Genomic DNA, 112500 nt, shown 5'->3' on the forward strand with positions numbered 1-112500 from the left:
AACTCCTAAAGGAGGCATAGTGAATGATTTGGATCTGAGCTCACACCTCATCAAGCTCGATGTGTCTGTAAGGATCCTACATGAGATTGAGACAGTCTCAAAACAGCTCTTTGGGGAGTTGGAGGAAGGGGTGATGCTTGTGCAGTGAACCCCTTATAACCACAGAGGGGTTGCAACATAGCATGTGTGGAAAATGGAAACCAAGACTGGTATAGTGGTTGTTTTTGAGGTTGGGGTTGAAGTATATTGCAATGGAGTTCACCACAAGAAAGCTTTAAAAATACATTATTTTTTTGGCAGGCATAGCCTTGTATCTATAACGTCAGATTGTTGAAATTCTACTTCCAGGCAGCAGTTTATTCGAGAGCCATATCATTACCCAACAGAGAGCATTACATCCATTTGGGCTTGTTTTTTCATCAATCTCTCTCTATATCCTGCATTGACTCTTTGCAGTAATTTGTGGGAATGCATTTGCAAAGCAAAGTGAACCTCCCCAAACAGCTTCCCATGTGTAAAACAAATGCAATATGTTTAATGACTAACCATTTTTTTTGGCACCTGAGCAGCAGAGATATGGCAGGCATAAATGGAAATATTGCTCAAAGGGAAAAGAAAGAACAAACAAATGATGCAAGATTCAAATCATTACTGGAGACGCTACTATTAAAGCCAGATGTCCATCTGGTGTGACCTGCCATCTTGAATGAACAGCTTGCAAGGGGTTGCGATACGATCTGTCCTATCAGCTGATGTACAACCCTTTCACTAAATTTAGACCATGCAAATTAATTCAATAAATGTACTCCATTCACAAATCATTAGAGCATTCAATGGTAAATTGGGTGCACTGCACTGTTGGAACTCCTGCACTTGAACACATTAGACATCATCTTTTTGGGCATGTCACATATCCTGAAGCTTCATGGCAACTGTGCCTGATAAGCTCTTTTTTTATTCATTTATGGGATGTGGGTGTTGTTGGCTGGGCCAGCATTTATTGCTCATCCCTAATTGCCCTCCATTTCTGAGGGCATTTGAGAGTCAACCACACTGTCGTGGATCTAGAGTCTCATGTAGGCCTGACCAGGTAAGGACAGTAGATTTCCTTCCCTAAGCAACATTAGTGAACCAGATGGGTCTTTATGACAATTTAGCAATGGTTAAATGGTTGTCATTAGGCTTTTAATTGAATTCAAATTTCACCATCTGCTGTGATGAGATTTGAATCTGGGTCCCTAGAACTTGCCCGGGGTCTCTGAATTACTAATCCAGCAACAATACCTGTATGCCACTACCTCCCCAAAGTCAAGGAAAATCCCTCCACTGACACTAATGTAGAACCAAGGGAAACAACATGGTTCACTGTGGCTCTGGAGAAAGTATCTGCTAAGGTTTCTGACTTCCCTGGATTATAGACATTATAGATACAATGAAAATCTATGTAGCCTAAAGAAAAAGTGTTTTCTTTCCTTAAAAAGAGTCGCTGCTGGAAGTCATTCATGCACAATTTAAGGTTATTTAATGGCTAACTTTAGTGCAGTCAGTTAAACCCAACTATAGACCAACTGGAGACAAAATTGTTGACTATAGATGTCTATAGATGACTGGCATGTGGGAGACTTTCAAGTGTAAGTTGATAGGGATTCAGAACCGGCACATTCCTGTAAGGATCAAGGATAAGTATGGCAAGTTTTGTGAACCTTGGATAACGAGAGATATTGTGAACCTAGTCAAAGAGAAAAAAGAAGCATTTGTCAAGGCGAGGAGGCTGGGAACACGTGAAGCAAGTGTGGAATACAAGGAAATTAGAAAGAAACTTAAGCAAGGAGTAAGGAGGGCTAAAAGGGGTCATGAAAAATCATTGGCCAGCAGGATTAAGGAAAATCCCAAGGCTTTTTATACACCTATAAAGAGCAAGAGGGTAGCCAGGGAGGGAGTTGGCCTATTCAAGGGCAGTGGAGGGAATCTGCATGGAGCCAGAGGAAATGGGTGAGGTATTAAATGAGTACTTTGCGTCAGTATTCACCAAAGAGAAGGACTTCATGAATGATGAGTCTGGGAAAGGGTGTGTAGATAGTTTGAGTCATGTTGAGATCAAAAAGGAGGAGGTATTGGGGTTCTTGAGAAACATTAAGGCAGACAAGTCCCCAGGGCCTGATGGGATATACCCCAGAATACTGAGAAAAGAAAGGGAGGAAATTGCTGGGGCCTTGAGAGAAATCTGTATCCTCACAGGCTACAGGGGAGGTCCCAGAGGATTGGAGAATAGCCAATGTTGTTCCTTTGTTTAAGAAGGGTAGCAAGAATAATCCAGGTAATATTAGGCTGATGAGCCTTACGTCAGTGGTAGGGAAATTATTGGAGAGGATTCTTCGAGACAGGATTTACTCTCACTTGGAAATAAGTGGATGTATTAGTAAGAGGCAACATGGTTTTGTGAAGGGGAGGTCGTGTCTCACTAACTTGATCGAGTTTTTCGAGGAAGTGACGAAGATGATTGATGAGGGTAGGGCAGTGGATGTTGTTTAATGGACTTCAGTAAGGCCTTTGACAAGGTCCCTCATGGCAGACTGGTACAGAAGGTGAAGTCGCTTGGGATCAGAGGTGAGCTGGCAAGGTGGATACAGACCTGGCTCGGTCATAGAATACAGGGGGTAACAGTGGAAAGGTGCGTTTCTGAATGGAGGGCTATAATAAATGGCGTTCCTCAGCATCAGTCCTGGGACCTTTGCTGTTTGTAATATATATAAATAATTTGGAGGAAAATGTAACTGGTTTGATTAGTAAATTTGCAGACGACACAAAGGCTGGTGGATTTGCAGATAGTGGTGAGGACCTTCAGAGGATATAGTAGGATATAGATCGATTGGAGACTTGAGTGGAGAGATGGTAGATGGAGTTTAATCAAGACAAATGTGAGGTAATGCATTTTGGAAGGTCTAATACAGATAGGAAATATACACTAAATGGCAGAACCCTTAAGAGTATTGATAGGCAGAGGGATCTGGGTGTACAGGTACACAGGTCACTGAAAATAATAACGCAGGTGGAGAAGGTACTCAAGAAGGCATACGGCTTGCTTGCCTTCATCGACCAGGGCATTGAGTTTAAAAATTGGCAAGTCATGTTGCAGCTTTATAGAACCTTAGTTAGGCCGCACTTGGTCATCACACTACCAGAAGGATGTGGAGGCTTTGGAGAGGTACAGAAAAGATTTACCAGGATGTTGCCTGGCATGAAGGGCATTAGCTATGAGGAGAGATTGGAGAAACTTGGTTTGTTCTCACTGGAACGGAGGAGATTGAGGGGCAAACTGATAGAAGTCTACAAGATTATGAGGGGCATGGACAGAGTAGATCGTCAGAAGCTTTTTCCCAAGGTGGAAGAGTCAATTACTAGGGGCATAGGTTTAAAATGCGTGGGGGAAGGTTTAAAGGAGATATACGAGGCAAGTTTTTTACACAGAGGGTGGTGGATATAGATAGGCTGGAAAATTGGGCGGAGAAATGGCAGATGGAATTTAATCCAGATAAATGCGAAGTGATGCATTTTGGAAGAACTAATGTAGGGGGAGTTATACAATAAATGGCAGAGCCATCAAGAGTATAGAAACACAGAGGGACCTAGGTGTGCAAGTCCACAAATCCTTGAAGGTGGCAGCACAGGTGGAGAAGGTGGTGAAGAAGGCATATGGTATACTTGCCATTATAGGATGGGGTATAGAGTATAAAAGCTGGAGTCTGATGTTGCAGCTGTATAGAACGCTGGTTAGGCCACATTTGGAGTACTGCATCCAGTTCTGGTCGCTGCACTACCAGAAGGACGTGGAGGCTTTAGAGAGAGTTCAGAGAAGGTTTACCAGGATGTTGCCTGGTATGGAGGGTCTTATCTATGAGGAGAGATTGGGTAAACTGGGCTTGTTCTCCCTGGAAAGACGGAGAATGAGGGGAGACCTAATAGAGGTGTACAAAATTATGAAGGGTATAGATAGGGTGAACAGTGGGAAGCTTTTTCCCAGGTCGGAGGTGACGATCACGAGGGGTCACGGGCTCAAGGTGAGAGGGGCGAGGTATAACTCAGATATCAGAGGGACGTTTTTTACACAGAGAGTGGTGGGGGCCTGGAATGTGCTGCCAAGTAGGGTGGTGGAGGCAGACACGCTGGCATTGTTTAAGACTTACCTGGATAGTCACGAGCAGTCTGGGAATGGAGGGATACAAACGAATGGTCTAGTTGGACCCAGGAGCAGCACAGGCTTGGAGGGCCGAAGGGCCTGTTTCCTGTGCTGTACTGTTCTTTGTTCTTTGGATGCCTGGAAATTGCAGCCGGGGAGGTAGTGGAAGCGGATATGATAGTGATTTTTAAGGGGCATCTTGACAAATACATGAATAGGATGGGAATAGAGGGATATGGTCCCCGGAAGGGTAGGGGGCTTTACTTCAGTCGGGCAGCATGGTCGGTGCAGGCTTGGGGGGCCGAAGGGTCATTCCTATGCTGTAATTTTCTTTGTTCTTAGTTCAGATGGGTATTTTGACAATCTCAATGGAATTGAGAAGTGTTATGAGGAGTTTATGGTTTGATTTCACCTGGAAGGGCAGCTTTATTGGATATTCAGAAAAGTGCTTAATCACCCATGTAACCACCAGTGCCTCTGCCTCAATAGTGGCATACCTTCATTTGGTTTCCATGAGGGCTCTGGAAGCAAAAAAATAGGCTTTCTATCCCCTTTCGCAGCTGGATGAACAGTGCTGAGGCCAGTGGAGGAAGCATCAACTGTGATAATGGTCGGCATGGAGAGCCAGGACATCTGAATAGACTAATTGCTCTTTAATGGATTGAAATGCCTTGAGTTGTTCAGTGCCCTAGAATCATTGTTGGCTCATTTCCAGGAAGTCTCTTGAGGGTCCCATGAGTGCGGCTAAGTTAGAAATAAACTTCCCCACCTGGTTTACCATCCCAAGGAAACATTGACTACCGATGATGCACATTGGTTGTGGAAACTCAGTAATGATCTTTGTTTTCTGGGGATCGACTATAATACCATGTCAGTGGATGATGCGTCCTAGGGATTTTACGTGGACCTGGTGAACTCTCATTTGCTGTTCAGCCTGAGGTCTGCTTTCTGGAGAGCCTTGAGGACCTTTCTTAGTCTATGGCTGTGTTCCGCTCTTAAGAACAACAAAGAACCCAAAGAACAGTATAGCACAGGAACAGGCCCTTCGGCCCTCCACGCCTGTGCCGATCACATTTACCTATCTAAACTAACCGCTTATATCCCTCTATTCCCCGGTTCTTCATATGCCTATAAAGGTGAGTCTTAAATGTGGCTAACGTAACTGCCTCAACCACCTCACTTGACAGTGCATTCCAGGCCCCCACCACCCTCTGTGTAAAAACCTTCACCTGCACATCTCCACTGAACATTTCCCCCCTTATCTTGAACTTGTGTCCCCTTGTAATTGTCATTTCTGCCATAGAACCATAGAAAATTACAGCTCAGAAACAGGCCTTTTGGCCCCCCTTGTCTGTGCCGAACCATTTTATGCCTAGTCCCACTGACCTGCACTTGGACCACATCCCGCCACACCCCTCTCATCCATGAACCCGTCCAAGTTTTTCTTAAATGTTAAAATTTACCACTTTATCCGGCAGCTCATTCCACACTCCCACCACTCTCTGCGTGAAGAAGCCCCCCCTAATATTCCCTTTAAACTTTTCTCCTTTCACCCTTAACCCATGCCCTCTGGTTTTTTTCTCCCCTAGCCTCAGTGGAAAAAGCCTGCTTGCATTCACTCTATCTATACCCATCAAAATCTTATACACCTCTATCAAATCTCCCCTCAATCTTCTACGCTCCAGGGAATAAAGTCCCAACCTGCCCTGGGAAAGAGCTTCCAACTGTTCACCCTATCTATACTTCATAATTTTATAAACTTCTATCAGGTCGCCCCTCAGCCTCCGTCTTTCCAGGAAGAACAATCCCAGTTTATTCAATCTCTCCTCATAGCTAACACCCTCCATATCAGGCAGCATTCTGGTAAACCTTTTCTGCACTCTCTCCAAAGCCTCCACGTCCTTCTGGTAGTGTGGTGACCAGAATTGGACACACTATTTTAAATGTGGCCTAACCAACGTCTTATACAGCTGTAACATAATTTGCCAACTTTTATACTCGATGCCCCGGCCAATGGAGGCAAGCATGCCATATAGTTTCTTCACCACCTTTTTCACCTGTGCTGCCACTTTTAAGGACCTGTGGACCTGCACATGCAGATCTCTCTGTGTGTTTATGTTCCTGACTGTTCTGCCATTTATTTCATAGCTCTTGTAGAACTCTATATGAGAATTTTGGCCATATACATAGAACATAGAACAGTACAGCACAGAACAGGCCCTTCGGCCCACGATGTTGTGCCGAGCTTTATCTGAAACCAAGATCAAACTATCCCACTCCCTATCATCCTGGTGTGCTCCATGTGCCTATCCAATAACCGCTTAAATGTTCCTAAAGTGTCTGACTCCACTATCACTGCAGGCAGTCCATTCCACACCCCAACCACTCTCTGCATAAAGAACCTACCTCTGATATCCTTCCTATATCTCCCACCACGAACCCTATAGTTATGCCCCCTTGTAATAGCTCCATCCACCCGAGGAAATAGTCTTTGAACGTTCACTCTATCTATCCCCTTCATCATTTTATAAACCTCTATTAAGTCTCCCCTCAGCCTCCTCCGCTCCAGAGAGAACAGCCCTAGCTCCCTCAACCTTTCCTCATAAGACCTACCCTCCAAACCAGGCAGCATCCTGGTAAATCTCCTCTGCACTCTTTCCAGCGCTTCCACATCCTTCTTATAGTGAGGTGACCAGAACTGCACACAATATTCCAAATGTGGTCTCACCAAGGTCCTGTACAGTTGCAGCATAACCCCACGGCTCTTAAACTCCAACCCCCTGTTAATAAAAGCTAACACACTATAGGCCTTCTTCACAGCTCTATCCACTTGAGTGGCAACCTTTAGAGATCTGTGGATGTGGACCCCAAGATCTCTCTGTTCCTCCACAGTCTTCAGAACCCTACCTTTGACCCTGTAATCCACATTTAAATTAGTCCTACCAAAATGAATCACCTCACATTTATCAGGGTTAAACTCCATTTGCCATTTTTCAGCCCAGCTTTGCATCCTATCTATGTCTCTTTGCAGCCTACAACAGCCCTCCACCTCATCCACTACTCCACCAATCTTGGTGTCATCAGCAAATTTACTGATCCACCCTTCAGCCCCCTCCTCTAAGTCATTAATAAAAATCACAAAGAGCAGAGGGCCAACACTGATCCCTGCGGCACTCCGCTAGCAACCTGCCTCCAATCCGAAAATTTTCCATCGACCACCACCCTCTGTCTTCGATCAGACAGCCAGTTACCTATCCAATCGGCCAACTTTCCCTCGATCCCACACCTCCTCACTTTCATCATAAGCCGACCATGGGGGACCTTATCAAACGCCTTACTAAAATCCATGTATATGACATCAACTGCCCTACCTTCATCAACACACTTAGTTACCTCCTCAAAAAATTCAATCAAATTTGTGAGGCACGACTTGCCCTTCACGAATCCGTGCTGACTATCCCGGATTAATCCGCATCTTTCTAAATGGTCGTAAATCCCATCTCTAAGGACCTTTTCCATCAATTTACCAACCACCGAAGTAAGACTAACCGGTCTATAATTACCAGGGTCATTTCTATTCCCTTTCTTAAACAGAGGAACAACATTCGCCATTCTCCAGTCCTCTGGCACCATCCCCGTGGACAGCGAGGACCCAAAGATCAAAGCCAAAGGCTCTGCAATCTCATCCCTTGCCTCCCAAAGAATCCTAGGATACATTTCATCAGGCCCAGGGGACTTATCGACCTTCAGTTTATTCAAAACTGCCAGGACATCCTCCCTCCGAACATCTATTTCCTCCAGCCTGTTAGCCTGTAACACCTTCTCTTCCTCAAAAACATGGCCCCTCTCCTTGGTGAACACTGAAGAAAAGTATTCATTCATCACCTCGCCTATCTCTACTGACTCCATACACAAGTTCCCACTACTGTCCTTGACGTTCCCACTACTGTCCTTGACAGTTATGATAGTTATCACATTTTTCGCCCTTCAGGATTTTTGACATGGTACATTGGAATATCTCAGGGGTAGACTAAATACTGAAAGAGAGGCAGTTAAAGAAAAAATGACCAAAGGCATGATAAAGGTAATCAGTAGTCTAGATTCCTTGTCAAGGGTGTTTGCTAAAACCCACTGTTTGTATCAGGCTTAGTAAAGGATACTATTGGCAAGCTTGACCAAACCATTGTCTACCGAAGCCAATGGGTGGACTTCTCCCTATACTGCTTTACTACGTTGCATAAGAGCCACACAAAGTTGGAGGTGGCTACTGAGCTTAAGAACGGTGACCAGACCAAAACACCAGTAGATTAATCGAGTGCCGAGGAAATAATGTCCCTATGTAACATATGGTTGATTTTCTGCTTAACCTTTTGCAATAAGGGTGTAGTACACTCCTAGAGATGAAAAGACACAGTGGCATGGCATTTGGAAGCAGTGAAACACCCTATCCAATTTTCCGCTTCCCTGTGCCTTAGAAAAAGTTTTGGCATTTCCAGTTGGAATGTGACTGTGGGGTCCAATGGAAGAACCTCATTGACTTTCTGTATGCTGCCTAACTGTGCATATGTGTTCCTGCTAAGTAGGGAAATGCTTGAGCAGGCGGTGGCCCAGTGGTATTGTTGCTGGACTAGTAATCCAGATACCCAGGATCATGCTCTGTGGACATGTGTTTGAATCCCACCATAGCAGGTGGTGGAATGTGAATTCAATAAAAAAATTCTGGAATTAAAAGTCTGACTATGACTATGAATCAATTGTTGTAAAACCCATCTGGCTCATTAATGTCCTTTAGGGAAGGAAGTTTAATTTTTGTTTCTGCATTTGTATGTTAATGAACTTTTAGTTTAGTTCCAATTTAAACATGGTCTACATGTTGATGATATCTAAAACAAACACAAGGTATAAAAAGCTGGGCTGTTGCCAAGCAAACATGGGCCCATAGAATAACAAATGCAGGTTGACTGCAGTTGGGACAAGGTAACCCAGAAGCAAGGAGATTTTCACAGAAACTTCTGGAACAGGGACATGAAGAGGGTTGCTGAAAGCAGACCCCAAACTAAAGAACAGAAAAGTCCCAGAAACCAGGGAGAGGGACAGAAGCAAGTTCCAACAAGAACTTCTGGTCAAAGGAGCAAAACTCAGGAATCTAGAAAAAGGTTCTGTTCAGTGAAGTTAAGAGTGAGGAGCAGAGAGATTCCAAGTTAAAAGACAGGGCTGCAAGATGCAGACAAAGAACAAAGAACAGTACAGCACAGGAAACAGGCCCTTCGGCCCTCCAAGCCTGTGCCGCTCCTTGGTCCAACTAGACCAATTGTTTGTATCCCTCCATTCCCAGGCTGCTCATGTGACTATCCAGGTAAGTCTTAAACGATGTCAGCGTGCCTGCCTCTACCACCCTACTTGGCAGCGCATTCCAGGCCCCCACCACCCTCTGTGTAAAAAACGTCCCTGGGACAATATCAACCAGAGATCCAAAGTGACAAGAATGATGGTGACTACTTAATATAGCCTGTGAGGCAGTGGTGTTCCATTGGCATGGCTGGATATGTGAGAGATTGTATGGAAGGTAAAGCTTGATTCAGGGCAGAGAAACACTAAAAGGGGAGGTTGAAACCCTGGAGGTGGATACTTGGTGAAGACATTATTTGGGGGGAAGATTCCAAGAGTGGAGATTGGAAAACCTCATGTGAATGGCAGGGTTCCAGTGAGACCAGTTGGCTCAGAGATCCATAGTACCTACTTTGGGTGATTTCTGTCACTTGGTTTCAGAGTGTGGAATGTCTGACTACAATTTGCCTATTGATTTACACGAACTGTGCACTTACTGAGAACATTAGAGTACAAGATAGATTTTGTAATTTGTGTCATCTCTACAAATCTATATATATCTGTAAAGCTATAGTTGGAGTGGAGGTGTGGTTTATTGTAGTACATCTTTTTTTGCTTAATAAAAAATGTATTATTTTGTTAAAAAATCATCAGCTGATTCCTGTGATTCTGTTCAGTCGCCACCTTCCACGTAGCTAAACAAAAAATAGAAATTAGGATCTATCAAACCATGTTTCACCCTAGGATCCGACTTGTCCAGGAGTAACATCAGCTGGGGTGGTCACAACATGTAGGTTTGTTCCACCCTGCCCCATGAGTTTTAAATTGGAAAGCTGAACAGGAGTTTTGAAGAGTCATAGAGCAATATAGCACGGAAACAGGCTCTTCGGCCCAACTGATCCATGCCGACCATGGTGCCCTCCCAACCAGTCCCAATTCCCCACATTTGGCCCATATCCCTCTTATCCTTTTCCATCCAGTCCTTATCCAAATACATTTTAAAGTTGCTATTGTACCTGCCTCAACCACTTTCTCTGGCAGCTCATTTCATATACACTCCACCCTCTTTGTGAAGAAGTTCCCCTCAGGTCCCTTTTAAATCTTTCTCCTCTCACCTTATACCTATCCCCTCTAGTTTTCAATTCCCTTTCCCTGGGAAAAAGACGATGTGCGTTCACCCTAACTATGCCCCTCACAATTTTATACACCTCAATAAGGTCAAACCTCATTTTCCTATGTCCCAAGGAATAAAGTCCTAGCCTAGCCAACCACTCCCTATAACTCAGGCCCACTAGTCCTGGTAACATCCTCGTAAATTTTCTTTGCACTCTTTACAGTTAATCAATGTCTTTCCTATAACAGTGTGACCAAAATTGTACACCAAGTGCGGCCTCACCAGTGACTTATACAACTGTAATATAATGTCCCAACTTTTATACTCAATGACCTGACTGGTGAAGGCCGGTGTGCTAAACGTCTTCTTCACCACCCTATATACCTGTGACGCCGCTTTCAATGAACTATGTACTTGTACTCCTAGGTCCCTTTGTTCCTCAACACTCCCCAGGGCCCTACCATTCACTGTATAAATCCCATCTTGGTTTGACTTTCCAAAATGCAACACTTCATACTTCTCTGTATCGAAATCCATCTACCAATCCTTGGCCCACTTCCCTGATTGATCAAGATCCCTTTGTAATTTTTGATAACCTTCTTCGCAATCAACAATACCTCCTAATTTACTTTCATCCGCAAACCTGCAAACAATGCCTTGTACATTCACATCCAAATCATTTATATAAATAACAAATAACAAGGGTCCCAACACTAACCCCTGAGGCACACCACTAGTCACAGGCCTCCAGTCTGAGAAACAACCTTCGACCATCACACTCTGCTTCCTACCATCGAGTCAATTTTGAATCCAATTAGCCTGGATCCCATGAGACCTAATCTTCCAGACTAGCCTGCCATGCGGGACCTCGTCAAAGGCCTTGCTAAAGTCCACATAGACAACATCTACTGCCCTACTCTCATCCATCTTCAAAGGTTACCACTTCGAGAAACTCTAAAGGATTCGTCAGACATGACTGCCCACACTGAAAACCGTGCTATCCCTAATCAGACTTTGACTATCCAAATATTGGTAAATCCTGTTCCTCAGAATCCCCTCCATTAACTTACCCACCACTGATGTCAGGCTCACTGGCCTGTAATTCCCTGGCTTGTCATTCCTTGGATTGTCTTTGCTACCCTTCTGAAACAACGGAACAACATTAGCCACCCGGAACTACGCAAGTGGAAAGAGATGAAGCAAATATGTTTGCAAGAACCTCTGTAATTTCTTCCCTAGCCTCTCACAAGATCTGAGAATGCACTTGATCAGGCCCAGGAGATTTATCCACCTTAATGCACTTTATGACTGCAAATACCTCCTCCCCAGTAGTATGCATGTGGCCCAAGACATCACCACTTGTTTTCCTTATTTCTTTAGCTCCCATGATTTTCTCCTCAGTAAATACTGAGGAAAAATATTCATTAAAAATCTCACCTGTCTCCTGTGGCTTCACACACAGACGGCCATGCTGATCTTTAAGGGGGCAAAATTCTCTCGCTAGCCACCATATTACTCTTAATATAACTATAGAACCTCTTGGGATTTTGTTTAATCTTACCCGCCAGATCCATCTCAGACCTTCTTTTTGCCCTCCTGATTTCCCTCTTAAGTGTACTCTTACATTTTTTATGGTCATTGAGGGATTCATCTGTCCCCAGTTGCCTAAACCCAAAGTATGCTTCCTTCTTTTTCCTAACCAGAGCCTCAATATCCCTCATCAGCCGGGGATCCCTAAACTTGCCAGCCTTTCCCTTCACCTGAATAGGAACATACCTGGAATCCTGATATCACATTTTTAAAAGTTATGCAAGGTCATCGGATAGTATGGATAACGTCACACCTACATCAAGTTTGGAGCTTGTGGGAATCCTCTGACCTCTAAATTGATATACCAGAAGTCCTTGGAGTGCTGGTGAACTTGGTCTAGGAAGTTTTAGATTGGTGTTATCTTCCCACGATTCAGGCATTGCCTCCATTTGTTGGAGACTCTAATTGAGTAGAAGTGCTGCAAATGTCCCATCTGGCTGCACCTGAAATACTCAGCGCCCCTTGCTGGGAAATTCTGTTGTCTGTGGTGCTTTATGCCACAGTGCTGACGTTTCAAAATGGATGTGGACTGATTTCCTGCCTCTTGTGCCATTTAGGCGTGCTTTAGCATGAGTGGAGTTACTGAATTTGGGCCTGCAAGACAAGTGGACTTTATTGGCACCTCGTGCATAGTGGGGTGATGGATCAAATTTGCTTGAACAAAGAACAAAGAAAAGTACAGTACAGGAACAGGCCCTTTGGCCCTCCAAGCCTGCGCCGATCATGATGCCTGTCTAAACTAAAACCGTATGCACTTACAGAGTCCGGATCCTTCCATTCCCATCCTATTCATGAATTTGTCTAGTTGCCCCTTAAATGACGCTATCGTACCTGCTCGCACCACCTCCCCAGGCAGCGTGTTCCAGACATTCACCACGCTCTGTGTAAAAAACTTGCCTCGCACGTCTCCTCTAAACTTTTCCCCACACACCAACCTATGTCCCCTAGTACTTGACTTTTCTACCCTAGGAAAGAGCATCTATCCACTCTGTCCATGCCACTCATAATCTTGTAGATCTCTATCAGGTCACCTCTTGGTTCCAGTGAGAACAAAACAAGTTTATCCAATCTCTCCTTATAGCTAGTACCCTCCAGACCAGGCAACATCCTGGTAAACCTCTTCTGTACCCTCTCCAAAGCATCCACATCCTTCTGGTAGTGTGGCGACCAGAATTGTACACAATATTCTAAATGAGGCCTAACTAAGGTTCTGTACAACTATAGCATGACCCGTCAATTTTTACACTCAGTGTCCCGACTGATGAAGGCAAGCATGCCGTATGCTTTCTTGACTACCTTATCCACTTGCGTTGCCACTTTCAGTGATCTACTTATAAGGGTTCTACCATTTACTGTATAATTCCTACACACAGTGGACCTCCCAAAATGCATTATCTCACACTTGTCTGAATTAAACTCCATCTGCCACTTCTCCACCCAAGTCTCCAACCGGTCTATATCTTGCCGTATCCTCTTGACAATCCTCTTCACTATCCGCAACTCCACCAATTTTTGTGTCGTCTGCGAACTTGCTAATCAGACCAGCTACACTTTCCTCCAAATCATTTATATATACCACGAACAACAAAGGTCCCAGAACTGATCCCTGTGGAACACCGTGAGTCACAGCCTTCCATTTAGAAAAGCACCCCTCTATTGCTACCCTCTGTCTTATATGGCCAAGTAAGAAGTTTAACAACACCAGGTTAAAGTCCAACAGGTTTATTTGGTAGCAAAAGCCACACAAGCTTTCGGAGCTCTAAGCCCCTTCTTCAGGTGAGTGGGAATTCTGTTCACAAACAGAGCATATAAAGCCACAAACTCAATTTACATGAATAATGGTTGGAATGCGAATACTTACAACTAATCAAGTCTTTAAGAAACAAAACTATTTGGCCAAGCCAGTTCTGTATCCATTTTGCCAGCTCTCCTCTGATCCCGTGTGACTTCTTCACCTTTCGTACCAGTCCACCATGAAGTACCTTGTCAAAGACTTTACTGAAGTCCATGCATACAAAATTCACTGCCTTTCCCTCATCTATCATCTTCGTCACTTTCTCGAAAAATTCAATCAAGTTAGTGAGGCATGACTTCCCCTTCACAAAATCACGCTATCACTAATGAGTCCATTTGTTTCCAAATGTGAGTAAATCCTGTCTCTAAGAATCTTTTCCAATAATTTCCCTACCACTGACGTAAGGCTCATTGGCCTATAATTCCTGGATTATCCCTGCTGCCCTTCTTAAACAAAGGAACAACATTGGCTATCCTCCAGTCCTCTGGAACTTCACCTGCAACCAATGAGGATACAAAGATTTCTGTCAAGGCCCCAGCAATTTCCGCCCTTGCCTCCCTTGGTATTCTGGAGTAGATCCCATCAGGCCCTGGGGACTTATCTACTTTAATGCTTTTTAAGACGCCCAATACTTCCTCCTTTTTGACATCGACATGACCCAGAATATCTACACACCCTACCGTAGGCTCCTCATGCATCAAGTCCCTCTCTTTGGTGAATACTGAGGTAAAGTATTCATTTAGTATCTCGCCCATTTCCTCTGGTTCCATGCATAGATTCCGTCCACTATCCTTGACTGGACCAACCCTTTCCCTAGCTACCCTCTTTCTCTTTACATACGTATAAAATGCCTTAGGATTTTCCTTAATCCTGTTTGCCAAAGACTTTTCATGACCCCTTTTAGCCCTCCTAACTCCTTCCTTAAGTTCCTCCTACATTCTTTATATTCTTCAAGGGCTTCATCTGTCCTAAGTCTTTTAGACCTTACGAATGCTTCCTTATTCTTTTTGACAAGGCTCATAATATCCCTCGTTATCCAGGGTTCCCGATACTTGCCACACTTATCCTTTATCCTCACAGGCACATGCCGGTCCTGAATTCCAATCAACTGACATTTGAAAGACTTCCACATGTTGGATGTTGATTTACCCTCAAACAGCCTCCCCCAATTGGCACTCTCCAGATCCTGCCTAATGTTGTTGTAGTTAGTCTTCCCTCAATTTAACACCTTTGCCTGAGGCCCATTCTTGTCCTTATCCACAAGCACCTTAAAACTTATGGAATTATGATCACTGTTTCCGAAATGCTCTCCCACTGAAACTTCGATTACCTGGCCGGGCTCATTCCCCAATACCATGTCTAATATGGCTCCTTCCCGAGTTGGACTATTTTCATATCTGTTTCAAGAAATCCTCTTGGACGCTCCTTACAAATTCTGCCCCATCCAAGCCCCTAGTGAGTTCCAGTCAATATAGGGAAAGCTAAAATCACCCACCACAGCAATCTTGTTGTTTTGCATCTTTCCAAAATCAGTCCGCATATCTGCTCCTCTATCTCCCGCTGGCTGTTGGGAGGCTTGTAATAAACCCCCAACATTGTGACTGCACCCTTCCTGTTCCTGAGCTCTACCCATATTGTTTCGCTGCCTGAACCCTCCGAAGTGTCCTCCCTCAGTATAGCTGTGATATTCTCCTTATGATGTGGAGATGCCGGCGTTGGACTGGCGCAAACACAGTAAGAGTTATAACAACACCAGGTTAAAGTCCAACAGGTTTATTTGGTAACAAATGCCATTAGCTTTCAGAGGCCTGGTCCTTCGTCAGGCTGGGAGCAGGGCTCCGAAAGCTAATGGCATTTGCTACCAAATAAACCTGATGGACTTTAACCTGGTGTTGTTAAAATTCTTACTATATTCTCCTTAACCAGCAATGCAACTCCCCCACCCCTTTTACATCCCCCTCTATCCTAACTGAAGCATCCAAATCCTGAAATGTTTAGCTGCCAATCCTGTCCATCGTTCAACCAAGTCTCTGTAATACGAAGACTTGGTTGTGTTAGGCTGACTGAGATGATGCTGTGTCCCTTGGCTGATCAAAAAAAAACAATGAAGGCTTTCAAATTTGAGTTAAATTCCACAAGAGATGTTGTCAAGCCTCTGCATATCAATGCTCCAATTGTCTGGCCCTGCAAAAGGAAAGAACCAACCTGAATTGGCCATGTGCAGAGGAGATCAAAGGTTGATTGGAACCTACAGAAAGTTTTTGGTCCAATTCTTTCAGCAGTGATCTCTGTGTGGGTCTTTGAGCCTTGTAAATGGGCGGGATAGGAACAGTGACTGGTTTTATTGTGTCGCCATTGCTATCCATCTTTGGGTGTTATGGGATAACATAGAACATAGAACAGTACAGCACAGAACAGGCCCTTCGGCCCACGATGTTGTGCCGAGCTTTATCTGAAACCAAGATCAAACTATCCCACTCCCTATCATCCTGGTGTGCTCCATGTGCCTATCCAATAACCGTTTAAATGTTCCTAAAGTGTCTGACTCCACTATCACTGCAGGCAGTCCATTCCACACCCCAACCACTCTCTGAGTAAAGAACCTACCTTGGACATCCTTCCTATATCTCCCACCATTTGTAATAGCTCCATCCACCCGAGGAAATAGCCTTTGAATGTTCACTCTATCTATCCCCATCATTTTATTAACCTCTATTAAGTCTCCCCTCAACCTCCTCCGCTCCAGAGAGAACAGCCCTAGCTCCCTCAACCTTTCCTCATAAGACCTACCCTCCAAACCAGGCAGCATCCTGGTAAATCTCCTCTGCACTCTTTCCAGCGCTTCCACATCCTTCTTATAGTGAGGTGACCAGAACTGCACACAATATTCCAAATGTGGACTCACCAAGGTCCTGTACAGTTGCAGCATAACCCCACGGCTCTTAAACTCCAACCCCGTTAATAAAAGCTAACACACTATAGGCCTTCTTCACAGCTCTATCCACTTGAGTGGCAACCTACAGAGATCTGTGGATATGGACCCCAAGATCTCTCTGTTCCTCCACAGTCTTCAGAACCCTACAAATAGCAGAGGACCAAGCACTGATCCCTGTGGCACTCTGCTAGCAACCTGCCTCCAGTCCGAAAATTTTCCATCTACCACCACCCTCTGTCTTCGATCAGATAGCCAGTTACCTATCCAATCGGCCAACTTTCCCTCTATCCCACACCCCCTTACTTTCATCATAAGCCGTCCATGGGGGACCTTATCAAACGCCTTACTAAAATCCATGTATATGACATCAACTGCCCTACCTTCATCAACACACTTAGTTACCTCCTCAAAAAATTCTATAAAATTTGTGAGGCACGACTTGTCCTTCACGAATCTGTGCTGACTATCCCGGATTAATCCGCATCTTTCTAAATGGTCGTAAATCCTATCCCTAAGGACCTTTTCCATCAACTTACGAACCACCGAAGTAAGACTAACCGGCCTATAATTACCAGGGCCATTTCTATTCCCTTTCTTAAACAGAGGAACAACATTCACCATTCTCCAGTCCTCTGGCACCATCCCCGTGGACAGTGAGGACCCAAAGATCCAAAGCCAAAGGCTCTGCAATCTCATCCCTTGCCTCCCAAAGAATCCTAGGATATATTTCATCAGGCCCAGGGGACTTATCGACCTTCAGTTTATTCAAAACTGCTAGTACATCCTCCCTCCGAACATCTACTTCCTCCACCCTATTAGCCTGTAACACCTTCTCTTCCTCAAAAACATGGCCCCTCTCCTTGGTGAACACTGAAGAAAAGTATTCATTCATCACCTCGCCTATCTCTACTGACTCCATACACAAGTTCCCACTACTGTCCTTGACCGGCCCTAACCTCACCCTGGTCATTCTTTTATTCCTCACATAAGAGTAAAAAGCCTTGGGGTTTTCCTTGATCCAACCCGCCAAGGACTTCTCATGCCCCCTCCTAGCTCTCCTAAGCCCTTTTTTCAGCTCATTCCTTGCTAAATTGTAACCCTCAATCGAGCCATCTGAACCTTGTTTCCTCATCCCTACATAAGCTTCCCTCTTCCTTTTCACAAGACATTTCACCTCTTTTGTGAACCATGGTTCCCTCACTCAGCCATTTCCTCCCTGCCTGACAGGGACATACCTATCAAGGACACACAGTATTTGTTCCTTGAAAAAATTCCACTTTTCATTAGTGCCTTTCCCTGACAGTTTCTGTTCCCATCTTATGCCCCCTAATTCTTGCCTAATCGCATCCCCCAATTATAAACCTTGCCCTGCCGTATGGCCCTATCCCTCTCCATTGCAATAACAAAAGACACCGAATTGTGGTCACTATCTCCAAAGTGCTCTCCCACAACCAAATCTAACACTTGGCCCGGTTCATTTCCCAGTACCAAATCCAATGTGGCCCCACCTCTTGTCGGCCTATCCACATATTGTGTCAGGAAACCCTCCTGCACACACTGCACAAAAACCGCCCCACGCGAACTATTCGACCTACAAAGGTTCCAATCAATATTTGGAAAGTTAAAGTTCCCCATGACAACTACCCTCTGACCCCTACAGTTATCCATAATCTGCTTCGCAATTTCTTCCTCCACATCTCTATTACTATTTGGGGGCCTATAGTAAACTCCTAACAACGTGACCACTCCTTTCCTATTTCTAACTTCAGCCCATATTACCTCAGTATGCAGATCCCCCTCGAAGTGCCTTTCCGCAGCCGTTAAACTATCCTTGATTAACAATGCTACTCCTCCACCTCTTTTACCAGTTTCCCTGCACTTACTGAAACATCTATACCCTGGAACATCCAACAACCATTCCTGTCCTTGTTCTACCCATGTCTCCGTAATGGCCACAACATCATAGTCCCAAGTACCAATCCACGCCCCAAGTTCATCTACCTTGTTCCGGATCCGGATAAGATATTGTGTCAACTGAAAAATGTGCCTGTCTTGGACCTCGGATGTCTGTTGTATGGCACCAACTATGAATTAAATTGATGCTGCCACCGCTGCTACCATGTTGTAGAATGTAGGGCAAGTCTGGGTGCTGTAAAAGCCCTTGTTTTATAGACAAACAAGTCAAAGACATGAGTTGAATTCAGTCTAAAAGTGCAATTTTATTGCTGGTCAGTATAAGCAACAACTACGCAAGAACACAAAAGTGCACAACTAATTGACTATACTACACAATGTTAAACATTAAAGATACAGGGAAAATTTACTGTTACAGTGTAGAGCTCAATGCACTCACACTAATCTCTAGCTAAATCACCAATAGAGAACTGGTAGGGGGGCGGTCCTCTTATCATAAGTGTTGGTCTGCAGTTATCGCTGACAAATAGTTGAAGCCCCAGTCCTTTTATACCCTTTTTCTTAAGTCATTCGTATTTTGCAATTACCTCTTCCTTTATTAGTTGTGAGATATGATCTAGGCTTGAGTGATTGCCTCTTTTGTTGGTTGCTTATTTCATTAACGGCCTGACTTTGCAACTCTTCTCAGCTTGCAGTGAGGCTGGTCCAGTCTTGGAGCTTGACCATTTCGCCATCATGCTGTGAAATAGGGCCTGACCGCAGGGCATACGGCTACAGAACAAGGAAGAGCTGTGGGCCATATCAGGGCATTTACTTAAAAATTCATTTATTTTCAGTATGTACATAGCGGGCTACAGGGATGGCTCATCTCCCCTCAGGGGTCTCTGCCTTCTACCTCGAGCCCCTAGCACCTAGCCTGATATCAGTGTTACATCAGCATGTACCTCGTAGATTAGCATATCAATTCTGTTAACCCTTTATACTATATGCACTAGTGTTGCTTAGTAACTTTGTAACACTAATGTTACCCTACTTTCAGATAAAGAAATTTTGATGAACTTCTGCTGTTGAAGAGTATCTGAGAGTACACCTGAGTGTTTTGGAGGCGTTGAGGTGAGTTTCTGGATTTGGCTGGAAATATTGTTGCATCCTCATAGGTAAGGAATATCTGATCTGTCAGAAAATTATTGCATTTAAAAAAATTTTTGTGAATCATAAAACTTCCTGTTAGTGTGCTCAGCAACGCGTCTCAACCCAATCTTTAGAAAAGTGCCTTATAATATGCCAGTTTTGATTGTTTTCTATTTTCCACACATGCCATTCAGTAACCTAAGTGTGCAGGCTAGACTGGAGGGGACTTTGTGCAGTGAAGCACTAAGAGCTGGGATGAGACTTCCTTAACTTAATTTCTTGTAAGATGCTCACAAACATCTGTCTCCGCAAGGTGTGAATTCAGACCCAAGAATCCTGCTGATTGATTGGATTGTTCATCTACAAATCTTTACAAGAGTGTCATTCACTCTGACGTGTTAATTCAGGCATGGGGGCTGAAGATGTCTTGTCTCTGGGTCTGTAGTACAATAAGGAGATGGAACAGAGGCTGTAGGGAGGACAAGCTCTGTGTGATGCCTTCTGCCAAGTTGGAGCCGGACTTTTCCATGCTTCTGGACAGTGACATCCTGTGCGTGCCCAACCATATTTTCATGGAAGGCACCTATCAAGTGGAGAATTTACAACCTATTGAAGTTAAGTCTAAACTGTTAAAGTTTATTTATTAGTCACAAGTAAGGCTTACATTAACATTGCAATATAGTTACTGTGAAATTCCCCTAGTCACCACATTCTGGTGCCTGTTCGGGTCAATGCACCTAACCAGTGCGTCTTTCAGACTGAGAGAGGAAACCGGAGCACCCGGAGGAAACCCACGCAAACTCCACACAGACAGTGACCCAAGCCGGGAATCGAACCCAGGTCCCTGGTGCTGTGAGGCAGCAGAGCTAACCACTGTGCCACCATGCTGCCCCACTGGCTGAGGGGTTTGTCTGCCAGTTTTTGCTAACAGCCAAGCTGTATGTTACTGTCGGGTAAAAATGGTAATAAAACCATAATGAACTTTTTTTGGAAAAATTTTGATGCAATTTGCTGCAGAGGATTCATTATTCCTTTTGGAGCTAAGTTCAAGTGGAACTCCTTTCACTTATACAATGTAACCAGTTTCCAGTGGGTATAAATCCAAAGCACAAAACCATCCCCAATTCAGCACAAAGTAGAAGCTTCACACAGGTTAAAAGAATGATTATTGTGGGAAATGGAAAATCACATTATGGTAATCTTGCACAGGTATTTGGGTCAACATAAAGTGAGGAGACAGTGATGTAATGGTAATGTTACTGCACAGAGGACTAGGCTAATACTTTGGTTTAAAGTTTATTTATTAGTGTCACAAGTAGGCTTACATTAACACTGCAATGAAGTTACTGTGAAAATCCCCTAGTCACCTCACTCTGGCGTCTGTCAGGGTACACTGAGGGAGAATTTAGCATGGCCAATGCACCAAAACAGCATGTCTTTTGGACTGTGGGAGGAAACCGGAGCACCCAGAGAAAACCACAGGAAGAACGTGCAGACTCTGCACAGACAGTGACCCAAGCCAGGAATCAAACCCGGGTCCCTGGCACTGTGATCTCAAATTGGTTGCATTTGTCTGGACTCTCCCCAATATATGGATTTCTAATAATATGATCAGAATTGCACTAGTATTTCTGCACAAACGTACGATCACAACCTGAGATTTTGGCCCTCTTCCTTAAACTTGTATAATCAAAGACCTTGCTTGTTCCCTTTAATGCTCTGCAGGTAGCTCCAGTAATTTATTCACTATTATCTCAAAATTTCTTTTCAAGCTCCAATAAGTTCTCCGAGCCGCAAAGAGAACTGAAAGGAGGAAAGTCAGAAATCTGAAAGTATGGATTCTCAGGTGTTCTGCTAAAATTAACCATCTTTTAAATTTGTTCAATTGTTTCCAGGCTAGCAGTCTATCACGAGGTCCAGGAGAGCCACTGACAGTAGTAACTTTATATTCCAGATTTATTAATTGAATACAAACTTCATCAGCTGCCATGGTGGGATTTGAACTCATGTCCCCAGAACATTTGCCCTCTTGAGTTATAAGGAGACGCTGAGGTAATTTACATAGAAGACAAGCATTGAAAATAGGAGCAGGAGAAGTTCATATGGCCCCTCAGGCCTGTGCCACTATTCAACAAGATGAAAGCTAATTTTTTACTTCAATTGTGCCTTCCTGCCTGATTCCCATATCCGCGAAAGTCCAGAAACCTATTAACCTTAACCTTGACTATATTCAACAACTGAGTATCCACAACCTTCTGGTGCTGAGGATTCCAAAGATTCACAATCCCTGAAGAAATTTCTCACCTCAATGTTAAATGATTGACCCCCTTAGCCTGACATTACGCCCCCTGGTTCTAGAGTCTGCAGACCACTCAGCATGTCATGCCACATCATAAGTTTAAGTTTCAATAATATCACTTCTCCATTCTTCTAAACTTGAGGTGTGAATTTACATAAATGTACAGATTAACTATACAGATCAAGGGCCCGATTTTATCAAAACTTCACGCCCGAAATCGCGGTAAAGTCGGGTGTCGGTTCTAAAACGCGATCCGCACCAGAGTTTTTGCAAATCGCGCCTTTACCGACAGCCGATTTTGGTGTGGTTCCAATGTGCGCCCGAATCGACCGGCGCGATGATTTAAATGCATTTGCATGCATTTAAATCGACTTAATGAAGCTCTCGCCCAACTCTACCGCCGATTTCCACTCTACCACCGTGCGGCCCAATTCGCATCCGCGCATTAAGCGACCTGCTGTATAAAACTTATCATCCCCTGGCGGGGAGGGGTGGGCGGAGAGGGGGTGTGACTTATCATCCCCTAGGGGGGGAGGGGGGAGAGGGGGTGTGACTTATCATCCCCTTGGGGGGGGGGCGGGGAGAGAGGGGGTGTGATGTATCATCCCATGGGGGGGGGGGTGTGACTCTCATCCTGTGGTCAGGGGGGTTCCGCTGTGTCTGCGGCCAGAGGATGAGAGTCACAACCCCTCTCCCCCCCCCTCCCCATGGGATGATACATCACACCCTCCCCCTCGACCAGAGGATGAACGGCAGAGAGGCTCTCTCCGCTCTCTGCTTTTTTTTTCGCGCCCAGGCGCGTTCTGTCAGGTTTTTTCCGAACTGCACATGCACAGTTCGGAGCTCCTATCGTTCCGGCGGCGCTAAGCCCCGCCCACTGGACCGGTGCTGGAAAAAAGCGTATGGGCGCACTGGAGCGCGACCTCCGGGCTCGGATCTGTTTGGCGCCCGCACCCGGCACTTAGTCTCGAAATGGTAAAATTGGGCCCTAAGAAGCCACCCCCAGGTCTGCTGTCCAGTTCTGGATTCCTGAAATTGCAAGCCCAATTGCAGGGCCTGCCACCTTGGAAGGATGGAACCCCACCAGCAGAGAAGGGGTCCCTCCATTGTGAGGTATTACATTCAATGAAATAAACAGTGGCCACATCTGCAAGATGAGTCCACAGGATGGCCAAAGCGGCAGCCGTTGTGGCTGACGGATGACTTTCACCCTGGAGTAGAGAGGGTTAGTGTAGGATGTCTCCCTCTTCTCCTCCACCCCACCTGCCAGGCCAGCTACTTCAAAGAGGTGCGCCCACCCTTGCGATAATCAATCATAGAACTATAGAGTCCCTATAGTGCAGAAGGAGGCCATTTGGCCCATCAAGTCTGCGCCAACTCTCCGAAAGTGCATCTTAGCTAGGCCCACCCTCCGTCCTATCCCCGTGCATTTACTATGGCTAATCCACCTAACCTGCACATCTTTGGACTGTGGGAGGATACCCACGTAGACACGGGGAGAACGTGTAAACTCTACACAGACAATGACCGAAGGCTGGAATCAAACCTGGCGCTGGTCCCTGGCGCTGTGAAGCAGCAGTGCTGCCAATAGTTCATAAATTAACATTAATTATGCAGATTGACTACCATCCCCGGGACCTGATGAAGTATATCCCAGGACATTGTGGGAGGCTAGGGAGAAAATTGTGGGTCCCCTAACCGAGATATTTGAATCATCGATAGTCACGGTTGGGGTGCCTGAAGATTGGAGAGTGGCAAATGTTGGGCCTTTGTTTAAAAAAGGCTGCAGGGAAAAGCCTGGCCAAGCATGCCAGGCCAGTGAGCCTCACATCTGTGGTGGGTAAATTGTTGGAAGGTATTTTGAGAGACAGGATCTACAGGCATTTAGAGATGCAAGGACTGATTAGGGACAGTCAACATGGCTTTGTGAGTGGAAAATCATGTCTCACAAATTTAATTGAGTTTTTTGAAGGGGTAACCAAGAAGGTAGATGAGGGCAGTGCAGTTGATGTTGTCGACATGGACTTTAGCAAGGCCTTTGACAAGGTACCGCATGATAGGTTGTTGCATAAAGTTAAATCTCACGGTATCCAGGGTGAGGTATCTAAATGGATACAAAATTGGCTCCCTGACAGAAGCCAGAGGGTGGTTGTAGAGAGTTGTTTTTTAAACTGGAGGCCCGTGACCAGCGGTGCGCCTTAGGGATCAGTGCTGGGCCCACTGTTATTTGTCATTTATATTAATGATTTGGATGAGAGTACAGGGGGCATGGTTAATAAGTTTGCAGATGACACCAAAATTGGTGGCATAGTGGACAGTGAAGAAAGTTATCTCCAATTGCAACGGGATCTTGATCAATTGGGCCAGTGGGCTGACGAATGGCAGATGGAGTTTAATTTAGACAAATGCGAGGTGATGCATTTTGGTAGATTGAACCAGGGCAGGACTTACTCAGTTAATGGTAGGGCGTTGGGGAGAGTTACAGAACAAAGAGATCTAGGAGTACATGTTCATAGCTCCTTGAAAGTGGAGTCACAGGTAGACAGAGTGGTGAAGAAGGCATTCGGCATGCTTGGTTTCATCGGTCAGGACATTGAATACAGGAGTTGGGACGTCTTGTTGAAGTTGTACAAGACATTGGTAAGGCCACACGTGGAATACTGTGTGCAATTCTGGTCACCCTATTATAGAAAGGATATTATTAAACTAGAAAGAGTGCAGAAAAGATTTACTAGGATGCTACCGGGCTTTGATGGATTGAGTTATAAGGAGAGGCTGAATAGACTGGGACTTTTTTCTCTGGAGCGTAGGAGGCTGAGGGGTGACCTTATAGAGGTCTGTAAAATAATGAGGGGCATAGACAAGGTAGATAGTCAATATCTTTTCCCAAAGGTAGGGGAGTCTAAAACTAGAGGGCATAGGTTTAAGGTGAGAGGGGAGAGATACAAAAGTGTCCAGAGGGGCACTTTTTTCACACAGAGGGTGGTGAGTGTCTGGAACAAGCTGCCAGAGGTAGTAGTAGAGGCGGGTACAATTTTATCTTTTAAAAAGCATTTAGATAGCAACATGGGTATGGAGGGATATGGGCCAAATGCGGGCAATTGGGATTAGCTTAGGGGTTTTTTAAAAAAAGGGCGGCGTGGACAAGTTGGGCCGAAGGGCCTGTTTCCATGCTGTAAACCTCTATGACTCTATCTGCTCCTGACCCAGTAGCCTCTGCTGGTTTGACCCAGAAATTGGGAACTGGACACATATTTCTGTTAAATTCTTCTCAAATCAGCCTTTAATTGCATCTTTGTGGAACTGGGAAGTCCCCACCTGCAAGAGCTGCATAGGAAATGACAGGCTGAATGGCCTCCTTCAATGCAGTTACCATTCTGTTAAGTACATCCCTGTAAATCCGTGCGAACTGGAGGAGCCCAGGTTCCATAGAATCCTACAGTGCAGAAAGAGGCCATTCGGCCCATCGAGCCTGCACCAACCACAATCCCACCCAGGCCCTATCCACATATCCCTACATATTTACCCACTAACCTATGCATCCCAGGACACTAAGGGGCAATTTAGAATGGCCAATCAACCTAGCCCGCACATCTTTTGGACTGTGGGAAGAAACCGGAGCACCCGGAGGAAACCCACGCAGACACAGGAAGAATGTGCAAACTCCACACTGACAGCGACCCGAGCCGGGATTCGAACCCAGGTCCCTGGAGCTGTGAAGCAGCAGTGCTAACCACTGTGCTATCGTGCCGCCCAGGGGCTGAAATGTTGATGGATGTGACAGTTGCCCTGAAAGGGGGGGGGGGAGCAGTTAGTCCCTTAACAATCTGTACCTCTGTTCTGCCATTCACACATTCTTGTCACTTAATGGACATTTTTATCACCTTTTTCAGCCTTCTTCATCATAATTTAATTTCCTTAGTCCAATTACAGCCCCCCCATAGTATAAATTTCATCTGATTTTCTTTGATCCTAGCTCTGACAAAGGGTCATCCAGACTTGAAAAGTTGGCTCTATTCCAAGGGAGTGGAATATCCAAGCCAGGCGGTGCCTCACAGTCCAGGGACCCAGGTTCAATTATGGCCTCGGGCCATTGTCTGCTTGGAATTTTCACATTCTCCCTGTGTCTGCATGGGTTTCCTCCGGGTGCTCCAGTTTCCTCCCACTGTCCAAAGATGTGTGGATTAGGTGGATTGGCCATGCTAAATTGCCACCTAGTGTCAGGGGGATTAGCAGGGTAAATGCATGGGGTCATGGGGATAGGGCCTGGGTGGGACAGACTCGATGGGCCGAATGGCCTCCTTCAGCTCTGTAGGGATTCTATGATTCTCTCCACAGATACTGTCAGACCGACTAAGATTTTCCAGCATTTACTGTTTTTCAACCGTTTATATATGTAGGTTGTTGTAGAATAAATTCAGTAGAACAAATTGCACAGGGATGATGGGGTCCAGTTTATGCACTAGGTTTTAGTTACTTATAAAATGGGAAGGGGAAGCAATTGATCGAAATTTTCCAGCAAGAACTCACCGCACCGTACACTGCGGCTCCGTCACGGTATTCAGAGAGCATGCGTTAGACTGGGGTGGGCGGGGCTAAAAACTGGGTTAGCAGAGCGCCAGCGTTAAATTGGGGTGGGCGGGGCGAAACTGGGTAACCAGAGCGCAAGCGTTAAATTGGGATGGGAGGGGCTAAACTGGGTTAGCAGAGCGCAAGCGTTTGACTAGGGTGGGCGGGGCGAAGCTGGGTGAGCAGAGCGCAAGCGTTAGACTGGGGTGGGCGTGGTGCGTAACTAGAACGCGTGCGTTATTTAAGGGTGGGCGGGGCGAGTGTTGCCAACCCGAGCGCATGCGTTATTAGGGTTGGGCGAGGTGCCTTTGAAGGAAGCGCATGCGTTATTGAAGGGTGGGCGGGGTTGGGATAATCACACCTGCGCAGTCCTGTTGCCAGCGGGTGGCTGACAGTTGGAGGCGCGTGAGCTGTTGGTTAGTCCGCCGCTGGCAATGACCTAGAGGGACTGGGCATGAAGCAGCAATGACTGCCGCACCGGAGAAGGGCGGGACGGTGGTGGCACCGGAGGACAAGGATGTGCAGCAGCTCTTGGACTCCTTCGTGCAAGAGTTTCCGACTCCCCTAGGCCCTGAGGACTCGTTACCCGTGCGCCTGCAAAGCCCCGTGCTGAGCAGGGATGAGCTGGAGGGGGAGTGCGCCGAAATGGGGCTGAAGCTGCTGCGGGACAGGTGAGTGTGCAGGCTGGGGCTGGAATGCCCACTTCTCCGATAAATAACCGCAGCACGTTTACTCTGAGCTGCCACCATCAGCTTTACGGTCAGGGTTACTCGGGGAGGAAGCTGTATGGAATGCATGAAACGTTTGACCAACCTTTTAAGGTTTCTTTGAGGATTGAACAAGTAAGGTGGACCAGTGGCTGCAATGTGCTCTATTTGCATTTCCAAAAGGCATTTCCTAAAAGATTATGACTGAAGTTAAGAGCTCATGTTGGGGTGATATTGTCATGGATGGAGGAACGGTGAGCACTTGGGATAATGTATCTTAGATTGGTAAACTAACTAGTGGGTTATTGCAGGGATCAGTGTTGAGGCCTTAAGCATTTGCAGGCTATATTAATGACTTGGATGAAGGGACTTATTGTAGCCAAATTTGCTGCTGATACAAAATAGGTAGGAAGTGACTTGATGCACAGTCGAAAAAGGATATAGATAAGTGCGTGGATAAAGATTTGGCAGATACAGTATAATATGTTAAAATGTGAGCTGACCACTTTGAGAAGAACAGCAAAATTGAATATTTAAATACTGAGATTGCAAGGTGCTGTGGTACAGAGGGATCTGGGTGTCATTGTACATGAAACACAAAAGTTAGCATGCAGAAGGGAAGCTGTGGTAAACATAGAACATAGAACGATACAGCACAGAACAGGCCCTTCGGCCCACGATGTTGTGCTGAGCTTTATCTGAAACCAAGATCAAGCTATCCCACTCCCTATCATCCTGGTGTGCTCCATGTGCCTATCCAATAACCGCTTAAATGTTCCTAAAGTGTCTGACTCCACTATCACTGCAGGCAGTCCATTCCACACCCCAACCACTCTCTGCATAACGAACCTACCTCTGATATCCTTCCTATATCTCCCACCATGAGCCCTGTAGTTTTGCCCCCTTGTAATAGCTCCATCCACCCGAGGAAATAGTCTTTGAACGTTCACTCTATCTATCCCCTTCATCATTTTATAAACCTCTATTAAGTCTCCCCTCAGCCTCCTCCGCTCCAGAGAGAACAGCCCTAGCTCCCTCAACCTTTCCTCATAAGACCTACCCTCCAAACCAGGCAGCATCCTGGTAAATCTCCTCTGCACTCTTTCCAGGGCTTCCACATCCTTCTTATAGTGAGGTGACCAGAACTGCACACAATAGTAAAGTGCCATTGTCGCTGGAATTGGGATCCTGGATAGTGTACTGGGGACCTGCTGTTCGCATCCCACACAGCGAATGTTGAAATTGGAAGTCAATCTGGAGCAGAAAGCTAATTAGGATCATGAAACGAATAAGGTAAAATTGAAAAGTCACATCGTTCCCTAAAAAGAGGGCTTGAGACTTTTCTCTGATTGCTCTTAACATTTTTTTTCAGCATTGTAGTTAACTTTCATCTGACAAAGGAGACTTCAGGCCAATCCACATCCGGCAACCTGCTCTGAAAACTCTGTTCATGTTTTGACAATTGTGACAAGTTGCACCACAGAAGCTGAGACCCCCCACAATGTTTTAAAATAATCAACAATATTCTAAATAAAATTACTCACATTTTTAAGTCCACTTGATCTCTCTCCCAATGTTAAATCCTTTTAAAAGATTCCAGGATTTGCATCTTTGCCAAAAATAATCATTTATAGGGAAAAAGTACAAGGCTGTGAGAAAGGGCAGGGTGGAACTAAGTTGAAAATGCCAATACGGGGCTGAATTGCCTCCTTCTGTGCTACATCATTTGATGAAAGGTTACATTTTTGTTCACTTTCCATTTATGGTTTCTAGTGTTTGGGTTTATTTTTGTCTGTACAGTTTACCCTGGGGCAGGAAAAAAAACTTTTGAGTATATATTTCAATTATTTTTTATCGATTTACAGGTTTATAAATATTCTGCAAACAATTCCAAATTGTGGTGGAACAGTTTGTTACCTTTGACATGAAAGCTTTGGTTTGCTATAACACTTTTTTTGTATTTTGTTATAACAGTTTTTTTTGAAAAATTAAGGAGGCCCACAGCATTTTAGTTCAGTTAGGCAACTGGGTGGGAGCACTAAAGATTTCCTGAAGGTACAGCAGCTATTGTTCAAATAAGGATGTAGCAGCTATTACTGAGATAAGTAAATATTTCTGACAGCGGAGCTTCTACAAATTCTTGCTCTAATTTCTCAACCTCTTCTATTTCTGAACAATCCAACATAAATTCAAAATCAATGAAAAGGGCAACAACAGTTCTGAGCAAGTGGAAACTGTAATAAATCGAATTACAGCAGCCAGATTTTACTTCATAGATTACATTGCACCTACTAATCCATACAGAACTAGAGCAGAATTGACCACTTCATGAAATTAGCACTAACACTTGTATTTCATGAAGTCCAAGAAAAGGCAATCTCAATACAATTGATAATTATGACAGACTTTAAGTGCACAATAAAAAGAACTGATACAGAAATTAATGTTTTTTGAAAATTCCAAGGATTCATAAAGAACTTGTGATAGATGGAAACCATTATTATTTGGCTGAGAATTCAGTTTCAATTCCTGCTTATTTGGATAAGAATTGGGGAAACAAAATCCTCTGTGCTAGTAAGGGTTAGAACCTTGCTATTTCCTTTGATTTTTTTGTGTGCTCTTGTGTTTATAAAAGATAAAGGAATTTGTTTCCTTTTTTTGTCAGCTGGCTTTTTGTCTCGCACTTTGCCAGCTTTGGTGTTTCCTTCTTCTGAACCGTCCAACTTAACCCATTACATCTGCAATTGTATCCCATGAAGTGCCACAATTCTGCACAAGGATGTTTTAAACAAGGATTAGTGTAACATGCAGGTAATCTACCAAGTAAAATTTGATTGCAATATTTGAGACTGAGGGCAAAATGTTTAGCTCTTTGGTATATTACTCGCAGCATAATGAATTTGATTCTGATGGTGGCTGGGTGTGCAAACCACTTGAGGAATTGTGCTGACGTGCCAATTTCTATTATGTCCCAGTAATCCTTGTTTCGCAAGTGAGTTTCGTTCAATATTTGACCTTTTCTGAGGCAGAGACAAAACAGTACTCTTGGATTAATGAATGTTGAGGTGCAAAGGGTTGTGTGTCCCTGAAATAGATGGGATAGTTTAACATAAGCAGCAATAACCATGGCTGTTGTGCTTGAGTTGACAATTCAGTTGCATCCTTGAGGTTGTTGATAGAGAATGCATCTTAATTTGGAGTTGGATTATCTTCAGTTGATTCGATCACATTGCTTTAAATTCTACAAGCAAGACGGAGAATTTCTCTGCAGCCTCTGACATGTATTTTCAATGTCTAGATTCTGTTTGTGGGTGGGAGGTGTGTATGTTTGGCTGGAGGAGCATGCTAATACAGAGGGCCTGGTTGAGGATTTTTCGGGAATTTGATTTATCCTTTTCTTCATGAAACAGGCACCAAAGTAGTTTATATCATTTTTGCCTTTTGATGGGTGACTAAACTAGAAAATACTAGCACTTAGCTGTTCTGAAGAAAAATAAACTCAATCCCTCACCCAAAAGGAAGTTACTAAAGGTTCTGTGTCAGCATCCAATATGTTGGGTTTGATTTGATTTTTTATTGTCACATGAATTAGTATACAGTGAAAAATAGCATTTCTAGTGCACTATACAGACAAAGCATACTGTACACAGAAGGAAAGGAGAGGGTGCAGAATGTAATGTTACAGTTATAGCTAAGGTTTAGAGAAGGATCAACTTAATGCAAAGTATGGTCCATTCAAAAGCAGGGAAACAGTTGTTCTTAAATTGGTTGGTATGTGTCCTCAGACTTTTGCATCTTTTTCCTGACGAAAGAATGTGGAAGAGAGTATGTTCTGGCTGCTTTTCTGAGGCAGCGAGAAGTGTAGACGATGTCAATGGGTGGAAGGCTGGTTTGTGTAATGGATTGGGTTTCATTCACAAGCCTTTGTAATTTCATTTGGTCTTCGACAGAGCAGGAGCCATACCAAGCTGTGATACAACCAGAAAGAATGCTTTCTATGGTCCATCTGTAAACGTTGGTGAAAGTTGTAGCAGACATGCCAAATTTCCTTAGTCTTCAGAGAGGTGTTGGTGGGCCTTAACTATAGCGTCTGCATGGAGGGACCAATGATGTGGAGATGCTGGCGTTGGACTGGGGTAAACACAGTAAGAAGCCTCACAACAGGTTAAAGTCCAACAGGTTTATTTGGTAGCAAAAGCCACTAGCTTTCAGAGCGCTGTCCCTTCGTCAGGTAAGTGGGACCTGACGAAGGGGCAGCACTCCGAAAGCTAGTGGCTTTTGCTACCAAATAAACCTGTTGGACTTTAACCTGGTGTTGTGAGACTTCTTACTGTGGAGGGACCAAAACAGGCTATTGATGATCTGGGCACCTAAAAACCTGAAGTTCTCGACCATTTCTACGTTGTCCCCATTGATATAGACAGAGGCATGTTGTTCACTACACTTCCTGAAGTCGATGACTGTCTCCTTCGTTTTGTTGACATTGAGGGAGAGATTATTGTTGTCACACCAGTTCACCAGATACTCCGCCTCGTCATTGTTTGAGATCCAACCTACTATAGTGGTGTCATCAGCAAACTTGAAAATTGTGTTGGAAGGGAATTTGAGCTCAGTCATAGATGTATAAGGAGTATAGTAAAGGGCTGAGGACACAGCCTTGTGGGGCACTGGTGTTGAGGATGATCGTGGAGGTGGTGGCGTTGCCTATGCTCACTGATTGCGGTCTGTGAGTTAGGAAGTTCAGGATCCAGTCGCAGAGGGAGGAGCCGAGCCCCAGGCCATGGAGTTTGGCAATGGGTTTTGTAGGAATAATTGTGTTGAAGGTTGAGCTGTAGTCAATAAATAGGAGTCGGACATGGGTGTCTTTGTTACCTAAGTGTTCCAGAATTAAGTGCAGGGCCAGGGAGATGGCGCCTGCTGTGGACTTGTTGCGGTGGTAGGTGAACTGTAGTGGATCCAGGCAATCGGGGAGGCCAGAATTGATTTGTGCCATGACTAACCTTTTGAAGCACTTCATATTGGATGGGTGTCAGAACCACTGGACGATAGTCATTAAGGCACACTGCCTGGCTTTTCATGAACTATACTATTGTACCAAATTCTTTTAGATTATATCTTATCTGTGGTTGAACTAGAATCTAAACACCAGAATATAGATATATTTCCCTTTGTAATTTTAAATCAAGTTTACTTCTATTTTTAATTTTTGCCAACATCAAATCTGTGCCAACTTGTATAATATTGCCCTCTGTAGTGAGTACATTAGATACATTGTGTTGGTAGATTTTGTCACCTAGCTTTTGACTCTTGCGTGTTGGTATGTGTAAGTAATTATATAGTATTGCTTTCTGTGGCTAGACCAGTCTTGGTATTTGCCGCCACATAAATCAGCCTCTGTTGTTGGCCTGCCTTTTGTATTGTGCTTTTTATTTCCCCTTTTGCTCTTTTATAGTTACCAGGTGCTGGAAATAACAACAGATGTTAATGATAGCTCCACTAGTGTTAAGTCCCCTGCCAGGAAAGAATGTCCACTGTACGGTTTGGAATGTGAGGAATTCTGGCAATGTCTTGTTCCACCCTCTGGTGGTCACACGCACTAGGAGGATTTTTGGCTTGGGGGCGGGGTGGGGAGACAGAGAGGAGGAGGTGTTTCAGTGCATAACTATTTTGGGGTGGGGGCAGGAGACCATGACTTGAGCTCCTGTAGTGTCAAGCAACACATTCTGTTGACATCTGTAAAAGTGGCTATACAGAAAATCATACCAAGGTCAGAGCATTAACAGGTCTGATCATTGGGAACTCTTTACAGCCTTTTGTAAACTTACTGAAATAATTATTGTAACTTATTTTTAAGAAATAGGTTGATCTGTCAATCTTTTTTTTAGCTGGCGGAGGCATTTGCGATCAGGAGAATTCCTGAGAAAAATGTAAAAGGAAGAAAGATTTGCATTCATACACTTCATAGAGTTCCTACAGTGCAGAAGGAGGCCATTTGGCCCATTGAGTCTGTACTGACTCTCTGATGGAGCGTCTTACTCGGGCCCTGTCCCTGTAACCCCATGTATTTAACCTGCCAATCTACCTAACCTGCACATTTTGGACTGTGGGAAGAAACCGGAGCACGCAGAGCAATCTCTACACAGACACAGGGAGAACATGCAATCGCCACACAGTCACCCAAGGTCGGAATCAAACCTTGGTGCCTGGTGTTGAGGCTGCGGAACATTTCATGGTCTCAGGACATTTCAATGTTTTACATCAAATTGCGGAATTTGTTTTAGTGTACCTACTCTTGTAACATAGGAAACAGTTAATTTGCATGCAGGAAGCTCCTACAAATAGCAATGTGATGATAACTACATTTTTTTAGGCATATTGATTGAGTGATGAATATTACCTATAAGTATGAGGAGTAACTTCAACTTCTTTCTTCTTTCAGGTAGTTCCATGGGATTTTAATGCTAACTAAGGGGGCTTAGTGTTTCATCCAAAAGCACTCCCTCGGTAATGCATCATAGTGTCAGCCTAGATTTTTATGCTCAAGTCTGGAGTTGGACTGGAACCCGGAACAATTTGACTCGGGCAAGAGTGTTTCCACTTGGGTCATGGCTGACGAGAATGTATGGGTTAAAGTTGTGCTGTGTAACAGTAAGAAATGTGTTGTATAAAATAATGCTTGGAACACTTTTGCAGAGTAGGGCTTGATTAGTTTGACAGGTTAGGGTATTATGACTAGGTGAAATTAGAGAATTCAAGCTTAGTTACTTATTAGATGCTGCTTTGAGTTGAGAGATTGGAATCTGCCAGGAGTCAAGTCTCTTTTTTTTGAGATTCTGCTGTATGAGTGTTTCTTTCTCAGAATTGCTCTTTGAGGGTATATCTATCTATGCAAAATGCTGTCTGAATCCCTGTCCAGAAGTGTTAAAAGGCTGGAAATCTAGCACCATGCGAGCATACTTGTTTTTTGTTCTAACTAATACTGAGAAGGGTGCATGTCTATGGGGATATTGCTTTAAATTGGAACAATGGAGATTGCGAGCTATTAAGAATTATACTTTAGTTAGGCAATGTGCTGAGGAGATGGGCCTTATTAGATAAGCATCTTGGTCCTATGGATCAGAATGTTGTGTTTTTCATGCCTATTTGGTTGGTTGCTGCCTTTCTAATGCATGTGCTGAGCTCTTCATCAGGAGACTAGTTGTCCATCAAAATAGATCCAAATTCACAGACTACTTCCAGTGGTGTTATTGAATTTTTAAAAGTTTATTTATTGGTGTCACAAGTAGGCTTGCATTAACACTGCAATGAAGTTGCTGTGAAAATCCCCTAGTCGCCACACTTTGGCACCTGTTCGGGTATACTGAGGGAGAATTTAGCATGGCCATTACACCTAACCAGCACATCTTTCAGACTGAGAGACAAAACCAGAGGACCCAGAGGAAACCTACGCAGATACGGGGAACGTGCAGCCTCTACACGGACAGCGAGCCAAGCTGGGAATAGAACCCGGGTCCCTGGCTCTGTGAGGCAGCAGTGATAACCACTGTGTCACCATGCTGTCCACAGTCTGATTGCAGGTGGAAACTCAGCACCCTGTCACATAATTACAGTTTTCTTGACACTGGCAGCAAGGGAGAACATGATGCAGGCAACAAAAACCTTTGGAGCTGGTCTGTTTTGTAATCAGCATACAGAAGTTCTATGATCAAGACACATTGCGTGAAATGCCATTGTGCTTGGCCTTGTGTTGAATTTTCAACTTGCCTTTGCTAAGTGAGTGGTCAGTATTGCAGTCGGCACTGAATACTGCACAGATCACATCTTTTAGTGATGGTCAGGTTTGTGCTGCTGTGAGACCTCGGATGACATCATGACACCTAGTGCTGATGTCTGCCATGGAAGGTGGTGTTGGTAATGCAAAACCTTGTAGTGGCTGTTGACCATTTTTTGTTAATCCTGCCAATACCATGATGAATGAGGCACAGTTTGCCATGGAACTCTGTCTAAACACAACTTTTGTGTCAAAGTCACCAAATAAAAATAACTTCCCCACACAGCAAATGTTCCAGCATACCATTTAATGTCATAGAAGCAATCTTTGTCTTCACTATTGGCATGTATGGTTGGTGCATAAGCGCAGATGATGGTGACAAAAGAACCATCTGATGGTAGAGGAAGTGGTAGTTGTTCAGAGGTTGTGACATGTATTTCCATTATCTACATAATGTTGACCGCAAAACCTGCTCTATATTCATGGTGCTCATTAGACCTCATTTTGATCCCCAGTGTTAGCCTATCTCTCTCATGGAGGGCAGCTATGTTGATATGATTAACTTGTGTAACTCGCGTGACATCTGAAATACACTATCTGACTGCAGGTCCTTGTGTATCCCAGGGCACAGTTCTGACTTTCCAGTTTCCTAGCCAGGAAAACTTCACTTTTTTCTTCATGGTGCCCTTTAACATCTGCTTGTTGGGATAATGTCCCTAATCCTCTTGCACCCATAGAGGAAGGTTAATGCTAACCTTATTGACTGGGACTGCCCTCTGAGGTGGATGGTGACTGACCAATGGGATATAATGATTCTTTCCACTGGTACCCTGTCCTTCCACACCAATCAAGCTGGACTTGTAACCCATAAAGTGCTATCTCCTGTGAATTGCTGCAGTGCACCTTGTAGATGGTACACGCTGCTGCTACTGAGTGTCGGTGGTGGAGGGATTGAATGTTTGTAGATGTGGTGCCGATCAAGCGGGCTGCTTTGTCCTGGATGGTGTCAGGCTTCTTGACTGCTGTTGGAGCTGCACCCATCCAGGCAAGTGGAGAGTATTCCATCACACTCCTGACTTGTCTTGTGGATGGTGGTTAGGCTTTGGGGAGTCGGGAGTTACTCGCCGCAGTATTCCTAGCCTCTGACCTCTTGTAGCCACTGTTTGTGGTGAGTCCAGTTGATTTTCCTGCATGTGGCAAAGGTCTGGACGAGACCCCATTCCTGCACCATGATGATCACACAAGCTATCTTCTGCTTTATCTGGAAATTGAGAATGGACTGTGTCTGTAAGAGCATGATACACTAATAGACAAGCGGGAGAAATTGTAGACTTCATGCTGTTGGCCACTCTTGAATGTGGCTGTATGAAGCTGTGTAGACTCCCTGTAAGTGAGCACCAAGTGTCACTGCATGCTGAGGTTCAGTCCCCAGTGTTGTAAAATATAGATCAGGCTACATTGCTGTGGTACGTTCTAGCCAGTTGGACCATGCCATATCACATGTCTCTTGTAGAGATGTTTATGCAGAATACCTTTGACCACAATGCATTGGGTACATAATGCCCTAAGATTGTACAGGGGAGATGGTGGGTCCTGGTATGCTTCAACACCATTATTCCTATGAAACTCATCTCCAAACTCTGGCCTGGGGCTTGGCTCCTCCCTCTGTGACTGGACCCTGAACTTCCTAGCCCACAGACCTCAATCAGTAAGGATAGGCACCAACAGCACCTCAACACCGGTGCCCCACAAGGCTGTGTCCTCAGCCCCTTGCTATACTTATACACCTATGACTGTGTGGCCAAATTCCCCTCCAACTCTATTTTCAAGTTTGCTGATGACCCCACCATAGTGGGGTCAATGACGAGATGGAGTACAGGAAAGAGATAGCGAATTTGATGAACTGGTGCGATGGCAATAATCTCTCCCTCAGTGTCAACAAAATGAAGGTGGCACCGTGGTTAGCACTGCTGCCTCAGCGCCAGAGACCTGGTTCAATTCCAGCCTTCTGGAATTCAATTCCAGCCTCGGAAAAGCAGCCAGCGTAATTAAGGACCCCACGCAACCCAGACATACTCTTTTCCACCACCTTCCGTCGGGGGAAAAAGATACAAAAGTCTGAGTACACAAACCAACCGACTCGAGAACAGCTTCCCTTTTGCCATCACACTTTTGTATGGACCTGCCTCGCATTAAATTGATCTTTCTCTGCACCCTAGCTATGACTGTAACACTACATTCTGCACTCTCCTTTCCTTGTCTATGAATGGTATTCTTTCTGTCTGTATAGTGTGCAAGAAACAATACTTTTCATTGTATATCAACACATGTGACAATAAATCAAATCCATTCAATCTTTGAACAAAGAATTTTGACAGGCTACCTCATTGCCAGCACTTTTAAACATGCCCCAAGACTTAACTTGGCTGGTGGTGGTGAGAAAAACATCAGCTGCTACTTGTGGACCATCAACTTGATGACCTTCTTTTGGTCTCCCCGAGGGCCTTCTACAGATGGCTCATCTGTTATTGAGGTTAGCAGACTAAGCTACCAAGTCTAAATATCCAGTGGCAGAAGTACTGTGCTTTTAATTTCAATAGTCGGTTTTTAATTTAAAAAGTACCTTGCATGCATTTGGATTCTGGACTAAATAATGGATTCCCAAGACGAAAGAACACCATGTGGCATGCAGTCTGCAACTTGTTGGTATTAATTTAGAATTTCTATCTGACAGGATATATAGTAATTGCGTCTGTTCCTTTTGTATCCTGTGTGATAGTGATGAAACTGATCGTAGTAAGTAGTGTTTTTGTTGTCATTTCAGCCATTTGGCAGCTGTTTTGAAACTGTTGAGAATGCAAACTATTCAGATCAAGTCCTTTTTGTTTGGAACTCCCCAAATTTAATGATGCATAACGTGTTCTTTTGATTGAATGAGATCAGTTAATAATTGGCAGCTTCTTGACGGACAGCCTGCTCAAGTGGTGTTAATTGGGGAAACATGCAAACTTGACTGACAACTGGAGTTGCATTCATACATTTCAACCTGAACCTGCCCAATTTCAACAAACCATGGCATGTTTATATTTACAGAATTCCATTCAGTTCAACAACCCAAAAAGCTGCTTGTGCAATATCCAGGGAGGAAGATGCATTTTTACATTGTTTGCACTTGCAAGGAACCGTGTGTGTGTTGTTAGCTTTGTACTGTGCATTAAGGGGCAAATATACTGAGTGAATGTGTTGATAAAATGACTCTGTGCTGTGTGTGCAGAAGAACTCCTGAAGGTAAGATAAATGAAGAATGGAGCAGAAAATTGAATCCTGAAAATTTATGTGGGAGCATGGGAGGAGCTATTTAGCAATATGAACTGTGGGCAGCGTGGGTGGAAAATGTATCTGAAGCATGTAGCACTTTTAGATCTGAACTCTGAATTGGAATGCAACTTCATTTTGGGCGGCAGTTATATTCCTGTAGTTTTTGCATTTGGTGACCTGTGAATGCAACATGCTGAAAAGGAAGTAAGATTTGGTACAAAAACAGGCCACAAAGCCAGCATTGTGTTTCAAAAAGATCTTGTCCAATCGTCACTTATAACTGCTAAACCTTCATGAGTTCTTTCCCAGTTATATGCTCCATGGTGAGTATGCACTCCCATTCCCCCTCGATGGCAGGAGCTGCAGAAGACCAATAAGAGATTTCCACAGTTTTACAATGAAAATTTTCATTTTGTAAAACTAACTGATTACCTTTGACAATTTAAGTTTATTTATTAATGTCACAAGTAGGCTTACATTAACACTGCAATGAAGTTGATGTGAAAAGCCCCTAGTCACCACAATGCAGTACCAGTTCGGGTACACTGAGGAAGAATTTAGCATGGCCAAAGAACCTAACCAGCACGTCTTTCAGACTGTGGGAGGAAACTGGAGCACCCGGAGGAAACCCACACACACACTGGGAGAACGTGCAAACTCCACACAGACAGTGACCCAAGCCGGGAGTCGAACCTGGGTCCCTGGCACTGAGGCAGCAGTGCTAACCACTGTGCCACCATGCAGCCCCAATTGGAACATTCCTTGCACATATGACAATGCTGGAGCACAGCAATGAAATGAGGAAGACACTATCAAAGTGATGGATTTTAAAAAGCTTTTCAAAGGAGAGTTGAGGTAGCAAGAGTTATTTTTAGGAGAAATATAGCTCACTGCTAGTGCTTTAGAGCAGTGTGAAAAAATTGCTAACTAGGTATTCTTGTGTGATTATAGTAAGAGTTGACAGGACACTGAGTAAAGTGGTGTGCCATTAAGTAAGTATTGGGAGAGTTGGCTGGACACATCACTGAGTGAGATGTCTAGGAGTTGACTGCATATGTTACTAAGTGGTGATTTGTTGTCTGGAAGCCAACTGGTCAATGGCTAATATTGTGCTTAAAGCAGTATCTTCAATACAGCCCCATTCCAGTCACAAGAACCATTACCCTTCATTTTCTGTCATTCAAACAATTTGGAACTACCTTCCCACATCCCCCTGTATCTTGTGGACTTTTACTTTTCTGACCAGTCTGCCATGTGGGACCTTGTCAAATGCCTTACTAAAATATAGTCAACATCCGCTGCACTATCCTCATCTATCCTCCTTGTTGCTTCCTCAAAACAATTTGGTTAATTTAGTATGACCCTAACAAAACCAGGCTGACTATCCCTGGTTCATATGTTCCTTTCTAATTGAAGGTTTATCCTGTTTCTCAGAATTGATTGTAATTTGCTCACCAGTGAAGTCTGAGTGGCTGAAAATTATGTGGCCTATTTCTTGCACTCTTTTTAAATAATGGCACAATGTTTGCAGACCTCCTGACCTCTGGTATCTTGCCTTAACCTTGCATCTACTGAGGATTGGAAGATAATCTTCAGAGCAGCTGCTATTTCCTCCCTGATTTCCTTTAACATCTGGGAGATGATGTATTTAGCCCTGGTGATATATCCACCTTCAAAGATATCCCTCCACTACTGTCTGTCTCATTATGCTTATTGTATCTAATAGTTCACAATTCTCATCTTTAACTCGAATGGCTGCCTCTTCCCTCCTTTCGTGAAGACAAAGTATTCATTAAGAACCCTGCTGATGTCATCTGCACTCAAGCATAAGTAACCGTGTACATCATGGATAGGGCCTACCCTTTCCTTGGTTATCCTCCTGCTCTTAATATACTGAAACCATCTTTGGCAGGTATAATCAATGAAAACACATATATCTTTGCTTCCCTAATTTCCTCTTTTACTTCCCTAATTCCTCTAGGCTTACTAAGTGTTTTGTAACTGTCATGAGCTTTCTTTTTCTGCTTTATCTTGTCCCTGCATGCTTCTGGGTAAACACAGTAAGAGTTTTAACAACACCAGGTTAAAGTCCAACAGGTTTATTTGGTAGCAAATACCATTAGCTTTCGGAGTGCTGCTCCTTCGTCAGATGGAGTGGAGCATTAAGCACAGGTTAAAGAGATGTGTATTGTCTCCAGACAGTCCTGTCTGGAGACCATACACATCTCTTTAACCTGTGCTTAATGCTCCCTCCACTCACATTGTCTGTATCTTTAAGACCTGGTTGGCTGTAGAGATTCGCATTCTAATCAGTATTCTGTAACCTGATTTTGTGTCTCTGTGCCCTGTTTGAGAGCAGATTTCCACTCCATCTGACAAAGGAGCAGTGCTCTGAAAGCTAATGGTATTTGCTACCAAATAAACCTGTTGGACTTTAACCTGGTGTTGTTAAAACTCTTACTGTGTTTACCCCAGTCCAACGCCGGCATCTCCACATCATGCTTCTGGGTAGCCAGGGAGCTCTAGATTTGGCAGTACTGCCCTTTTTTCTTTATGGGGATATGTCTATGCATATACTCATAGAATGTCACATTTGAATGCTTGCCACTGGTCTGTCACTGATTTCCTTTCAAATAGCTGTCACCAAACCACTTTTACCTGATCACCTCTCAGCTTTGTAAAAATTAGCTTTCCCTAATTTAGAACTTTCACTCCTATTTTTATCCTTTTCTATAATCATGCTAAATCTAACTATATTATGATTATTTCCAAAATGGTGCCCCACTGCTATTTCATTCAATTGCCCAACTTATTTCCTAAGACTGAATCTACATTTGTGTTCCCTCTTGAGCTTGTTTTGTGCTGACTCATGCAGTCCTCTTGAATACAGTTCAAGACTTTTATGTTCTCTGTGTCCGTTACACTGTTTGTATCCCAGCTGATATTAGGGATATCTGAAGTCCCCAACTATTATTGCCCTATTATTTTTGTACTCAGAAATTTGCATACATATTTGCTCTTCGATTCCCCCTCTCTCTATTTGGGGGGGAGTCTATAGGACACTCCTGGTAATGTGGCTGCCCCTCTTAAGCTGCACCATATGGCCTTGTATTATTCCTCTTTGCAGCTGTTATTATTTAACTAATGATGTTCACCCTCTCTCTGTCCTGTCTGAAAACTCTATCCAGGAATATTGAACTGCCCCTCTTTAAGCCAAGTTTCTGTTATAATACTGTGCTGCCATGTACCTATTATCTGTGCCTTCAGCTCATCAGCCTTGTTTGTTAAACTCTACCTACCACAATTGCTCCCATGTCTTTTCTCTTCCCTCCCTGCATTGTCACCCATAGTGTTCTGGTCATGACTCTCGCTGCTCTCTCCAGAGGAACCTTCTTTCCACCATTGGTACCTGTTCATAGAACTGAGTACCTGTTAGAAAATGGGATGTCCTTGGGGAGTACCTGCTTTCTCTCGCTTGTCTGTCTGGTGGCCACCTAGTCCCTCTGCCTGCACTTTGTGTGGGGTGAGTGCCTTCTGAAACGTGCTAACCAAATAACTCTTATCCTTATGAATTCACCTCAGTGACACTAGCTGCTCCTTGATTGACTTCTAAGACGTGTGCTCAGGTTTTTGACATGTGCATTGTCCAGGACATGGTGGCATACTGGAAACCCCACCTGGTACAGGATTTACTTCGGGTGTGAGCAGCCATGCCTTGAATTATTTACTGCACTGAAATTAAGTGAACACAAAATGTTAATTAACTCTTGCTCTCACATTGCTCCTAAAGGCCTGACGCGCTGTAATTCTTGTTTTGTCCTTGTGCCAAATGGACGCACCACTATTGGATTGAAACCTTAGGATCTCCAGTACAAAGTCAATAAAGCCACTTTGTGTCAGCTATGAAGGGTTAAAAATTAGAAATTATGCGCTGTTAACTTGAATATCTCTGGTCATTGATAGTGATCTTTTCTTTCATCAAGTTGTTACCTGTAAGTCAAGAATTGTAAATTTTGTATTGATCTTGGTTGCTATTAACCAGTTGAATTTTATTAGATGAGTCTTGCTTGCTTACAGTCCTGAATGAAGAGAGGGAAAAACCCACGAATGTCTGTCACTACAAATCATGTGACTAATCAAACAGATGCATTGGTTATGGCTCCATGATGGCATCCTTGCCTCTGAGTCAAAAGACTGGCTCAGATTTGACTCCAGAGATCTGAGCACAATTTATGCTGTAATTCCAGTGTGTAGTAGTGTATGTGCAAAAGGTTACATGGCGTTATTTTGAAGTACAGTAAGAAGTTTAACAACACCAGGTTAAAGTCCAACAGGTTTATTTGGTAGCAAAAGCCACACATTTTGAAGAGCAGGAGAATTTTCCCCAGTATCCGGATATTTATTATCCCTTGCCAGCATCACAAACAAATTATCGCATTGCTATCTGTGGGATCTTGCTTTGCACAAATTGGCTGTTGCATTTCCTACATTAGAAGATTGACAACATTTTGGAAGTACTTCATTAGCTCTTAGAGGTCCTAATAAGTTCCTGCCTATCGGTCTGGATACCTGAACTTGGTGTACTTTAATTCCAATTGCCAGATTTTGGCACTAAACTTTCTCACTGCTGTTATTTGTATTGCTTAAATCAAATTATTATAGAATTATATGTGTAAGTGTAAAGAAAAAGTTATCAGTAGTAACCTGTAGGTGAATATGCTCAATGTAGAGACAACACAGAATCCCAATGATTCAGGATTATTTGACAAGGGACCAAAAGGAACATTGATGTAGGATGTTGGAATGGCAAACTGGTGTAATGGGTAGTCCTCCAGAAGTAGAAGTTGAGATGTATGGTTAGGTATAACAGAGAAAACATTACTGTATATGTTTAACCTATGTTGTTGAATATCTTGGCATATCATAAGATTAAAATCCAACGTCTGATTAAATATATAATTTAAGAGAAGTCAACTTCTATCTATTCAGGAAACCATTCAGGAATGGTAATTCAATTTTTACCTGTGAGAAACTGAGAATTAAAATTGGCCTTCAGTTGACAATGCTTCCATGTGCAAATGGAAGCCCAAGCTTCATCTGAAATATTAGGAAAGTACAATGGTTCATTTCTGATTTTTTTTTTTTGGTTCTGGATGTGGGTATTACTGTTGAGGCCAGCATTTTGCCATCTCTTAACTGCCCATGAAGTTGGTGAGCTCCTACCTTTTAAGTGCTGCAATCTATGGTGTAGGTGCACTCAGTGCTGTTAAGGAGTTCCAGAATTTAAACCCAGCGACACCAAAGAAATAGTGATACGTTTCCAGGTCAGGGATGGTATGTAGCTTGCGGGTGGTGGTGTTCTGCTGTCCTTTTTCTCCTCGTGGAAGTAATCAGTTCAGGAGGCGTTTTCAAATAAAGATGTAGCAATTGTAGACATTCTAACTACTGTGCTGGTGATGGAATGACTATTCAAGATGGTGGATGGGGTGCTGATCAAGCTTTGTACTGGATGTTGTCAAGCTTGAATTATATTGGAGCTGTCCCCATTCAGGCAAGTGATAGTATTTCATCCCACACCTGACTTGTGTCTTGTAGATGGTGTACTGGCTTTGGGAAATTGGGCGGTGAGGCACTTGTGCCAAATATCCATCCTCTGACCTGTTCTTGTAACCACAGTACTTATGTGACTGTTGCTAAAGTTTTGGATTATCCACTCAATACTTGATGTAGGTGGTTAACACCACCACCTGCAAGTTCCCTTCCAAGCCACTCATCATCCTGACTTGGAAATATATCGCCGTTCCTTCACAATCAAGTGGTCAAAATCCTGGAATTCCCTCTCTAATGGTATTGTGGGTCAACCCACAACACGTGGACTGCAGCATTTCAAGAAGGCAGCTCACCACCACCTTCTCAAAGGCAACTAGGGATGGACAATAAATGCTGGCTAGCCAGCGATGCCCACGTTGCATGATAGATTTTTTAAAATTGTTAGATTAGACCCCAACTATTTGCTATTTTGTCATTAATGTGAGGATATGATGTGATTCTACTGACAAACGAAGAAGCTTTTATTAAACAAACTTTGTTTAACAAAGTTTAACTATTACAAATGAATTAGCTTAACATTTAACATTTGAACAATGCTTAAACATGACCAGATACAATTAACTGCTAACCTATCCCTATGAGTTCCAATTCGAGCAATATTCCTCTTGCAGGCTTAAAACCTATCTTCAAAATCAGTTTGCAAACACCGGCTTACGTGCTTGTAATTAGATTGCCAGGCCTATAGTTCTCAGAGCACAGCTGGAGGGAGGGACACACACACACCTGTCTTCTGACAACCTCAGAGACAGAACTAGGCAGTAACTGACGCTTTTAAACACTGTCTGCAAGCTCAGCTGAGCCCATTAACAAGACTCCAATCGACCTAATCAAAACTCTACCCCGAAACCCCAAAAGAAGCGCAAATGTATAAGCTCTGTTTAGACGAACACACCATTAGCTAAGATCAGTTATTTTGTGTTCTCAATATGGAGTTGGATGTTGTCCAGACAAATCAGCACTGTGTAAAACAGCTCAATTTTAAATGTACCCCTTAACAAGAAACATGATGTACATTTTTTAAAGGCACAGTATCATAGTACACAATGTTGTTTGGGAGGGAGTTCCAGAATTTTTACTGGCAACAGTGAAAGAACAGCAATATAGTTCCAAGTCAGGTTGATGAGAGACTTGGAAGGGAACTTGCATGTGGTGATGTTCCCATGCACCTACTGCCCTCCCCTTTATAGGTGGTAGCGATTGCAGGTTTGGAAGGTGCAGTTGAAGGAGCCTTGGTGAGTTGTTGCTGCTGATGGCCCACCGCCTCATGACAGTGCTACACAACACAGCGGATGGTGTCCTTCAGAAGAAGACAGGCCTTCAGTTAAATTGGTGAGAACTAGGTTCAACACCACCCCCCCCCCCCGCCAACCACCAAGATTTCACCACCTGCTGAAGATCCATCAGGCAATTACGTTCTCCAGGACTTGGCTGCTGGGTCAATAATAGTGTTACCAAAGAATATTGTGGTCAGTGGTGAGATTCATGCCAGATGGTCATTTGGGTTTTATTCTTCAACCTTTTGATGACTTTTGATGTATCTGAGTGACTTGCTAAACAATTTTGCTGTGGGTCTGGAGTCACATGAGATAGAGAATCTGGTGAACTGGTGTGGCAACATTAATCTCTCCCTCAATGTCAACGAAATGAAGGAGATTGTCATCAACTTCAGAAAGCGTAAAGGAGAGCATGCCCCTGTCTACATCGTAAGAAGTCTCACAACACCAGGTTAAAGTCCAACAGGTTTATTTGGTAGCAAATACCACAGACTTCTTACTGTGCTTACCCCAGTCCAACGCCGGCATCTCCACATCCTGTCTACATCAGCAGGGTCGAGGGCTTCAAGCTTTTAGATGCCCAGATCACCAGCAACCTGTCCTGGGTCTCCTCCTTTCCCCCCCCCCCCCCCCCCCCCTCCCCCCCCCCCCCCCCCCGACTCTCCAACTTTTACAGATGCACCATAGAAAGCATTCTTTCTGGTTGTATCACAGCTTGGCATGTCTCCTGCTCTGCCCAAGACCGCAAGGAACTTGGTCGTGAATGTAGCCCGATCCATCATGCAAACCAGCCTCCCATCCATAGGCTCTGTCTACACTTCCTGCTGCCTCGGCAAAGCAGCCAGCATAATTAAGGACCCCACACATCCCTGACATTCTCTCTTCCACCTTCTGTCAGGAAAAAGATACAAAAGTCTGAGGTCACGTACCAACCAATTCAAGAACAGCTTCTTCCCTGCTGCAGTCAGACTTTTGAATGGACTTCCCTTGCATTAAGTTGATCTTTCTCTACACCCTAGCTATGACTGTAACACATTCTGCACTCTCTCTTTTCCTTCTCTATGAATGGTATACTTTGTCTGTATAGCACGCAAGAAACAGTACTTTTCACTTAATACATGTGACAAATCAAAACATCTAGGCCCATCTGAAAATCCAGCTTGTGTTGCATGGATACACAACATTACCATCAAGTCTCAGCTCTCTCCTGAATTCCCTATCATGGTATGTCGGAAAAGTCCAGAATTCCATCCTAACTGCAGTCCATGGTGCATCCTATTAAGCAGGTAGATTGTCGTCTCCCATTTACCCCAGCATTCAAATACAAAAATGGTGGTGTGCAAAAAACGATGAACTGATGAAAACTGCACCTCCCCGCCCGATCGGTGATCTGCTTAAGGGCAGGCTATCTTGTTTCTCCATGCTTGTGGTCTTGCACTTTGCTGTTTGGTTGCACAGAGGAGTCTCCTGTTTTCAATGAATAATATGACATTGGGAAAGAATATATGCAGTAGTTTCCTGTTGCTTTCCTGATATATGCTTAAAGGAAACACAAATCACTTCCTGTAAGCATCTTCTGGCTGTAAACAGTCATTGTCCCCTGAGATTCAAACTTTTCTGTCAGATGTTACAGAGCAAGTGTTAATTGTATTGCTTTCCCTCTGAACTGCTCATAAATGCAGTTTATTTAGGTTTGTAATGGAACATTGTTTTAATAGGAAGAGATGTTGAGTCTTTTGGTGATGCACAAAGGAGACAGACTGACTAAGCATTTTCCTTCCAATGATCCAATTTTTAAATGCAGCATATAATGTGATACTGAGACATATGCAACAGCAGGATCTCAGGCTTCATCTCTGCTAAGCTGGCTGATGTCGGTGAGTGGCAGGAACACAAAGATTGCTTGTCACATCCACGAGAACGAAAGAGGGAAAATTATCTGGAGTTCAGGTCCTGTCTGCTATTTAATGTTCCCTACAGGAAATATGATAATGAGATCCATGTAATTACCCCATACTGAAATGGCCAACTAAGTTCATTGCAATACTGAGGGAGTGCTGCATAGCTGGAGGTGCCACCTTTTGGACGAAATATAAAACTGATGTTGACTAAATGACAAATGCTTGCCATGATACTGGGAGAACTCCCTGTTCCACTTTAAACAAAGCCATGCTGCTCTTTTGGGTGAAAACGGCATTGCTTGAAGAGGAGCAGGGAGTTCTCCTAGTATTTTAGCAAACATTTGTCATTTAGCCAACATCACAGCAAAGCAGATTATCTGTCATTTGTGGATCCTTGCTGTGCAGTTTTGGTTTTTTTTTCTATACTACAATAGTGGCTATATTTCCAAGGTACTCGATGGGTTATGAACCATTTTGGACTGTCTCGAGTGGCAGGCATCACATAAACATAATTCAGATATTCATTAGAGCATATATAACGTTATACACTCGGAAAGGGAAGAGGACAATTGAAGATGTCACGCTGTATGTGAAACAGCTTGAATTTATAAAGTACCCCTTGTGAAAGAATATGAAATGCTTTGCGAGAAAGAGTTGTATCCCAAGCGAAAAATTATTTATTAGGTTTGGGAGCCAAAAGCATTGGACAATGGAATAAATCATAGGCGTTTAAAAGGAGGGAAGATAGGCAGGAAGGCAAAGTAGTTTTGGAAAGGTTCTGGAGTGCACCAAACGGCTGGCTCTTTAATTGCAATAAGCTAGAGCTCAAGCTTTTATCTCGAATTGGAAGAATAGAGAAATTTATGTTGGGAATCTTAAAGTTAATTTGGTAGAGTTACGGGAGTTGGTGAAGCTGGGCAAGGATGAAAGTCCGTGTCTTCGAGTGCAGAGATTCAATGGTGGTTCTGTTTTATTCATTCCAGGGATGTGGGTGTTGCTAGCCAGACCTGCTGCCCATCCCTAATTGGCTTTGAGAAGATAGTGGTGAGCTGCCGCCTTGAATCACTGCTGTTAGGGAGAGAGTTGCAGGATTTTGACCTAGTGACAGTGAAGGAACCGTAATACATTTCCAAGTCAGGATGATGTGTGGTTTGGAGGGCAACTTCGAGCTAGTGGTGTTCCCATGCATCTACTGCCCTTGTCCTTTTTAGAGTCAGAACATCCATTCCAGGACTTGAGCACAACCTAGGCTGACAATCCAGAGCAGAGCTGAGGGAATGTTACACTGTCAAAAGTGCTGTTTTTCATATGAAACATTAAAATACCCTGTTTGCCCCTTAAGTGGATTTCAAAGCTCTCCTGGCACCTGCACTATTTTGGAGGAGTTGGGGAATTGTGCTGTATCCTGCCTCGATCAACTTTGCAAAAACAAATTATCTGGCCATTCTGTCTCACTTGTTTGTGGGAGTTTGTGCACAAATTTAAGTGCTTTGGAATTTCTGTTGGCTGTGAAGGGCACTATATAAATGCAAGTCTTGTTTTTTCATGGTACTGAAATAAAAGTTAAAGTAAAGTTTATTTACTAGTCACAAGTAAGTCTTACATCAACACTGCAATGTGTTACTGTGAAATTCCCCTAGTCGCCACACTCCAGCGCCTGTTCGGGTCAATTTCAGACTGTGGGAGGAATCCGGAGCTCCTGAAGGAAACCCACGCAGACATGGGGATAACGTGCAAACTCCACACAGACAGTGACCCAAGCCAGGAATCAGACCAGGGTCCCTGGCGCTGTGAGGCAGCAGTGCTAACCACTGCCACCATGCCAATCATGGTACTGAATTACCTAGCCTTTCGGATACTGAATACCAGTAGAAAGAGCATTTGAAACAATGTTCAAATTGATGAAGGCATGTTCCTTCTCTCAATTGCCAGTATCATTTCCATACTATCATTTTCGTAGTATATTTTGATCTAAATCAAATAGGAGTTACTTGTCTGTTTAAAAATATCAAAAAATGATTGCTGTATAACTTTTATTCCTCCTTCAGATATCTGCCACCTGTCCTTGCTGCCACATTGATCCATGCTGCCATTGCACATGTGCTACAATTGGATGTCTCTATGTTTAAAAGCAAAAAGGAACATGATCAGGATGCGGAAAAGCTTATCTGTAGGTATTTACATTATATTTTTTAATTAACTATGTTTTGCAATGTAGTGGGGGAAAAAAAGCTTTCTCTGAATACATTATACTAGGCTTCTGTACAACATTGCTTTAGTACCATCTTTGGGGTGATAAATAATGAATGTTATTGTCCACTGAGAAGCATAAATGTCTGGGCAATAATGGGAGCTATTACATCACCTGTTTGTAGGTTTTCTGGTGCAGGGTATTGCAGAGATACAACGTAGGACTGGAGTAGGCCTTCTAGACTTTGTTCAACGAGACAATGGCTGATCTACCTCAAATCCCACTTTTCCTTGGTTCCTCTGGTATCCAAAAGTCTTTGCTTTATATATGTTTGACAGTTGACCATGCAGACTTCTCTGGGATAGAGAATTACAAAGATTCACAACTGTTTAAATTTTTTCCTCATTTTGGTCCTAAATGGCTGACCCCTTCTCGATTCCCCAGCAAGGGGAAACATTTTCTCAGCATTTCTCCTGTTAACCCCTTAAGAATTTTGCTTCAGTTAGGTCACACCTCATTCTTCTAAACTCCAGAGAATCTAGTCTACTCGATCTCTGCTCGTAGGACTATTCTTTCATCCTAGAAAAACAGTCTAGTGAACCTGTGTTACACATAGCATGCTAGCTTCCTGTGATTCATTTACAAGGCCCCTCTGGAATTGTAACCATTTCCCAGTTGCTAATTGTTTAAAAAAATATATTCTTTATTTTTTCCCCCAAAGTGGATAACTTGAATTGCATTCCATCTGTCACAATCTTGCCCACTCATTCAACCTACCTGTATCCCTCTGCAATGTTTTGTCATCCCCACTGGTTATTTGCTAACTTTGTATTGTCAACAAACTTGGATGCCTCTTGCTGTTAAGTCATTGAACTAAATTGTAAATAGCTGAGGCTTTATCACTACCCTTGTGTTGGTACCTACTGCAACCTGAAAATGTCCCTTTTACTCCTACTCTGCCCTCTGTCCATTAACCAACTGGCCTGTAATTCCCCATACTTTTCATAGCAGGATTATGTTTGATAACATCCAATCCTTGGAAACTGTTTTAGAATTTAAGGAATTCGGAAGATCAAAACCAATTCAAGCATTACCTTTTTGAAACCCTAGGATTCAGGTCCAGGCAATTCATTGCCACTGGCTTCTCCAGTATTTCTTTATCTATGTTGATTTCTTTTAGGCTCTTCAATTGTTGCTAGACCTTTGGTTTCTCATTTCTGGAATGATTTTTATCTTCTACCATGAAGACTTGTTCCTGAGTTGGTTCCTTGTCATATTTATTCAGAAAACTATCTTGCTTGCATTCAATAAACTTATCCTGCACATTAGGTTGAGGGAGCTCGGTCTTTTCTTCTTGGAGAGACGAAGGATGAGAGGTGACCTGATAGAGGTGTACAAGTTGTTGAGAGGTATAGATAGGGTGGATTTTCGGAGGCTTTTTCCCAGGACTGAAATGGCTGCTACGAGAGGACACAGGTTTAAGGTGCTGGGGAGTAGCTACAGAGGAGATGTCAGGGGTAAGTTTTTCACTCAGGGTGGTGGGTGAGTGGAATCGGCTGCCGTCAGTGGTGTTGGAGGCAAACCCGATAGGGTCTTTTAAGAGACTTCTGGATGAGTACATGGAACTTAATAGGATTGAGGGTTATAGGTAAGCCTATATATAAGCCTACGTAGGTAGGGACATGACCGGCGCAACTTGTGGGCCGAAGGGCCTGTTTGTGCTGTATTTTTTCTATGTTCTATTATTGCAGTTTTCAAGCCTATGTAGATTGAAGTCCCCCATAATTGCTGTATTGCCCTAGTTACACACAACTAATTTCCTAATTCATGCTCAGCCATATGCTACAACTGCGGTTTAGAGGTTTATAAACAACTACCAATAATTTTTGCTCCTCTCGCACACCACCCCACCCTCCTCTCCCCCGGCCAAACTGATTGTACTTTTTGATTTTGAGCTTAAAATCTTTACTCCTGTCTTTATTCCAGCGTTCCTAATAGCATTTTCCCTTTTGCTGAATTCTTCTAAAAGTTAACCATCGTAGAATATTTATCGTTCATCTTGGTCATTTTACAACTAGGATTCAATAATGGCTCCTGTATTAAACCTATTTATCTAATTTTTTGCGCATTCAGAAGTGCCTTGAGCTTTGACTTTTTTCTAATTTTCCCTAATATTACCGTGGTCATTAATGCCCTGTTGCCTTTGTTCCACTTCCTATCCCTTCCTAACCTAGTCTGCTTATTTTACCCCAGATTCCACTTCAGAGCTTCAACATTCTCCTTGCTATTTTTAAATTTCTCTTGCTCTCGTGTGCTCTCTTCAAATATCAGAACTCCAGAGAGAGAGAGGGAGAAAACGCCTCTTGCCTTTTGCAGACCTCTGGAGATAGATATCTAATTTCTAACAGGTCCCAGACTTCAGTTTCCAGTGAAGAGAGAAAGAGCTGCTCCTTTCAAGTTCAAACAGCAGCAGCCTGTTTGTCTCTGTAAGCCTCGCTGCACCCATTCGTGTGACTTTCTCTTGTCAATTAACCTAACTAAATTTGACTCTGAAACCCCAGGGGAAAACCCTAAAAATAACAAAACTGCATTAACTTAGATTAAAACAAACACCCCAGTAACTAGGAGCAATTATTCTTCTGCATTATCAGCACGTGGGCTGCTGGTTGCAGACAATCGGCACCATAATCTGAGCTGAAGTATAAAACAGTCCCTTCACCAGAAACATGACGCATACATTTCTCAAAAGCATAGTATCACATTACCTAATCCACATGAAAGTTAAAATCCTGAGTAAAACCACTCTGCCTTTAATTCCCCAGTAAAACCACTCTGCCTTTGCTACACGTTTGCTCGACCTCTGCATTTATACATTCTACCACTTCAAAACTGCTATCAGGGAGGCCTTTACAAAAATCCCATGCAATCTTGTCCACAAATGCTTACTGCATTCCAGACACACCAACACTGCTCTGCTTTAGCTTAATATCTCTATTTACGGATCATTTTTAATAAGTAAATATAAACAAAAAGACTACCTTCCGCTAAGCACTAAACCGGACGAAAATTTAAATACTTGCAACCTCAAGTTAACACAAACCACAAGTGCTAAAGACTAAAGAAGCACTTCCTTACTTGATAAAACACTCAACATCTGACTGGGTTTATAAAGCACCAAGTTCATGGTGTGATCTGAGATTGTGTTTCAATGATCCACCCAACTTGCCATTCATAATTCACTTTCAGTCCCAAGATTACTGACATCCCTATCTTGCAGTTCAAGCCTTCCATGTTTTAAAACTTTTCATATACTCCTTTCCTCAAGCAAGCTTCTGCCCTACCAAAGCACTGACATTTTATGGGTCAAATCATCAATGGCACTTTATGTAACTAAGTCTCTGTTACTCTTACTCTTCCTTGACTCCTCTGCTCCCTTCAACACTAGCAATCTCTTCATTGGCCTTGAATGTCACTTGATCACAGTCCACTTCAGACATTGCTCTTGCCTGTCACGTTGCACGTTCGTCACAAATTATTTTTCTTGCATAACTGCTGTTACCTCTGATGTAATGAAAGGCTTCATCCTCCTATCTTCCTCTTATTCATACACTGCCTATCAATAATGTTATCTAATATAATGGAATAAGTTGTCACATATATGCTGTTGGCTCATAGCTTAGCCTTGCCACTTTCTCTGACCCCATGTGGTTACTTTACCCATTGTCTCTGTGATGCAAAGACCTGGATGAACTAAATCTTCAGCCATGCTTTTTGATTCTTGCAAATGCCTCCTTCCAACTCCAGCTCTCTCCTAATTGTACCTCTGTCTTCCCAGACATGTGGAGAATTGATTTCTTCCTCAATTCTCCCCCATATCTAAGTTACCATCAAGATCTCCACAAATTTGCATTTCTGCTTAACCAAATCTCTCTCCCAAATTCCTCCCTCAGTCATTGACTCTACCTAATACATATTTTTCACCTTGTGAATGAGCTCCAGAATCCTTGCCAACTCCCCTACTTCCACAATTCCTAAATTGTAAGTCATCTCGAACACTGTGGCCCATGTTCTTAATGATATGAAGGTCCATATCTTTGTTCCTGTCCTAGCCAAGATCCATTGGCTTCCCAAAGCTCAGAAAATCAACTTTAAGGTTCTCATCTTCACCTTCAAAGCCTTCCATGGTGTACCCAAACACCACCCCCCTCCCCCCCCCCCCCCCCCCCCCCATCCCCTTCTCACTCCTTTCATTTGTCTGACCCCTTCAGTCAGCCCTACGTCTGTGCTTACACCATTAGCTTCAACACTCAGCTAATTTCTTGTTCATGTCTCCGCCATTAGCAGCCACTCCTAGCTGCAATATCTTCCCTCAAATGCAGTTTTTCAGCAACCCTGACTTTTCTTCTCCTTGGGGCCCTGGTATTTGAGCATTCTTTTTTTAAAAAATGTTTTTAGTGAAGATTTCCATTTTGCAGTTTACCACATGCCACTACAGAACCCAAAATCCAGTACAGTACAGAAAAATCATCATTCAATATATGCAAGTAGAAAAAACTGACAAATACTGACATAATTATGTTATGTTATCAGATGTACCTGTTGTAGTCATTGCCTCATTTTTGCATAGATAATTGAGGGATGTTTCAAAAAGTGAGGGATGTCAGGATAACCAGATAGTAGGATAGAGAACAATTAACAGTGGTGCACACCCTTGCCATGAGGATAACAAAGACAGCTACACACATAAGGGATCATATACCCGCAAATAGGACCTGACTCAGGACCCCCAAGACCACCCCCCCACCCCCACATTATCTCTAGGCATACTGAAGTTGCCATTAGGTTCCACCATCAACAGGATTTCACCTATTACCCCTCATCAAAGAAACCTTAACAGCCCTAATGACATGCTCACCATTTGTTCCAGGAGCCAAATTACCAAGCAACCAATGTCACTGTTCATGCAGCCAAGAAAATACAAAAAAAATCGACCTGAGAAAAGCAGGATAACCACGCATAAACTGACCATTGTGGGGTGTGCATTAGTAAATATGCCTGAGGCGCCAATGACAACAGGATACATATATCTGCACCCTAATAGGCTATCGAGGAATCTTTAACCCCAAGATGATTAAAATACCAAAAAAAGTGACGCCATAAGATCTAACATGGGGTTTTCCTCATCTACTTTTAGGACTTATAAGGCCATACACACTACCTCTATACCATACTGCTTGCCCACAACCCTACTGTGGTGCTACTCATCTTATCTATAAAACAAAGCAAAGGATACCTAAATAAATATTCCCTCACTGAAAATGCATGGATTTCAACAAAACAAAAGGGTAAATGTAGCACAACCCTAATGTCATGCAACCAATCCAGCATGCTCCCTAATGGAATGAAGGAGACTAATTATCTGTTCACAATTAGGAAAATATATCTGTTGCAAACACTCGAATCCGAAGGATTTGAATTTGACACATATCCAGCAGCAAGGCCCCCTTACCCAACCCACTCCCTCAGCACCACACGACAAGACCAAAATTGAATGCAAACAGTATCAGACTTGGGTCTTCCTCCCCTCACCGCCAGAATATACTGGTGGATAAGTTTGGTTACAAATAAATAGATATCTCTGGTTTTCAATGGATAGCAGCATAAGCAGAATAACAGGTGACATGCTCCTCTGTGCTCGTATATCATATGTTCTTGTCAGGATAAAAGACAGCTTCATAAAACCAGGAGTACAATCACGAGGGGAGAAAATTTCAGGATTAATGATGAACTAACTGCAGGTTAATTTATCCATCCACGGATCTTGGAAAAAGCCAAAACCACAACAGGATTGTCGAGCAAAATCGAGGATCCATCCAAAAACTCTGCACCTCTGCTGTGCTGTTGCCCAAACCTCCTGGTGAAGAAAGATCTAGGCCTCAGCAGGCAGTGAGGTCTCGTCCCGTCTGGCTGCCTCCAGCCCTTCTCGACGAACACATATGCCCAATGATTGGAATCTTTGACCGACCCCAGGCCATGAAGATTGGATACAATAGGCCCCATCAAACTTGAAATGTCCAGTCTTTAAATCAAGGTTGTGAAAGCATGGCAGCCAGTTCTCAAATTCAGCCAGGAATTCATCCTCACTCTTGGGAGACGGCCCCCAGGTCCCTGAATTCACCAGGATATTTGACATACCATGCAGCAGGATTTCCGAGAACTGAAGATGAGCCTCCACTGAGGAAACTGCACTCTTCCTTAACAGGAATCTGAGAAGCCAGAAAGAGGCCATTCAGCCCACTGAGTCTGTACCGACCACAATCCCACCCAGACCCTATTCCCATAACCCCACATTTACCTGCTAATCCCCCTGACACTAGGGTCAATTTAACATGGCCAACCAACCTAACCCGTACGTTTTTGGAATTGTATCTCCACTCATTTTCTTATGGATATTTTGCAGTTCATCAATGTGAGCACCAATGACAGTCGAGGCTGTCATCCACAACTTTACTTAGTGGTCATCAACATCTCTGCTTGTGAAATTGCAAGAGTGCGAGTCTGCTCACAAGCAAAAACAACTTGTAAACAAGGCTGCATTCCTTGCACCCATCACCCTCCGCACCCCCCCCATTCGTTTTTGTCTTGATCTTGAACAACTTTGTTTACAAGAAGTTAAAGTTGATACAGTTATTGAACACTGCAAATGGCAGACTGGCTGTAGATAGCTGGGATGTGCACCTCCAGAAAGTGCTTTGAAAATGGTAAACTCAGTGCATGGTCCTTCAGTTCAGTTTATTGTCTGAACCCAGTAGTCAGTAATAGCTTTAGTTTTTCTGTGACTGTAGCACCTTAAACAATTTGTTCCACATGTATCATTATTGGGATTTACCTGTTAGTTCCAATTGATAATTTATTATGGCTCTTATTTTTAGGGCTTCCAACCTTTGGAATTAAGTCATCACAGAGGTTAAAAAAAAAGTTATTGTGCTGCTTTGTAATGAATTACTTGTATAAGGAGATCAAACTAATGAGAATGTTAGATGACCTACTTTTGGTGGTGTTTGCTTCTTTTCAGTAGTATAGCATCTACTTACAAAGTGCCCTTCGAAAGGGCAGTATCCTCTGATTTTTTTTCGCCTTATTTGTTTTGGCCTTTTTGTAACTTGGCTGAAGTGCATTCACTAAATGTAGATGCCATACCAGGTGCTGCAACTCAAAGCTCAGTATGATACTCTGATTTTCCTTTTTCGCAAGCATTAAATTTTAAATTTGGGGATTGAAGTGAAATTGCCGAGCAATGTTGCACAGGCACGCCCAGTTTAATGTGGCTTGTCTGACGTTACTTCCTGTTATACAATTCAATTCTTGAAATAGTCACTTCCTCAATCTGCATAAATCGGACCCTTGGCAAAATACAATCAGCTTGCTTCTTATATCTGTTCTGATACTAAATGCAAAGTATATCAGAACTCAGTACATTGCTTGGAAGCAAGAGCAGTGTGTCCCTTTTCCTAGCAAAACACATTCTTAATTTTACTTGTTATGCCTTGAGTGCACCTTTTCGTGAATGTTAGCAGCAAAGTTGTGCGAATATAGTTTGAGAAAGCAGAATACAGTGAATGTAGAAATTAGATAACTGAGCGGAAAGTTACTGAAAATTGAATTTAGTAATTTTAATTATGAGGAGCAAACTGTAGCTGACAATTTTGCTGGAATTTTTACAGGGATGGAGCAGTCTCTGGCACAGCCAAAATGGCACTGGAGCTTTGTTTTTTGAAGTCCTGGCCCCAAACTGCATCGAACATTTTTGCCAGGGTGTGTGGGATTGTGGTATCCACGTGTAGCTCACTTGAGGCAACTGCGTATGTAAAAGTGCAACTGCTTTCAGTCAGTTCCAATTTTCATTAGTGGGATGCCCAGAACACGATTTAATGGGCTTTATACATTTCTAGAGATGGTGTAAAATTACTGGAGTTCTTTGGAGAGTAGGGAAAGGTACATGCCCTTTATGATCATTACAAGAACTGTTGAGCTAGCAGGGCATTTAAATCTCTGGCCTTTAAATTTTATGAAAGCTGCGGTTTTGCCTGTTATTTCAATTTGTCCGTTGACAAAAACCTGAGGGCTTATAATTATCACAGTGGGTCCTGAGGTCTGCCCATGGTGGATACTGCATGGAGGGTGTAAAGACAAAGGGTGATGGTTGGGGGTGCATTGGTGGGCATGAGTTGGCATAAGGGCTATAAAGGATCATGGGTGCAGGGCATGGATTGGCATGGAGAGTTTCAGGGTGAGGGCTAGAGGGATGGGTTTTTTTTCATAGCTGGGACAAAATCCCAAGCACAGGGCAGACCTTTCGCACAGCCTGCTTCTGCATTGCGACAGCACCTGTGGCTGCCTCAGCTTTGTTTCCAGGGCAGTGGGCCCTAACACCATTTAGCACCCGACATCCCCGGAACAAAAATGAGAACATCCAGGGTACCTGCTCCCGAGTCAGGTTCGCAGAGCCAGAAACTTCCCTGATTCTGCATTTCTGATTCTGGAGTAAAAATGCAGGCTTTAACTGGACCCTTGTTCTATTGCCCCAACTTGACATGAATTCTCAGTGTGAGCGTCTACCCAAAATTAATATGGACCATCTCAATTTGGCTCTTAATGGGCATGTGTCAGGAACACAAATAGCCCATAGTTTAATAGATATAAAATTTTCAGGACAGCTGAGGGGTACAAGGTGTGGTGGGCGTGAGAAACAGTTGTTGCACAGAAGGATCAGAAACTGAATTGCGGTAGAGGCACATTTACAGTTCATTATTAAGTGTTCTTGTATTAAAAATGTGGTAACATGGCCTCTTTTTAAGGGGTGATCCTTTGCGGGCCATGCATTGGGACCGGACCCTATGGGAAGCCAGGCCAATTGGCTGGGATGGGGAGAAGAGAGTAGACCTGTGTGTTTCTGTTAGACCTTTTATCTTGTATATATTTATATTCATTAATAAATCCTTTGTTGTTGGAGCCACATTGAGATGCCTCCAGTTATTACACTGCCAATGAGGAAAAACGACGTCAGTCAGGAGATTGCAATGCACAATTAGAGAGGGAGGAAAGTTATCGTCAAAGCAAAGAATAAAGAGGCACAGACACCCTTGAGATGCCTTTAATCAGGAAGATAGAATAGTTTGACCCAGTGTTGGGGGCAATATATTCAGGGTACAACAGTTCTTTGTGGCTAATGAAGAACACTGCGGAGGAAAAGCAAAAGATGGTACTACTGAGTCTGTAGCCCCCAAAGTTAGAACCTAATGAGGAATCTAACGTCACCTGACGCTCAGGACGCTAAGTCTTTCGATCCAGTAGTGGGACTTGCCAAAGGTCATTTTAACCCCCAATCTTCAATCATCATGTTGAGGTATAAGTTTCATTTGGCTGAGTGAACGAGGGTAGATGGCCCCTGGGACAGTGGCCAGACTATGATGATTAGCAGAGCACTGTGAATTCAGCCCAGCTTTTGGGGAGATGTTAAGAGACCATTTGGTCTGTGGGATTAACCGCCTCACAAACACAAAGCTGCTGGCTGAGACTAAAATCTCTTTGGAAAAAGCCATAGTGATGACCCAGGTGACTGTGCTGAGCAAGGCATAAGTAAATTACAGGGGGGCCCAACAATGTGAACCATTTGAAACGACCGCTGCGAGGAACAGAGCCCAAGAGGGGTAGTACAGCACCAGAGATGGAAGCTTGTTTCCGGTGTGGGGGAGAGCACCCCCAGGAAACATGCAGGAAGGGTCATTTGCAGGCTTGATGCAGATTAAAGCAGGCAAGACAGAACACAAAAACAAATCACAAAGGGAACACTATTAGACCAACTGATTGAAGAATCCAACAAGGGATTCAAAACTTGTACTTTAAGCCAGATCCAACTCAACAAGGTGCCATCTAGCAAGATAGTCCTGTTAGAGCTCTTATGTTGGAGGCCAACACAGGAGCTGTGGTCACAGTCATAAATGAACAAGCATTCAGATACCTCCAGAAAGGTCTGCAGCCCTTGAGGTTGAGTCCTTTCAAAGTATTTTATCAACCTATACAGGAGAGATGCTGAAGACAGAGTCAGTTGCAGTAACAGTATCCTATAAGCACCAGACAACACAGTTACCAGTTTTTGTGATGGAGGGTGACAGACCTTGTCTCATAGATTGAGACTGGTTGGAACAGATAAAGGTGGATTGGTTGGAGATGTTGAATGTTTGGTATGGAGGTTTTCTTGCTCCTGTGCAGTTACTCGGAGGTTTTCTGGAAGGAACTGGGCCAAATAAAAGGGGCTAAAGCCAAAATATGCTTAAACCTCTTGCTACACCAACATTCTTTTGAGCCTGTCCAGTGTCTTATGCACTTCATAAAGTGGATGTGGAGTTAAAAGTATTGGAAAACGTGGGTATCATAAAACCAGTATAGTTGTCTGAATGAGCTGTGCTATTTTGAAGCCTCATCATTCTGAGAATCTGTGGGGACTACAAGTTAACTGTGAACTGAGGAGATAGATAGATACCCCATTCCAAGGATTGAGGATCTCTATGCAAAATTAACAGTGGGCCTTAAGTTAGATCTTTAGACTGGAGCTGGACGAAGACCCCCAAAAGTTGGTCACCATTAACATTCACAAAGGGTTATATCAGTACACTGCCTGCCGTTTGGGGTCTCTTCAGCTAGTGCCATCTTCCAGCGTACTATGGAAATTTAGTTGCAGGACTCCCTAAAGTGGAGGTGTACTTGGGTAGTGTCCTAATTACTGGAGTGTTCCCTGAGAAACACATGGCAAACCTAAAAGAGGTCCTAAAAGATTTAAAGAAGCGAGCATCCGCTTAAAATGAGAGAAATGCACCTTCCAGGTAGATAAGGTTACGTACCTTGGCTTCAAGGTAGGTACTAAAGGTTTGCATCCCCGAGAGGGCAAGATGAAAGCCATAAAAGAAATACCACAACCTAGGAATGTGATGGAGTTAAGGTAAACTATTACGGGAGATTCCTGCAGAATGTGTCAACAACTCTAGCCCCATTACATCAGCTCCTGAAGAAGCATCAATTATGGAAATGGGGAGAGAGGCAAAAGGAGGTGTTTGTCAGGTCGAGCAAGCTTATAGTCATCAACAATACTTGTACATTTTTATCCAACCAAACCATTGGTAGTTACCTGTAATGCATCACCATACGGAGTAGGGGCAGTCCATTCCCACAAGATGTCAGACGGAATAAAGGCCAATTGCATTTGCGTCAAGAACCTTATCCAAGGCTGAAAATAAAAATTCTCAAATTAACAAGGATAGTCTGATGGTAATCTATGCGGCGAATAAGTTTTTTTTATACATATATTATATGTGGAAGGCACTTTATCATTTTATCCGACCACAAGCCATTGTTAAGATTGTTTCAAGAGGATAAACCTGTGCCGCCAATTACCTTGTGAGGGTATAGAGATGGGCCTTGTTGGCTGAGTACAGCTACTCCTTTCGGCATAGACTAGGGACACACACACTGAACGAGGATGCACTTAGCTACCACCCACTGCCGTGGACTGTACCGTCACTACCTATGCCACAAGAAATATTGTCAGCATTGCACCTGCTAGTTTCAGCTGCCCATACAAAGCCTTGCACCGAGAGGGATCCATTGCTCTTCAAAGTTAAGAGGATGGTGTTACAAGGTTTTCGTTATGACAAGTCTGAGCAGATCAGACCCTACCTACTGTGAAGGACGGTGATAACATGAAGATGGTATATTATTGTGGAGATCTCGTGTTATAGTGCTACTCCAGGGGCAACAACTTTTACTGCAGGAGTTGCATGGTGCACACCCTGGGCAAAGTAGGATGAAGGCACTGGCCCAAAGCCATGTCCAGTGACAGAGCATCGACAAGGCAATTAAAGGAATGGTTAGCCTGTGCCTGAGTTGTTAAACCCAGCAGTCATTTTTGCCGTGAGCAAATATGCACCATAGGAGTGACATGGCCAGCCATGATTGCACATAGACTTCACAGAACTGTTCATGGGACATATGTTCCTCATCCTGGTTGATGCACATTCAAAGTGGCTAGATGTCCAGCTAATCTATAACGGCCACAGCCACCATCAACAGATTATGATAGATTTTTGCATTCATGGCATCCCTGAGGTCTTGGTGTCAGACAATGACACTGCATTTACAAATGAAGAGTTGCACAGATTTGTCAAGTCAACTGTGATACATGTTGGTTCAGCTCTATCACCCAACCTTGAATGGCTTGGCAGAGCAAGCTGTACAAACATTTTAAATCTTCTATGAAAAAGCAAGCTCACAGGCCATTGATTTTACGTTTGGCAAATTTCTTGCTGTTGTCCACTAAACGCTCCCACCGGCTTTACACCAGCTGAACTATTAATGGGAAGACTCTTATGAATTCACTTGGATTTGGTATTTCCAGATTTGTTGGGGAGGATGGAAACTAAGCACGCCTCCCAGAAAGAGCACCATGACTCGAAGAAAAGGGACAGAGCGTTCCCAGGTTGATGACTTAGTCAGGACGAGAGATTTTGGTGGTGGACCAGCCTGGGTTTTGGGAAGAATTGTAGAGAGAATAGGACTAGTTTTGTGTGTTTACAAGGTTGCCATGTGAAAAACATGTGAATCACTTAAGGGGAGAGAGCGGGGCCTGATCCAAGGGACCAACAGGTGTGTTCTGCTGTGGACTCAAAAGTGTGCCAGTTACGGAACTGAGGATACCTGGAACCTCTGCTGAGCCTATGCAGCCTCTGGCTTCTGTAGCTGGGGAGGAACAAGCCACTGGGGAGGATGTCGACCCTGGACTGATTTTGCTTTTCTCTTTGGCTGAACCTGATTCATTGCTTACTGAAGAGCCCTGTGTTGAGTTGAGGTATTCCACAATAGTCCAAAAGTCTCTGAATCAATTGATTTTTGTGAATGGACTTTCCCTTAGCTATGTATAATATTGTTTCTCTTTTGTTTTCACTCCTAGGTGGACTCAAGTTGGGAAGGGGGAAGGAATGTAGTAATGTGGCCTCTTTTTAAGGGACGATCCTTTGTGGGCCATGTGGTTGGATTGGACCCTATGGAGCAGCTCCGTGGGAAGCCGGGCCAACCGAGAGCAAGGGTGCACATTCTGGGACAGGGAGGACCTTCAGTTGGAGCCAGGGAGGAGAAGAGAGTAGACCCTGTGCGAGTGTTTCTGTCAGAATCTTATCTTGTATATATTTATATTAGTTGTTAAACCCTTAGTTGTTGGAGCCACATTGAGTTGCCTCCAGTTTTTAAAAAGTGATAGAATTTAACTTTTGGTTGATTAATTCTGACTGAGTGGGCAGTATTATGTTTCCCACTATGAACAACACCAAAAGGAAAAATTCTACCCAAGATTTGAGGAACAAGTTCTAGATTATCATAATTGTGGGACTTTTGGATAATTTGGAAGTCTGGTACCTTTGCAGGGCCTGGGTAAAATGCCCTGTTGGAGAGTTGGTGCAGACTTGATGGGCCAAATGGCTTCCTTCTGCACTGTAGGGATTCTATGATCCTTCTACGACTGGGGTATTGAAGGATCGGAATTGAACCATACAGATCAGAAGGACCTAGCATGATTGCGGGCCTTCATCTGGGAAAGCTTGACTGGCTGTAATTGCAGTGTTATAACTGGCTCCCTTCCCACTCTACTCGGTAAGAATGTATTCCTGCACTTGATACTTGTTGAGAATAGGATTCGACCTGACTTAAATGCGTCCAATGATTAATTAGTCTATGGCCACAATACCCAGGGTTGTACATTGTTGTGGTCAGTATCCTATGATTTTCCACCAAACCACTAATGGACAGAAAATTGTGCATTGGCAAACACAGAAGCTGATGAAACCTGTCTTCCTGTGTAGGCTACCATACAAAAACTACTAGCTACTAAGAAAGGTACTAGAAGGCAAGCAGTGTCGATGAAACTATACTCAACAAGTGTTGTTTTCACGAGTGGAAGGAGAAAATTGGAGAAGGAAATGTTTTGGGTATTGGGACGAAACCTTTTTCAACAACCACAATATTTGTGCTCCATTTATTTTCTTATGGAGGTGGGAAAATAAACTGTGATTGGTGAGAGTATATGATACCTTACTGAGAAACTTACAGTACAAGAGTAATTCCCTTGACCATGGGGAGAGGGGAGGTTATGCTTTTTTGCTATTTCTTTACCAGCTTTTCTTTCAGTTTTGTAATGCACTAGCATTGCAACATTTTAAGTAGCTTGTCTGCATATTTTAATTTTCATCTGTAATAACCACTCCTTACACCACCTACAAGCTTTTATGGTTCATTCTACATCTGTGTACAATTCATGATCATCTATGCTTCGTGAACAAAAACTGCATATACAGAAAATTGTGACATTGATATATTTTTATTCATTTATGGGATGTAGGCATCATTGCTAAGCCAATGTTTATTGCCAGATAGATGATGACTCTATCAATTCATACTAGCTCAATTGTTTAATCACTGTCCTTCATGATAGAAGGGAATTATAATACATTACCAAAGACATTTTGCTCCCGTGAGAACCGTATTTTCAGGGCACTCAAACAGGCAGGCTAATATGCAGCTGATAAGTCCAAGTGACAAGTAAGCAGGAATTTATCCAGCATCGATGACTGGTCAGATCTAACAAAAGATTGTGATTCTGAAACTCATCAAACTTTTTGTAATAACAGCACAGTGGTTAGCGTGCTTTTCACTACTGCCAACGCTCCAGATAAATTCACATGATAAGGGATTACAGAGTCGATTTGTCAGTGTAGAATCCTCTGGAATTAAGAGTGTGCCAATTTGGAAAGTTCAAAAACAAAACCTGACCATTATTTAAAATGTGAAAAATTAATGGTCCTGACTCATCAGGATATCAGAAACTTAGAGTAGATTCGAATAAACCAAGATAAAACACTAACATCTAGTTGGCCTTGGGAAGGTGGTGGTAGCTGCCTCCTTGAACTCCTGCAGTCTGAGGTGTAGGCACACCCATGTGCTGTTAGGGAAGGAATTATAAGGTTTTGACCCAACAACAGTGAAGGAATGGCGATATTTCCCCAAGTTAAGATGGTGAGTAACTTGGAGGAAAACCTCCCAGGTGATGGGTATTTAAAATGAAATCCTAAATTGAAAGCTGATATTTGAATTAGCTGAAGTTTAATGTTTTATCTTGGTTTATTCGAATCTACTCTAAGTTTCTGATATCCTGATGAGTCAGGACCATTAATTTTTCACATTTTAAATAATGGTCAGGTTTTGTTTTTGAACTTTCCAAATTGGCACACTCTTAATTCCAGAGGACACTACACTGACAAATAGACTACGTAATCCCTTTATCATGTGAATTTATCTGGAGCGTTGGCAGTAGTGAAAAGCACGCTAACCACTGTGCTGTTATTACAAAAAGTTTGATGAGTTTCAGAATCACAACCTTTTGTTTGATCTGACCAGTCATCGGTGCTGGATAAATTCCTGCTTACTTGTCACTTGGACTTGTCGCTGCTATTAGCCTGCCTGTTTTAGTGCCCTGAAAATATTGTTCTCTGTTCTCACGGGAGCAAAATGTCTTTGGTAATGTACTATAATTCCCTTCTATAATGAAGGACAGTGATCAAACAATTGAGCTAGTATGAATTGATAGTCATCGTCTATTTGTGAAGGCTAGGTCACATCTGTCTAGCCTAGTTGCATTTTGAAATCTCATAATATGGTTGCCCTTCCAACAAAGCCCTGCAAATTATTTCTCTTCAGGTACTTATCCAATTCTCTTTTGAAAGCCATCATTGAATCTCACTCCACCACACTCGGGCAGTGTATTCCAGAACCTAACCACTTATTGTGAATAACATTTTTCCTTGCGCTGCTGTTAGGTTTTTTATCAGTTGCTTTAAATTGTTCATCTTTTTGTTTTTATTACTCTGTCTATTGGCTTAGCACCCTTGAAAGGACCTTGTTATCGCATGATCTCATTGATAATGTAGACCCTGTGGACTGCATTTAAGTAGATTCAGCAGAATGATCCTGCTGCAAAGTTGAGTAGAGTAATTGTAGATTGAAAAGTAGGATGTTAGAATTTGGTGTTTGAAATTGTAAAATGTTAGGGAGAAAGCATTGCATGGTCCTTTTAAAAAGGTGGTGCTTTTTCTATGCTTGGGGAGTTAAAAAAAAAATGCAAGTACATATAGGGTGCCCAAAATGAAACATTTGTATCAAAAGGCCAAGCAGCAGTGTTACCAAGGCGACAGGCTTTTGAATTCAGCCAATCAGTTTGAATCAGGCACTTGGATACCAGCAACCTATTAAATTTAAATTTGATAGTTTTGGCAGCCTATGACCAATCCTACTGTGGGAGATATTGATATGATAAAAGGAAGGGGGCAATGGGACAAGGAGAGAGAGCGCCTGCCACAGCTCGTAGCTCTTAGCTCAAATCCTAATCTAGACATCAAAGGTACCAAAAAGAAAGTCAACAGAGAAGGCCCAGAATATTCCAGAAGAGAGACAACCTGGTTGTAATTTACAGAGTGACTAAAATTCTGTTTTTTTTTGTTAATGAGTGGGAATTGTATTTGTTGGAACAGCATTCCAATAGAATCGTGTTTTATTCGGTTAATAGTTTAACTAAACGTGTTCATTGTAGGTAAATACATTGTTACCTGTTGATTTTGGAGTGTGCGTCAGAGTTATTTTGATTTAACCAAAGTTGCTGAAGAGCAGATCGTACCACTTCACACTCACTCTTACAGATTATAGGGTGAGGCACTCCTCTTTGAGTGGTTAGGTGTTAGTTCTCAGAGGGGAGGGAATCCGCCTCTGCTTTATAACAATACCAGGGCTTGTGGCTTGAAATGGGCACAAGTTGTATAATCCTTTCAGTGAAGGTTGAAGTCGAACTAATTGAGATCTTCAGAAACAGAAAAAAAACACTTCCTCCAGTGGGAAAATCTGAACAAGGGCACAATCTTATAGTTAGCAATTCGGGAGAGAAAGGGGTAAGCTGTTTTCATGAAAGGGTAGTGGACATCTGGAACTATCTTCCAAAAGACTTGGTCCAGTTGAAATTATCAATAATGAGGTCAACTGATTTTATTTTATGGATAAGCATATCAAGGGATATATATGGCTCATAGTTAGATAAGTGGAGCCAAGGTACAGATAAGTCATGATCTAATTGAATAGTTTCAGTGAAGGAATGTGTACATCCATCTTTGTTAACTGGACTACTTTATGAGATTGTTTTTTTTAAAAATATGCTTTTTAAAAAGAACAATTGCTGAGCTGACCAGATGGCTCCACCTAGCCAAATGCTGGCTTCCGGAAGTTTCTGAGCAGTCTCAAAGGCTAACACCTCAAACATCCTAGAATGTAACATTCCTTGCATTGCATAAACATTGTAGCCAAGCTAATACATTGGCCTAACAGACAGTCTGCCTGCCCTAGCTAGCTACAGACAAAGACAGCTGGTTGCGAGTCCTAATCTCCAATAACAGTCCTAATGGCTTAAGCACCAACTGTTCTAACACACTGGTTTCAACAAGCGGACTTCATTTAACATCCTGAAACCAATATCACATGACTGAGACATGGGTTATCTGAACTTTAATTGCACAGTCTTTGAACCTTTTGTAGGCAGTTGTTTTCGGACCTTTGAAGGAAACAATAGTTCCAAGCAAGCAAACTGTGCTGTCTACCATCTTGCCATCAAGCCAGTGGCAGCAGAAAGAACTCTGACCATCATCAAAACTGCAAACTACTGAAACATGTGCCTCTAAGACTAACTTGCTCCGTGTGCCTTTTCTCTCTGTGGAAGTCTCCCTTTTGGAAAGAAGGATTACCCTGCAACAATCAGTCAATCTCCTCTGAAGAAACTTTCCATTAAACATCTGATTCTGGACTTGCATACACTTGTATTGCAGTCGTGCCCTGAACCCTCTTCCTTTTTTTCCTTATCCTCTGTTTATTGTGTGAATGCAAAAAGGGCAGACGTTGTGTGCATTTAAAATAAATAAACCGACCCCTTTATTTCATCTTCCCTGGAGTTTGCTATGCAAATTATCATAGAAAGTTAGAACACTCTGAATTTAAGGGTTGGGGAAATACATCACTACTTACGAAAGGAGAAATCAAAAATGCATTTTCTGTTTACAGATGGGTAGTGAGATGAAATCACAGCTGTTTAAATTGACCTCCCATCCTGTCTGTAACAGGTGGAACACATTTGAGCTCTGACATATTCTTGTTACTATATTTCTGCCATCAATTTGATGTTATGAACTGTGTGGTAAAAGAGACAGTTTACAGTTATCTTTATTTCAACACCGTACCAAGAGACTTTTGCTCTTTGAACCCATCACATTTTTATGCCAGTGAAAGGTAAATAGGTAGGTACTTTAATCATGTGGGTTTTCTTTGTGTTCACCTTGATGGCAAATATTGACAGTTTTTGTACAGAAAACACCAAAGTTGAGTCCAATCCAGTCCTCACTTTTTCTCATGCACACTCACATTTCAATTGTAGTCTGTGTGGGAAGTCGAACTGACTTAGTTTTATATTTCCATTGTTAAGGCCTGCTGAGAAATTCCAGCGGCCTTTTGATCTTTGTTACAATTTTATGCTGGGCCATACATTTTACAAACCAAACTAAAATAACCTGAATTTTCAAACCGGTTGCCCAGCTGAGATTCCACTGACCCTCGAGCTGGTTAAAAGGATACATTCGAAGAATGGCTGGACTTGCAAAATGTATTTTCAGTTTTGATGCTTAAGGAGAGAGGAAATAGCGCAATTGCTTTGTGACTAAAACTATTCATTTATGCCAGAAATTAATGATCTAAGTTGTATGCAGATCATCAATGGAAGGGTGACACCTACAGCTTTTGGCCAAAACTACAGCCTGATAGTTGTTCCAGAGATAGTGTATTGCAATAGACATTGTGATTGATGGTACAGCAGTATTTCTTTCCCAAAATGATTTGTAAATGTTCAGTGTTCCAACAGTATTGTATTGAACAGGAGAATGCAAATGTTCTGCAATGAATGCAAACGGGCAAGAAAAGATCATTGACATGTTGAAGCTCAATTCTTCACTATCTTAATGCTGCCATTTTAATAATACTAGTAGATCTCTGTTCCTGCTTGCATAAAGATAGAGAATGAGGGCATAGATTTGAAGTGTTTTGCCAAAGAAGCAAATGTGATGAGGAAAAAAACCTTTCTCACAAGAGGTTTGGGTCTGGAATGTACTCCCTGAAAGCACGGTGGAGGCAAATACAATCAAGGCATTAGATGGCATTGTTTCCATTCAAATAATCATCCAATGCGCAAGGGTGCAGAGAATGGCACCAGGTCATAATGCTCATTTGGAGAGCCGGTGCAGACACGATGGCCCAAATGGCCACCTCCTGGTGTAAAAGTTCTGTAACATTTGAGTCACCCCATGTGATATCAAGAAACCGCTGAAGGCACTAGATACACCAAAGGTCTGGGCCCTAACAACATCCTGACAGTAGCACTGAAGGCTTGTACTTCACAACTAGCATCGTCCCTAGCTAAGTACAGCTACAACACTAGCATCTACCCAGCAATATGTGAAAATTGCCCTGGTATGTCTTGCCTACAAAAAGCAGGACAAATCCAATCTAACCAATTATCACCTGTCAGTCTACTCTCATCAGTAAAATGATGGAAGGTATTGTTGATGGTGGCTATCAAGCATTGCTTAAACAGTTATAACTGGCTCACAGATACACAGTTTGGGTTCTGCCAGGGCCACTGGGCTCCAGACTTCATCACAGCATTTTACCAAGCAAGAGCAAACAATTCTAAAGATGAGTAACTGGCCTTGATCTCAAAGCAGAATTTGACAGAATGTGGCATCAAAGAGCCCTAGCAAAATTCAAGGTAATGGGAATCAAGGAAAACTTTCCACTGTTTGGAGTTATACCTAGCACAAAGGAAGATGGTTATGGTTGTTGGAAACCAATCATTCAATCCCAGGACATCACTGCAGGAGTTCTCTGGGTAGTGTCTTGGCCCAAACAACTTGAGCTGCTTTAACAATGACCTTCAGCCACCATAAGGTTAGAAGTGAGGATGTTCACTGATTGCACAGTGTTCAGTACCACTCATGATTCTTCAGCTACTGATGCAGTCTTTGCAACAAGACCTGGACAACATTCAGACATATGATGTGAAATATTACTTGCCACTTAAGTATAGACAATGAACGTCTCCAGCAAAGGTGAATCCAACTATGTCCTCCTTGACATTCACTGACATTACTGTTGCTGAATGACCACTATATGTCCTGGGGGATACCATTGATTAGAAACTAAACTGGACTTGCCATATCAGTACTTTCACAATGCTGTTCTAAGAATGTGATTATCAAAATTTACATTCATTAAAAAAACAGGCAAGAACTTTAATAAAAGCAAAATGCTGGAAAAACTCAGCAGGTCTGACCGCATCGTGGAGAGAGAAACAGAGTCCTTATGATGCTTCAGTGCAGAGCTTTATTTCATTCTTCAGTAACCTCAATGATAGGAAGCAGCAGAAGGATAGTTTTTCAATTGCAAGTTTGCATAAACTGCATTGTAACACACCCTGGGTTATGGAAATGTTTGTGGCATGGAGGGCGGCATGCAAAAAATATAAAATTAACTATAATGGAACCATAATCATAGTTTACGGCACGGTGGCACAGTGGTTAGCACTGCAGCCTCATGAGACCGGGTTCAATTCTGGCCTTGGGTTTCTGTCTGGAGTCTGCACGTTCTTCCTGTGTCTGCATGGTTTTCCTCTGGGTGTTCTGGTTTCCCCCCTCAGTCCAAAGGTGTGTGGGTTAGGTTGGCCATGCAAAATTGCCCATTAATGTCAGGGGATTAGCAGAGTAAATACATGGAGTTATGGGGATAGAACCTGGGTGGAATTGTTGTTGATGCAGGTTTGATGGGCCGATTGGCCTCCTGCACTGTAGGGATTCTTCTATTCCATTGCATTTTCATTCAGAGTGATTACAATAAAAAGATGCCCAGACTGATTCAAAAATGGAAACAACCAGGAATTTGTTTTCATTTCTTGCCAATCCTGATAATGGCTGTTATGTGCGAGGACACCAATCATAACTTGCCACGATTTTGCTAGACTTGTATCTCACCGGCCCTTTATGACGCATCCAAATCTTTTTCATGATTATTGTTGACTACACTCTGATCACGTTGTTTTCTGATCCGATTGTTTAAAGTGCCTTCTATGAATGATCTTGATTTGCATTGAGTTCATTATTAAATATCAAATGTTGGTGTCTATCTTTGAAAATTAGATCGTGAAAATATTGCTTCAATATGCTCAATTATCTGTTATATATAAACATTAGAAACAGTCTATTTGGGCCCTTGAGTCTTCTCCACCATTGAATACGATCATGGCTGATCTCTTTATGTTTCTATCATATATTTATTCTTTCAAATAATGTCCTTTGCTCCAACAGTTATTTCAGGTCAATTTTAAGCTTAAAATCCCTCCAGCATTGAAAAAAATCATAGATTGCTTGCAGTGCAGAAGGAAGGCCATTTGGCCCAGCACCAAACCTCTGACAGAGAATCTTATCCAGACCCTATCCCTATAACCCCATGTATTTGCCCAAATAATCTTCTTCACCTCCACATCTTGGGGACACTAAAGGGTAATTTAGCATGGCCAATCAACCTAACCTGCGCATATTTGGAAATAAATATTGTGGCTCCATGAGCAGGCCAGAGATTGAGAACTCTGTGGCAAGTAACTCACCATCTACCATAATACACAAGTCAGGAGTGTGCTGGAATATCTCCACTCCTTGGATGAGTGTAGCTCCAACACTTGAAACTCATCCAGGACACTAGCTTGGTTGATTGACACCCCATTCACCACTTTAAACATTTATTCCGTCCATCATTGGCGTACAGTGGCAACAGTCTACCATTCAAGATGCACTGCAGCAATTCACCAATACTACTTTGCAGGTTTGAAAGATGCTGTTAGACTCTTCCATCTAGATGGACAAGGGTAGCAGATACATGGGAACATCACAGCTTGCAAATTCTCCACAAGTTCCCCTCCAGCCTGACCTGGAGCTGTCAACTTTCTTTCCTGCTGCTGGGTCAAAAACCTGGAAACTCGGCCTCTCCCCCCCCCACCCCCCGCCCTTGCCCCCTCCAGCACTCTGTACACTAGATGGACTGCAGTGTATCAAGAAGGTGGCTTCTTAAAGGTCATTAGGAACAGGCAACAAATGCTAGCCTTGCCAAGGACACTGACATCCCATGAAAGGACAAAAAAGTTGCTTGTGATGGTTGATTATACTGTTGGAGTGCAAGGGAGGGGCAAACGATGAATATACTTGCTAAAGAAATTCTGAAAGAAGTGAGCAAGAGATGTACTTGGACTGAACAAACAAAGTTCTGATTTTATTCCTTGAAAATAAGTGAATTTTTCTCAGCAATGTTATTACTGAATCATGTGCACTATGATTATAGATTTATACTTAACTGGATTATATTACCCAAGGATTATTTTGACCAAGTGGAGGCACTCCTATCTCTAACTCAGAAGATTGTAGTTTCATTCCAGGGTTTATCTACATAATCTAGTGTGACAGTTGTGTGCAGTCTCATTGTCAGAGATGTTTCAGATCAGGTCATGTACATAAATAAGAGTTCATCATTCAGCCCCTTGAGCCAGTTCTACCATTCAGCTTGATCAGGGCTTCCAAAACTTTTCCAACTGTGGAACCTTTTTTTTTAACCTCCCAAGAGTACTGAAGGAACTCCTACGAAACATTCTAATAGAATGAAACCACAAAAAAGATATGATTGCACAACAGGTACAAATATACAAAAACAAACGTGAATGTTTTTATGTCTTATGTATATGTTTATTATGATAAAGTTATGTTATTCAACAAATAGTTCCACGTCTTACCATCACTTATTTTTAATCAGAGCTCCCACACCCTTGCCCTCACCCACCCTCCTTGGCACTTCTCAGTATCCCTAATTCTGGTTCTCGGGACCCATGGACAACTGATCACCGGGGTCCTGTGAAGTTGTGTTTGGGAACCCCTGAGTTAGGTCATGGCTGATCTCCTTCTCTTCAGCTGCATGTGAAAAATCAAGGAAGAGCAGAAAGTCTTAACATGTGAGGAATTAAAATGTTAGCTGAAAATATTTTCAGAACTATTTTTGGTTTTTATTCTTGCTGAAGGTAATGTAAGAAATTAATAACAGCATGTGTTTGATCCCTTGAAAGCCTGCATGGCATGTGATTTATGCTATGATTGGTATCTGTATCTTATATGCACTGCATGTAGGAGCTTGTGTTTTACTAACTCATTAGCTTATAGTACCCAGAACTTCCTTGTTTGTATTAGAGGTGTAAATTATGTATGATATACTATTATGCCAATATGACAATATCCTGTATAAATCCAGCATGCTGCATTTATCAGCACCACAGGATGAAGATGGTACTTGAATGGATCTTTAAGTATTGGAAATAATTTTATTATTCCATATTTACTGGTGGTAGCTGTTTAATTGCCCATTTTGAATTGGCAGGTTTTGAAATTCATGATTGCTAGCTTGCCTTGCTCATTGCTACATTCTGTATCTATTGTGGTTAGGTTACAATCAACTGTATCATAGGGATGAATACATTGAGCCTCCGTATTGTCTCAATTAGAGATACTTTAAGGTTACACAAATGCGTGAATAATCCTTTATGAAGTTAGTTAGCTGCCTGATGTGAGATATTTAAAGGAAAAACTGACTGACAATATCCTTTCTCTCATTTGCTAAGTAAATATGCTATAATGTAAGTTAAAAGGATGAAAGGATTCTCTTATTCACAAAACAACCAATAAAATGCCCACATGCTGATAATTATTGAAATACAGAAATGGACCTAATTTCTAACATAAAAGGGCTTCAATCTAAAATCGTTACTTCCAATGAGGGAATAGTCTTGACATTATATATTAAGCTGGCTCAAATTTAAAATGTCTGCCAAGCTGTAATATGTGTATGAAATATCTAACCAAGGTGATATCTCCTTAAATAAATCATAGATTTTTCCTAATTTTCATCTCTCTCTGTACTTTTTCACAATCTACGGGCGATAATGAATCTTATAGCTAGGAACTCGCTTGTAACATTTTAATAATTAAGCATTACTCGATCAATTTCTAATAATTGTATATTTACTACAGACACAGTTCCATTCATGCACTCAAATACATGGCACCATGGGAGAGTGAACAATAGTAACTTCTATTTCAGTTTCAGCAACAAATGACAAGATTCACATTTTTGGCATGCATAATTTTGAGAATTTTGGAAAGTTTTGTAATCTGTTTACCCCTGCTTTTCTGCCGTGACTCTTGTCGTTCACTAGTAACTTTGTGGAAGAGAGCAGAGGCCAGCAAGGCATGTAGAAAAGTTTGCTTTCAATCAATTACTTAAACCTCCTAAACTCATCCTGTTAACACTTTTCTTGTTTTAAATCCCTTACTAAGAGGAAGTCTGTTCACTCTTAATAGTTAACTTGTCATGTGCCCTCTTTCACAGTGCTGGAAGGTGAACCAGTGGCCCGATCAGTCTTTAACAAATTGCTGGAAGTCTGCTGTGAATGGATGAAAGAACCACAGTTATTGTATCTACCAAAGCAGTATTTAAAAGTTTCCAGTTATGCCATTCGTAACACACGGAGAAAGATGGAGGACAAACATGTAGCACTGCCCGAGTTCAATGCTCTCTTCGGCATTAAGGTAAGTCTGTCTAGTTGAACAGCACTTTCTTTCTGCATTGGGAATTGAGTATAAATGTAGCCAAAGCTAAATAGGTGAATGTATCTAATCTCCAACAGTGTTGTGGCCAAAGTTGAGTGACTATGGCCTAGATTTTGCAGGTATTTTTGGCTGTAAACTGTCAGGATTCATCACCATTGCATCTCTGTAACTGATAGCAATGTCACAATTTACTGCATGGACAGAATGTAGGATAGCTGAAGTTACGATCAGGCACGAGAATTCTCTATTTGCTGTCAGAAACCCCGTTTTAAAAAGAAAGTTGCACTTTTTTCAATCCGGTGTAACTGGGGTTTCAACAGCAATCTGAATAATAAATATTGGCGAACAGACTTGACCCTTAAAAATTGTGGAGTGTTGTTCAATATTTCCAGTGTGATGAATGAATTGATATTTCAGCTTCTACCTTCACCCCGTATATATATTATATAATATATCCCAATTTTCATTTTCTTCTGTTTTTCGTTTCCTGTCTGTCTCTCAGAGAATTCTTGAATGTGATTAGCTGCTTGGGCAGCTTAACATTGCAATTTCATCTAGGGAATTCCCATTAAACTACACTACAACCACTTGCACAGCAAGAGGGATAAGGATCACAACATGCCACAGCGAGGCTTTCTTCACTGACTGCAAAATTCTGGTCATTATTTATGGGTTCACTTCAATTTTTAGTTGGCACAGATTTGCACCAAAATTGACAATGGTTCTGCATGTTTGTGCTAAACCTTGAATTTGGATGTAAGCTTTCTCCTCCAATGCCAGTTGTGGGAAATCTCTTTGCACTTTGAAATCACAAAGGGCATTCTGTCTGAGAAGTAACAAATGGTTGAGTCATGGATGATTACTTCCGAGTGTACCTGTCTGACTTTCCACGCATTGGTTATAATCTTCCAAAATTCCCTAGATTCTGGAAAGATCCCAACTGACTGGAATATAACGAACACCTTTATTCAACAAATGAGGGAGAGAGAAAGCAGAGAATTACAGGCCAATTAGCCTAAGATCTGCCAAAGGGAAATTGCTGGAATCCATTATTATGGGGATTATTTAGAAAATCATAATGCAATCAGGCAGAGTTTTGTGAAAAGGAAAAAGTGTTTAATTTATTGGAAGTAGCAAGCAATGTGGATAAAAGGATACCTGTAGATGTGGTGAATCTAAATTTCCAAAAGGCATTTGAGGTGGTGTGCTACAGGATTCACTGTTAGGGCCTTAACTGTATGTAATCTATATCAATGACTTTGAGAGGATCGAATATGTAGTAGCTAAATTTGCCAATGACACCAAGACAGTTGGGAAAGTAAGTTGTCAAGATAAGGTATAAAGTCTATAAAGGAATATAGATAGGTTGAGAGGGCAAAAGATTTAGCAGATGGTGCATAATGTGTGAAAATGTGAACTTGCCCATTTTGACAGGAAGAATGGAAGAAAAGTATACTATTTAAATGGAGAGAGATTGCAGAACTCGGTGATATTGAGAGACCTGGATGTCCTGGCACACACCACAAAGTTAGTATGTAGGTACAAGTGATTTGGAAAGAAAATAGAATAGTGTTTATTGCGAGGGGAATGAAATATACAAGTAGGGAAGTCTAGTCTATTTATGTCATGTTGAAGACGATTTGTATTCTTTGTGCTGTTTGCCAGTCCTTCAAGTTTGGTATCATATTTTAAAATTCTACTCTATTCCAAGGTCAATGTCATTGATATATTAAACTCCTGGTGGAGTTCTTCGAAAATGTGACTAAACATATTGACGAAGGGAAAGCGGTAGATGTGGTTTATATGGATTTTAGCAAGGCGTTCGATAAGGTCCCCCATGCAAGGCTTCTAGAAAAAGTGAGAGGGATGGGATCCAAGGGGCTGCTGCCCTGTGGATCCAGAACTGGCTTGCCCAAAGGAGGCAGAGTGTGTATAGATGGGTCTTTTTCTAAATGGAGGTTGGTCACCAGTGGTGTGCCCCAGGGATCTGTTCTGGGACCCTTGCTGTTTGTCATTTTCATAAATGACCTGGATGAGGAAGTGGAGGGATGGGTTGGTAAGTTTGCCGATGACACGAAGGTTGGTGGGGTTGTGGATAGTCTGGAGGGATGTTAGAAGTTACAGAGGGACATAGATAGGATGCAAGACTGGGCAGAGAAGTGGCAGATGGACTTCAACCCAGATAAATGTGTAGTGGTCCATTTTGGCAGGTCAAATGGGATGAAGGAGTACAATTTAAAGGGAAAGACTCTTAGTACTGTAGAGGATCAGAAGGACCATGGGGTCCGGGTCCATCGGAGTCTAAAATTTGCCCCGCAGGTGGAGGAGGTGGTTAAGAAGGCGTATGGTGTGCTGGCCTTTATCAATTGAGGGATTGAGTTTAGGAGTCCAGGGATAATGATGCAGCTATATAAGACCCTTGTCAGACCCCACTTGGAGTACTGTGCTCAGTTCTGGTCGCCTCGCTATAGGAAGGATGTGGAAAAGATTGAAAGGGTGCAGAGGAGATTTACAAGGATGTTGCCTGGATTGAGTGGCATGCCTTATGAGGATAGGCTGAGGGAGCTCGGTCTTTTCTCCTTGGAGAGATGTAGGATGAGAGGAGACCTACTAGAGGTATACAAGATGTTGAGAGGCATAGATCGGGTGGACTCTCAGGCTTTTTCCCAGGGTGGAAATGGCTGCTACGAGAGGACACAGGTTTAAGGTGCTGGGGGGAAGGTAGAGGGGAGATGTTAGGGGGAAGTTTTCCAGAGGGTGGTGGGTGAGTGGAATCGACTGCTGTCAGTGGTGGTGGAGGCAAATTCAATAGGGTCTTTTAAGAGACTCCTGGATGAGTACATGGGACTTCATAGGATGGAGGGTTATAGGTAGGCCTAGAAGGTAGGGATATGTTCGGCACAACTTGTGGGGCCGAAGGGACTGTTTTGTGCTGTAGTTTTTCTGTTTCTAAAAGAATACAGTTGTTCTGACCACCAGTGTCTACCACCCTCGAGGAAAAGTCATTTTCCATGACTTGCTGTTTTCGTTCCTGAAGCTATTTTTGTTTATCCAATTTGACACTGACCTTCCTATTCATGAGCCTCAATATTATTAACCAATAGTGCATGGTAAAATAGGGCGAAGTCAGCATGGTTTCATCAAAAGGAGGTCATGGCTGACAAATCTGTTATAATTTGAGGAGGTAACGAGCAAGTTAGACAAAGGAGAATCAGTGGACGTTAACTACTTGGATTTCCAGAAGGCCTTTGACAAGGTGCTGCACAGGAGGCTACTGAGTAAGATAAGAGCCCATGGTGTTAGAGGCAAGATACTAGCATAAATAGAAGATTGGCTGACTAGCTGAAGGCAGAGACTGGGGATAAACGGGTCATTTTCAGGATGGCAGCCAATGACTAGTGGAGTTCCACAGGGGTCAGTGTTGGGACCACAGCTTTTCACTTTATATGTCAATGGTCTAGATGAAGGAACTGAAGGTATTGTAGCTAAGTTTGCAGATAAAACAAAGGTAGGTGGAGGGACAGGGGACGGGGAGGCTGCAGAAAGACTTGGACAGGTTAGGAAAGTGGGCAAAAGTGGCAGATGGAATACAGCGTGGGAAAGTATGAGGTTATGCACTTTGGTAGGAATAGAGATGTAAACTATTTTCTAAATGGGGAGAGAATTCAGAAATCAGAAGCTCAAAGGGACTTGGGAGTCCTACTTCAGGATTCTCTTAACGTTAACTTGCAGGTTGAATTGGTAGTTAGGAAAGCAAATGCATTGTTAGCATTCATTTCAAGAGGGCGAGAATACAAAAGCAGGGATGTACTGCTGAGGCTTTATAAAGCTCTGGTCAGACCACATTTGGAATATTTGAGTAATTTTGAGCCCTATATCTAAGGAAGGATGTGCTGGCCTTGGAGAGGGCCAGAGGAGGTTAACGAGTGATCCCAGGAATGAAAAGCTTGACCTATGGAGGAGTGTTTGAGGACTCTGGGTCTGTACTCAATGGCGTTTAGAAGGATGAGGGGGAGTCTCATTGAAACTTACAGAATACTGAAAGGTCTGGATAGAGAGGATGTGGAGAAGATGTTTCCATTAGTAGGTGAGACTAGGATCCAAGGGCACAGCCTTAGAACCGAGATGAGGAAGAATTTCTTCAGCCAGAGCGTGGTGAATCTATGGAATTTATTGCCACAGAAAGCTGTGGAGGCCTGGTCATTGAGTACATTTAAGATCGCGATAGATAGATTATTGATTGGTATGGGGATCAAAGGGTGCAGGGAAAAGGCAGGAGAATGGGGTTGAGAAACTTATCAACCATGATTGAATGGCAGAGCAGACTCGATGGGCCAAATAGCCTAATTCTGCTCCTATAGCTAATGGTCTTATACCTGTATTTAGTTTAATTAAAAGCTTTCTTGTTTAATAGTGTGCAGTAAATAATCTAACAGATCTGAAGGTTTCCATTGAAGAAGAATCCCTACATGTAAACTGACAGCTGAGCTTAATTCTGCCCATACCTGACTTTCAGCAAGGGTGGCTGGTAAGATGATAAAAGGAATCCATTAAATTTGTTTCTCTGTTGTGAATCTGAGGCAGAGGCCATTTACAGCACCCTTATCACAACCTCTGTTGACATCAGCTCAGTAAGCCTATATCAAAGATTTCTTTGTACGTCTTTATGAACTACACAATCCAGCTGCCTGTCACTTTTATCACTGTCCCTGGGGCAGTTTGCAGTGTTGTCCGACAAGATCATTCCTGTCATGGATATGTGAAATGTAAATACTGAATGCAAGTAAGTCATTTGCCAGAGTAAAACAACTGGCTTTAAGCAATGATGAGAGTCCAGCCTTGGGCATTCATGGGAGAGGGATTTGAGGGGGCAGAGTGAGAAGAGGTAGAATGGGATTAGATTTGTGTGGAGTATAAATACTAATATAGACTAGTAGGTTTGATTGGCCTATTTCTGTGCCATAGCTTCTACGCAATTTGCTTACTGCTGCTTTACCAAAACTCCGCTTCCCTTTTATATTTTTCCATTAGTCTTATTTGGGTTATATCAGAGCCTGGAGCAACCAAATATTCTTCTGCACAAAATCATAGAATCCCTATAGTGCAAAAGGAGGCCATTCGGCCCATCGAGATTGCACAGTCAACAATCCCACCCAGTACTTATCCCTGTAACCCCACGTATTTCCTGCTAGTCGCCTTGACACTAAGGGGCAATTTAGCATGGCCGATCCACCTAACCCGCACATTTTTGAAGTGAGAGAGGAAACTAGAGTACCCAGGGGAAACCCCGCAGACACGGGGAGAATGTGCAAACTCCACACAGACAATCATCCAAGGCTGGAATTTAACCTGGGTCCCTAGCACTGAGGCAGCAGTGCTAACCACTGTGCCACCATGCTGCCCATACTCGAGTTTCCATATCAACTGAGCCAAAATTGAACCACTGTAAATGAAAGGCTTCAAGTTCATCAGGCATTTGACCTGTTTCAGTGAGGAGTTGTAGTTCTGTCTTGTTTCAAGTTCTCCATTTTATCTTGTGAAGATCATTTGAACTTGAAATATGGCTTGAAGTAAAGCAAGATCATGAGTAATCTGTAGTAAATTGTGCTCTATTTAATTTCTAAAGCTAGCGGTCAGTGCAATATATGTGTAGCTTATAGCTTTGAAAATTACTGTTTGAGGAGTGCAGCATTCAGCAGAGTTGCAGACTGCGGTTTAGCATTTGCTTCCTTTCTAACTGTTGCAATTTTGATCCGTCAGTCTGCCAACTATTTTCGTACCTGTAAGTTGGTTGCATTATCTTTCTAAGATGCAACAATTAATTATCAATCCGGGGCAAATTAAGGAATTTGTGCCCCAGGGCTTGAGGTTTGTTTTCTCCTGAGCCAAAGGTGCAGGTTGATAAGCCGTGAAACATGAATAATCCTCTCGATCAATTTGTATTAGACTGCTCTGTTTGCCATTTCAGGATGCGAAAGAGAGGGCGTATTTTGCTGTGTTTGATGGCCATGGTGGAGTAGATGCTGCTATCTATGCTGCAATGCACCTTCACATCAACCTTGCACATCAGGAAGTGTTTTTGACTCAGCCAGATGAGGCACTAAGGCGGGCCTTCAAACAGACAGATGAGATGTTTCTTCAGAGAGCGAAGAGAAAGGTGAGTGTAGTGAAGCTGGACAGATCTTAGAAGGATCAAGTTGCCTAACATCAGCATCCATCCCATCAGAGAAAACCTTTTCGTAATATAATTTTGTGCTCTATTTTTTCACTTACTGCTTTTTTTTCCCAATGTGAAACACTTTCGGGTTGTTCTAGAATGCTTAATTAGATTGCTGATCGACTGAAGATAGCACTAAAATAAGCAGGCAAGGAGTTGGATTGCTTAGGTTTTACATCCGCTGTACTGGTGCAAACCAATCTATTGTGACTCCAAGGAAATATTTCAACAGCATATACTGTGGTCTTTTCTCTCTCAGAAATTTGCATTTAGAATGAGCAGAGAGCTCTTATCATTTTTTTAATGAATGAATGTCTTCAAACTCTTAGCCACTGAAACCAATAAAATCCTTTTTATATATTTTGTATTCATTGCACACACAAATATGTCAAGCTGTTATAAAAGGGAGCATAATTTTCAACAGTCTTGTCTTCATCTTCAAAACCTTTCATGTTGTGGGCCTTTGTAATCCTCCAGCTCAACATCCCTTTAAGAATTTTCCAACACCAAGCTACTTCTCATTTTGACAGCTCCTTAACTTTGCTCTGGCCCTTTGGAATTCTCCTTCAGACAATCTAGGCTTCAAAAACCTGACTTTTTTGATTATGATTTTGTTTTGCTTGGTTTTGTTTGCTGCTCTTTCCTTTTCCATTCATCCTGCTGCTTGCTCTTGATATGGTTACCCATGACAGCAGCATTGGGAAGACGCGTCAGACAAGTTTGATCCAAACTCAAAGGAAAACTGTGGGGGTGATTTTGAGCTTGCACTTTCTGTCTGCGGGAATGTCGGCACGTGTTCAAAATCCGGAGGGTGTGATTCACAGCGGCATGTTTCCGAGTTCAAATCTCACTGGCCCCTCGCTGGTGGAGTGGTCACGGGACTGCAGAACGCCCATTTTAATACATTAGCACGTCATTAGCAAGCACTCTTTCTAGATATTGAAATCCTAGAAATCATAGAAACCCTACAGTGCAGAAGGAGGCCATTCGGCCCATCGAGTCTGCACCGACCACAATCCCACCCAGGCCCTACCCCCACATATTTACCCACTAATCCCTCTAACCTACGCATCTCAGGACTCTAAGGGGCAATTTTTAACCTGGCCAATCATCTTTGGACTGTGGGAGGAAACCGGAGCACCCGGAGGAAATCCACGCAGACACGAGGAAAATGTGCAAACTCCACACAGACAGTGACCCGAGCCGGGAATCGAACCCGGGACCCTGGAGCTGTGAAGCAGCAGTGCTAACTACCGTGCCGTTAGGGGTGGTGGTGGTTCACTTGCCATTATGTCTCCCCAGGATCCAGAGCACAGGTTTCAGCTGGTATCGGCGGGACGTCATGTTACGACAAATATGCAGAAGTCTGAACCTGGCCTTCACCTCCATGGGGGATTTCAGAGGTGGACGCTCAGGCAGCCAGTACCCTCCGCATGTGCACTGCTTGGGAGGCACCGGAAAGGACTCGGGGAGACATTGATAGGTTCAATGGGGGGGGGGGGGGGGGCAGAATCACTGTTTTGGGGGAGAGGGGTTAGGAAGGGTCATTTTCAGGCCTTGCTACCCTTCATCTTGGGCTATGCCTTGCTCTAAATGGGTTGAGAGTGCTGGTATGCAGGCAGCGCTTCCTGTGTCCTCCTTGCTGGGTCTCTGTCCATATCACAGCTGAGGGAGTGCCCTTCCTTAGAGGGGGCTGACGAGGGTGCCAGCACTGCCATTCCCTCATTCCACAGAGTTGAGGCACCAGGTTGTTGAAGTGGAAACTTTCCTGCTTCTTGACTGTGATAGAAAAACTCAACAATGTTAGTTCAGACAAAATAACAAGCCTTTGTTTACAAAAAGACTGCATGCAGTTTTTGGCTGAAGCTTGGGTTCAGAGAGCTGTTATTACAACATGCTAATTCCTCCCCAAGTCCGCGCTTACAGAAAGAAATAGTTCAGTATTTATACATAATCATTATCAGTTAGCGTGACCAGAGCTTATTCAGGAATTCGATCATTAATAGAAGTATAAGCAATACCATTAATCGTGTTATAACCTGTTGACCTCCCAGAACCTTTTGTCGCATCATTCATATCCTTATCTTGCCCATTGATGTAACAGACGAAGGTCGGTGATTTCCGTCATCCCTGACCTTATCTTGTTTTATTTACTCCTATAGTCTTAGGCTATGAGGAATTAATCTTATCGGGCCTTAGAGGTCAGGAAATTGGAATAGCTTGACCTTCTCTGATCTCATTCACGTCATAAGTTATATGAAGTCAGCTTTATCAGATTTACACGTTGTGTGTATATATATATTGTACCAATTTTCCCATCATGCTATTCTTTAGTTCATACAATTCCACAAGGTGGCGTGAACAGGTAATGGAGGCTAGGCGGATGCACAAACTGAACTTGATTCGAAAAACATTCAGAACAAAATGGTGACCTTACTGCAAAGTGCTTATATTCACCCATGCCCACTAAGTGCCTACAATTCCTTAATCTTCCTCACCAACCCATTACATTTAGACGTGTCCCCAGGATCCACAGCTGAGGTTGAGGTGGCCTGCTGATCTGAGATGACTTTGGCAGGCATTCCCTGGAGAGCTAGGATCTTGAGGTTCCAGGCCTGCTTTTGGGCAGCTTAGTTGGCTGGATTGCTGCCCCCCTCAGTGTCAGGGGCTGGAGGCATGTTGCTCACAGGGAGGGTGAATGTCAAATCGGCTGGAGAGGCTTGGGGTTCTCTGGCTGGAGGACCCTGGGCTGCACTCAGTCATAGAGGTTTACAGCATGGAAACAGGCCCTTCAGCCCAACTTGTCCATGTCGCCCCTTTTTTCTTTAAACACCTAGTCCCAATTGCCTGCATTTGCCCCATATCCTCTATACCCATCTTACCCATGTAACTATCTAAACGCTTTTTAAAAGACAAAATTGTACTTGCCTCTATTGCTACATCTGGCAGCTTGTTCCAGACACTCGCCACCCTCTGAAAAAATCGTCCCTCTGGACCCTTTTGTATATCTCCCCCCTCACCTTAAACCTATGCCCTCTAGTTTTAGGCTCCCATACCTTTGGGAAAAGATATTGACTATCTAGCTGATCTATGTCTCGTTATTTTATAGATCTCTATAAGATCACCCCTTAGCCTTCTACACTCCAGAGAAAAAAGTCCCAGTCTATCCAGCCCCTCATAACTCAAACCATCAAGTCCCGGCTGCATCCTAATAATTTTTTCTGCACTCTTTCTAGTATAATATCCTTTCTATAAGGTGACCAGAAGTGTACACAGTATTCCAAGTGTGGCCTTACCAATGTCTTGTACAACTTCAACAAAACGTCCTAACTCCTGTATTCAATGTTCTGACCAATGAAACCAAGCATGCTGAATGCCTTCTTCACCACTCTGTCCACCTGTGACTCCACTTTCAAGGAGCTATGAACATGTACCCCTAGATCTTTGTTCTGTAACTCTCCCCAACGCCCTACCATTAACTGAGTAAATCCTGCCCTGGTTTGATCTACCAATATGCATCGCTTCGCATTTATCTAAATTAAACTCCATCTGCTGTTCGTCAGCCCACTGGCCCAATTGATCAAGATCCCATTGCAATCCGAGATAACCTCCTTCACTGTCCACTATGCCACCAATCTTGGTGTCGCCTGCAAACTTACTAACCATGCCTCCTATATTTTCATCCAAATCATTAATAATAATGACAAATAACATCCTGCTGATTCTCTTCCCCTTGGGTTTCTGGGGGCCCCGTGCCCTTCCATGAGGGGCAGCTGGAGTGACCAGCAGAAGCTCCACTCTCTCCTGGTGCTGACACTCCTGATTCCCACCAGTGCCTGCGCTGTGCAGTTGAAGCCCTGCACCATGGTGAGGACACCTGGCATGGAGTGCACGTCCTGCACCAAGGTCTCCAACCCAGGGCCAACCTTCATGCACAGCAGTGATGGCACCATTTCCTCCGATGGAAGGCAATGGGACTCCTCCAATCGGTCTTGCAGTCCGAGGATGGCAACTGTCATCTTTTCCTGAGTTTTGCAGCTCTGCCTTTGCAGCTCCTGCAATTGTGGGAAGACCAGGTCCAGGGGCATATAATCAGCCTGGAGCTCAGCAGAGTCCTGGGCTCCGGCATCCCTTGAGTGCCAGTTCCCTGGGATGCTCCTGCCTCTGCTTGCTGTGGACTGTCCACTATGGTAAGCGACCCAGAAGCCTGTCTACTTATTGAACCCACTGAGGTGTGAGTACCTGCGCTGGTGCTGGGCATGGGTGAGTGCTGTGATGCCTCCTCCACGGTGGTGTCAGAGAAATTCCCCTCTCAACTGGTTCCAGCGGGTGTGAGGATTGTCTGGCTTGTTCCAGCAGTCAGCCTGCAAGGGCAGGCACATGGTATCAGTGCACGGAGGAAATGTTGATTACTCACTTGATACTTGAGGAATGACAGTATTTGTGTTGAGGATTCTCAAGTTTCCTGGCTGCCCCACTTCACTAGCAGCATAGGCATGCTCTTCCTCTTCTCCGGCCAGCTCGAGGGCCTGCACCCAAAAGCGTGTGCAGGTTTGCAACTCGGGCATGCCCGCTGACACCTGTTGTGCTCGAGCTTGTCCTGCAATGACATGGATAGAAAGAGGGTCGGTGGGAGTGTGGACATTTTAAGATAAGTTGTGGTGGGGTTTGGGTGGATGCTGGAGTGTGTGGAATATAGCAGCTACTGGGGGGAACATGGTGATTCTGGGAGGCAGTGAGGGGGAACTTGGTGCCTGATGTTGGCAGAGGCTAAGGTGGCTGAGTGCAAGAAGGGGTTGGGGGTGAGAGGGAGATCCAGTGGGAGACTGGACTGGTTCACTTACCCTGGCTGAGTGAAGAAGATCATTCATTTTCTTTCGACATTGCTGCCCCGTCCTCTTCTGCAGTACACTGACTAGGCTTGTCACTGCATCCCAGGTGGTGGTCACCCTGCTCGATGGCTGCCACCTGGAGCATGGGTATATCTGTTCCCCCCTCTGTGCCATTCCATTGAGCAGCCTGATGAGGGCCCCCTCCATGAAGTGCGGTGTTGGCTTCTTGGTTGCCATCCCCTGCAATTGTTTGCGACAGGTGCTGGGGAGCTGTTTACATGGAGCTCCCCAGTTCTTGCAGCAGTTAAGTCCTTATGTGGCGGTGTGCAATTCGTGGGAATAAAGATTAATAGTAATGAGCCATAAGATTCGGACCAAAAACACATCGGCACTGTTGGTGGCCAAAACTCCATTTTTCTCACTGGAACCAATGCTCCGTCTCTACATAAGATGTCGCCCTGTGTCTCAACAGCTGCGGACGTGGAAGAGCTGCTGCAGTATGGCTGTCCCAGTTATCGTGATTTGACATGTCACTGAAATCTGACCATCAACCAGTCACAATCATGTGGGCAATGACAGCACCCCAAATTCATGTTAAACAAAGGGAGAGGGATCTATTTGCCAAGTCCTGTGGCAATAGAGAATTGGCACAGGGACAGGGCTGTGAACCTAGGAGTCCCTCGCCAAGAATCTGTACACAGGTGAGATGCATAAAGGTTGTTGAACACCTGTGTAAGGACAGGAGTGTCTTTGGGCAGCAACATCCATGACTGAGCAGTCCTCTTCAGAGTACCTTCTGATCACCTCAAATGGGGAAGGGGCTAGAAAAAGTGCTCTAAAAATAGGGTGTTCCTTTTTCTGAGGTGGAAATAAATGAAGTAAATCCTGCACTCTGGATCCCACTACCTCATGGGACATCCTGCCAAATCTGCTAGCCAGGAATCAGTCTCATGACATTGGGACATGGCAGAAACTCTCAACCCTGAGTTGGTGCTATCCTTGAATCTAGGGACAGCTGGCCATGACTGCAGAGAAATACATTGGCATGCGAGACACTTATAAAGTAAAGCATATTTTTAATGTCACACTGCAGAGGGGTAAATGAAAGGCAACATTTTTTTCAACTCTAGTATTAGTTTTGTTTTGTACTTCGTGCAAGTTATATAAAAATAAAAATCACCAGGAGCTTATACTGTTGGCGTAGAATGTAATTGTTGGTTGGTAGAGTTTCCATATTAAATTACCAATGCAAGATTGCATATAAAGGGGTAAAAAGGAGAGACTGGTTTCTGCTGGGAAAAAGGCAGGTGTAGTTCAGTAAGAGCTAGGTTAAATAGAGGAGGTGACTCGCTAAACCTGTAACTGTCATGGAATAGATGCTTCTAACTGAGTTATCATCTGTGTTGCAGAAGTTACGGAGTGGTACCACTGGAGTGGCAGCCTTGATTGTTGACAATTCGCTGCATGTGGCCTGGCTTGGGGATTCGCAGGTGATGATGGTTCGACAGGGCAGGGTTGTGACACTTATGGAGCCCCACAAACCTGAGAATGAAGTGAGTGAGCCATCAAGTGTAGATTTTTTTTAAAAAGAAAATGGAGGCAGTTCAGCTAAATCATGATTTCTGGCTTGACTGTTGTATGTAAATAAAACTACAGTTGCCCATGAATATAAATGCAAATATAGGCTGTTAGCAGTGTGAAAAATTGGCAGTAATGTATTCAGCCGACCCATTAATTACTGATGTGTATGAGAATTACAAAACATTATTAACAGCATGATGTATTTAGTATTAGTAATGTGGTTTTTAACTTGAACCTCAAATATTTTATAGGTTAGTTTGCAAACTGGTCACAGAAATGGTGCTTAAGTGCTACTGTAGTACCACCAGTTTCTGATGCAAAAGCTTTGTGCAGCTAGCAGCAATGCCAGAGTCTCAATGGATTCACTGATACTAGCAGAAATTAACTTTTTTAAACCGAGTCTTTCCAATAACTTTTTAAAAATATTATTCATGGATATCGTTGTCACTGGCATATTCAGCTTTTATAGCCCATCCCAAATTGTCCTGAGACCTAGAAATCTCCTTGCCTATTGTTGCTGTATGTCAGGGTCCTATGGCATCAGTGCAATTCCAAAGCAGCTATAGTCTTGAATCAGAGGGACTTAGCTGTGCTGTTACACAAAAAAGACCTGGTCTGAGGATGAAGAAGCTCCTTTTTCCCTTGGTTCAGTGTGGCTTTTAACAATTTCTGAAGAATGTTTGTTTGATTCTTCTGCATAAAACAATAAATGCTAGTGTTCCCCTACTTGCAAGGTTCAATCTTCTGCATCTCTCCAAGAATCTGCTGAAGCTCCTGTTCAGATCACTGGTTGGTTGATTTGACAAGTTGGATCTTGTCCCATGCTTTCTTTTCAAGTGATTCTGAAGATGTACATAGCCTACATATGGTGTAGTTTAATAAAAGCAGCTATATTGGAACCAGATTATTCTGCCGTGTGAATATTTCTAACTGCACTTTGATTAACTTCTGCTTTGAGCAAATTGTTGGTTATCTGTGTGTGAATTATTCTATTTTAGAAAGAGAAAGAGAGGATTGAAGATCTTGGTGGATGTGTGGTATTTCTGGGATGTTGGCGTGTAAATGGAACTCTTGCAGTCTCTAGAGCGATTGGTGAGTATGTGACTGACCTCTCAATAGGAGACATGCTGAATATAGCAACCGGTCATCTTAGATAATCAAACCGTGAATGGAATACGCCAACGATAGCCAATGTAATACCGATTATACTTGAGCTCCGTGTTCCCATTTTATATTCCAAATCTTTTACAATCTGCAAAAAGAAAACAGAAACCCCAGTATCCAATAATGAAAATCATCTTTTGGATGATCTCTTTTCTCAACGAGCTTTAATTTTTGTGTTTTCACTTGTGCTGGAATGAATTCTTGGGAATATGGTAAGAGCAAACATTTATGAGCCTAATTATTAACTGCCAGAAATTTGCTAAAGTGAAGTTATGTATCAAAATATGGCATTTTCCTCAAATTCTATCACTAATTTCTAAGCAGGATAGTGTTGCACACTGTCCTTTCATGTCTATATCCAGATCTTCTTGCTGCTCAAGTGACTGACTGACACTCTTTCATTTCCAACAATGTGGGACCTGAGTTCCTGGTTTCCCAACTGGTTCTTGTTCAACGGGAACTTGCATTTATCTAGTACCTTTAACATTGTTAAACATCCCAAAGTGCTTCATGGGAGCATTTAGACCATAAGACATAGGAGCAGAATTAGGCCACTCGGCCCATCGAGTCTGCTCCGCCATTCAATCATGGCTGATATTTTTCATATCCCCATTCTCCTGTCTTTTCCCCATAACCCCTGATTCCCTTATTAATCAAGAACCTATCTATCTCTGTCTCAAAGACACTCAGTGACCTGGCCTCCACAGCCTTCTGGGGCAGAGAGTTCTACAGATTCACCACTCTGGCTGAAGAAATTCCTCCTCATCTCTGTTCTAAAGGATTGCCCTTTAGCCTGAGGTTGTGCCCTCTGGTTCTAGTTTTTCCTACTAGTGGAAACATCCTCTCCACATCCACTCTATCCAGGCCTCGCAGTATCCTGTAAGTTTCAATAAGATCCCCCCCCTCATCCTTCTAAACTCCCAAGTACAGACCCAGAGTCCTCAACTGTACCTCATACGACAAGCTCTTCATTCCAGGGATCATTTTTGTGAGCTTCCTCTGGACCCTTTCCAAGGCCAGCACATCATTCCTTAGGTATGGGGCCCAAAACTGCTCATAATACTCCAAATGGGGTCTGATCAGAGCCTTATACAGCCTCAGAAGTACATCCCTGCTCTTGTATTCTAGCCCCCTCGACATGAATGCTAACATTGCATTTGCCTTCCTAACTGTCGACTTGAACCTGCACGTTAACCTTAAGAGAATCTTGAAGAATGACTCCCAAGTCCCTTTGTGTTTCTGATTTCCTATGCATTTTCCCATTTAGAAAATAGTCTATGCCTCCATTCCTCCTCCCAAAGTGCATAACCTCTCACTTTTCCACATTGTATTCCATCTGCCACAACTTTGCCCACTCTCCTAACCTGTCCAAGTCCTTCTGCAGCCCCCCTGCTTCCTCAATACTACCTGTCCCTCTACGTATCTTTGTATCATCTGCAAACTTAGCAACAGTGCCTTCAGTTCCTATCTCCAAATCACTAATGTATATTATGAAAAGTTGTGGTCCCAGCACTGACCCCCTGAGGCGCACCAGTAATCACCAGCTGCCATCCTGAAAAAGACCCCTTTATCCCCACTCTCTGCCTTCTGCCAGTCATGATGTGGAGATGTCGGCGTTGGACTGGGGTAAACACAGTAAGAAGTTTAACAACACCAGGTTAAAGTCCAACAGGTTTATTTGGCAGCAAAAGCCACACAAGTTTTCGGAGCTCCAAGCCCCTTCAGGTGAGTGGGAATTCTGTTCACAAACAGAGCATATAAAGACTTTATATGTCTTTATATGTCTTTATATGCTCTGTTTGTGAACAGAATTCCCACTCACCTGAAGAAGGGGCTTGGAGCTCCGAAAGCTTGTGTGGCTTTTGCTGCCAAATAAACCTGTTGGACTTTAACCTGGTGTTGTTAAACTTCTTACTGTGTTCTGCCAGTCAGCCAATCCTCTATCCGTGCCAGGATCTTGCCCTTAACACCATGGGCACTTAACTTATTTGACAGTTTCCTATGCGGCACCTTGTCAAAGGCCTTCTGGAAATCTAAATAAATCACGTCCACTGGTTCTCCTTTATCTAATTTCCTTGTTACCTCCTCAATAACAGATTTGTCAGACATGACCTCCCCTTGACAAAGCTGTGCTGACTCAGTCTTACTTTAGTTTATCATGCACTTCCAAGTACTCTGTGATCTCATCTTTAATAATGGACTCTAAAATCTTGCCAATGACCAAAGTCAGGTTAACTGGCCTATAATTTCTCGTCTGCTGCCTCCCACCCTTCCTTAAACAGTTCCTCCTTTGACGCTAAGGAACATAAGGAGTTCTTTTACGAACAGGTAGCAGGAGGAGACTATTCATCCCTTGAGTCTGCTATGCCATCCAACAAAATCATGGCTGATCAGATAGCAACCTCAAATCTGCATCCCACGTACTGCTGATAACTTATCACCCCCTTGCTAACCAAGAGTCTATCCACCTCTGCCTTAAAAATATTCAAGACTCTACTTGCACCACCTTTTCAGGAAGAATCATAGAATTGTACAGTGCAGAAGAAGCCTTTCGGCACATCAAGTCTGCACCGGCACGTGAGAAACACATGAATTCCCACCTAATCCCATTTACCAGTACTTGGCCCATAACCTTGAATGTTATGATGTGCCAGGTGTTCATCCTGGTACTTTTTAAAGGATATGAGGCAACCTGCCTCTACCACCCTCCCAAGCAGTGCATTCCAGACCATCACCACACTCTGGGTGAAAAAGCTTTCCTCACATCCCCCCCTGAACCTCCTGCCCCTCACCTTTAACCTATGTTCCCTCCTGACTGACTCTTGAACTAAGGGGAACAGCTGCTCCTTATCCATTCTGTCCATGTCCCTCATAATCTTGTACACCTTGATCAGGTCACCCCTCAGTCTTCTCTGCTCCAACGAAAACAACCCAAACCTACCCAACCTCTCTTCATAACTTAAATGTTCCATCCCAGGCAGCATCCTAGTGAATCCCCTCTGCACCCCTCCAGTGCAATCACATCCTTTGTATAATGTGGCGACCGAACTGCAAACAGTACTCCAGCTGTGACAAAAGTTCTGTACAACACCAACATGACTTCCCTGTTTTTGTAATCTATGCCTTGATTGATAAAGGCAAGTGTCCTACATGCCTTTTTCACCACCCTACTAACATGCCCTTCTGTCTTCAGAGATCTATGGACAAACACGCCAAGGTCCCTTTGTTCCACAGAGCTTCCTAGTGTCATGCTATTCATTGGAAGGAGTAATTTAACAAGGAAGTATTCAATGTGTATCATCTCTCACTTTTGGGGTTAAATCCATCTACCCCTTATCTGCCCATTTGACCATTCTGTCTATATCTTCTGATACAGCCCAAGACACTCCGCCTCACTGTTAACCATCTGGCCGATCTTTGTGTTATCCGCAAACTTGCTAATCCTACCACCCCCCCCCCCCCCCCCACATAGTCATCTATGTTATTTATATGAATTACAAATAATAGGGGACCCAACAAAGATCCCTATAGTACGCCATTGGATACTTCCAGTCACTAAATCAGCCTTCTGTCATCACCCTCTGTTTCCTACAACTGAGCCAAATCTGAATCCACTTTTCAAATTACCTGGTATCCCATGTGCATTTACCTTCTTTACAAGTCTCCCATATGGGATCTTGTCAAAGGCTTCCAAAGACTTATGGCCCTCAGAGAAAAAATGTCACCCCATCTCTGTTTTAAATAGGTAACCTCTTATTTTGAACAGTGGCCGCTAGTTTTAAATTCTCCCACAAGAGGCAACATCTCCTCCATTTCCACCCTGTCAAGACCCTCAGGATCTTTTATGTTTCAATCTAGTCACCTCTTACTCTTCTAAATTATAAGAACATAAGAAATAGGAGCAGGAGTAGGCCATCTAGCCCCTCGAGCCTGCCCCGCCATTCAATAAGATCATGGCTGATCTGACGTGGATCAGTACCACTTACCCGCCTGATCCCCATAACCCTTAATTCCCTTACCGATCAGGAATCCATCCATCCGCACTTTAAACATATTCAGCGAGGTAGCCTCCACCACCTCAGTGGGCAGAGAATTCCAGAGATTCACCACCCTCTGGGAGAAGAAGTTCCTCCTCAACTCTGTCTTAAACCGACCCCCCTTTATTTTGAGTCTGTGTCCTCTAGTTTTAACTTCCTTACTAAGTGGAAAGAATCTCTCCGCCTCCACCCTATCCAGCCCCTGCATTATCTTGTAAGTCTCCATAAGATCCCCCCTCATCCTTCTAAACTCCAATGAGTACAAACCCAATCTCCTCAGCCTCTCCTCATAATCCAAACCCCTCATCTCCGGTATCAACCTGGTGAACCTTCTCTGCACTCCCTCCAATGCCAATATATCCTTCCTCATATAAGGGGACCAATACTGCACACAGTATTCCAGCTGCGGCCTCACCAATGCCCTGTACAGGTGCATCAAGACATCCCTGCTTTTATATTCTATCCCCCTCGCAATATAGGCCAACATCCCATTTGCCTTCTTGATCACCTGTTGCACCTGCAGACTGGGCTTTTGCGTCTCATGCACAAGGACCCCCAGGCCCCTTTGCACGGTAGCATGTTTTAATTTGTTTCCATTGAGATAGTAATCCCATTTGTTATTATTTCCTCCAAAGTGTATAACCTCGCATTTATCAACGTTATATTCCATTTGCCATATCCTCGCCCACTCACTCAGCCTGTCCAAATCTCTCTGCAGATCTTCTCCGTCCTCCACACGATTCACTTTTCCACTTATCTTTGTGTCGTCTGCAAACTTCGTTACCCTACACTCCGTCCCCTCCTCCAGATCATCTATATAAATGGTAAATAGTTGCGGCCCGAGTACCGATCCCTGCGGCACGCCACTAGTTACCTTCCTCCAACCGGAAAAACACCCATTTATTCCGACTCTTTGCTTCCTGTCGGATAGCCAGTCCCCAATCCACTTTAACACACTACCCCCAACTCTGTGTGCCCTAATCTTCTTCAGCAGCCTTTTATGGGGCACCTTATCAAACGCCTTTTGGAAATCCAAAAACACCGCATTCACCGGTTCTCCTCCATCAACCGCCCTCGTCACATCTTCATAAAAATCCAACATGTTCATCAAGCACGACTTTCCCCTCATGAATCCATGCTGCGTCTGATCGAACCATTTCTATCCAGATGCCCTGCTATCTCCTCTTTAATAATGGATTCCAGCATTTTCCCTACTACAGACGTTAAGCTGACCGGCCTATAGTTACCCGCCTTTTGTCTCCTTCCTTTTTTAAACAGTGGCGTAACATTAGCCGTTTTCCAATCAACCGGCACTACTGCAGAATGCAATGAGTTTTGATAAATAATCACTAACGCATCCACTATTACCTCTGACATTTCTTTCAATACCCTGGGATGCATTCCATCCGGACCCGGGGACTTGTCCACCATCAGTCCCATTAGTCTACCCAGCACTGCCTCTCTGGTAACATTAATTGTATTAAGTATTTCTCCTGCTGCCAACCCTCTATCGTTAATATTTGGCAAACTATTTGTGTCCTCCACCGTGAAGACCGACACAAAAAACTTATTTAAAGACTCAGCCATATCCTCATTTCCCACTATTAACTCCCCCCTCTCGTCCTCCAAGGGTCCAACATTCACTCTAGCCACTCTATTCCTTTTTATATATTTATAAAAACTTTTACTATCATTTTTTATATTAATTGCTAGCCTAGCTTCATAGTCTATCCTTCCTTTCTTTATCGCTTTCTTAGTCTCTCTTTGTTGTTTCTTAAATTTTTCCCAATCACTTGTTTCTCCACTATTTTTGGCCACTCTGTACGCAGCTGTTTTTATTTTAATACTCTCCTTTAATTCCTTCGTTATCCACGGCTGGTTCTCCCTTTTCTTACAATCCTTATTTTTTGCTGGAATATATTTTTGCTGAGAACTGAAAAGGATCTCCTTAAAAATCCTCCACTGTTCCTCAGCTATCCTACCTGCCAGCCTGCTCTCCCAGTCTACCTTAGCCAATTCATCCCTCATCCTATCATATTTCCCTCCGTTCAAACAGAGGACACTGGTTTGGGACCAAACTTTCTCCTCTTCCATCTGAATCAGAAATTCGACCATATTGTGGTCACTAGACCCAAGAGGGTCCTTCACAATAAGATCCTTAATTCTACCTACCTCGTTACACAATACCAGATCCAAAATAGCTCGTTCCCTCGTCGGTTCCGTAACATGCTGTTCAAGGAAACTATCCCGACAGCATTCTAAGAACTCTTCCTCCATTCCACCCTTACCGACTTGAGTCTGCCAGTCAATGTGCATGTTGAAGTCCCCCATGATTATTGCCGTTCCGTTTTTACACGCATCCCTTATCTGCTTGTTTATAGCCCTCCCTACCTCAACATTATTATTTGGGGGCCTATATACCACACCTACTAGTGTCTTTCTCCCTCTACTATTCCTCATCTCTACCCATAATGATTCCACGTTTTGTTCCTCAGAGCCTATGTCATCCCTCAGTACTACCCTGATATTATCTCTTATTAATAGCGCGACCCCACCACCTTTTCCTTCCTGTCTATTCTTCCTAAACGCCTGATACCCCTGGATATTCATCTCCCAGTCCTGGTCACCTTTCAGCCACGTTTCTGTAATGGCCACTAGATCGTACCCACTTGTGCTGATTTGCACCATCAACTCATTTACCTTGTTCCGAATGCTTCGTGCATTCAGGCAAAGTGTCCTTATTCCAGCTTTTATCTGGACCCGCTTTGATGAGTCGCGAACACCCTCTCCCTCTACTCCCTTATCTAAATTACCGCCTTCATTCACTTGCACCCTCTCCTCTACCATTAATTTTGTAATTCCCCTTACCCCTGCATCCTCCCCCCCCCATCAATTAGTTCCTTGATCCTAGTCAACTCTTCTAGCTCCCCTCCCCCCAACCTATCTAGTTTAAATTCTCCCCAGTAGCCTTAGCCAGCAGATACAAGCCTAGCCTGTCCAACCTTTCCTCAAAGACAATCCACACATTCCAGATATTAGTCTGGTAAACCAATGCATTTACACCCTTCCTTAAATAAGGTTACCAAAATTGCATACAGTACTCCAAATGTGGTCTCACTTGTGCCCTGTACAACTGAAGCATAACCACCTACTTTTGTATTTAATTCCCCTCGCAATAAGTGATAGCATTCTATTAGCTTTCCTAATGAACTTTTAAGGGCAAAAGCGAAATGGAGAAGTTTAGGCTGGGAATTCAACAGCTTGGAGTCTAGGCAATCGGAGGCAGGGTGGCTAATTTTGGAGCTGCAGGCAACAATGGGCATGAGACCAAAATTGGAAGAGTGCACAAATCTGAGATTGGGATGGGGTGAGGCAATGGAGGAATTTGAAGATTGGATAAGAATTTTAAAACAAAAGCATTTAGGAGCTGGGAACCAATGTGGCTCAGTGAGCACTGAGGTAATTGGATTTTAGAACTTGGTTCAAGTTAGGATGTGACCTTAAATTTACAAAGGATGCAAAGTAATGGACCAGCAAGGAGAGCACTGGGATAGCTGAGTATAGAGGTAGCAAGGACTTGGTTGAGAGTTTCGTCAGTAGATGAGCTGAGACAGTGGAAAAGATGGGTGGTGTTACATAGGAGTGGAAGCAGGGATGGGGGTGATTGTGGTGATGGGGGTGGTTGTGGTGATGGGGGAGAAGCTCACCTTGGAGTCAGTAAGGACACTATGCAGATAACACGGTTCAGCCTGAGACAGTGACAGGAAGAATAGAGTTGGTGACCAGGGAATACAGTTTGTGGCAGGGGCCAAAGATAATGGTTTGGGTCTTTCCAATATTTAGCTATAGCAAATTTTTACTCCGACATTGGATATCTCTTGAGCAGCAGGACAAATCCAAGGCAGTGGGGCTATGGTATTGCACGCTCCCATAGCAAAAAAAACTCTCATAGGTTGAAGTATCTGAGCAAAGATGCAAGAATGTCTAATGTTGGAATAGAAAAACTTACATTACCACATTCGGAAGCACTGCTGAGTTTGGGGTTGCGATGCATTATTGTTGATGCCTCGCTTCTCCGTCTGATTATGCTGTAATTGATCTAGAATGTTTGATGTTGACACTGGTGAATAAAGTGTTTGGATTTTCAGTAGTAGCATTAATTTGAAACTTTGGAAATAATACAATAATGAAAATTTGATATCCTTTATTATCCAGTTACTAGCATTGTTTTTGTGAATGTGTATTCAGTTCATATAGTACAAGCCAAATGCAGCAAGAATCCTCCTGTCCTTCCCATCACAAGCATTTGGGTCACGTATAACTCACGTGGGAGGGTCAAACTTCCTCGCATAAATACCATTTATAAGGTACTTACAAGTGTCTATGCATAGATGTCATTTCTTATTTCTGTTTCCTAGTCCACATGAATTCATATTTAATTTCTGAGTTGGTTCAGAGTAATGTGTATATTTTTAGTGGATTTCAGTAACTATTTTAAAAAAAATGTTCATCTTTGAGTTGAATGAATCCACATTGCCAAAGGTGAATTGGTATTTACTGACATTCTGTACTGTACCAAATTCTGGAATGTTAATTTTTCTTTCCTGTTATCAAGATGATTTTGTTAATTCTTTTAGGGGATATTGACCAAAAACCTTACATTTCGGGGGATGCAGATAGTGCCTCGTTCCAACTCGATGGCACGGAGGACTACATTGTTTTAGCCTGCGATGGCTTCTTTGATGGAATTGAACCTTCCAAGGTTGTGGACCTTGTGCAAGAACACTTGCAAGAAAACGCGGGTGATGGCAGTACAGTTGCAGAGACACTTGTAGCAGCTGCAAAAGAAGGTGGTTCTAGTGACAATATCACTGTGGTGTTGGTCTTCCTACGGGATCCACAGGACATTCTGAAAGTTAGCAGCTTGCACGTGGGCATTGAGAGCACTGACCAGAACAGTGGGTGCCCTCGAGCCAGAGGCGATTCTGAAACCTCTCCACCACAGCTGGTCTTGACAGTAAATAAAGACAACCAGGCAGAGGTACAGACAGGCTGACTCCTGTCTAATGGAGATCAGGTGACAGTGTTACTTTTAGGGTTTAATGCTTTAATGAGTGATGCCAAAGAACTGGGGAAGGGTGGGGTTTGATGTTGAAATGCCAGCTCACAGTAAAGTGACGACACCGATTTGGCAAGTTTATGCCTGCATTTGCCAAATAGGTCTATTTAAATCCAGTCTCCTGCATAAGCTTTAATGAAAGGAATATAACGATCAGTAACCGAGGGTGCAAATAAGGGTCACTCGGGAGATATTAAGATGTGCACCTTTTCTGAAATCACAAGTTTAAAGGGCTAAATCCCAGAATTAAGTAGCATCAATGGATTTTTATCATATTGCTACAGCTTTCTAGCTTGGATTGGAGAACAAATATTCCCTAATCCTGGGGCCTGGTTCTGTAGTGCGGGCAAAAGGATATTCCAAGGTAGTACTTTGTTTGCCTCAGATATATTCTGTATCTGGAGGTTGAAAATTCACCTTGGTGTCCTCCAAATTAACAAAATTGTGTTCAAACTGTAGCTGATCCACTAGCTGTTCTGATGCAAACTTTTCTCAGGAACTAATCTGGTGAGAGTTTCAGGAGCAGGCTGTTTCGTTTGCCTAAAAACTCTGAAATAGCGATACTCCGAACTGACATCAATAATTCTATGCCAGTCTAATTTGGTGACAATGGATTGATGTTGCAAGATTATTTTTATAGTGAATACAATAGTGTTAATTTTAAGTATTTTACAGCACTATTCCATTCTCTCTTATCTGGCCCAGAAGAAAAATCAATAGTGGGACTGAGTGGTCAGTGGGTTAGCACCATTGGTGAACTGCCACCATGTTAACTAGATTTCCTGTGGTAAAATTGCATAATACTTATTAATTTTCTCAAATTATTTTTCTTAAGTATGTCAAGTTTTCAAGCACCCTTGCATAATGATTTGCCTCCAGCAGCAAAAGCAAGTTGACTATTTTAGTGCCTTAATCTGCTCCTTGTGTGCAGCGCAAACTTTTTAGTGATTTGTACTGCCCTGTCAATAACCGTTTAGTGCCTTATACCCCTCTACACAGCTAGAGTACTGTTACATGTACTGCACAGTGTAACATGACTTCAATCCCTTCTCTTGTCAAGAGAGAAAAAATAAGTGTCAAATAACCACAAAACTTGAGTCTTTGATTTGGTGCTGAGTTTGGAAACTTCATTTTATTGCTTGTGTCAGATGGTTGGATGGTTGAATGTATTGTAGTTTTAAGTAACTGGAATTATTTTGATCTGTTTCAGAAATATTAGGAGTTTTTCAGTAGTTTACTAACTGCTGAATTAAGTAATAACGTATTTGATGTTGTGTATTCCAAGACATATGGTAGACTTCTAACTCCATCTGTCCTTATTTTTTATGACCTAATGAGTAATTTACTTAAAACCCTCCGAAGAACCCTCAAATGTATTCATTTTTTTGAAATAATGAAAGCTAATGTGCAAAGCAGCTTTCCAAGTTTTGTTTTGAAACTGAAAAATCATTATTCTAGAGACTGTTTTGAGAATCTTTATATTTTTCATGAGATGTTGTTGCTAGCAGGGGGAGTATTTATGGACCATTCCTAACTTCCCTTGGTGGTGGCAAATGGGCTTCTTGAATTGCTGTAGTCTGTTGGTAGCTACACTCTCGCTGCTAAGGAGGGAGTTCCAGGATTTTAATCTAGAGCTGATGAAGGAATGATAGGTTCCAAATTAGAATGGTGCGCTACTTGGAGGGGAACTTGAAGGTGGTAGTATTTCCATGTAATCACTGCCCTTGTCCTTTTAGTTGCTCGGGGTGGTGTGATTGGGAGATGTTATTGAAGGAACCTTGCTAGTTGCTGCAATATATCTTGAGGATGGTGCACACTACAGCTCATGGCTTGTCAGCGGGGGAGGAAATGAATGTTAAACTGGTGGCACTTATTATGTCACACTCAATTTTTCTTCTAAAGAGGGTAATTTGCAGGGACATAGTTCAATGGATGCCAGTAATCTCCAGAAGCTCCCCCTGTTGTCATTTGCTTTATTAGCATGTTGGCAGATGACTTGAACAGCTCAGCCCAATTCTCTTTTGCACATGGTGCACACTTCCACGGTAGAGATCAGGAAAAAAAGCAGGATTAATTTTCTATTCCTCGAGGGCAATCCACAAGATAAACTGACTCAGCATAGATCAAGGATGACACCTTTACTTTTTTTAGCAAAACTTTATCAAGACAAGTTCCCTTGAGAGGTTTTGCTGAATTTGAAATATGATATCCCAGAAAATATGGCTTCAGGTGGAGAAGGGGAATCAACCATTCCCAAGACAAGAGGCATTTCTTGTGTCACAAAACTTGACAACATAGATTTGTGTTCCTATGTTGTGATATCCAATTTGAGTGACAAATGGCCATTTGGCCCATTGAAACTTGCCCTTTCTATACTCTGATTCGTTCAGCATAACACCCATCTACATTTGGAATGTCCCTAATGTCTTTTTATCTATCTTGATGATGGAATAGAATAGAATGATAGATGATAGATAGATCTTGGTACAGCATTCCAAATATTTCAGCTTTTCAATGCTGAAACCTTTTTCAAAATATTCTAGCTATTTGCCAAATCTGTTTCTTGATTCTATTAACTAATCTTATCTCAAAACAGTATTGTGTTATTCTTACCAGTGTACTTTATATACTCCAACTTTTTCGATCACCTCCTCCTTCTACAAGAATATTTTTATTATTCTTTGCACCCAGTCAATTGCATACATCCCTTTTGAACAGTACAACACAGCTGGGTTTCTAAGAGCACCATTGTGTGAACTTGTGCACAACTTCTACATAATGGGAGGGAGGACAAAAGCGGGGAGGGGAATGTCACTCAGTATCAAAACAAAACCATATCCTTGATTAATATGTTACACCTGATACCTGTCTGGTGAATCACTGATGACCTCGTCTCTGGCAGATGATAATCATAATTTCTAAATCAATCTTTTACAATTTATAATGGTATTTGAGTGTTCTGATTTTGTGAGGGTTCCTTTCTGACCCTTTAACAATGTTTTTGCACTGTTTGTTTATAGAATGTGCAGGGCTGGTAATATACTGGTGCCTGAGTATACTTGTATCTGTTTTATTTTACTTGCCTTTCTAATTGCATTTTTATTGCATTTGATATAACCACAAGACTTTATAACCTGATTTTATTTATTCATATTGCATGATATGAACATATATTTTTTTAAGCAAACCTGCAACTTGCTAAGTTGGGAAGTTGTCTGGTGCGGTTTTGTGCATGTTGATGTGTTGTGCAGTTACGGGGACCCGTTAATGAAATATATTCCTATGCACCACCATGACCATTGCTTATGCTTACTAGCAAAACAGTTTGTCCAAACATTGCATTCTGATCCACTGAAGATCTGAAATATTTGAGCCAGCAGGTGACAGAAGCACTTATAATTTTTGAAATAATTGTCTCACGCATAATACTTTCAGTGGCAATATCTTGTTTCTACAGCAATTTATATATTAGGCTCTGTTAGTGTAAGGTATTTTTCCCCAAAGTGCCTTTGGTCACTATCGAATCCGATGGGATATCAACTGCAGATACTGATTTTTATAATCTCCAATTTAATACCAAGTGTCTGTATCAGAAGTGAGAAAAGGGTGAATGATTGGGAGAAATAACTGCCTTGACCCTGGCATATTTTGATCACGTTCCTACAGGAATGTTATGTTTTGTTTTGGGGGCTTTCCACACACTGCACATGACTGCTTTGAGGTCAAAGTTAGTACGATGATCCTATGGTCCATATAGGGTTTGTACCCAAGGTATATGTTGGCTGATTTATTTTTTTCCATCTTTAACACGACAATGGAATACTGCAATGCAATTGATTGACAACTTTTGATTTGTTAGTCAAAGATAAGAAAATGCTAGACCTGCTAAACGTTTCAGCAAGATAAGCCATTGACCTAAAACATTAGCTGTGTATCGTTCTTTACAGATGTTGCCAGACCTGCTGAGTATTGCCCCCCAACATTTTCTGTTTTCCTTTCAGATTTCCAGCATTCTTGGGATGTGGGTGACACTGGCATAGCTGTTACATTAATCCTATCTAGACCCCTCAGGATCTAGTATGTTTCAATCAAGTCGTCTTTTGCTCTTCTAAACTCCAGCGGATACAAGCCTAGCCTGTCCAACCTTTCCTGATGAGACAACCTGCTCATTCCTGATAGTCTAGTGAACATTCTCTGAACTGCTTCCAACATACTTACATCCTCCCTTAAATAAGGTGACCAATAGTACTCCAAATGTGGGCTTATTAATGCCCTGTACAACTGAAGCATAACCTCACAATAAACAGTAATATTCTATTAGCTTCCCTAGTTACTTGCTGTACCTGCATACTAGCTTTTTACAATTCCTACCCTAGGATACCCAGATTCTTCTCCCCCTCAGACCTCTGCAATTTCTCACCATTTGATGATTTTTTATTCTTCCTGCCAAAATGGACAATTTCATATTTTCCCACATTATACTCCATTTGCCAGATATTTGTCCACTCATTTGACCTATCTTATTGTTGTAGCTTCCTCATGTTGTCTTCACAACTTAATTTCTGTGTCATTAGCAGATTGGCAACCATCCCTTCAATCTCTTCATCTAGGTCATTCATATAAATTAACAGCTGATCCCTGTGGCACACCACTCATTACATCTTGTCAACCTGAAGATCCATTTAGGCGTGCTCTCTGCTTCCTGTTAGCCAGCCAATCTTCTATCCATACTAATATGTTGACTCCCTATAACATTTTCTGCAATAACCTTAGCATCTTACCAAATCTATGGAAATCTAAGTACAATACATCCACCAATTTCCCTTTATCTCCAGCATGGTTACTTCTTCAAAGTACTCTAGTTTATACAAGGATTTTGGTTATTTCTGATGGCAGGCTTGACTCCTAAAAACTAGTTTGCTGAATAGGTCATGATAAAGTGTAAATAATTGCAATTCCAGCTTTTACATAAAATGTTTATCTTGAATGATAAAAAGCATTCAGCACTTGGCAGCCATCTGGGTTGAGTGACAGTGTACTGCGGTGTTTTACTGATCTCTACTAAAGAATCAAACTCCCACCATGTTATGCTGGTGCCAGAAGCTGACTAGGTTTTCTAGGCAACATGTATGTAAATTGGTCAGCTTTACACTTTAATTGAATTTAAGGGTTAGTTATAGATTGGAATGGACCTAAACAGTAACGGGAGTGGTCTTTGTTTTCATCCTGTTTAAATTATAATTGGACAATTATAGTTTGCAGCATCTGTAAATTAGTATGAGCACAACTTGTGCTATTTCATCATGTGGAAAGAACTGGATAGGACCAGGAGAAAGAAGTATCCCTGTGGCTAATTTACAGTGCCGAAGGTAGATTTACAACAGATGAGGTTTTTTTCCTGCAAAATCTTCTCTTGTGGTGAACCAACAATTTTTAAGGAAAGTACACACAAATTCGCAGTTCTCTAGTTCTCGTCTGGATGGTGCTGCCAGTGATGTGCCCCATTTGGATATCTGCTGAAGTCTCTGTCTCTCCTCTCCCCATCTCTCTTACCACCTCTCTCTGATTTGGTGCTGCTGACTTGTAATTCACCATTTTTTATTCCATTGAACAGTAGTTGACTTGGGGCCAACATACCCTTTTTTTTTCTTGTGTGGCCAATTCACTGGCATGGGTGTTGACTGTTTAATTTTTTTGTGGAGTCCTACAACATGGTAACTTGCAGGCCAACTTGTGCATGGCCTGTGTGGGAATTTTTGGATTGTTGCACAATCACTCCTCTAAGAGGGAATAGTACATGGGGTTGTAATCAAGACTCTGTGAGCTGTTTATCTTCACACAACATTGCACAAAACCAACAGGAAGCAACTTGGCATCAAAGATTTATCTCAAAAGTATTTATTTATCTGCAGAATTAATCCTTTGTCACTTCTGTGCCAGAAGGATGACTTACTAAGCTGAGTTTGAAACCTAGTTATTTCTATTTGCCTTATTGGGGATGGGTTATTAACTATCCTGAAATGTTTCTATAACACAGTATTATCTCGTAATAAAGATATATGCAACTTGTGTTACTAGCTTTATTTAACAGTAAATAAGTGACTATACTATTAGGATAATTTCTTTCTCCTGGGTAAAAGAATAAGGTACGTGAAGAGATTTCGCACACTAATAGGGCACTAATGCCTTGGAGACAGCCTTGTATCTATGAAGCTGCATAAGGAAACCTCCCTAAGCCAATAAGCGTGTAATAGTGCTAAGCAAATCTGGAGTCCTACAAGAGGAGGCATGCACACCCAGGGGCTTTCTCGAGGTGGAACAAAGACACTTTCTTTTGCATGGTCAGGATAATTTGAAGGCATTGAACCAAATAAATGAAATTATCCCCTTTTATCGTTACTATCTTCATTTTTGTGCAGAGGATTTCTAGACATTTGACACTGCAAAAAGCAAATGCCACTGCTCCAAAAACAGCAACTTGCACTTGTATAGCAACTTAAGTGCAGGTAAATGTCCCAAGGGGTTTCACAGGAATCTAATCAGACAAAATTTAACAAAGTGTGTCATTAAGGAAATATTAGGGTAGGTGATCAAAAAACTTGGTTAAAGAGGTAGACTTTAAGGATTATCTTAAAGGATAGAGCCATTTAGGAAGGGAATTCTAGAGTTTGAGGCCTAAGCAGTTGAAAGCACAGCTGTCAAATGATGGAGTAATCAAAATCAGCATGTGCAAGGCCAGAATTGGGTGAAGTAGAGAATCTGGGAGTAATAGGGCTTGAGGAAGTTATGGGGCAAGATCACAGAAAACTAGGATGAAAATTAAAAATCAAGGATTTAGATGGGCCAGGGGTCAATGCAAGTCAGCAGCTAAAGGAGTTAATGGAGAACGGAATTTGGTGCAAGTAACTACAACATAGCCCTCAAGTAGAGGAAAAATAATTCATTTTGTTCTAATTAAAGGGCATTTTATTCACACCACTAATCAAAGTAAGATGCATTCTTCAGCCAGTTCCCCTACACAGTGGATTGTATCTAAATGTGGTAAGAGCACTAAGAAGCACTGGTGCTAAACAGGAGCAGAATTAATCATAGGGATCTCTCCCTCTTCCTATCTGTCCCTTTTTTCTCTCTCCCACAACATTTTGGGCCTAACTTGGGGGAAAATAATTGAGACAAACCCCATTAGTGGCATAGGGATTGAAGACTGATTCTCAGATCATCAAACAAAGTGCAGCTCCAGGTAAATAAAAGCTCCTACTCTACGCTATTGACTTATTTTAACCCAATATTTGAAATCCACCCCCTTTTTGAACCACTGACTTATTCCAATTCCCAATCCCAGCCATCCTATGGGATAGGAGTGAGAATAAGTGCTGGTAGTCAAGTCATGAGGCTGTCCTTTTATTTTTGAGTGATTTATTTTTTAACTGACAGGAAATTTTGCAATTTGAACTGGGAGCAAATTGCTTAAAAACAAAGTGAAAGTAAGAAAATAAACTCTTCACCCTCTCTCATGAGGGTGATTTGAGATATTTCCTATAATCCAGACACCCATTGAAACTCGACTGTCTAAAGGAAGAGACATTATAAATGCAAAGCACTGGATATTGAAACAATGGATGTCGCAGATATCACACCCAAACCCTTTGGAAATAATGGGTAAAGTATTCAGGGCAAGGCTGCCTAGCCATTTGAGAATGATTGCGAGTGTTAGTAAATCCTCAGCAGAGGAAACAGGCTGAAGGTTGTGCGCACTCGGATTAAGTGTGTTGTCCGGTTCAAGTAGCCAACTGTACCAGAAACCTACCAGCAAACCAAGATAGAACAAAGAAAATTACAGCACAGGAACAGGCCCTTCGGCCCTCCAAGCCTGCACCGACCATGCTGCCTGACTTAACTAAAACCCTCTACCCTTTCGGGGACCATATCCCTCTATTCCCATCCTATTCGTGTATTTGTCAAGACGCCCTTGACAATGAGTTCCAGGGAGCCGTTACTCTAAAAAGTCTGCCTCGTACATCTCCTTCAAACCTTGCCCCTTAAACCTGTGCCTCCTAGTAATTGACTTTTCCACCCTGGGAAAAAAACTTTTGACTATCCACTCTGTCCATGCCTCTCATCATTTCCTAACAATTGCAACATCATCTACATCTGACCGCATCCAAGAAACCAGCTAATCTAAATCAGCCACAGCCTTTAAAATCTATACTTCAAGGAAGCTTAATCTTTATATTCTTTTAGTTTTTATATTTGACACCTGTGTGGGGGCCCAAATGATTGCATAAGGGCTAAAATCCTGATATTTTTCTCAGGTTATTAAAATCTTGTTTGATTGGCTCCTTATTGCTTGCCAATAATTTGCATACATTCTCCTTTTGGAAAAGGCATGTCCTCATGAAAAAGAAGCTTAATCTTTGTTGTGACCAACAAAAGAGGTTGAATAGAGGAAAGACATTTATGGCTCTAATGTCGGCTGGATTTATTTAAGCTAGGATGCTAAGGTGAATGTCATGGTCGGATTCACTTCTCTATTTTTATGCCTTTGTTTCCCTTTCACTGCTGCATTATTGTAGAACATAGAACGAACATAGAACAGTACAGCACAGAACAGACCCTTCGGCCCACGATGTTGTGCCGAGCTTTATCTGAAACCAAGATCAAGCTATCCCACTCCCTATCATCCTGGTGTGCTCCATGTGCCTATCCAATAACCGCTTAAATGTTCCTAAAGTGTCTGACTCCACTATCACTGCAGGCAGTCCATTCCACACCCCAACCACACTCTACGTAAAGAACCTACCTCTGATATCCTTCCTATATCTCCCACCACGAACCCTATAGTTATGCCCCCTTGTAATAGCTCCATCCACCCGAGGAAATAGTCTTTGAACGTTCACTCTATCTATCCCCTTCATCATTTTATAAACCTCTATTAAGTCTCCCCTCAGCCTCCTCCGCTCCAGAGAGAACAGCCCTAGCTCCCTCAACCTTTCCTCATAAGACCTACCCTCCAAACCAGGCAGCATCCTGGTAAATCTCCTCTGCACTCTTTCCAGCGCTTCCACATCCTTCTTATAGTGAGGTGACCAGAACTGCACACAATATTCCAAATGTGGTCTCACCAAGGTCCTGTACAGTTGCAGCATAACCCCACGGCTCTTAAACTCCAACCCCCTGTTAACAAAAGCTAACACACTATAGGCCTTCTTCACAGCTCTATCCACTTGAGTGGCAACCTTTAGAGATCTGTGGATATGGACCACAAGATCTCTCTGTTCCTCCACAGTCTTCAGAACCCTACCTTTGACCCTGTAATCCACATTTAAATTAGTCCTACCAAAATGAATCACCTCACATTTATCAGGGTTAAACTCCATTTGCCATTTTTCAGCCCAGCTTTGCATCCTATCTATGTCTCTTTGCAGCCTACAACAGCCCTCCACCTCATCCACTACTCCACCAATCTTGGTGTCATCAGCAAATTTACTGATCCACCCTTCAGCCCCCTCCTCTAAGTCATTAATAAAAATCACAAAGAGCAGAGGACCAAGCACTGATCCCTGTGGCACTCCGCTAGCAACCTGCCTCCAATCCGAAAATTTTCCATCCACCACCACCCTCTGTCTTCGATCAGACAGCCAGTTACCTATCCAATCGGCCAACTTTCCCTCTATCCCACACCTCCTCACTTTCATCATAAGCCGACCATGGGGGACCTTATCAAACACCTTACTAAAATCCATGTATATGACATCAACTGCCCTACCTTCATCAACACACTTAGTTACCTCCTCAAAAAATTCAATCAAATTTGTGAGGCACGACTTGCCCTTCACGAATCCGTGCTGACTATCCCGGATTAATCCGCATCTTTCTAAATGGTCGTAAATCCCATCCCTAAGGACCTTTTCCATCAATTTACCAACCACCGAAGTAAGACTAACTGGTCTATAATTACCAGGGTCATTTCTCTTCCCTTTCTTAAACAGAGGAACAACATTCACCATTCTCCAGTCCTCTGGCACCATCCCCGTGGACAGCGAGGACCCAAAGATCAAAGCCAAAGGCTCTGCAATCTCATCCCTTGCCTCCCAAAGAATCCTAGGATATATTTCATCAGGCCCAGGGGACTTATCGACCTTCAGTTTATTCAAAACTGCCAGGACATCCTCCCTCCGAACATCTATTTCCTCCAGCCTATTAGCCTGTAACACCTTCTCTTCCTCAAAAACATGGCCCCTCTCCTTGGTGAACACTGAAGAAAAGTATTCATTCATCACCTCGCCTATCTCCACTGACTCCATACACAAGTTCCCACTACTGTCCTTGACCGGCCCTAACCTCACCCTGGTCATTCTTTTATTCCTCACATAAGAGTAAAAAGCCTTGGGGTTTTCCTTGATCCGACCCACCAAGGACTTCTCATGTCCCCTCCTAGCTCTCCTAAGCCCCTTTTTCAGCTCATTCCTTGCTAAATTGTAACCCTCAATCGAGCCATCTGAACCTTGTTTCCTCATCCCTACATAAGCTTCCCTCTTCCTTTTCACAAGACATTTCACCTCTTTCGTGAACCATGGTTCCCTCACTCGGCCATTTCCTCCCTGCCTGACAGGGACATACCTATCAAGGACACCCAGTATTTGTTCCTTGAAAAAGTTCCACTTTTCATTAGTTCCTTTCCCTGACAGTTTCTGTTCCCAACTTATGCCCCCTAATTCTTGCCTGATCGCATCATAATTACCTCTCCCCCAATTGTAAACCTTGCCCTGCCGTACGGCCCTATCCCTCTCCATTGCAATAACAAAAGACACCGAATTGTGGTCACTATCTCCAAAGTGCTCTCCCACAACTAAATCTAACACTTGGCCCGGTTCATTTCCCAGTACCAAATCCAATGTGGCCTCACCTCTTGTCGGCCTATCCACATATTGTGTCAGGAAACCCTCCTGCACACACTGCACAAAAACTGCCCCATCCGAACTATTTGTAAATTGGGGATAGTATTTCATGTGAGTACTCTTCAAATTCAACCATAAAATATTTCAGGTAGTTGATATTTTGAAGACTTATAGAATCCATACAGTGCAGAAGGAGGCCATTCAGCCCATCAAGTTTGCACCAACAGCAATCCCACCTAGGCCCAATCCCCTTAACCCCACATATTTACCCTGTGAATCCCTCTGACCTATGCATCCCAGGACACTAAGGGGTAATTTATCATAGCCAAAGCACCTAACCCGCACATCTTTGGACTGTGGGAGGAAACCAGAGCACCCAGAGGAAACCCATGCAGACACGGGAAGAACGTGCAAACTCCACACGGACAGTGACCCAAGCCAGGAATCAAACCCAGATCTCTGGAGCTGTGAGGCAGCAGTGCTAACCACCGTGCTGCCCATAAAAGTGATGTAGCCCTTCAAGTAAAGAACGACAAAGTCAGTTGTTAGAATTTGGGCTCAAACAATGAGTAGAATCAGTATGGGTGGACGGAAGTAAGAAACAACAAGGCTGCTGGGTGTCGCTTAAAAATCTTGGAACAGTGGCTCTGCTGTTAGTGTATTAATCAAGAAATAACAGGATTTTATAACAAAGGCAAAGGGAAATAATCTTTGTATTGACTGGAAATATCAAATTGGCAAAAGCAGTTTGTAGGATAAGTTCATGGAATCTGTTTGAGACAATTTTTGTGGCACCAACAAGGATAATTATTTTAGATAAAAACGTGCTGGAAAACTCAGCAAATCTGTGGAGAGAGAAACAGTTAACATTTCAAGTCCAATATGACCCTTAAAAACTAATTATATTGGACTCAAAACTCTGTTTCTCTCTCCACAGATGCTGCCAGACCTGCTGAGTTTTTTCCAGCATCATTTTTATTTCAGATCTCCAGCATTTGCAGTATTTTGCTTTGTGTTTAATTCGCCACTTCTCTTCCAGGAATGACTGCCCTGAAGTTCTGCTTTTCTCCCCAGCAGGAATTCAGTTTGTCTCACCTTGTTCACCTTCACGGCTTTCCATTTCCCTCCTGAGCAAACTAGTTTTCACAGCCACATCTTCAGTGACTGTCTTTGGCTCCGGGCTAAACTTACCCTATGTAGCTTCCAACTGAAGGTCAATCCTTCGTGTTTCAAATCTGCCCTGGATTCTAGGTATCTCCAAGATATGCAACATTTCTCACTGTTTTCACTATACCCTGAGACCACACAGAATGCCATGTGCCCCCACATGTACACCCTTGACCTCTCCAGCAGCACCAATTCGTCCTTTCTTATAGCCGTCCTGGTCCAAATTTCATTTCACTCTTCATCTCATCTGCATCTTAACAAGAAGCTATTTCTCTTCCTTTCAGGTGTTGAGGAACACAAGCTCCAACAATTTATGGATACCAACATTCCTCCAGACCCTTCCTTTCAACCCCATCCTTTCTTCTAATCCCATCTCTCACCATGTTTTCACTGTACCCTCTTACTTTCCCCTGTCTGATGCTGAATAATTTGAGCTCAGCAAATAAATCAATTTAATCCTCTTACTTCCTTATCACAATGAATTTCTGGCTTGGCATGACACTGAGCTCCTCTGCCATCACCTTTGCCTCTGTACTCACTTATTTGGGAAATAAACCTTCCCCTCCTCGCAATGGATCTTTTCACTTGTCTCTGAATACTTTCCCCCCCCGACTTGGGGCCCCTCCGACAGACCTCTTACCAGTTCTTGATCTTTTCATTGAAAACTGTCAGTCTGACATCCGACATCCTAATTTCTCTGCTCCCCTCACTCATTCTGACCCATCTCTTTCTGAACTTGTTGCACCCCTTTTCCTCAAATCTAACGCTGACTTTACTGATTTCTTGACGCATGCAAAAACCATTGGGCAGTAATAGTAAAGGTCTTAAACTAACCAATATTAACTGGGATATTTCTTAGTGTGAAAGGAATAGAAGGAACTGAGTTTTTAAGGTGCATTCAGGAGAATGCCAATATGTAGCAAGTCAAAGAGAGGATGAGGATCTGGATTTAGGAAGTTATGCTGGGCAGGTGGAGGGAGTGACAGTGGGAAAGCATTTTGGTATTAGTGATAGTAATTGTTAATTTTAACATCTGGAAAAGGACAAAGATAAAAGGTCAATTTTACTAAATTGAGGAGTGATTTAGCAAAGGTGGACTGGCAACAGCTACTGGAAGGTAAATTAGTGTCAGAGCAGTGGGAAGTGCAGATGCAAGAGCAAGGAGGTCATGCTGGAACTATACAAAATATTAGTTAACTCTCAACTTCTGGTCACTCCATTATAGAAAGGATGTAATTGCACTAGAGAGGATACAGAGGAGATTCATGAGGATGTTGCCAGGACTGGAAAATTGCAGTTATGAGGAAAGACTGAATAAGTTGGTGGTGTTGTCCTTGGAACAGAGAAGGCCGAGGGGAGATTTGATTGAGATGTACAGAATTGTGAGAGGTCTGGATAGAGTGAATAGGAAGGGCTTATTTTACTACAATAGAGGCCAGTGACTAGGGGATATAGATTTTAAGTGATTGGCAGAAAGAATCAAGGGGGAATGAGGAGAAACCTTTCACCCGGAGAGTAGTGGGGGGTCTGCAACTCACTGCCTGAAAGGGTGGTAGAGGCAGAAATCCTCAACTTCAAAAGGTGCCCAGATGTGCCATAATATGCAGGGCTATGGGCCGAATGCTGGAGAGTGGGATTAGGCTGGGTGGCCTGATTTTCAGCCAGTGCAGCATGATGGACCCAGTGGCCTCTTTCTACCATAAATTTTCTATGTAGGTCAGCAGGTAGAGATGTTAGCAGAGCTGCAAGTTAAGGCATGCCAGCAGAGTTTCAGATGGTCTCAAGTTTACTGGGGATAGAATGTGGGAGACAAGCCCAGAATGCATGGGTATAGTCAAATCTAGAGGTAACTAGGCATGCATAAAACCAATTTAAGTGAAGGTGAGGGCTGAGTTGCCACAGGTAAGCCTGGAAGTTAAATTGAAAATCTGATAGATAAGCAATTGTGAAACTATTTAGTAATTCTCAAGAAATAAATGGGTGAACCAAGGTGTCAGGGAGGGGATGGTCCCTTGGGAATGCTACCTAGAGGGTGGGAGGAATGTCTTGGTGGTGACATCAAGGGAGGTGATGGAAAGGGGATGGAACAATCCATAAGGCTGATCCCAGACGTCTGTTCACCTAACATTTTATCCTTCTCAACCTGACCCCTCTACTCTTGGTCTCTTACTCTGTTCCAGTGAGATTCAGTGAAAAACTTGAACATCAGCTCATCTTTCTCACAGGCTTTTTTTTTATCCTTCTGGCCTTAACGATTGGTCAGTACATAAGGATGTATGAAATAGGAGCATGACTAGGTCAGGCTTACTTTGCTAGTCAATAAGCTCATGGTTGATCTTTGACCTCAACTCCACTTTCCTGCCTAATCGACCTAACCCTTGGAATTCAAGAATCTATCATTCTCTGTCTTGAAAATACTCAACTATTGAATATCCACTACGCTCTGGGATAGAGAATTTCGAAGATTCACAGTCTCCTGAATGAAGAAAACGGGGATAGGCAGGGGAGAGGACCTGGATAAGATACTCTGTTGGAGAGTCGTTGCCAACACGATGGACCGAATGGCCTCTTCTGCACTGTAGGGATTCTATGTATTTTGCTTCTAGCAAGCATAGATGAGCTATTTTATGACCTTGACTGATTATCTTAAATTGGTTGTTAGTGTAGTTATTAGCACACTCAGGATTGTTCAGCCGTGCTGCCCAATTGCAGAATCATATCTAATAGGTTTTGTGTTTTGCAATGGAGCTGGTTGAATACAGTCTGTTCTCTGCCTATTATGAACAATCAGAGGAACATGCTATTTGTTCTGATCAGCCAATCATTCAGACCCACGGGCTACATACCTGCCATCACACCAGGACTGAAATTCAAGAATGACATTGCTCAACTGTGTGGTAGGTAGAACGCCTTTTGGGACTGATGGCAACATCCTATTAGTGGAAATACCACTCCAAATGCCACTGCATAGTAATAGTATGAAATG

The 112500-nt window shown here is 42.9% G+C and overlaps 1 protein-coding gene across 1 annotated transcript; it reads left to right on the forward strand.

Annotated features, from left to right (window-relative positions):
• Positions 1-27226: 27226 nt before the first annotated feature.
• On the forward strand, positions 27227-103512 carry ppm1f (protein phosphatase, Mg2+/Mn2+ dependent, 1F). Its single transcript, XM_078226842.1, has 7 exons — positions 27227-27523; positions 49482-49603; positions 74279-74478; positions 80468-80656; positions 86958-87101; positions 88128-88221; positions 96968-103512. The coding sequence occupies exons 1-7, from the start codon at positions 27318-27320 to the stop codon at positions 97384-97386; spliced, it is 1374 nt and encodes a 457-aa protein (XP_078082968.1). The 5' UTR covers positions 27227-27317; the 3' UTR covers positions 97387-103512.
• Positions 103513-112500: the final 8988 nt, after the last annotated feature.

The sequence above is a fragment of the Mustelus asterias genome, chromosome 13 (genome assembly GCF_964213995.1).
Source record: "Mustelus asterias chromosome 13, sMusAst1.hap1.1, whole genome shotgun sequence".
NCBI classification, from domain to species: Eukaryota; Metazoa; Chordata; class Chondrichthyes; order Carcharhiniformes; family Triakidae; genus Mustelus; species Mustelus asterias.

Coding starts and splice junctions, on each gene's coding strand:
- ppm1f (XM_078226842.1), top strand. CDS start 27,318: ATGACTGCCGCACCGGAGAAGGGCGGGACGGTGGTGGCACCGGAGGAC. Junction 87,102..88,127: donor CCCACAAACCTGAGAATGAA/GTGAGTGAGCCA, acceptor ATTCTATTTTAG/AAAGAGAAAGAGAGGATTGA. Junction 88,222..96,967: donor TGCAGTCTCTAGAGCGATTG/GTGAGTATGTGA, acceptor TAATTCTTTTAG/GGGATATTGACCAAAAACCT.